General features: G+C 38.8%; 1 protein-coding gene across 5 annotated transcripts; it reads left to right on the forward strand.

Moving 5' to 3' along the window:
• The first annotated feature begins 61,443 nt into the window (after positions 1-61,443).
• ANO5 (anoctamin 5) lies at positions 61,444-111,868 on the forward strand. 5 transcript variants are annotated; one of them, XM_042837294.1, is made up of 23 exons: positions 61,444-61,556; positions 70,414-70,458; positions 72,872-72,942; positions 77,698-77,745; positions 83,428-83,472; positions 84,804-84,917; positions 89,126-89,194; positions 90,390-90,674; positions 91,012-91,125; positions 92,312-92,427; positions 93,166-93,300; positions 94,861-94,966; positions 95,056-95,116; positions 96,536-96,687; positions 100,006-100,080; positions 100,688-100,910; positions 102,747-102,916; positions 103,979-104,076; positions 104,317-104,447; positions 105,218-105,423; positions 106,455-106,636; positions 107,441-107,546; positions 108,277-111,868. In XM_042837294.1, exons 1-23 carry the CDS (start codon positions 61,496-61,498, stop codon positions 108,496-108,498), a joined length of 2,835 nt encoding a protein of 944 aa, XP_042693228.1. In that variant the 5' UTR covers positions 61,444-61,495; the 3' UTR covers positions 108,499-111,868. The 5 variants fall into 5 exon arrangements, with proteins under 5 accessions (XP_042693228.1, XP_042693230.1, XP_042693229.1 ...); XM_042837296.1 differs by lacking the exon at positions 83,428-83,472; XM_042837295.1 differs by lacking the exon at positions 70,414-70,458.
• The last annotated feature ends 14,719 nt before the right edge of the window (positions 111,869-126,587 follow it).

Genomic DNA, 126,587 nt, shown 5'->3' on the forward strand with positions numbered 1-126,587 from the left:
CCCTTCTGCTTCCTCCATTCCCTTTTCCCTACAGTACCCACAGCTTGGGTCAATCAATTCCTCCAAACCCAGGTGGACTTTATCAAATCTCTTACTATAACCTGTCCGACCTTCTAATCATATTAATGATTTCCCATCATATAACATCAGTAATTATATTATTAGACTTGTGGGGATTTTTTTTTCCCTGAACTGATATAAAATTACCTCTGCATATTAATAACTTTTCCATCATGAGACTTTAATGAAGCAGAATATCAATGAGATGTGTGATGGGGTGGAAAACTCTTAGTGATATAAAAGATGTTCAATTTTAGAATAGGCACATCATTCTGCCCTATTACATCTTATTTATTTTTCTTCTTTCCTTTCCCTCAATGTGGCACAACTGTAAAATTTTATTTACAATTCATAGGGAGAATGATTAAATAGCTCTCATTCTTTGTCTGTCGAACAGCACTGCAAATCACAAAGGCATTCACTTGGTAAGAAGAAATTACAGTTATATTGTCTCATTCTTAGCATCATTTGTTGCTTTGAAAAACATAAGAAAGTGTGTCAAAATGTGGCAGAGATTGTAGTTGTATCAAAAATAACCTTATTAAAGAAGACAGATTTTTTATTAACAAGTCAGAAACCAAATGATTAAACAGCTTTTTCTCTGTCTGAATACCAAACAGAAATCAATATACATTATACAGCACTGGCAGCTGAGATTGCAGCAGATCCAAGGACAGCATAAAGACTGTAATTTACAGAAAATATTTCGCCAGGACAACAGTTGCAATATGAAGTCTAGTTTTGCCCACAGAATGTATTCACTTGCTCTTTTCAATATGAATTTAGAAAAGTTACTTGCATAAGGTGTTTTTGTTACAAATCCATAACTGTCAAGTGAAAAAGAATTGTTTCTACATCCTAAGCAGTTGCTCTAGAAAGCCTTATAGAATATTATGTATTGCAGCCTGATGGCAAACACTGTCAATGATTTTATTACTGCAAGTTGTGAAGTTACAAAAAAAAAAAAAAAAAAAAAAAAGAAACCCAAAAACAATAGAAAGCCTACCTGCAAAACATTGTTTCTGTAACTGCCTTGCAACACTCAACAGAAATATCATAAAAAGTCTACATTCATCCAGTTTTCACAGTAATTCACTAATTATCAGCTTAATGTAGATCTTCATGAATAGAACACAGAGTGAATTTATTCTGCCCATTCAAATGTCTAAAGGATTTCTTCCATATGACATTACTATCAAAGGACCTATAGCATGCAGTAGAACAAATTACAGTTGAAATATTTGAAAAAAATGCAAGAACTTGGTTTCCTATAGCTTTATTTGTAGCAGAGGTGCAGCACACCTGGCATACAGCAACTACTGTTTCCAAATGAAAAACACAAGATTTTACCTAGTTTTATGAGTTATCCTTGGTTTTCTTTTTCACTTATTGGATTTAACATGGTAGAAATGAAAATAAAATAAAAATAAGTAATAAAAATGTGGGGCGTAGTGGCAAGAAAATGCTGGAGATGTAACAAAGAGAATATAGATACATACTAATCACCATGATCATCATATTCATTGTATTACTTTAGCTTCAGCAACAGCACGGGAAATTATTTAGTGCTAATTTTCTGCACCTTACTTAACCAACAGAAAACACCACCACACAGAGCAACCAGCACTTTTGTAAAATGGCTTGGTGAAAAGATTCATGTGCATCACAGAACTCATACACATTTCACTAGTCACTACCTATGCATATGAGCCATAAACTAACACTACAAAGTATGGTTTGTGCCTCTGGGGTTCTCCTTGGGTTGTGTTACCCTAGATTAGAGTTCAGGTGTAACATCATCTCATTATTGGAGGCACACAGCCAATGTCTGGCAGCCCACGTTAATTACCACTGGTGGAAATTGTATTCATATCTTGGTTTAGGATAAGAAGGTTTTGTAACATCAAAAAATAACAGAATTGTTAGTAATTTAGGATACAATCTCTAATAATCAAAAGCTATTGGGATTAATTATGGTGAATACCCAAACAGTTTTAAAAGGTTAGCCTTCCTCCTGTAAATAATTGCCATATTTTCTTTAATGCTTCTTTAGCTTCCAAGCACCTCACTCTATTAACATTCAGGTAATAAAATCTTGTTTCTGCATTTTTTAGTGGTTATACCTACGGTACACAGAGCGTAAGCCTATGTCTTGGAGACACAGTTAATAACAATCATGAAAAGATCTGCTATATTTCTAATTAGAATTTCAAATGAAAATGCAGAGGCTTGTAGAAATGGGATTATCTGCTGATAATTGGTTGTTTTACATTATATATTTTACTTTGTGCTATGAGTGCACAGGAAAAGCCATTGGAGGAAAAACTAGATGTCTGGCTCATTCCTAAAATGAACCTAGAATTCCAAGGAAAATAAAAATCTCCCAAAAACTTGCTGAGCAAGTAAAACAAAACAAACATTTGCAGTTTGGAAGAAAAGATAGATAGTATGTGAACAGGAAAATGGAGACCAAATAAAACTTATTAAGAACACACTGCAAGCCAGTGGCAGACAGAAAAACTACTTTTTCCCCTGATTTTCAGCTTTACACTCCTCTGCTGTATTATCTCATACTTCTGGGAGAAGTTAAGAACTCAGTAGAAATTGTTTTTAAAACTGTATGGAATAAATTGTTAGGATACATGGCAGATATTTCTGCAAACTTAATAGTTATGTGATATGGAAAATTGTTTTAAACAGTGTTGATGATTTTAATACTGAGTCCCATTACGTGCTCAGACAATTGTGCTTCTAGATACCTGTAATATTTTAACTGTACTTCCTTCAAAGCACCATACTGACCACTCAGGAAACAGATCTGCAGCTGTTCCACAACTGAGCAAAGGTGCTCCCTATTATAATACTCAACGGAGTCTCAAGCAAACACAACTAAATGAGGACTGTTTTTCTAATTCTTTCATTCCCTATTCGAAACTAGGGATGAAATTGCTAACTCTGTTAATCTTCTATTGTAAAAGTACCTTTTAAATTTACCAATCGCAATGTTAGACAGTTATAAATTCATAATTTAGATACGATGTATGATTTCGGAATTTGGATAATGCAATAAATATGCCTGGTTTAAAGATTCTGTGTATTCATTTAAGAGGGCAAGACTGCAGGCATGGAAGGCCTAAGCTAAATAACGTTTTTAACAAGTTAAGAACTTATCTTAGAGTCTGCCAAGTCCTGTGTTCTACCTGAATATGTGAAAACCACTGCTAAGATGGAACATATTAGAACCACAGAAATATATCTGGCTAAGTGAGCTAAATTATAAAGGAGAACAGAGAGAAGATAGTATAGAAAACATTGCTAAGTGGTAACTGAAAGTCATCAGAAAAATGAGATAAGGATTGGAGCAGACCACAGATCTATAATATCCTGAAGTAGCAAAGAAAAAAGAAAAAGAAAGAATAGTTTAAACCTGAACACTAAGAAAATTAAGAAAATTCTGATGGTCTCCAATACTAAGTCTCACACATCCACTACTGTGTTCTTTGCAGGAATAAAGCTCTGTAGCTTGTTGACTGTTAGGGTATGATAGACTGTTGTGTAGTTTTAATTGATGTTGTTGCTGATTTTCCTATATGAATACAAAGGAACAGGGAACAAGTCTCCTTTACTCATACTTCCAACCAGCAGCAGTGTTAGTGGGATGGTAACACAAGGTATGTCTGTTCCAAAATGGAAATGCAAACTTGAACCCACACTGCTACCAGCAATTCCAAGTGATTGGCTTTGCACATGTTCTGTGATTTGAATGATGTGAAGACTTGAGCTTTACCTGCTGGTCACAAGGGGCCAAATGTAGAAAACAGATGATATTGGGAACGTTATAAATGCCTTTAGTGTATAAAGCTAAGAATAACCAAGAAACATGTCAGAAAGATAGAGAGTAATCTAAATTTCCAATTCTTTTTGAGCTTTTCTCTTCCTGACTTCAAAGTAATTAAGTTGAGAGCTAAGAATACACTAGAGTTTGGCTAACAATTCCTGAGCTGAATTCATCAGGTGACAACTCAATGCTGCTTGTATGGCATATTTCAATGCCAAAAAATGCCTCTAAAAGGCTTTGTCCAATTATCCAACAATGACCAATATCCATTATTTTTTCCTTTCAAAAGCTTACAAATCCCTTTTACTGGTAGCCAGAAAGTTGAACAATTTTTAGTTATCTAGAGAAAAGGCTTAAAGCATAAAGACATGGATTTCTCAAGATGACTAGATGATTTCATTTCTCTGCCACTTTTTAACACAAACTCAAAAAGAATCACACTACACACTGCTTGACACAATGAGCCTCTGCATGAAGACAGCGAGCTTCCTATTCCAGTTGGATCGTGCCTGCATCTGCTTTTCAAAGCATGCTGGAGATTCAACAATATGTGAACACTATGAAGTCATTTCCCACTTGAAAAGGTTAATATCCATCTGTACAGAGCTAAGTCCATTTATCATAATAAAAGATATTTTCTAAAGGCTTAGCCATGGACAGGACCATGCATGAGGACAAAGACACCTGAAGCAATTCTCAAAAGAAGTTAAATATATATCTTACCTGAGTGGTTTTTTTCCCTCCTTTTTTTTTTCTCAGTAACCCAGGTGGTAATAAGATATTCAGGACAAGGTCACTCTGCAAAACTGCATTTCTATAAGAAAAAAACCTGCATTTCTATAAAGAAAGTGCTCTCCTGACTCAGATTCATAGAAGACACTGCTCAGCAGCATCTTCTGCTGTTTAAAATAACTGTTTCACTGGGAAGTCTATCAGCATTTAAACACCTTGCCTGTTGTGAGGAAAAGGCAGTGCTGTTGGTGCTGGTAGCTCCATGAGCACCTCGTGCTCTTGTAAGGGGGTCACGCCACTATGAGTTCTCTATACAGCTCTTTCAGGACTTTCTGTGGGGTTAGAGCATCACAAGTCTACATCACCCACCTTATCTCCTGGAAGATAGAAGCTAACCAACTTTGCTTTGAAGATACATTGCTTATTATTTGGTAAACACTACGTCACATAGCCACTAATGGTCTTGCTTGAAAAAGGCTTCCAATCTGCTTGGAATTTCAGTTGATAAAAATGGATCCTAAGAAACTTCAAGGCCATTGGAGGTTGTGCCACATTATGATTTGTTTTATGCTCTTCACTAATGCATCTCATTTTTCCTTTCTCTGTTTCCATTTTTTGTGGTGACAGTTGTATTTTGCTTCTCTATAGACTACTGGAATTTCAGGTAGGCTGAAGTTAAACAATAGTGTATGCTTGGATGACTAAAGAGATACCACTGACATGGAAGGCTTTCAGCTGAATCCTGATATTTGTTCCTGTATTTGAAAGGGAAAAACTAAAGGAGATCTTTTCCCATGCTTAACTCCACATACGTGGACATAGTTCTTTTACACACTTCTATCGCAGTGAAACATACTTGCTAGATAGGAAGTCATTAACAAGACCAGACAGAATTACTGGAATGCTATAACCAGTTCTCAAGAGAACACATGTCCCATCATTGCTCCACCTTCAGGACTTGTCCTGTTTCTACTGGGGATCCACAAAGGAGAAAAAGAAATTTCAGTAACAGTTAAGTAATCAAGAACAAAGCTTCTAGGTTTGGAAGACTGTAAGCAAGAAAGAAAGTAATGTTACTACTTTGCTCTTAACAAAACTTACTATGCAATATACTAAAATTTTTTTGTTCAGTTATCAAAATTATTATTAATGAACTATCAGGTACTATGAGTGTACAGTGATGAATATACATGATAATCTTACCGGATCCAGGAATACACAGGAATAAAATTAGTTGCAGTTAATGACTATTCTTAGCTATAATCTTTGTTGCTCGGTTGTTGTTTTTTTTTTCCACAGATCAAAATAAGATTCAAGTGTTACATGCAATCACTTTTTCATTGTTGCATTGATCATTTAATACAAATAATTCTCCTGAAAATTGGGCCATTTTCCAGGCACTGTAAATTAATCCTCCAGCTACACAATTAAAGAAATCATGCTGAAGAATGAGGTAGCAATTTTAGGTAGTAGCTGATTTAGATTCAGCCATATGTGACTCAAAGATATGATGTACCGTACCTTTGCCCCCTCAGCAGAAGCAGCAGTCTGAAAACCATTGTCCACCAGGTTTTTTTGTTATCACTCTCATTGAGAAAGCTGCAGTGCTTAAGATAGCAGGCAATTTGCTAACAGTAGAAATAGTTTCCTTCTTTATTACCTGTTATAAAAGCTAATGAAATGCTTATTTATGACATCAGACTGATGGTCTTGAAGACAGATTATTTATTCTACTCAGAGGGTTGTCAGACCATAGACAGAACCTGGATCAGCTTTCTTTTTCACTGCAGCAAATCAGCCTTGGCCAGAAACAGCTAATCTGAAAATGATGGAGAGTATTCATCTTCAGGCCTATTCAGTTCTGGGTCTCGGTACAGAAACTGCCAACAAACGTGTTAATTAGAGAGAGTCTAATTCTGTAGAAGCTGCTGCCATTGGAACAGAGGCATTAGTATTTGTATGAACTTGACAAGTGTCTGCCATGTGATACAAAATGGTGGAAATGCTCCAAGAATGAATGTATAAGAGCTTTCAGCTGTGACTTCTCCTTCTAGGTCACATCTCTTCATCATTTAGAGCAGAGATGTGCTGGTCTCTAAAAACCATCTGGCAGTTTCAGGATTTGAATCAGAGTAGGTAGGGGTGGTAGGAAACAGGAAGAAGAGACTCAAGGTCAGATGGGCATTTATCCAAACCTAGCTGTGGAAAGGTTTCTGAGAGAGACAGGAAAATTAGGCAGATGTCACCACATGGTACTGGCAGAACTTCTTTTTCCCAATTTCCCTTTACGTGGGGCCAAGAACATCCGGATCCAAACCTGTTAGAGAGGAGAAGGAAAATCTAGCCAAACCAGCCTGCTCCAGGAAGAATGAGCAGCAGAACTGGAGAACAAGGTGCAAATGAGTCCAGTTCTCACAACAAGCTATGCTTCTAACAGCTGGTTCAAACAAAGGCACTGCAAACAGCTATAGGAAGAAGAAAACTGCAAACTGAAGCAAGCAGTTGATAATATACTAATTAAAGTATGTGGCACATGATCTAACTACAATTTACACTGTGACTGCTCACATAATCTTTGTGTCAAATATTCAGTGTTTATTTTTTTAGCTGGGTTGCATGATTCATTATTTAAATCTATGGGCTTTGTAAATTTCCATAACAGTTACCTTGTCTCAAAATAGTAAGGAGCAGAGAAAAAATAATGGATTAGTCATAATATATAACAGAATGTGTGGAACTTGAACAGGTTACAAATATTTTAAGGAATTCCTGAGAAGCACAAGAAGTCCCTAAGTAACACAATTGCAATTGATAGATAACTCAGTGAGCTTAGGAACATGCAACATTAACATTGTACCTTAGTATTTCCTGCCACATTCAGTATGCCTTCTCTTACATCTTGAATCTCCTTCATTTAAAAAAAAAAAAAAATTGAAATGGAGAAGATTTAAGGATTGCAAGCATTATAATACTGACATCACATACAGATGATTAAACCTCTTCTTCATTGAGGTTTTAGATCCTGCTGAATAGCTCATCACTTGTCTGTAGTTAATATACAAGGCAGCACTGACATAATTTTAGACAGGATAAATGAAACTGTCATAGAGGTTTTTGCATGAGAATAAGTATTAACATAATTGCTCTAAAAATATTTAAAAGAGATAAAGGTCACTTGCTGACCCTTCACATCTAGGAATATATTGAAGTTGACCTTCCTCTCTTGACAATAAACTGATCCAGACTGCAGTATCCAGATATAATGCTGTTTGCTAATGCTTTTGCAGTTAGGGAAGGATTTTCCTTATCATTCACAGGATTTTCCTTATCATTTCTTGGTTTTGGAGATTTATTTCTCCACTTGCTCATCCTTTAATATCAACGCAGTAGATTTGCCACCGTGTAAAATGGGATTTAATTACTAGATTTTTTCGATTTGTGAAAGGGACAAATCAGATTATTTTCAGTTTTGAGAAAAATATTACTTTTGGATTTGAGGTCAACGCACAGACTTCTGCAGATATCTAACACCCAGAATTACCAATCATTCTGTTTTCTTATACATATGGAATTAAAAAAGAAATCACATTAAGATCTGATCAGTTGCTCTGACAAACCAATGGCTATCTCATGTGCCTAAATTTCTGTTTCATATGAGATAAATTCAGAACTTACACAAAGCTGCCCCCAAGCCACAAATTTTGAAAAGCAGTTGCTACTCAACCACAGTGTCATTAAGAGGTCTTGGTATTTGACACTATAGAAAACCAAGAACTTTAATGTGGGGCCTAAGTGTGCCACAAGCACTACAGGGATTCTTGAACAGTACCTTTGAATTCATCATAATTAATTCTTCTAGGGGTGATTTTTGCCTCCAGTATGTAATAATTAGCTTCTTCAAACGTAGTATGCACATATAAACGCATGGAAGATCAATGCATTGGAATAAATTTCACACCTTACAGATGAGAAATCGTAATTGCATTTTCCTCTGTGTCTTAGACATCCCTACCAGAAAGTTGTGACCACTCTTTTAGGCTGGAGAAAGAAAGACTTTTCTGAGTGGGTTTCATAACAGAAAACTCTTTCAGATGCAGTTAGTAATGCTGCCACACACCAGCCTAATGAAACAGAATTTTGTATAAACAGGGAGGTACTTTTTAGACAACATGTTATTTTCAATTGTAAGGCAAAGCAGGTCACGAGGCACAGCATTTATTCTTCGCTTTGCATCTTAAAGTATTTCAGAAGATAATTAATCCTCTGAAGTAATTAATACTAATCATTTAGTAGAAGATAATTATGGTAGTCTATTGCTTTCAACTAATTAGTTGTAAATATTTTCATGATACACTATAATGTTTTATGTGCAACTGTTATGGTCTGCTGGGTTATAATGCATATTTTATGATGTCTATTTCAAAGTGGTCCACTGTGCATATGCATGGCAGGTCACAACTTTCAACAGATTATCAGATGCACAAGCTAAAGGACCAGAACTTGTGTGCTGGAAATGCTAAGTGCAGAGTGAAATATTTAAACCTCCTTACGATATGTGAGGAATCAGGAAAGACTTCAAAAATCAGGGGCCTTCCTGGCATGCTTTTGGCAGAGGTTCAACAGATTTCAGCGTTTTCTGTGGTTGAGGTGTTCAGTGAAATGCCTGATTCATGAAATTTAGCAAGGTTTAGAGATGAGAAAGGCACAGAAGTGCTTAGCACTGCCAGGATTGATGAATGCCTAAGGTCATGCTGGAGACAGTGTCTTCTTTTTGCCTTAGACTATTGCTTTTGCTGAGTATCATTTGAATGGCAGTAATACTTCAGCAGCAAAACAAAGCAAAGTTTTAGCATTAAAATGCATTTAAAGTAAGAAAAGCAATGTGTCAGAAAACACCTCCTAAGGGTTCTGTCTTTTATTCTTCCCCCCAGTGAATTACATCAGATCAGATAGGCTTGCAAAACAAAATATTTTTCTAAATGTCATCTCTGGCATACAGAATCTCCAAGATCTGAAAGTCAGCACATGGTCATTGTACTTCTTGCACAATTATCAATAATCATTTTGCAGTCCAAATCTGAAATGGCATTTTTTGACAGAATGGAATTTAGCTCAGCTCTCTACAAAACCACTGTTTTACTACCAGCTATAAAAAAAACGTTGGATCCCCACCGCAAATTAAACCACAAAGCTACACTTTTGTTTTTTTGTTTGTTTTTTAAATGCAAACACTTTTTAAGCATCCCCCTTCAAACACAGACTTTCGCCATTTACCTTAATCCAGCAGAAAAGAATTTTCATGAAAAGAAATTAATGCGGGGCTGAAGCCAGAACTGGCTGTGTATTTACTTACTTATAGGAGTACAAAAAGGATCGACTCACTGAGTTCACAGTCAGATACTGCAATGCTTTCATACCTTACAGCATTTTAAGTCTAGAAAAGCCCATTTTGACCATGCACTCTAACCTCTTGTTTAGCAGTGGCTGATTTTCATGCACCAGTTCCAGCTTCTAAACATATTTTAAAGCTAAAACTTCGCTTTCTTCTGCTGTTGAAGTACTACTCACTTTCAAATGATTCTTAGTTCTTCACCATCAAAGCAGTTGTAAAAGGCAAAAACTTCGAACAAGAAATTTTTTTTAAGAAACAGAATCGTGTTTGATTCTATTACTTCCCAGGGATGAAAATGCACCGGAATTCTTCACAAAGTGCTCTTATTATTAATTAAACTTGACAATTTGAAACATACATGTAATAACATCCTAAAATAATCTCTTGTCTTTTTGCCCTTTGACTTTGCTGCACTTTTCTACTTGACTACACTACACAGATACTGCTTACAAACAAAGCTTTGGGGAGATTCTTTATTATTTTATTGCATTTCCAATAGTCCTATTTAATATTTTTTAATACTTATCAGTATGTATAATACTGTACCTAATCTGGAGCTACATCAGTGAACTTGACTTTGTCAAATAAGCATTTTCAGATCAAAATTTTAGATCACTCTAGGTAGCTTTTGAGGGGCCCTGTTTTAGCTAGATGTCAATCTGAGGCAGAATGTGCAGACACGTTCTGATAATTATTTAAGTACATAAATGTGTGTGCTTAATTATCCTGAGTACCCTTTGGCATTTCTGAAAGGTTATCTTTGCCTACTTACGTTAAAACGGTTTCGTTAACACAGTTTAAATTAAATTGAAAGCCAAATTTAAATGCAACTTCAGTGCTTTCTTGTAAGCCATAAATCAGACAAATATTTGGACCTTTTTGATCTGTTCTAATACAAAATAAAGCATATGGTTACATTGACTGTGTTGGTCTGAACTTTTAGTTCTCTGACGAACTGACTCATCCTGGGGATATTATTCAAAGCGTATCTGAAATTCCAGAATCATGCTTCTAAGCATCCGTCTGGACTTGTTCAGACTATTTACTCTTTAGAGGACTGTAAAAAAGAAACTGCCATTTTCTAAACATCGCTATTGAAGAAACATATAGAGAAACTTGTTTTTCCTCCCCATCTTAACTGACAGTTGAACACAGTGGTCAATGAAAGCACAAAACCACATGAAAGCAGATGGAAGAGCCCCTACAATAGGCAAACTATTTCCTTTTCAATGAACAAAGGAAAAAAAAATATTTTTCCAAACAGAAGAAAACTTTGAGTAAGGCTGAATTAATAACTTTGATAAATAGTATATAAAAGAAACTAACAACAAAAGACAAGGACGGGGATAACACTCCAAAAAAGAAATGGGTTTCTTTATTCTAAAATGAAATTCACGCTTTCATATTTAAGGACAGAGGGATTTTACCAAGGTACTTTCATTGTATAAAGTCTCCTGAACCTAATTCATTTTGATGAATTCAGTTGGATGATAAACATTTTTACAGTGTTCTATACTTATTACTCAAAACCTCCTTTTGTTTTATACAGAACAATTTGTTTCCTTGCAAGTTTTATTCTTGGTTTTAGAGTTTCACATTGATTAGTTCACTTCTGTTGGATGCTCAAATAGCATTGGGAAGCCAAGAGCTTATCTAGAAAGAAAATTGAAACTGCCTTTCCAAAACAATCATTCTTATAATAAACCACACTTTCTTTGTCACAGCAAGATTAAAGCTATTGTGTTAATTCTACATAAGGTATGGGGGAGATTTTTGGACACATTTTTCTGTTCACAGTGAAATGTTGTCCTTGAATTTTACTTCCCACTCAGGCATTTTCTTTCTATTAAGCTTTTTATTCTTTCAGCAGTTCTAAAAGTAGTTTCATGTTTTTCTTCCATGGGCACAGTCTTTACCTAGCTTTATCATCTTATGCCTGAAATGCAGAAAGGCAGACTCTTGCCTTTACTAATTATGTCCCCCAACCCCCTTCATCTTCAAGGTTTCACATCAGTGAAAAACTCATTTATCTGAAAAGTTATATGTAGATCTGGTCACTTAAACATCTCAGCTTTCAAGTCCACTTGCTATCCTCCATATTCTTCCTCATCTCTGAAATCTTTTTTCTTCCCATCTCCCATTCCTGTTATTTACACTCAGACTATCAACCAATCCCTTCAATAGATAGTGAGAGCTAATATCTATTGGCATGCCTCATCATTAATGACATAGAACCAAACTTTCAGATCTCTTTATTGGTGGAAATACTGCATTCCTTTAAGACCACTCTCACTTCTTCATTTCCTGTTCCCAACAGGTTTACTGTCATGCTCTCTGTAGTAATTTTTAAACATTACTCGAATCTTCTTAAACATATGAAGTGCAGTCCACTTTTCTCAGCTCAAAATCTGTCATGAAAAGTGTGCTTTTTTTTCTGATCAAAAGACTAGCTGTATTTCAGGAATTTTTGGCTCTTTCAAATTTCAAGTTCCTACTATAATTCACTGAAATATTGGGGCTTTTCAAAATAGAAAGAAAATTAATTTATAAAAGAAAGTATAGAGGAAATAAGCATAAGAATTTATCTCATTTCCTGTAATGAATATTTGTGAGCCTTTGCAAAGAGGAACATTTGCACAACATAAGCCAAATTTTGCAAAAATTCATACAATTTTAAAGATATGAATAGCTGTGCTGAATTTATGCTGTATAAACTAAGCTTTCTTTCTTTTTATTCTAAGACGAAGTTAATTCTTTGCAAACCTGAACAGAATGTATTTCAACAGGAAAAAAATGATGCTGACAACACATTTGAACTTCTCAATATAGCTGCTTTTTTGTAATAGATATTATGTCACAGCCACGTTACATACAACCCACAGGAATCTCAGCTGAGCCTTGAGGTGGTACAGAAAAGCTCTAAAATTTATAAACAAATCAAAACTAAGATTTTCTAAAAGTCTTGAATTGTTTTCATTACGAGAGTTTCTATTTCACATTCTTGGAATATGACTTTGCAAACTCAAGGAGGTATCTTGAATGTTTTGGCACTGGATTTTATATGGTTTTCCCTAGAGCAGTGGATTTATGTGGAAGTTCTAATAATGTAGTAGAGATACATAAAGTTACAATATTCTGTAGTGTGGAAATATTCTCTAGTTAGTGGAAATTCTTTGTTACAGCTTCACTTTTTAAAAGATGTTTTTGCTTCAACAATTCAACTGAACTGACCACAACAATGTGGTTTGCTACACTGAATATTTTTTTGTAATAAACGGCTTGGAGAATTATACATCTTCCAAGCAGGTCACCAAAATGAACAAGATGCAGATACTTTTTTTTTCCCTGTATTTAGACTGCCTCATTCAATCTGCTCCTTTCAGTCTTTCAGAATCACACTTACCAAAACTTGGTTTCACTCTTGAAGCCCAGTCAAGCCTAGTAAAACACAATGTATTTATATAACTCAAATCTATAGCTGGCTGCTTTTCACTCTCTTTTTCAGACGTGCACAAATACACAGCTAAGCATTGTCTCTCTTTGCCACCTAGCGGGAAATTTGATTTTACAATTGTCTTTGAGCTGCTTCCCAGTAAAAATTATCATAATGGGATCCCATGCCAACATAAAACTTGAAAAGGATTTTGGGTGGGTGTTTTGGAAGCATGGTCAGTGTATGAATGATGTCTGTAGTATATATTACAGGGAAAATTGCACATAGAAGTCTTGAAGGCTGCTGAAAAGACAGATGTGAACTTGGAAATAAATAGGAGTGTTTTTTAAATTCACATCAACTAGCAAAGTACGATTCAATTCTGAAATAACATAGTATGGTCCTTGTATACTTCCTTGTGTTGTTTGGATATGTCTGCTTATCAGTTCCCTTTTCTGAAGTTAAGTTGGAATATCACCAAATCCTTCTTCAGATTATATTTTCATGCAAAAAATTGAGGTAGGTAAAGACTAGAAAAATTGCCAGTTTTTTTATTAAGCTTTCTTGGCCATGCTATGGAAATAGCAATGCTTGCTGATCTATGCATTTAAAGAATACAAAACCATTTTCACATCTCTCCACACATCTGTTAACTAAATTTTCTTTAACTTGACAACTGGGCCAACACTCAAGATCAAGTCCTGGCAATTGTTCCAAGTGCCACAAGGATGCAAACAGTCAGAACTCAAGCCCCGAATAGTAGTGTCTCTTGTTTGTCAACTTCATCAAGCCAATTGCCATTTCTATGTTCCATGTGCCTTGAAATAAACTGCTCACAAATGCCCCAACATCATACTAGCTGGATCTATACTAACAATGTTGTAGATTAATTTTGAATCTATTTTATATGTATTTGATCTTTAAAACACATTAGCAAATCACTGCAGAGCTAAGAATACAGATACTTACCAGCTGAGCCTTCTCTGCTTTTGAATGTGTTAAACGTACAATACAAAGATAACGTAGGGGTTTGAAAGATTTTGAAAGCTTGGGGAAATTGGAAAGACAGATTTTGAAAGCTTAACTTTGGAGGTTGGCCTCAATTAATTCAAGATATAGCAGTGCAGACCAGGGCAAGACAGAAGTGTGAATGCAGCGGCACATCAGACTGTTGTTCCTTATGAGTTACAGGTGCAAAACCATGAAGATGAAAGTCAGGATATCTTACAGGGATTTGAGGATAGAGCCACTGAAAGACATTAACTGGCATTGGGAATAAAAAAAAAGATATCAATCATGAACTAGGATTATTATTTGCAACTACTACTACAACCTATAGTATATCAATAAACCATCATGTTAAATATTTACTGAAATTATACATAACAAACGAAAGTCCAATTTGTGCAAAAGTTCACAGACACAAGCCCCAAAAAGGCAAGCACCCACTGCCATGTGGAGAATGTTCAAGAGAGCCTGAGTCAGATGTTTTGTATGTCTTTACTTTCTTCTTTTCAGAGTATATATCTGGCTATTTGCAATAAGTCTTCTTGAATCAAGTCAGTAGAGATTGGCATCTTGTATAAGATGTACTCAAAAGCACTGCGTTACTGTTTGTACTATAACAGGGAAACAGGATAACAGCTTTCTCATCTCCTAGCTAACATGAAGCATGTTGACATTTTTCAGGCTCTCACACAGAAAGAAGATTACTCATGTCCTCATGTCCCCTTTCTACAAAACAGATTTATTTAAGTAGAAATATCTTCTCCAAATTTCCATCTTGCTTTAATAGCTTTCTTATGCTGCTTTTTGTATAGAAGAAACCTTCAAGCAATCATTCTTTATTCTTAAAATTTGATAGAGATAGAAATGGTGATTCATTACTTTCTCAGTTATGTATCAGCTCTTGATTCTGGTCTTTTTCCAGTATTTCAGTGAAGTTAAAGACAAGGGAAATCAAAGAAAGTCCTTAATCATGTTCCAGAATATCACAGTTATTCTCTGCTTGGCACTCACTGAACAGTTACTGGCAAGAATTCATTGCCTGGAGACGCAACTTACAAGTGGAAATGGGTCAAGGAAGACCCACACTTGATTTACCAAAGGACTGCTTTGATGAAAAGACAGAAAATGCATTTGATTCATCTTTCATTTCCCCAAAGTCAGTTCAAGTCTGTTACGCAAAGGTAAGTGATTAGAAAAAAAAGAAAAAAAAAAAGTCCTAACAGCCTTCAGTGCTTCTAGCTAGCTAAGGAATGACTGCATTCTACTTAATGGCACTAACTTTTGGAAACTTTCCATATACTGAAGACTGTTTCTAAAGCACTTTGATATTTACAACAGCTTCTTCTTCCACAGAAGACATCAGCTACACTAGAAAAGCATTTTCCACATTTAGGTTACACATAGCATACAATATAATAATCAATGTGATTTTAAAAATGCTAAGCAAATACTTTTCATGATCTCTACAATATTGGTCTATGCTATTACTATAAATTGCATCAGCTTCCAGCTCTGTGCCTGCTCTAACCAAGGAAGCATGCAGTTATTCTGATTTATGGTGCACTCATCCAAATTGTATTGACTCAGCTATGTTGGTTAAAGATGCAGCTTATTGTATGAAGTGCTGGACTGGCATAATATGAATAGGTAATACTGGACATGCTAAGCTTACATCTACTCAATTTGAGCATCTATTACTGCTAACACATATTGGTGGCATTATGAAACAGCTGAATAACACAGTTTTGAGAAACCAACACAACCTCACCAGTTTATCCTTGTTTTTCTTACCATACTTTAAAGGGCATCTTTGCCAAAATAGTCAAAGGACTGGAACGGTTGTTTCTGCAGTCCACAGTGACAATAAAGAATGCTTCTTCCAAAATACAAGCTTTAGATACTTAAGTCAACTACAGCTAACATGAAACTGACAATCTGTTAAACTCATCTTCAAACACAGTAGTGTAAGGATATCAATAAATGGTAACAACGTAGAGAAAACAGAGATTCAGTGAATAAGCATAGATGATAACGTGATCATTTCATCAATTAAGATGTGCAACTCAATAGCACAATCTTCACCTCACCATCAATTTCAAATGTATTTCCAAGTATTTTTGTATTATATGCAACAGATTACTGATGGTAGATCCATAGCCACAATGATTAAAAAGTCTTAAGAAACCAAGTGACTGTAGAACATTTAATGTTCAAGAATTTTATGGGTAATGATAATATTGCCAGAAAAGAACAGTTCTCAATCAGGTCAATAACTGACATGTTCAAGCACAGATGATTAATCCAGACCTTAAAAAGCTCAGTGCTATAATGTTATCTTGTAACAAATAGTTTTTAAAAACCAAAATTATTGTGCTCATTTCTGTATTTTAGAATTAAACTGCTTCTTTTCCCCTATATTTCACCATCTCAGTTATTTCAATACTTTAACCCTATAACACTTATTATTCAGATACTCAGAAGGCCTAATAGCAATCAAAGAATCAGAATATTACAACCGGGAAGGGACCCATAAGGATCATCATGTCTGAAATAAAGTAACTGGAGGTTATATCTATATCTAGCAAAAAGTATATACATTATAAAGTAAGTATGGCTGGAACCACACATAAGCAGTATTCCTATAGTAAAATAAAGTATAATTTTCTTACAGATCCTCCACTTTCTGCCCATTACAACAATCAGACAGTCAGCATAAACCTTGAAAACGTGAAATGTCCTATGTATGCAGTAAGCATTGAGCACGGTGATTGTGCTACACACAAACACAACAGACTTATCAAAAGCATTTCCATACTAAAAGAACAAGCAGAATGGAACCACAGATAAGATGTACTTAAAACTACTATGGTATAACTGAGAAAGAACTAGGATTATATAGCTCCACTCCCAGAGTATAAAAGATAAATCACCACAGATTGTTAAAAGAGAATGTATTAGATATATTATAGTTGATGAAGAACATGAGTGAAGTATTTTCCAATGGAAAAAAAAAATGGGTTACAGGAAACTGACTGTTAAAATTTCTTGGAACATTATTAACTTAAAATGTTAGCATTCTGAGATAAAGAGAGGGCATGAAAGGCTACTAAATTCAATAACGAGACTAATAGCGAAGAATGGTCAATAAAAACCAGGAGGGCAATAAAATTTGGAATGGCTTAATTTGACTTAAAGCATGGGCACACTAAGCAATTAAGCATTGAGAAATACATGTTAATGGGCCCGTGGCGAAAAAAAAAGGAATGGGAAATTTATACATAATGGCCATATGTTCCAAAACTTTGAGCAGGAGTAGAATGTGGCATGATAGTGGATAAAACTAAATATTCTCGGCACCGTACTTGAGGCTGCTAAAAATTATATCAAAAGAATGAAAGATCAAATTTCAGAAGATATCAGAGCAAGTCTGGCTGTGATATGAGAAGGTGAAACTCCTGTAAGGATTAGCTCTCTAGTACAGCATAGCATACTAGGCCTAAATGTAGGCCAAGATGTCTCAGGTGAAATTTCAGGATGTATAATTCTGTTGTTACACAATGCAACAACATTTCACGACAAATTCTTGGCCCAAAATATGAAATTCCTTGGTTTGACAGTCATGCATGTAACATGCAGAAATTTCCATTCTCTGAGTAGAATTTTATCTTATTTATTTATTTATTTGAATCAGGTTATCAAAAAGAATGTTTTAGGAAAGCTTTTAATGTGTTCTCTATAGTTTTAAAATTGCTTCCATGATTCTAGAATCATATCATACCACGAGTTGGAAGGGGCTCACAAGGATCATGGAGTCCAACATCTAGCTCCACACAGGAACCACCCAAAAAGCCAACCCAGGGATTTCCAATGATCAGTAAGGCAGCGAAACTGCCATGGAGTTTCAAGGAGCAAGACAAAGATACATCTTTATTTCTCAGGTACTATCTCTATTAAGTGTCAAAGAGCCACCAGATACAAATGAAGCATGAGAGCTACCCAAAGTAATTAGAGCTTTCATTATAATGAAGCATCAGGATAAATAAATAAGATCCACTAATAAGTTCAGTAATTTTACATCTTATCATGAAAACCTTAAAAAAAAAAGAAAAAGGAATTTGATTTTATCTAACTTTACCTCCACAGTATGTTCCTATTTAATTTACTGGAACCTATTGATCGCTAAAGATATAGAGAATTCTCTTAGTCTTGTTATGCCTTTTCCTCAGTTTGATATTTTGTAAATATCTGAACACAAATACATTAAAGTGAGTACAATAAAAAAGTTCTAATTATCGATTGTTTCCAAGACCTACTGTCACTTTGTTTAATTTCTATTCTGTTTTAGGTAAAAAGATGCCATACAGGATTATTTGTGACTACTGGCATGAAGTAATATCAAAGAAAAAGCTGAAATTTTCTTTGCTTTAAGCTTTCCTACACACTAGAACAATGCATCATATTTTGGAGCACTCAGAATATCTCAGAGCAATATAAGGTATTATGTATTTTCTCACGAGGAATGGCATGCACAAAGTTGATAATATAATAGCATTTACTGAACCCAGGAATAAATGCCAATATACAAGCTCTCAAGAAAGCATCATAGTTTTTTGGTTTTTTTCTTTCCACTCGTGGCCCTATACTGAATAATATGAAATGTAATAGTATAACTTAAATGATAATTAATATGAACAAATAGAAAACCCCAGATATTTTTTTCTTATTTTATTTCTGTTACTCAAATGTGGACTATAAAATTGTAAAAATATGTGACAGGTGGAAAACAATAAACACCCATGCCCTTTGTACTTCTCAATGCTAAGAATAATACCATAAGACAAACAATATATATAATAATATAATATAATATATATATATTATGTATATATATATATTTATACATTTATATTTTATATAATATATATATATAAATAATATATATTTTTAATTTGTGAAACACAGCAAACACAGTAAGACAATTTCTATCAGGAAATGAGGTTACTGGAAAAATTCCACTGAAATAATGTGGATTTTAGACAGCTATTTTGATGTAGTCAGAGATTACTGAAATAGAAATGTATTCAAATCCACAACTTTCAGCTGAAGACAGCATGAATGACACAAAAGTAGAGCAGTAAGTTTGAGTAGAACTATCTGAAAAATATTTGAAACCTTCTATTTGTGTAGACCATTTTTCATTATTTATTAAAAATCAGATATTGTTAATAGAACAGATGTTTTTAGTAAGCTCATTATCATTAAGATAAATTAACAACATTAGATTTTCAGCTGATGGAATTTTTTCCTATTTGATCTATATTTTTGACATATATTAAATCTAGACTACTTTTACATGAGCAGTAATCTGTTCATCTCAACAAACCACAAAGGATGCTTAGAGTTGCCCATTCCATGTACTTTATCTTAAACTCATAGTGCTCATTTTATACATCTAACCGATTTCTTTTTTCCCATTCACCTACCTATAGTTTATTATATAATTGAAAGATGAGATTATTTCCTGCCACATCTTATTCATTATGTTATTGTTTGATTTTTTTTGCTTGCAAATACAGAAGTGAAGCCTATTCCATCTGGAGAATTGTGCTGGAAGTGAAGAAATCCAATTTTGCAGTAGCCTCATATTTTATTATTAAGATAAGCTGTATTTTCAGTCATTATCAGGCATGGTTCCCTAACTTCCCTTTTATACCCACATGCAACTTACTCATTTTTCACCACTTTCATTCCTCATGCCAATCCTACCTATTGTTTCCCTCCTTTTCCTATGCTTATGCTAATTCATAGTCACAATTCAGTTTTACACATCCACCATGACTGTGTACATTGCAACTGCATAGGAGAGCAGACACGGTTTCTTTTCATGTTCACGATATTCTTGAATGAGCTGCAAGTTTTCTTTGAGATGAAGAATGCACCAAGCTAGATTGATAGCTCATTTAAATCATAGTGACAGGGTAAATTTGTGAAGAAATTATTCTTAACAATATCTAACGTGGAATATTTTGGGCTACAGTATTTTACTCACTAAATTTCATCCTTGCAAGGTGTAGTTTTGTCTCAAGGTATTTAGACCTGTGTCTTCAACTTGTTTTGCTCATGCTTTGGGTGCAGTCTGAAGTGCTTTTGCACTGGCTTTTAACAACCATTGGTACCAGTAGATCCACTCAAAGACAATGAAAACTGTGAGTGCCCTTAGGGCTGAATAATTCCTTTCCAAATTATGAACCAATAAAGAACTACGTCCAAAAATGTGTCTGCTTTCTGACTGTATCTGTTATTCTGATGAAAATACTATCTCTTTTTTGTTTTGTTTTACTATCTCTTTTATGTTTTGACATACTTAATCAGTTTACATTGCCTAAGGTAATGACCATATAAGAAAGAGACCTTTAGCACCAAAATAAAAGTCTCTACCAGTAAACCTAAACAGACATGAATTTCTGCACAGCAGTACACTGAAATAAATTCTTCAAGAGTATTATTAATGGGGAGAAATAAGAAAGTAGTCAAACAGGTTCAGTTATAGAAATAAACCAACACAGGTAGGTTAAAGTGAAAGAAGCAATAATGTCAATGCCCCTCCTCTAGGCATTGACTGTGAATTATTGTTACAGAATATACTCTAGGTTATAGCCACAGTACAGGATAATTAAAAACCATTCAATTTCTTCCCTGAGATTAATTTTCATCAAGCTAAAATGTGACACAGAGGAAGAACTGGCTGAATATATGTAATCTCTACATCTTGAAATACTTTATTAAGTAGAGGCATTCAATCTATTAATTAGTGTATTGTTACGGGCAATTGGAAACCACAGTCCTTAATCCAAACAGAGTAAATTACAAATGAAGAAATACTGGATTACCATTTGCACAGATATTTTGATTTTGGCTCACAGCATTGTTTCCTGAATTCAATGATGTACAGGAATAAATTAATATGAAAATTACAATGAAGATATTTCATTACAATATGATACAGATCCTCTCTTTATGAGAGACATGCTTGGTAAAGGCCTTAAGCCAATATCTGGCTGTTATCTTATTTGTACAAGGCTGCACTTGAAAATCAGGGACAATAACTGAGAATGTATTATTTTATTTAGTTGTGCTATTTTGGTTCCTTCTCCTGCACTGGATTTGTGCAGAGAATGCTCAACATCTTTATCAGAAAATCCACAAGGTCTGTACAACTTAAATCCCATTAAGGCTTCCAATGAGACTTCAGTGTTGCATCAGCCCGTTACACGTGAGTGACTTTCACCATAATTAATGCCCCTTTTGGAGCAAGGTTTTCATCTCTAATCAGAATTTGTTACTCTCCAAGCAGAAAGCATTTTGGTGCTTCAATGGTGTACACTTTTTTTCTGTCAAGGACCGCAGTGGCTCTGTATCATGGATGCCTGCCATTAGTAACAACATACAGACAGATTGTGTAATAATTCTTAATAAATTACTAGGTGTTCACATAAAGAAATGCATGTAATTTATCATTTGCACAGGAAATTTTCTTTTATTTATTTATTTATTTATTTATTTTGCCACTTTGGAAATATAATGAGGGCTGGCTGATTTTTCAGCATCTGTTTTCTGTGTTTCATCTATTCTTAGTGGCTTCCTCTACCTATTTACTTTTCTATGTTATTTCTTTTTCTCTTGCTTCAAATCCACTGACAAAAATAAGGAGATAATTTAAGAAACTTGAAGCTTTACATAACCCTCTGACTGAGTCAGGATAGCCTTCTACTCACGCAGACTGAGTGAAATCTGTATAAGTTTCTCCCAGCAATGCTATGTCATTTCCAAGTTATACCATCCCATCTTTGCACAATTATCTGACCAAGTGCTGCAAATATAACAGAGCAGCTAACTAATCTGGAAATTCAAACTATTAAGGTATTCAGAAATTCAATCCAAGGAATCATACAGGCAGGTATAGAATTATGTAGCATTATATTGAAAATCTCATGTAAAAAACATTCAATTTTTTCTTTATTTATTTTTTGGTATTTAGGGCCCAAATTCAGACCACAAAACTATAAGAATAAGAACTAATGAATCAGATGAGAAACAATTTTAAGTTAGGAGCCCAGTTTCTCCAGTGAAGGAATAGGCAGTTGTGTATAAGTAGAAGGGATGACGACAATTTGCCTATAATTGAAGATATGATCATGTTCTTGGTATTATACATCATCCTAGAGTGTTTGAAGTATGTATTTAGTGTGATGAATTTCAGATATATACTCTTTAACTAAGGTAAATTCTAGGGAAATTTATTGAATGCTGGAATAACAATTAACCACTGCTTATTTTCTTTCAGGACTCGTATCCCAGCAGATTCAGGAAATTATTTGTATGATTGCCAGATTGGATGCTTTTTCCAGCTTGTTGGTGGCCAGAACTAGGGCCCTCTCCCTAGGAGTAATAACTGCACGTTTAGAAAGAAATTATCTAATAAGCCATATATGTTACAAGATGTGAAAAAGCATTCCAACTAAGAGCCAGTTCTCCTTGTGCCTGACTGGTCACATTCAACACAGACCTAAGAAGTTTAGCATTTCTCTCTCCTCTGCTTCACCTGGTATATTTTAATGCAGCAATTACCTTAGGCAAAAATTCAAAAGAAGCAAGATCTTTTATATGAAGCAGGAGAAAATAAGCGTTTATATTTGGAGACACTTTTCATGTACGTCTTTAACTTTTAAATAGGCCTTTAAAACTCTGTCCAGGATTATGTGATGTTCTTGAAGGAAATATGTTCACTGAGAAAGAAGGTAGGGAGTGGGATGAGCAGAAATCTACCTAAATAATCTACTGATCTCATTTAATAGAGGGAGAGAAAGAGAGAGAATTACTCTATTACAATAAAAAGATTTCACTCTATAAAATAAGGAGAGATTGTTGCCATGGCATCAGCAAAATTCATCCTTCACATAATTGCACACACATGAACCTTTCTTGACAGAACAGAATTATAAATGTGCAAGGTAAAATATTTTCTATTATGCTTCCTGACAGAATTTTAAATAGATATTTGCATTATATTTAGATGAAATCATATAGGTAATTATCTCTTACAAATATCTTCCAAAGCAAAGCAACAAATTTTGTGCTGACATGGAAATGCACATCTCAGAAGGCACTGGGTAACTCAAAGCACACAGAAAAAGATGCATTCACTTTCAAGCTGCTCTCCAACATAGATTTCTCATGCATGAGAAACCCCTCTCAACCTTGACAAAACCATATTCAACAGATAATCAACAGGCTTAAAGCTGTTCCTGGCTGAACAACTCAGAGTCATGTTCCTGGGGATGTGTTCTTCATATTCCTACTATTATTACTACATGGGTTAAGAAAACATAATCATATGTTCCACTCTGTTTGTATTTACAATGCATGTGCTATTTTATGACAATTTCCCCAAGTGCACTGAGTACTTAGCAGAGAAACTTTTATTAGAGAGTTCAGGGGCCTGAGGTCAAAAGGCATTGCTAGATTTTCACTGCACTTCTCCATTTCATGCACAGAGATTTCACACTGGTCTTCAATGTCAACACAAACATTGACTTTATATGGTGGTATAATATCATTGTTCACCTCATATTAGTCCTTGCAGTTATAGTGAATTTAAAGATAGCCATTTTGAAGACAAGAGGAACCACCTTTAAAAGGCAGCAATCAAATAACCCATGTTCCTGTACAATACGTGATAAATAATTGTCTGTTATGCTAATTTCTGATTAAGTAATAAATGTGTACATTCAAAAAGATCACTGATATGTTGATGATCCCAAGTGGCTAGAAGATTTCCAATCACTGAATAAGGTCTTTAATAAGCAGATTTTTATTGTTTTATATATATATGTATGTATGTGTGTATATATATATATAAAATAAACTCCTTTACAAATGAAAGCATAATTTCTGAGATTTGTCTGACTTCTAGCCATTAGACTACGTTCCATTTTTAGTCAGCCTTAGTTCTGCCCACATAATATACAGGTGTAATTCAGCCACCTTTTACAGTAGACAGACTGGGCTTCTTTAGGATGCAAAATAACTTCTGCGCCCTTCTGAACAACAGATCTGGAAATAACAACCTTGAAGTGTTTTCACAAAAGCCACACGTGCAGGTAGTATCACCTCCTAATTCCTAAAGGAAAGTTCCTTCTCCATAAGACCTCTGAACACATAATTTCTCATAGCCAGAGCTCTACACAGGGAGTTCACAGTTGGTTGATTATCCATTATGACCGGAAAGTCTTGTCCAGAGGCAAGACCATTTTGAGCATAGTTCCTCAGTCTGACAATTTGACCTACATTCACTGCTCCTACGTGCATGATGTTGCATTTGGTTATACTGAAGTTAAATTTGGACTTACCAGATGAGGAAGGTAAAACATTCAGATGATGCTGTATAATTGGCTTGTCTTTGAGCGGATAAAATTTGAAACTTCACATTCTCTCTGCAGGATCTGTAGTCTTTTTCTATAAAGATAAGAATTCACCCTCCAGTGCTCTCTACCTCACAGTTTTTACCAGCATGACACTCCTGGAAAAGGTAATGAGAGAAAAAAAGATTGCAACTTTGTATAGTGATGTCTTTAACCCTTCCTTTTGCCAGCTATCAATCCACATCCAATCACTTAATATCCTCAGTGCTGAAGCCACCCACCCTTAGAAACTTTGCTGCACAGATCTAGAACTCACATTTGCTGTGCTGACCCATCAGTCTTTCCTTTCCATCAGTACACCAGAGTGAAAACAGATGTGCTTTGTTGCATCCTAACATGCCATGTGTTGCAGACTGACAAGACAGATTATAAATAATACAGAGCTTCATTCTCATTACAGTGATTGTAATGAGAAAGATAAATGGGTTCAAATAAAACCATTCAGACTCCAGTGATAAGATTACTATCTCTTCTGAATGTGTATCTAACCCAATTTCATGATATCATTATCCTCCCTGAAATGCAATGGAATATATGGCAATTTAGAGGATCAATCCTCATATATTTTATATATTCTGCATTTTCTCTAGCACAGGAAAAGTCCTTTCACTTGATCTTCATTATGACTACAGTTCTAGGTATCTGCTCACAGATGATAAAATAGATTGCTACACATTAACACGTACATTGATCTGTGCACACAAGACAGTTGTCTCTCAGTTGGCTTATTCCTTAAAGATCAAAGATCTTCTGTTATGACTTGTACTGAGTTGAGAAATGTAATTAAACAACACTGAGGAGAGAGAAGAATTAGAAATGCCTGAAGAAAGAAACTCATTTGTTTTTCAGACGCAAATAACATTTTCTAGCAATATAACCACTCTGTGTACTTAAAACTTGACATGACTTTTTGGCAAAGTAAATTTTGTTCTTTTTCTTTTTTTTTCCTGAAAGGTTTGTAAATTTCAGTAGCCAAAACACACAGAAAGACATGAGTAAAACATGGACATTTTCTCTGAATTTGTGGATTGAATATTACTTAAGTTTCCACCAATCCGTAAGCCCGAATGTTTATCACAATGTTTACACAGCTTTTTGTTCTTCGCAGAATTATCAAGTCTTTACTGTACATCAGTATTTAGATGAGATTTACCCCTGTTGACTCAACTAAAAACAAAATAAGAAATTAAACAGCATTAACAAAACACTCAGATTTGAGCATCCATTACACACTAGCATTTCCCCTACATCAAAACTGCCAGAGAATGAAAGTAACTCCTCTGCTCCGGGCTGCAGGAAGGCCCTAAATCACCTCTTCTTTCCAGAAATGATTAATAATTCCTGTATATAATGTAACTGTAACCTTGCGTAAAATATAACTGTATCTTGTGTATGCATGAAAGTGCTTCAGGATGAAAACTGCTGTATAAATGTAAGCTGCTATTAATTATGGCACCCAAAGGAATGTTCAGCTAGCTTAGTTTTCAATCTGAGCCTATATTAACATTCCCGTGTGTTCTAAATTTCCTTTTCTCCACACCTTTTTATTTGCCATTCTGTCAAAGGAATACAAATTCACCATTCCTATTCAACTCCAACCACAGATATACACTCCCTGCTGATTCAACTGCAACAATTTACTAATGCATATATTATTTCTGAAGATCAGCTGAGGCTACTGAGAGGCAAAGACAAGGGAAAAAGTGTATGTACATACACAAATGCATATAAAAAGGGAGATTAAGAATGAAGCTGCTGTATATAGATTTTCTTCAGATTTCCAATTGATAACATAAAATGTGGCAAGTAAGAGAGGTAAAAGATGATAGGGATTATAATCAAATTCATCATTTGAGAACACCTTCAAAGCACTTCATTGCAGAATCAAATCTTACATGACATAAATGTACTAAGAATCTAAAAAGTATTTTCATCCATCAGCAGGATAATTATCTGGTAGATAAACACTCAATAACAACTAGAGAATAATGAAAATGAGAAGTCAGCCTTCAAAAAAGATTAGGGCAAGAATTCATCAGCAGGATTGAGCTGGACAAGGCAGCAGCCCTTACACCTCTTGTGCTGCAGTGGGCACCATGAGACTTCTGCCATAATGCAGTATTAGGTCTTTCGAATGCAGTTGAGTATGGAACTGATTCGTTTCTATGATCCACAGCAAAGATGTGATTTTGAATACCAGATATTTTGTGATGATCATAAAATAGCAGCAATTTCAACACCTGGTGGTTTGTAATTCCCTTCAGAATTATGAGCTCTCCCTTTGTATGCAGTCCTTATGAGTTAGCAAAATTAGCTTACCTACACATACTTAGTATGGGGCTCTCCTTTAAACTCTTCACAGATAAATCTGGAGAACTCATTTTTAAACTTGAGTGGCATGCTAGAAATGTGTTACCAAATATTAACTTCAGTATGACATACAGTCACGCTGAGAGGTAGTTCTCTTCCATTCCAAATTTCTGTTTGCCAGGAAACCTGCTCTGTCTGGACCTTTCATGTCACAAGACAGAATGTTCCCTGAAGTCTTGTTCCCTCTTTGATCTGGGCCATTACATCAGGTTAGAAAGATTGTAGACTGAGTGAATAGATAATTTTTACATGCTGAAGCAAGAGGTAGATCTGTCTGTGATCAAATGATTGATTAATTGAAGGTTTCATAGATTTAAGCTGCATTGCTAATGTGCATCACAGTACTAAGAACCTAGTCTGAGGAATTTGTCTTCTGACTATAGATAGGATCCAATCGCCCCTTAAGAAACTGTTTCACCCAAGGTGCATCTCAGAGAGGCAAGAAAGACCTTTATTACCTTCCTTATTTTACACTTCTCTTCAGGAAAGCAACTGCAAGGTTTTCTTTTGGTACTTGTCCAAACACAAGAATAAAGAATAGGAAATCATTTCAGACCTCTTACCAGCCCAATGGAATCTCCTTGTCTTGCTTGCTGTGGATGCTAAACTGTTTTTTCTTTTTTTCTTTTATTTTTCACCTGCTGTCTTCCACATTACACTTTGTTTTAGACTGATGGCTATTTCATTGTAAGAAACTTAGAACTGGAGATCATAAACCGAATGCTGGCAGTGTCATGCAGAACAAGTTTCTAGACCAAAGCCTCCTCAGCAATTAAATCTGCAGTCATATCCTCACATGCCAAGCCTGCCCAAGTCCCATTGCAGCCCCAGCAGTGTGTATCTGCTCTTCAAGCAAGCAGCATTAAAAAGTGTGTGTCACAGAGGAAAAGAACGTAAAAAAATCCATTACCCATGGTTTACTAAATGATTAATCCAAATGTTGTTTTAATTTTTCATGTGAAGAAAATGAAGAAAAAAATATTAATTTTTGGCCTTGAAATTCCCTTATTTCAAATTAATACAGGACGCAAAGACTGTTGACTCAGTTCTTTCTTAATTGGATGAAAAACTGTGGACTACCCAAAGTACAAGCCAGTGTTCAGAAAATTCCTTCCCTGGACACTTATATTATAATAAATTATTTCTCTTCAACTTTATGTGTGGAAAAAGAAAAAAATTAACACCATTGTCAATTGTCACTCATCCAGAACTACTCACAGGCACAATCCATTTTGAAGCCCATGCTAGAGCAACTTTTAATTCAGTGGGTAACAGCCTACTGTTTTGCTGCCAGAGCATGTATTTCATTTCTTCCCTTTTGGCTATTATTGATGAAGCAAGAAAATCACCTCGTTATCTTGTGTAAATCTAATCTCACACAAAATTACCGTTTAAAAATCTACAACATTCCCCAGATATAAAGCTTCTGCAATTCAGGGCGTCGTCCCTCTTAACAGTCAGAGAACACAGTGTTCTCATTTAATCTAAATACCATGGATGAGTCAGATTTAATTCTGATTAGAGCTGTGGATTTCAAGTTGCAGATAAAGACGCAAAGATGGATGTTAAAATGGAGTTTTACCATGTGTATAGTTTGGGAGGGCACAGCTGTGTTACATAACTTAGCAAAAGTCTGGCAGTGAGTGATGAACGTTGGTAATCCAGAGAAAGTCCCATAACAACATTTTTCTCCTCTAATTGTTAAGCAAGTCTCACCTAAGCATGAACTATATTACATGTAAACACTCAAATCAGTGACTTTTTGTCGTTCTGCCAGTAACTGCTGCGTAAAAGGGTATAAATTCCATCATTCTGTCATTACCAGTTTCAATTTTTACAGGATTAGTTTGTTTTTTCTTCTTAGAACTCCAAGATTTTATGGTGCTTTAATGAATAACTAAAAGGGATCCAGACTCAGTAAGCCTCTGACAGATGTTGTTTAATATCATCATTCTTGTTCTTTTCAGAGCTTACACCATGGGGATTATATTTTGTGGTTTGATGTGTGATCTTTATAAGAATTTAACTATTTCTTTAGTTCATCATATGAAGATGCTATGTTAATGGCTGCTATTCCTGCTTAATTGTTGCTGATTTTTTTCTTTCCCTTGCATTTCCCAAGCATAATATCCTGTAAATCACCTGTCTTCTCAATGACATAACAAGACTGCCAAACAGTGACATATCATAGATAAAATGGTGTCAGCCAGTAGCTGTTAATGCTGTACAAATTTAGATGACACGATGCCCTTCCTTTGGATCTATCAATTATCTTCAACTCTTCCCTTCATTTTCTGATAGCACAAGCACCATCTTCGGTTCTATACGTAAGGGAAGGAAGAATGGCAGACACAGAATAAGAGAAATATGATAAAGCTTGGGACACCAAGATGGCAGACAGACATGGAAGTAGATATCCTAAACAACTTTCATTATTTTTTTAATGTTCCAGACCAGAGATTTTTTTCCATAGGAGGAAAAAACAAATAAAAACAGCAACAAAAAACCAAACATACACATCATCACCAAAACAAAAACAACATCAACAACCCACAGTGATTATGAGATGGCTTTAAGAAAATGAGAAATATAGCAAATACCTATCCTTCTCTTCCTTCCTGGGATAGCAACCAAACACTATGGGCACTTAGAATAATTCATATAAATCACATAGCCCTCAAATACAACAGAAAAATGATCTTGAGCTTCAGCTAAACAGCACCCTTCAGATATCAGCACCAGCTGTGAACGTGTTGATTTTATTGAATCCTGCAACAGTACTGTGGAGTATTTCCTGGTAACTCATTCACAGCTAGTAAAATAAGGTCACCATCAGAAAAAATGCTCTAGTGCTATGACCTCAAGTACTCCATGTTCCTTCCTTGTCTCCAAAGATTCCTCATTAACTGCCTGATACAAGGTCCCTTCTGGAAGTACCGCTCTACCAGCTCAAGCTTCTCACAGGTTTTCTTCTCAAGAGTTCACTGTCTTTCTCATTCCTTCTAAGTTGTGAAAAAAAAAAGAAAAAAGAAATTAGAAAAAATCCCTAATGTAAAAGATGCTTTTCTGAAAAAACTATTCTGCTCTTGCGTATTCACCTTAACATTAAAAGAGTCATAACTGTTTGATTACTGATAAACACAGCTTTTCCTGCACATTATGGGTTTTTTACTAGTTTAGTGAGGCCGAGGGGAAACTTAGATATATACATTTAAGCTCAGTGCTAACTCTATAGCCTGTTTTTGCAATAACTGCAGCTGATTCAAAGCCATTACTTACAAAAAGTTCAACAAGATGAAAATTCCCATCCCAGAATCCAATCAGGTTTTCTCATTAATCAAACTGCTTGAGAGCTTCTGCTCCCTAATCACATGTATGAATGTTGCTAGTTCCAACCACTTCTCTTTCAGATGTGAACTGAAAATATCATATTTAACAGTACATTTTTACATGGCTTAAATACTACTTCATGGAAAGAGGGAATCATTTTCCTATTTCCATTTCTTTCTCTACTTCATGTTATATGAAGTAGTCATACAGCCATGTCTTTAATTATCTCAGTTAGTGGTGCTTTTTTTTTCCTACTTAAGTGCTATCTGCTTCCTATCTCTGTATTTTCCTGTCATCTCCTATTTTGTTTTCTTCCTCCTCCCCATGTTTTTTCAACCGTAACAAAGGAAGAGAAGGTATAAGCTCAGTATATGGCTATGTCCGTGTTTACAAGTTGTGCAAGACAATGCAGAGCAAAACTATTACTGGCATCCAAACTATGCAAATTTCAGGAGTTTTAATTTGGAGTAACTACAGTGAGGATCCATTAATGACTAGGGTACATTATGCACAGTTCTTGAATCCAACTGCTCCTTCACTTTCGTTGGGAAGGAAACTGTTCAGAGACTACCCTGTGATACAAAATACAGCATGATAAAAGAAGACACTATTGGAAAATCTCCTTTAAAAACAGATGCCTGGGCTAAGTTGTTCATGTAGACATACTCTAACTCACTGAAACCCAAGTAGTTCAGGTCTTAAAATTACAATTTTCTTACAGTGAACTTCATCAAAAACCACAACTGAAGGACTCTGAGCCTTGGTTATTGAATAATAGCATAGAGTTTTTATCCAGGAGGCAAGAAACCCAAACACACTTAACACCTCAAAATGAGCAACTTGTCACTGTATACAGCCACACAGACTGCATCATCAATCGCTAATGCAGTAAGAAAAAAGAAAGTATACTTGACCACTTCCACAGAAGCCGAACTAAATTAAAGATTTAGAGGGCCAAAAATGCATACTAGGAGACAGGCCAGTCATCTAGGAAGAAAATCAGAAGGCTTGCATTTCATTCCCACAACTGTTTATATATTTTAAATTGCCCAATCACTGACTAAAGAAAACAGAAACCATATTGTGAACAAGCTCCAGACTCAGGTAAAGTGTAGTTTCCTGTCTGACAGAAAGTAGTAAATGCTATGTCAGGCTTGAAGCAGTCTTGCACCTGGAGGATACTTATGCATGCCACTGAGAGGCTTAAGGCAGAATTTGGGCACCTTCGAAGCTTGTGTTTGGCCTGCAGTGGAGCAAGGAACATGTATCACATGCTAATGGTTAAAAACCTCAGAAATGCTGTACTTCAGAAAGTAGATATTTCTAGGGTGTTAAGGGTACTAGAATATGAGCTATGTAGACTGTTTCCTAGACATAACAACTACATTCAACCTGTGTCTTACAGATGAAAAAAAAAAAAGCAAAACACGTATGGTTGGCTTCTACCAACTGAGGTACAGTATTCTGATTAGCAGTAATGCTGATGAAACATCAACCTTTGCATTTCTGCATCCCCTTCTCATTTTCTTAGTTACATGGAGAAGAAATCAGCTTCTCAAATTCTTTGCTTTCAACTTTCTTTAAAGCTAAAAGGCCCTGTGACCCAAGAGATGCTCATAATGTCTGTCTCATTCTGAGTCCTGAGGGTGAATAGTAAATTACAGTGAAGCTAGCAAACAAGAGACATCTCAAGTTTAGCTTCAACTTTAAAATAACAGACTCTTCCACTAATGGAGTTTATTAATTACCATGGGATCCTTAAAAACATGAGGAAGTAGAACTTTTATGATTGTTCTTTTTAATGGAAAATGTTTTTCTTCAGGGTACAATGTTGGACACATCACAATTTCATACAGTAAACAAACACAAATACGAATTTGAGAGGAATTCATTTTCACAAGTATTTAAAAAGGATTGTTTGCACCCAGGGAACATGCCTGTTTGGTGATTTAAAAGGTCTTTTAATCTGCATCCAATTTTGTCCTAAATCTTAAAGCAGCCTTTTCACAAAATGCTGTGTGACGCATGCCATACATAAAATGTCACCCTGGCTCAGGCTTTGAGCTAGCTGCACATTGTAATGGAATACGGAGCTCTCATGTGCAGTGCTATTTCAGAATTAAACTCAATGAGAGACTGAAAGCACTCACTCTTTTGATTCTCCATGGTCTGTGCCACTGTATTTTCAGCCCCTCCTCCAAAACAGTTGAAAACCCTGTGAAATATCACTGCCTTCACTGTCTTCATACTCTCCCCCAGACACTCAGTGCTAACATTAGAGACAAGATACTATACTAGATGAATCTGACAGTGATTGTCATGCATTTTGTGTTTCTCTGAACTTTTACTTAATCATAACTACCTCACTTTATCAGATCACCCTTAAATTATACCTTCGGTTGAACACAGTAAAAAAAGGCCAAAGCCTGATATTCTTCCTGCCATAAGCAATGCAATTATTCTTGGTGCTTTAAGTAAAAGCTGCATTAAGTTTTAATATAGAATACTGGAGAATTAAGAATCTGAAGTATTTTCACCTTCTCCAAGGTTATGTTTTGGATCAGACTGAGGTTTTTCATAGGGCAATAATTTTCTTCTGTTTCTACTTACACAAGAGGAACAGAGGAAACCTAGCACTAGTTATATGACCAATGATTACCCATGTAACATCATTCTTGAGAGACTGTCAGACAGATCAGCAAAAAGCCTCTGTGTCAGCTGAACTACCATAAGACACTTTGCAGGCAAAAAAACTCTGCAAACATATATGTAAGAAGAAAAAATACTTAATAAAACTCTTCCTCTAGGTCTACATACACAAATTATATTCCTATCAAACAGACTTATATGTGTGGATTCAAAGGCAAAATAAAGATGCCAGGTAGCATTTCACTGTAGAGCTCTAATTATTCACATTGTTTTCCTCAAAATGTTAGAAAACTGTGTAGTGAGTAGTGTGAACACTGTATTCCAGCTGGAAAAATTCCAGCCTAAGATGAACACATAAGTTAGGTTTTCAGCCAATGAAACTATGATATGATCATAGTCATAGAATCATAGAATGGCCTGGGTTGAAAAGAACCACAATGATCATCTAGTTTCAATCCCCATGCTATATGTAGGATCGCCAAACACCAGACCAGGCTGCCCAGAGCCACATCCAGCCTGGCCTTGAATGCATCAGGGATGGGGCATCTGCAACCTCCTTGGGCAGCTGTTCCAGTGTGTCCCCACTCTCTCACTGAAAAACTTCTTTCTAATATCTAAACTAAACCTCCCCTGTCTCAGTTTAAAACCATTCCCCCTTGTTCTATCAATGTCCAGCCTCGTAAACAGTTGTTGCCCCTACTGTTTGTACTCTTCCTTCAAGTACTGGAAGGCTGCAATGAGGTCTCCCCGGAGCCTTCTTTTCTCCAAGCCAAACAAGCCCAGTTCCCTCAACCTTTCCTCATAGGAGAGCTGCTCCAGCCCTCTGATCATCTCAGTGCCCTCCTCTGGACCCGCTCCCAGAGCTCCACGTCCTTCCTGCACTGGGGGCCCCAGGCCTGGATGCAGCACTGCAGATGGGGCCTCACAAGAACTGAGCAGAAGGGGGCGATCACCTCCCTCCCCCTGCTGGCCACCCCTTTTCTAATGCAGCCCAGGGGCTGCATGCACACGCTGCTGGCTCATGTCCAGCTTCTCGTCCACCCGGACCCCCAAGTCCTTCTTCGCAGGGCGGTTCTCAAAGGGTTCTTTGCCTCGTCTGCATAAACACCTGGGATTGCCCCAACCCAAGTGCAACAGTTTTCACTTGGCCTTGTTGAACCTCATTAGGTTCACACGGGCTCACTTAGTTTTGTAATGGAGTGGTTATTTTATATTTCCTCCCACTGAGAGGGAAAGAGTCACACAAAATCCAGTCTGTGTTTAAATTATTTACCTGTAGTTGGGCTTCTTTATTTTGTCTTTAATTATTTTAATTGCATATGTCAATGATTCAAACCTCTGGTATTCATCAGAAGACAACACATTAGAGAAAGGTTTCCAAACTGGAACAGCATGAATCCAAGGCCATACAGCTACCTGTCTCTAAAGCAAAACATTCCCACCCAAGAAATCATCAGCTTTTTTCATCAGTCTTTACCAAAATCTCTTCTTAATCCAGTCTTCAGAATGACCAGTTGGTGGAAACTACAATAACTCCAATGGTGTACACAAAATAGCAGCTGGTGTTTAGGGCAAGTCATAATGAAGCTAATGGCAGAATTCCCACTGATCTCAATGAGACCTGAGGTAGAAATGTGGCAGCTGCATATAAACAAGGGCAGACTGGTAACAGCCTTTCAGTTCATTGTATTTCCTCAGAAACACACAGGGACTTTCATACATCCTTTTGTCCACTCCTCCAGGTCCTCAAAGGAGATTTACAATTACCTTGAGACTAATGCTGAGCAGTACAGATGAAACTGATTTTTGGTAGTTTTCTGTGTAAGAAAAATAAAAAATGAATGTTGTCTCAGTCCTCAGATGGACTTTCTAGACTACTAAAATTCTAAAAATACTAAGTGGGCAAAAAATCTGTATGATTTAAAATGTTTTGCGATGCAGTTTGAAAATAGAAACATTTTGTTCATTGAATTAAACATCAAAAAAGTAATTTTAATTTTAAAACCTTGTAAAGGAGTTAATTTGTTTTTGTTTTTTTTTTAATAAAAGGTATTTCATTTTTTACACGAGCAAGCTGGAACTTACAGAAGTTGTATAAACTTCTTCTCCACAAGGATATTTCTCATGCGTTGAAATGTTGACCTTCAGATGGCATGAGGCTTACAGGATGGGTCACAGGATGCTTCTGGACTCCTTCCTAAAAACAAGTGCCTTGAGGCATGTAAAAATATGTCAAGACAGAAGAGAATTGGGTTCAGTACCTGTAGCTGACGAGCTGCTCCTGTTGTCATGTGGCTATTGTACAATCTGTACATGTGGCTGAGGGAAAGGGAGTACAGGACTCCTGGGACAAAACAGAGACTGGAAATGGACTTCCTTCAACCAGGTTTGTTAAATGCTTACTCCTCTATTGCACTTGCATAGAGAGATGAGAATTTCCTCCTTGTCCTTTGATTTCTCTGTTAGCAAACTAGTTTAGCAGTGCTTTATTCAGACACACTACTCTGTAGGGTTACCTAATCATGCCTACAAAACATCCATTTCATCTTCTCATTTTCCTACTATATCTTTGTCTTTATAGCTCATACCACAGGTGTTCATTCAGCAGGAAGAACAAGGTCAGGATCTTCTTGTTCACTTGGACGAGAGTATCAAAAATCTAACCTGTTTTTTCTTGATTTACTTCATGAAGAAAGCTCTCACACCAGTTCTGCTTTGCTTCAGTCGCTATTTGAGGCCATGGTATAGCCTGCATCAGATATGCCTCTAGGTTGTTTTGGCTTGCTGAGATCTTTTTTTTTTTTGACACTCTGAGAATTATTGATGAGTTTTCATACCCCTGCAGCCATGCAACCTGTCTCCTTGGCAGCTAAAAATAACACTGCACTGGTTGGACTGCTCTCCAGCATGGTTCATGTATTCTTTTCTTGGCACATAATTTCCAGCAGGTGTAATCATGCTCTATAAGAGGCCCATGGTAGCAGCCCGTACTACAGTAATTGCTTAAAGGAGCTGCTCTTTTAGAAGAAATGATGCCTGCATTGTCATGCTGGCTGCTGATCATTGCCTGGCACCTCTGCCCCCAAGGCAGGAGTCCAAACAACTTGTGAGAAGGCACTTTGCCATTGCAGCAGATGGACATGAGCATAAGCGGCTTAGGGACTACGCCTGCACATCAAGCATAGGCATTGAGGGCATGATTCCTAGCCAAGAATACTGCAACTGCTGTTTATCTTCTGCTTATGAACCAAGAGTTGTTTATATTCTGCTTACCAACCAAGAGTTCAGGGAATGTGTCATTGCTAATTAAGACCTGGGCTGGCCTCATATTCTAGAGCATAAAACATGACTGTGCAAAACAAGTGTCTGACTGGCTTGAGTCAGGCAGTAAGTCCTAGCAGGGAACAAGGGAGTCATCAGGACAAAATCTGCACTGGAGCTGACCAAAATGGTCTTTGCTGGAAGCAATACCCCCAGAACACTGCTATATCATCAGATTCAGGAAAAAGAATAAAGCAAGAGTGAACAGCAATATGAATGCTAATATGTAGGTGTACTTATTTTTGCTCAAATGAAAAAGTAAAACCTCGGTACACACAGGTATGTAGTTGAAATGGGTAAAAATGTAGACCCAGTTTAAGAAAAAAAATCCTGACTGTAAATTGCACGAATGCATGGAAAAATCTCTGGAAGGAAGGTCAAAAGCATTTTTGTTTATCAATTGTAATACTTGGAAGAAGAAAAAACCCTCTAAGTAGACTAAACTGCATTCACTAGTAGAAAACCCAAACAATCTGAAGGAACTTTTCCTCCCTCTGTTCCATGAGTCAGATAAGATATTGACTGAGGTGCAGCGGGACTACAAGTCTTAGAATGTTTCTGAAAAACTGATCTAGAATTAAGTGCTTCAGAGGCTGTGTCCTTGTAAACAGAAGATGTAAAGCTGAAGATCAGACAGTGTATTATCTGGGACCTGCTTCTGCCAGTGGGAGCCAACCACAACAGCAGATCAAGGGCATGCTGAAAATACTGGAAACATTAAAATTGGATTTTGATCTTGTTGTTATCTGAGAAGCCAAGTATTCATTTAATATCACAAAATCTTGGAGGCCCCTTTACCTTTGTAGCACTAGAAATAGTTAAAAAGAGGGTAAGGAAGGAGGTCAAGTACCTGCTTTTCTGATGAAAATGGAAATTATAGACAGATGGAAAAAAGCAAATGAATGAAAACCGCAAATCTAAAACTCAGTGTTTCACTGCATGATGCTTTAGTGAATATTTGGAACACAGCACCCTAGTAGAGAAAAAGTTGCCAGAGAAGTGAAAACCCAGGGAGCAAAACTGAAGGATGAGCACAGCTCACATAAGCTCCCCTGTAGGTTTCTCTTTCTGATAATGGAGGTCACTGAAGGAAGCGCACTGAGAAAGGAAGCCAAACATTTCTGAGTATTCACATACAATATAGAAAGCATTCAACTTGCAGAAACTTTGATGTCTGAATGCAAAGAGTTGGAAAACAGCTTGAAGTAATAAAATATGTTGCATCTCTAGAGAAGGATGTTGAAACATGCTGCTTGTTCACCAGCTCTATTGAAGAAGACAGAGAGTATTCCCTTGTCCTCCCTAAAAAGTCTTTCCACAGTTCTGAGTTTTCAAAACCATTGTATTCCTCACAGCTACTTTCCTTATCACTATATTTGTATCTACATCAACATCTGATTTTATATTTAATATATTGAATTTATAGATCTCTGTGACCTACAGACATAAGAAAAATGGATCAGAAAATATTTTTGATAGTTAGAAACACCGTTAGATAGAATGTTGCAAAGCCATCACATCCTCGAGTTGTTTCAAGTGATAACGTACGTAAGATTAGGAGTCATTTGTAGTTCTGCCCTTCACTGCTACTGTGCACTTCCTCCTACCATGAACGTTGAAAGTCTAACTCAAAGACGTGAAGCTTGAATTTGCTCAGTGAAATAAATCCTTATGCAGCACTCTTCAAGTCACTTAATTTTCATCTGAATACACTAGTCCAACTGGTGTACAGGATAACTCATCTCACACTGCTCTGCAGTGCAGTCAGGACCACTCCACACATCAGTGAGGCCCATTAAATGGATATTCCCCGCTTATAGAACATAGGTCAGCTCACAGGTTGAAGATGATGCATTGTCCTTGTGCTCTCCACTAGCTGGCAGAATATCTAATACGTGCAGGGTTGGATTTGCAAAGATGTTGAGAAAGATCACAAAGCACAAGATGGTGAAGTGATGGCATTTTGTAAGGAATTTTCTGGACGAGGGCAGCATTTGAAGAGCACCGGGTAAAACAAGAACCTCAAGCAAGTAGCCAGTAATTTAACAGCAACCAACAGTACGTGGCACACAGACAATGAAATGCATATACCAAAGTAGTACTTATTTCTGTTTTATCTTTAGCTTCTCCCTCTCCACCCACCACACACCACCCTCTACAGTATCAAAGTCAAAGGTAGCAAGGAGACGAAGCACCTGAAAATCAGGCATCCTCAGTCATACCAACTCTCTGAAAGGTCTCCAGACATTTGCATAACATACCACAACTGTACAAGCTGTGCACAAGGAGGGAGAGCAACCAAAGAAGGTTAAAACACATACTAAGGCTAGACACTAGCATTCTGGCTTTTCTCAAGGTTATTTGGTCCTTTTTCTAGTCTCCAGCTTTTGCTTTCTTGAGAAAAGGTTCTTGCGTCTACCCTCTCACAAATTCATGTATTTACTGTCTGACTCTAGCTCCAGTTATTCATCTCAAGCTCCAGCAAAGCAGGTGTTGCATACCGACTCTCACCTGGCACTCTCATTGCCTACCTGGAAACTGAGAGATCTAAACTCCTGCACTAGGGAAGGTTTGTATGCCCCCTCCCCACTGCTCACCTCAGGCCTTGTGTCCCAGTTCATAGAGATTTGTTGGAAGCATGTCTTCTTCTTGTGTGTATGTAAACCTGTTTTCTCATAGTCCTCATGTAGCTGCTGCCACAAGGAGAGAGAATGCTGGAAGAAGAAAAAAAAAAGGTAATCATATGGACTTTCCTTGGGCCTTATAACACTCCTGATACATATTTCAAGAATTTATTCTGTCCTATGGAGGAAGGTGGGGGAGGAGATGCTATTTGAAAGCAGCAGTTATAGGAAACACTAAGCATGAGGATGTTTGAAATGTGACCCTGACCTACTCTGTGCTTCACATTTTGCAGGAAAATGCTTTTATCTACTGCAGATTCATAGATTTTAGCCCTTTCCTGAAAGAAAGTGCCTGTGACCCATCTCTGAAATAGCTAAGCAGGGACTACTCTTTTTCTTTTTAAAACACAGTTGAAAGGGGAGATGATGAAACGGCACTGAATAAAATACGACTTCTTGGAGCAGAACTCGAGCTATCCATCTATCATGTCCTGCCCTACTCCTATTATCTTACTGGCCTAGTCAATCTTGAGCTCTTTTCTATGTAACGATCCAGATTCGCCAGAGTGCCTGGAGAACACTGCCCACACATACATGCAATTAGCCACCAGAACCAGCCAAGAAAATGGGACATGTGGGTCTGAACTCTGTAAGGCAGGAAAGGAAGATGCATCTAATTCTTCTGCAATTACAGGCTACTACACAAAAGGGAAATGGTAGGGTGAGGGGATCTTCCTTCCAAAAGAAAATTACATCTTCCACTGTGTTTTGTGGTTTCTTCCATCTTGCAAGTCATTTAACTCTTTTGAGACTTAATCACAGGATTATCTAATCGCTGGGTCTTGAATGTGAAGCCCATCAAATTCAGGTTCTGAATTGTTACTTGAGCTTGGTGAGCTTGGCAGAGTAATGTAAACTCTAGCAGAAGAGGGAAAAGAAACATATTGAAGTATTATCAGTTGCAGCTGAACTCTGAAAGCAAACAGCAGACAAAAGGCCCAGTGTTCAGATCCTGACACAGAGAAGGAAATGGCAGAATTGAAAAAGGGAAAACATAATAAAAATGTCATGAGCACAAGACTCTTTCAGGTCTCCTGTTAAGTAAGTGTGGTCCAGCAAAGCAAGGATAATCTGAAATTCTGGTTCACTAGATAATATGTTAAGTAAATTCTTGCTTCAGAATTCTAAAGGGAACAATTGTCATCAGGCACTGTCACCCACTGTAGATAGTTATGAAGGATCTTAATAGAGAAAGAGGATATTACACTTTTCATTTAATAATATCTATCTGCTGTTTCATGGTCTAGATAAGAACTTCCCATGATAAATGTATTTAATTGAAAAGGAAGGACTGCTCCTTGCTACAGATTATTTTTGGCTGACTTTTTTCCACTTGTCTTTTTTTTTTTTTTTTTTTTCTATTTACTCCATATGGTCTGGAAGCATTTGCTACTGGAGAGGAAAAATATGTTCTCTACTGAACCAAAACAACAGTTCATGTAATTTTATGTCCTATCATTGGTAGCAGTTAGCATGAGTTACTTCAAACGGAACAGAATTTCTTGTACCTTTTCCATTTAAAAATTTGGAATACTAGCCTCGATAAGAAAATTTTGGCTTAAGCTCAATCTGAGTGTGCCCTGAAACATCGTTATTTATAGTCATTTAAATATTGTATCACATTAGTATTAATTAGTTCTAATTTTAGTTATTGTGGTTTGGTAATACCAGGACACCTTCAACTCACTGGTGGGCAGTATTTTACTCTAGTATTACTTCACCAAGCCTGAGTTTAACTGCTTGAGAAGCAGACTGCTTTCCATTTGTTACTAACAAACTTTGTCTACAGAATACAGGAAAAAATCTATCAAAGAGTTCTTCAATGAAAGAACTAGAGAATTTTCTCACCAATTTTTCAAGCAGTGCATTTCGGTTCATGGTCTTGTCTAATTCTCCAAAAACCACTAACTACAGTCTGCATTTGAACAACAAGCTATTAGCTTGCTGTTTAACAGCTCTCTGTCCTTTTAGTTTAAATTCCCAAAGTCAGACGCAGATCCCTCACGTTGCCTCCTTTCCTCTGGACTGTTCTGTTCAGGTAAGTTTCCCCCCACACACACACACCCCTTCCACCTCTGTTATGCTTTCTAAAGCAGAATTTAAGTGTGGAGTTGTAACAAACACAGGAGGTCTTCAAAATGATTCACCCAACACAGACAGTCACGCAAATGTTTTACACATGCCAATCTACACCAGTGTTTTTGAGATTTCTCCACACACTTTCATTCTTCTGGAACTGTGAGAAAAAACAAGAAAAAAAATCAGTGGCAGCAATTAGGTATTTTGTCAAACACGTTTTGATGAGATGAGTAGCTGGAAGGATATTTGACTTGTTTTGCATTAGTGCTCTCCAGCAGAAACAGCTCATTGGCTTAGATTTTATGTTTCAGCAGCAGAAACCATGGAAAGAAATGTCATGAGGCTGTGCTGGGTTATATGCAAGGTTTCCTAGCGTTATTAACTTAATTTTTTTATTTTGTCCCCCTCTTAGTGCAATATGCTTCAGTAAACTTAGTATCTGACTTTCATAAGTATTTTGGAAATTACAAATACCTCTTTTCTGAAGCACTATGAAAATTCATCATCACAAGACCTACAAAGGGATACTGTAAAAAAAAACAACAAACAACACCCTTCATTAAAAATGCATTAGGTGCTAAATGAATCTACAGAACTACACTCACAGACCCACACAGTGCCTGTATGAGGAATAAAATGTATAAAGTTTGCAGCTATAATCTGTTATTGAAATAGAACATCACTGTAATAGGAAGTATCTGCTTGCATCAGCAAGACTACCATCATAAACTTTACAGAGTAATCTTCTGCTGTTAATAGTATTTCACAGGAATCACCATAGACAGCACAGAAAACACATCCACTAAAGGAATACATAGCGATATCCAATGGATACTCCTTTCTCTTAAGTAAATATAATGCAGACTTAGAGAGATCAATATTTCAAAAAGTTCAACACTTAAATTCGATTCCGGATCTGAGAAGCTCAAAATACGAGGATAGGGTACAAATCTAATACAGATTTCTCATTTTATCTACAAAAAAAGAAAAGTCTACCCTGTGAATTCAACACCAGAACCTAGTACTAAGTATATAAACGTATGGGAAAAGTTGAGTCGCAGCCTGAACCACTGATTGAGCACCTTGGTCAGCCCTGGGAGCATAGGTGAAGGAATTCACCTGCACAACCAGAAGGGGTGGAACCTGGCTCCAATCCTCTGAGACCTCATTTAAGGGCTGACTGCCACTGGGGGAGGATCTCTTCCTGCAGATCTCTTCTTGGTGAAGCTTTTCCCTATGAACCTAGAATCTTCTGACATGGGTGAGCAGTCTTCTTCCCTTCCTTTATAACATCTCTATCTACTCTGTCAGTCCTTCCCTCATCGTACCTCTGTTATAACTCCTTTCCCATTATATTGATCTAATTGCTACAATAAGGAAGGAGGAAAAATTCTCAGACATCTCCCATTATGTTAGTGGTTTGCAACTGAAATTGTAATGGATGTGTACACTCAACAGGAATCTCTAAACCAAATCCTTAAACCAGTGTAATTCTGTTACAGCCCAGATCACACCAACAAAATGAATCACCAGTGAGTAAAAACAACCACGGGAAGGAAGAACAACTTGCTTAAACTCATTTCACTGAATAAATAAAATCCCAAGGTCCAGTAACTTTAGCCGTAGTGGAGCTTCAAGTGGCATTTGCAGAGAAATTTCTTAAACAATGTGTGATTTGTATTTTCTTGGTTTCCAAAATAATAAGATTCTTTATCTTGGTATTTATTTATTTTTTTTTAATCACTGCAACATTCAGGTGGAAAAATATGTGATGTCTAATGGTCAGGCTCCATTTACACTTCATAGCAGTGTGCAATGGACCTTTCTGACCATCTTGAGGCTGGAAAACGTTTCTATATTATTATTTCCATATCTCGAGTTCTTCATGCTTAAAAACTGCTGATTCATAACAGATATTCCTCTTCCTTTCTCACTAAAAGTTACTTTCTGAGCATGTTCAACTCCATGAAAGAGGCAAGAGGATCCATCCATAAAGTCATTAAAAGATTTATTTTGATATGTGAAAATCTGGATTAAAAAAGAGTTTCACAGCAATACAAAACGTGGGTTAACATGGGCTTAACGCACCTACCACTAGGTGAGTATTGCACTGCAAACTGCAGAGCGATTGGTTCTCAGTGTTTCCTTGTGAAGCTTTCCTTTAGCACAGAAAAATATTCTTCATTTGTTTGAGAGAGACTGTTGGGATTTATATAGCATAAAGACAAAGTGAACTGAAGTCTATGACAAAATTAGTATTTGTTTCTTCAAAGTAGAGCAGTTTCACCAGGCAAGTTTAGGAGAGCCGTGACAGACAGAGTGCTTCTCAGAGGCACTGAAAAAGGACTTGAACCTGGTTCATTCACTTTGCCTGCCCTTCTGCATCATGTAGCTGCTCTGAGATTTCTGCATGCATTAAGAAACCTCATTTTTAGGTGAATGTTAGATCCAAGAATCAATGACAGAATTCATAAACTTGTCTCAGAACTATGAATTCCTCTAGCTGTCTGGAAAAGAAAAATTAATACTGAGCCATGTAATTCCTTCAACAGGAATTCACTTTGAGAACCTACCCTCAATGTCTCAGTTATGTGCTGCTTGAAGACAGGTCAGGTTATTCTAAAGAACAGGACATCATCATAGTAACAATAATGTTTTTGTCCACAGAAATCGCCGTTGCTAGAGAAAGGAAGAAAACTAATCTCTAATTGCGGGTTGTCAGAACCAAGCCGTTTTCACTGCTCAGTATAATTGGAAACAGCACTACCAAAGTGATCCCAATTCTAAAAAAATGACTTATTATTTCCTTTTTCTGACTTTGAAAACACTGAAAAGCCTTCATCTTATTAACAGGGTGTAGCTTTCCAGAAGCACAGAGTACACATTTGTCTGGAGTATTTCTAGATTAGATTTCAGGACAGTCCTAAATCTGTATGAGGAAATAAGTAGGCAAGCAACTACAATACGATCGCATGGAATGCTCCAGAGTAATGAGCAGATTAAAAAAGAAATTAGCAAATGTTTCAGAAGGCTAAAATCTAATCTAATCAAACACAATTCAACTGAACTTCCTGGCGGAGAGGACAGTGAAGGTGGCCCACTCAGAAGACTTACTGAGGAATTTTTTTTAGGATTTTCAGAAATATGGAAGTAGAGGTCTGACTCGGTGCTTTCTCAGACTCCTCGTGGAGTTGCTCTTGGGGACTCTGCCTTTCAGTTTTGCTTTTTTCTTCTCACAGTGCCTCAATTTCTCAAGAACGCTTTCCATCAGCTAAGTGTTTCAGAAAGCGTTTAACCAGCATGCTTAGTTTTTGGAGCACGTGCCGACTTTGCAATGATTGTCCCTTCTCTTTGTTTCCGTAGATGAGATTAGGATTTTTCTATCTATCTGCGCCGAGTCTCTGAACAACTTGTTACTGTGAAAGGTTTTGTCCTTCACGCACCCCGAGCCTCTCAGAAAGGGCGCCAGCCTTCCCGCCTTGAGGCAGCGCCCGCCGCGTGCTGCCAGCGCCCCCTGCCGGCACGCTCGTGCTGCGCAACGGAAAGCAGCGCGCCGAGGCCTGAGACCCGCTCGCAGCTTTTGGGAATATCCCTCAAACGGGTATCTTCTACTTAAAAAAATAACACGGTGAAATTGAGATTCAAAGGCTTAAGTTCTCTCAAGACTGCTCTCACTTATATAAAGAACATAAAAAACGTTTAATGTCAGCACTTGCAGTACAGCAGGAGAAAAAAAAACAAAACGAAACTTGTCTAATGCCCAAAAATGACATCTGTGAGGGGAAAAAAACACCAACAAAACTGTGCTATAAAGGATGAAAAGAACATCTAGTACAATTTATCTTCACAAATGCCCTTAATAGACTACATTTGCAACATAAAACTGCTTTTCTACCCAGACAATAACGGTTTCTTTATTATTCATATTACTGCTTAACTACCTTGGTGCAGCTAGTAAATCATACTGGAGCTATGCTAAACAGATGGATGCCTTTCTGCTGCCCATTACGGAACGCATAGGTTAGCCATCACAGAAAGTCTCATCAACACGTTTCTCCCTGTCATGTAACCTCCATCTAAGAGCATTACAAAAATCAGTAGCTGAGATTTAAAAGGTTCATAAGGAAATCTGATCACCGCAACACTGTTTTGTCACACAGCCAATGTCACATAGCCCTTTCCACAGATCAGATTGTGGTGCTGCAGGCTGAGAATAGCAGTCTGAATTCAAACAGCAGCCATCTTCCCAGAACAGCATCTGAAATTTCACTTGAGGCACATAGTAGAGTCAACTAAATTAACGTTTTCACCATTATTGACATTACAAGATTTATTACTCCCTGTTCAATTTAAAAAGATTCCCTGGGGAAATTTTTAAGGGGTGCTTGCTTTATTGGTTGTTATTGAGTTGGACCATTTGACAGCTGGTGTGGAATGTCTGAATAGCAAAATCCTTGCTCAGAAGAAATTAAGAGACCTCTGGTGACTGATATGGAGGATATTGATTTGATTTTAGTGTGATGCATTTAGTTTTCATTGTTAAAATAATATAACAACAGATTAATTTATAGAATGAATAGTAACCATATGAAGTGTATACACAGAGGAGCCTGTCCAGCACTGCTGCTAAAGCTTCTTGTCTCATAGAGCTCAGCTCTTGATCCCCAGTAAGCAATGCATTTCGGTAAGATTGCTATGTAGAGTTGAATTATTATGGGAAGGATCAGGGCTGAACCCTTAAACTTCTAAGTTTGATATTGCTAGAATCACTCCAGTAATGCATTACTGTGCATGTTAGGCGAGGAGAGAATGAAAGACAGGAAAGGAAGATTTCTGTCATCTTAGAGCTCAGGAATTATTTTCTTCCAGCAAAAAGTATTAAGAAATCATAAAACATGCTTGTATAATAAGACTATTGAAACAATACAAATACAGGTGAATTAAAGTTGTGCAATTTTAATACAAGTATTCTGGGTATTAAAATATAAAACATTTAGCATGGCACAAAACACTGATAAAAATGGAAATATTTTCTGAGTGATTATGGAGAAAACAGAGAAGATCTAGTAAAGTGGAGAAAGGAGAGACCAAGAGTGCAATTAATTCATCAAGATGTACAAATAGAAACATATATGAAGACATTTGCTTCTTCTACCTTGCTGATGAAGAGAACTTTCAGAAAAGCACAAGTGCATCAAGTTTACCTGCTACCAGCATTGTTTACTAGTTGCCATCATCAATAAGTCCTTCATTTTAGATTTAGCCATTACAGCCATAAATTTTACCACTGCTATCAAAATGGCTCTCAATCTCCAAAGGAAGGATTGGTGAATATTTTACACCAAGAACCATCACATAGAGGAGGGATGTAATGTACTCAGAGACAGTTGAAATCAACTCCACAGAAGCTTAAACTAAAAGTTGAAGATTTTTTTGAAGGGACTTGAAATATATCCTTAAAAATGCTCTAGAATGTCTGGGCTGTTTCAATTAAAGGTGAACTCTCTGCTGGATGGGCAGAAGCTAATACTGATTCTAGGTGAAGAACAGGACTAAGAGACCCTTTTCCAATGGTTTCAAGCTAGGCAAAAATTCCTCAGCCTCACACATTTGTTCTCCTCCCCAACTTTGCCTATGGCAAACGTATAGTTGTGGCAACCTGGTTGATCATCTCTACAGCCCTAAGCTGCAACCACGGAATCTGAAAAATTACCCTGTAAACAAAGGAGTTTATTCATTCTGTGAGTATTCTAGGGCATATCTGCTCTGAATTTTCTACTCTTGGTGTTCATTTGAGGCTTCATATGAATTGATCATTAACTCAACATCTGTGCTGCATACTAGCTTTTGGCAAAAAAAAAAAAAAAAAAAAAAAGTGTTCAAGGCAAGTATTTAGATTCTACAAAACAAAGACAGGAATCTGCTTCTCTAAGCACACAAAGGTTACTCAGCAGGAATAGTTTTGCTCCCACTGTTTTTCTACTATTGTGTACTTTGTTGTGTGCAGCTGCTGTAATTATATTTAAACCTCTCTGTGTTATGTATGCTAATGTAATTTTCTGTACTGTGTTTGAGTCATCCATAATTCACTTATGCTTTTCTAAGAGAAAGTTTTGTGCCAGCTTATTGGGCTGAAACATGAAGTCGGTTTCCCCGTATGACAGATGAATACCCAGCCCAGTAGATTAGAGTAAGTTCTCTTATCCTTGACTCTGTCACCAACAAGTCTAGAAAGTGAAGTCATTTTAAGATCAAGAGATTCCCTGGGGTAGGAGATATTCATAAGCAACAACTCTACCTCACCATTTCTGGTTATCTGGCATTTGTCCTTTCTCAGGCTAATATCTTGATACTGGCCAACAGTAAGAGATTCTTTGCACTTTTGTCTCAAAGCTTGCGGAACCACAGAGATAAGCAAGTCCAGGTGAAAGTTGGAAAAATCTGTAAATTTTTTTCTAAAAGCCTCACCTTCAAATGATTAACATTTGTTGGTGAAAATCAATGTTAGATTGAATAGATATGGCTGTTATATCATGTCTGTGATCAAACAAAGCCAGTGAGTGACCATGAATCTCTAAATTCTAAAACAGACAGAAAAAAATATTGCTTTGTGTTACCTAAGTGAGAGCTTTGCATACCTTCATAACCAAACTGGTGGGTCTGTCAGCAGAGGTACTCCATGGGTGCTGCAGTGCTATTCCTGCCATTACACGCTGTCGTATCACCGTGAAAGAAAGAGACAAAGCAAGAATACTTCTTGAAAAACCATTTAACAATAAAGCAAAAGAAGAGCACGCTCCTTCACATTAAACCAAATCAAAACACCATGTACAAGATCCTAGCTGCAGATGACTAAAGGCAGCAAATTGAATGATCATATTATGACAGATTACATCCTTGGATACCGTGCAGCAAGAAGTATCCTGAAACCAAGGAGCAGCACGTAAGATCAGCCTCACTGAGAAAAATGATTTATTGCAAGCGAAGAAGGAAAACATTAAACTGAATAGCTTTTCTGGGGACAGCATTCTTCTCTGTGCTTTTTAAACCTGCAGAAAAGCCCCTGGGAATTTAAGATGCTAATTTGAAAGAAATGAAAATTATTCCTAACATACCATTACAAACATTTAAAACAAACAGTTCCATTCACTCTGCTTCTAACGCCTGAAGACCTTTGCCGTTCTGTTTGTTTTCTGGTTGATTGTCCTCATCTAAGAAAGAGATAAAAATGAATGCTTCTGATGGGCTTACTTTGCTTTTTCAATTACATTATTACCGCAACAAAAGTCTTGAGCCAGTAAGTTTAATGCAAACTCTGTCTAATGATAGACAAACTAAGCATTTAAGGATTAGGTCCATAGAATTACATCATCAATAAGTTCAAACATGAACATTTACTCACTGTAAATAGGATTAACACTTCCAAAGTAACTGTGCTGGGTGGGAACAAAATGTCAGGAGCAGCTGATATTAGTTCAGTGCTGAAGCTGTTTGTATTTTCATATGTAAAATATCAGATTCTCACAAAGAGACAAGGGCGTATCAGAGGTGACATTAACTGCTTGGTTGCTGCTCCACAGGGATAATGCCAAACACCAGAAGGTGAGAGCATCTAAGCCTTGAAACAAAAAATCTCTTTCAGAGAGCAGGAAACCTAGTTTGCTAGGCAAGAAAGGGGACAATATGTGGAAAATGTGCAGGAAAAGCAAAAGGCCAACCATGGAAGCAGCAGAAATCCTATGTTGCTCCTATATCCTTGTTTCCTCCTTAAGGGAAAACACTGTAAGTCTGAGATGTTCTGAGCTGGTTGGCAAGAGAATGATGAATGAACCTAAGCATATGAGGATAGGCTGATTAAAGAAGGAATGAAAGAATGAGGGGTAGAAGCAGGTGGAAGGGAAAGGGATCCAGAAGTGGGTAAGAGGAGACAGGTAGTACCTGAGGGATGGGAAGAGAGAACAGAGGTAGGGAATAAAAGACTCTGAGAAGCTTGGTTACCAGCCAGAGGAATCTTTATAAATAAAATAAAATAAAATAAAAAATAACAAACAGGAACAACACAAACCACCCAACTTTCACTGACAAAAAAACAAACAAAAACCTGTGCAAGTGATGCAGCAGTAAATCTTCAAGATTTATGGCTCAAATTACACATAATTTTCACTCTGTGTAGATGTAACACAAAAAGAAGAAGAAAATGAGAGCTGCAAAGGGTGAAAGAAAGGGGGGGTGGGGAGGATCTTGTTTTTTGGGGGGATTATGTTTTCTATATACAAAGGAAAACATTTTCATTCCGAACAATTGAGAAAAAATGAATAACAAATGCTCATTAACAAGAATACCTCGGTATAACCCTTATATATATGGTATCTGGAGAACATAGGAGACTAAATGCAATGGAGATTCTTCTCTGTATTATATATATGTGTCTCTCTTTTCTCCTTAGCTTTCTACTGGGAAGCATTTTTACTGTTCACCACTATTTGTAAACGAGGAATGAATCCTATCGATTTTTGATTTTGTAGGAAGAAACATATAGGCCAATAGCATTGTATACTATACTCCCCACACAATTACAGAGCTTGAAAATTTGAGGGGAAAATTGTGAAGTAAATTCAGTGTATCCATGCTGTGGAAAGTCAGTTTTATGTCTTGAATTGGATGGGGAATTACAAATTGGATGTTAGCCTAGCTGTTACGATTTTACAGATGGACATTTTGTTAACAAGTAAGAAAATACATTTCTCTCAAAGTAACACAGTTATTGCAGGCCTGTACATGACTTCAGCTTGGATTCATGCTTTTCCAAAGTTAACCATCCAGAGTTGTTTGCACATTTACCTTGCTTTATGATTCGTTTTGCCTGTTGTTTTCCTTCTCCCTACCCATCTGTTAGATGCATATGCTTAATTATCCCCAGCTATTGACGAGTATAGGGGCACATATAAGAATCATCAAGGGCAGTCTGGAAGTGAAGCTACTATAGGGCAGAGCTGATAAGGCAGCATCAAAGCTGTGAATTCATCCTTGTGAATTAGCACAAGTGAAAAATGAGCAGGTGAATAGATTTTTTGTTTCTTTTGTTTTGTTTTCACTTGGAATCCACTAAATTATGTGTGAACTGGTTTAGGTTTTAGGGTGACCTACATAGGTATGAGCTGGGAAAGACTAATGTACAAACTTAGGTAGAACTGAAGGACTAAACTATCGTTAGGTTACTCTGCCAGGAGTTGAATGCAACACTATTATGGACCATAACACTGAAGAAATTGTGAATCCCCTACCATCTTGCAACTCCTGCTGGTTACTTTGCTTTTTGAAGCAGTAAAATGGGGCTCCAGCCAAGCCATTTGTTTGGATTTGGCACAGATTTATTTATACCCTGCTGAACCAACTGATTCCACTGGCAAATTGATAGCTTGAAACATACCACTGGGAATTATTTGCTGCACAAAGCTGGGTTCTGTTGGCCAGGTTCACAACAGGTGTAATAAACCTGAGGAAAATCTATCACATTTTCCATATAACTCATGCAGGACCCTATTTCCTGACGTACCCCTGCTAGCTGGGTAACTTCTGAGATGCACAGTATAAAAACACGGAGCAGTGCTCCCGCTGTTCACCATTTTATCATTCACACTGCAGTTGATAGATTATCACTGGGCTGTTTCTATAAAATATAATGATCAGTAGTGACAAAGTGAACTGTTCCGGAACAGTAGTGGATGACACTGCTTATCTTATCGCTGTCTGAGACCATTTTTTTGTTGCAATTAAAATCAGTGGTGAAATGGTCAGTGTTAGGAATCCACACGGTGAAAATTTTAAATCTAGCTTCTCAAGTGGTGATTTCATTCAGTGTACCACATAATCATGCAAAGCAACATGGCTGCATTCCAGAGTTTCTTATGAAAGAAAAGCAAAAGAAAGACTCATGGCATTTTGTGCCCCGGCAATAAAAACAGCAAACAACGGTCTATGGGAACTGCTAAGTCACAGCCTGAACCACTGATTGATCACCTGGGGAAAGGACCTGGTCAGCCCTGGAAGCACAGGTGAGGGCAGTTCATCTGTGTGACTGGAAGGGTTGGAGCTTAGCTGCTTCTTAGACCTTATTTAAGGTCTGACTGCCATCCTTTCTTGGTCAAGCTTTCCCCTATGAATCTGAAATCTTGTAATTCAGGTAAGCAATCTTTTTCCTTTCCCTTATAGCATCTTTCTATCTTGCTGAACCCTCCTATTGTATTGATCTGTTTGATTGCTAGTGACAGCAACAAGAAAAAAATGTGACTGTTGATGGGAAATACATGAAATAAGCTTCTCAAAACATTAGAGAAGGGCTCATGAAGCAGCTTGGTATGCTGACTCTATTGAAGGCTGAAGTAAACTTCAGGAAAGAATTGTGTAAAACTTGCTTGTCTTTGGAATAAGAAGTTCTTTTGTATTATTTTAAACGTCAATCTTACAGCGTTTAGATAGAAAAACACTCTCATTTATTAGCACTTCCTAAGGGCTATGGTGTGAAATACTAAATGATAAGCAGTCAAAAATATCTTTCAAAAGTAGCGTGGCTGTTCTTAAGTGTGAGGAGTAAGAGAAGTGCTCTGCTTGGTTCAGTGTTCATTTAAGCGTAGCAGGAAGAATGTGATAAGGCTATCAGTTTTACAAGGAAGAACAGAGGAATGCAGTTTAATGGCATCCTTACCTTGTGAAAATACAAAGAAAATGAAGAGAAAAGCTGCTTAAGACTGAGGCAAAAGTAGCTAATGCAGATGGAGTTTCCCTGGCTAATAATTGCTAGAGCAGTGATTACTCACTGGTTTTAAAACTGTCATTCTATTTCAATTCTCAGGATGTCAGACTCAGAAAAACTAAATTGCATCAGAAATAACAGGCATACTACTAAAAGGCCAATTTCTTAGGAAACTCAAAAATTTTAACAATGGACTGCATCCTGTTCTGTGCTCCTCAATTTGAGAAAGATAGAGAGTCGAGCAGATGGCTGCAGAGATGAGGGGCCTAGAGTACTTCCATTACAAGGAAAAGCTGAGCTCTGGGACTATTAGCCTGGAGAAGATTGAGAGGGGATCTTAGCAATGCTTATAAATTTCTGAAGGGTGAGAGTCAAGTGGACAGGGCCAGTCTTTTCACTGGTACCTCAAAATAGGACAAGGGGCAATGGGCACAAACTGGAACACAGGAAGGTCTGTGCAAACAGAGGGAACGCTTCCTTTCTTTAAGGGTGACAGAGCACTGGAACCAGATGCCTGGAGAGGTTGTGGAGTCTCCCTTTTGGGAGATATTCAAAACCCATCTGGACACTTTCTTACTCCAGGGAAGCTGCTTTAGCGGGGAGTGGGAGAGGGGGTTGGACTGGACTATCTTGAAAGGTCCCATGCAATCCCTTCTGTTCTGTTACTCTGTGATTCTATGTGACTAAAGTACATTCCATTAACTTGGGATAGTTTTAGTGAATGGCAAAAACGGGCTAAGAACAATTGTATTTAGCATCACTTGTGATTAATGTAAGGAGTGGATCAGGAAAAGTCAGTGTTACTCTCCTATTTAAAGTCATGTTCGATCCTGTAACACATGTTGGAGCTGATAGGGCACAATATGAAGCAATTCAAAGTAGGAGCACTACACCTGCATCTCCTGATAGTGGAGCTTCTTCAGTAACTCACGGAAAGACATGAAAGAAAATATGATCAGTGAGTCCTCCTGCAACAGACTGGTTTCAAAAGCCAGGTCAAACAATGCCATGTGTTTTATACTAGTTCAGTTCTTAATCACACTCAATTTAAATCTATGAAACACAGACTATTTTTCTGAGATGCCAATTACTTGAAGTATCAGAGTTTATGTACCAGATCACACATATATCACTTTCTCTCCTTAACTCTACAATACAGAGGGCTATCGGTGAACATTTGAGTGTTTATCTGTTAAACTGATGAGACGGTGGCTTTTTGTCCAGTGGTTTTCCACTGATTCAGGTAAAGTTAGTGAGTGCTGTGAAAAGAGAAAAGTATTCTTCAGAGCTTTTTGGACAGCAATTCTGAATTACAAGTTGGGAAACAATATATCTAGGGCAGTGGGAATGATAAAGACAAACCCAGAGTTTTCAAGCATTTAAAAAAATGCTAACACTCAAAAGACTTACCTGGAGATCTAACTTAGAAAGAATCATCCAAAACTATGTATTTGTAGTAAATATGTAGTAAATATTTATACAATATTTATATCAACTTGTAGTAAATGTTGATAGTGAAACTTGAGGATTTCAGAAATTACCCAATCAATGACTACTGGATAAGTAACTCCCATATTATCATATTGCATCTTTTCATATTTAAACAAAAGTTTGAAGGAGTAATAAGAACAAGAAATTACAGATGAGATTCTTCCAAATATATGAAGTACCTGTATAGCTATTCAAGAGGACGTAGTTAGAAAGTTACCACTAGTTTGTCTTCTGAAAACAATACAATATACATTTCATAGTAATGACCTCATGAAAAAGTATTTGGCTTTAATTAGAGATGGCAGAGCTCCTCTTATGAATTCAACAGTTTAACAAGAAAGTAGAATTAACATTCTTAGAGACAGCCATGGGGAAAAAAAATGTTCAAGTATAACATTTGCTGTACAAAAATTACAGAATTATGCACCAGTTTATTTCTTCATTATTTGAAGCTAGAGGTAAACAACATAAGAAGTCATACTATTAGCCCTGGTAGGCTTCTTTGAAGCCAGATGCAATAAAGAATCACCTTACGTTTTGAGGGACTTTCCTCTGTTCCCCTGAAATGTAAATATACTTTGCAGCCAATGAATATTTCACTTTGATATTACATTTTTCTTATTTATTGTTTCTAATTTTTATGTTCAGTTTTCATCACAGTCTGTTTGTCTTCCTGCTTATAATATACACATGAATTATTTGGTTATTCTGAAATCTTACTATTTATATTTATCTTACTCATGAAGTACTGACTTTTGGATACATTTTTTTCCATTTCACTTTGTCTCTTTGCTTTCTGCCCAATCCTTCCGATTACATTTGAGGGTGCCTGTGTGTTTCCACTCCTGCTGCTCCTGGATGCTGATTGTGTTCACAGGGTGCACATAACTAATCTGTATGCTCAGCATGCACTGTGGCTGGGAATGGCGGACTGTGTGGGCAGCCCTGACAACCCTCCAGGAGGGTTCCCCTGGATGGGGAGATAAGTGCTGCATTTTTCAGACAGGATCTGGTGTAATGATCTGTTAGAGCCTAAGGAAAGGCTGGAAACATTATCTGGTTACTGTATCTCACACAGCTGCAAGGGAAAACTATGAAGATAAGTACAAAACAAATTGGAAAGGATGCAGTAAACAAGAACTATAAGTTCACTGCTCATTTTCATTAGGATTAACAAAAAATCTGTATTAAGTCATACTGGATCAAGGCTGACATCATACTACTACTGTTTAATTTCCTTCTTACAACACAGGGCCCCTTCCATCCTGTTACACTGTTATTATATCTATCAGGCTACAGGCCATCATCAACACCTCCAACAAGCAGCACCTCCAAACATCCAGCTGGGTTGTGAGATAACATCAGCCAGTGCATGGCCCTAAGAATCTGGGAAAACCTGAGTGTTTGGGCAGGGCAGAAACACCTTAGTCACCTTCCTTTCTGTCTATAACCATCACAGTTTTCCCTACAGCAGACAGCCCTACATGCCCTCATTTTGCTCTTGTTTTCTATGGAGACAGAAAAGATAGAGAAGAAGACTACATACAGTTTTCTTCTCTGGGCCATCTGTCTTCACTCATTTCTTCTTAAAACTGTTTCTTGCAGCCTTGGAACTAGACCATCATTAGACAGCAGGCCTTTGCAGTTTCTATCATCTGCTCTTGAAGGGGAGGAAAATGGGAATGCTGGCAAAGAACAGGAAAGTACTAAGATGCACGCGGTCAGAGAAGATGGAAATCGTCAACCAAGGGATTGGAGCTAATCTGTGGAATGCTCTCAAGGAGACAGGCTAAAAAGATACTATACACTTGGTCATTTGATGTCAAAGAAGCCCATGTCAGAAGATGCTTCCATTGTTTGGGCTGTTTTTAGGGTGCCATGCGTGTGCTACATAGATGAAAGCTTTGAAAACTTGCTGGTAAGCAAGTATTATGTAAGTCTACCAATAACGCAGAATTGGACAATAATTTTAACAGCAAATATGAAACAATTTCTTAAAACTCACGCTTTGAATAGGATTGTTCTTCAGAGAGAATTTTATAAACAAGAGAGCATGTTAATTCAATACAATCCACAGGATCAGATGCTTGTATCATTATTTCTATTATTCTCACCAGCTTGGTAGCTGTGAATGTCTTGCACAAAATAAGTTGTGCTTTAAATATGCTTGAATAAGGCAAGATATTAAGTTTCTCATTTCCCAGAAATATTTACAAAGCTGCTCATCTCTTTGTACAATTTTAAAAACCTTCACAATAAAATATGTAAGCAAGCAGAGCTAAAAGCATGCATATGCAGGAGAAGAACAAGTCATTAAAAGGCATGTTTAAAAGTTTGACTACACTTTATCTCATACAAAACTGCAGTGTTTTGTTCTCTTGTATCATAGACATAGAATGGCATGGGTTGAAAAGGACCACAATGATCATCAAGTTTCAACCCCCCTGCTATGTGCAGGGTTACCAACCAGCAGACCAGGCTGCCCAGAGCCACATCCAGCCTTGCCTTCAATGCATCAGGGATGGGGCATCCACAGCCTACTTGGGCAACCTGTTCCAGTGTGTCACTGCTCTCTGAGGGGGCAAATTTCCTCCTAATATCCAACCTAAACCTCCCTGTCTCAGTTTGAAACCATTCCCCCTTGTCCTATCTCTATCCTTGTAAACAGCCATAGCCCTGGCAGACGTGGGAAGCCTGACCACCTGTGAAGACTGAGGCAAAGCACTTATTGAGTACCTCAGCTTTTTCTATGTCTGAGGAAGCCAGCTCCCCATTACCTTTTATCAGAGAGGGAGCATTCTCCTTGTACCTTTATAATTCCATCCTGCTTTACTTTTTAAACTGATTAATGCACGCTGAAGTGAACTGAATTTCCAAATGTTTTTGCTAGAGCTACTTAGCTCTTTGCAGCACTCCAGTGCTCAGCCTTCACACAGTAGCCTTATTTAGTCAACCCACAGTCCTCTGTGTTTAAAAAAAAAAAAAAAAAAACAAAACAAAACTGTATCTATAATTCAACTTCATTTTATCCATCTACAGCCATGGCATAATCAACGGGTACAAAACAAATTTAAAAAAAAAAACAAAACACGAAGTGTCAGCATACCTAATTTCACAGGAGAAATCACTACTACCACAGGAGGGCACTAAACTCTGAGAAACTATAGAACAGGAAGAGAGAAAATGGATGAGAAAGCAGGCTGGTATTTATTAAAATGGTGCAGTTTCTTATCTTAATGCTATTATTTAAGTGCCAGAAATGATGAAGTAGGCCTCCTCATCCCTACTGCATTCAATATATGTATATATTTTTATTATTATTATTATTTTTGTGACAGTAACTGTCAGTGCAGAACCCATAAGAATTAAATACTGATCTTTGCTCATGCTATTTATGCTATTTAGGAGCAATTTAGCAAAATCACTGGAATTGTATTCATGGAGAATTGGCAAGAGTGAAGAATTGTGCCTCAGATGTAGTTAATGAGTAGAGTTTTTAGATATTAAGGTACCTTTATAATGTCTCCAGTAGCACGAGGGAGATGTGTTCCCTCTACTCCTCATTAAATTGCAACATAGCTTTCTTTTTGTGGTCTTTCTTGTGGTTTCCTTGGATTATTTTAAGAAGTTTGATGTCATTTATAAACTGAGGAATCTAATTATTAGAGTGCAACTGCATAATTACACATTTAAAATGTGTGCTTGCCTGTGAAATGGAATACAGATTGCTGTTAAGATTACCTTGATCTCCAGCAGCTCTTTTGAAACCCTTCTTAGACAGTCACACAGAGGGCACAGAGCTGGTGCTGTCTCACACTTTCCTCCTCCTGGAGCAGTCGGTACCCAGCTGAGATGTGGCTGGGCTTAGCTGGGACCACACCCATGCCATTTCCTTGCCCTGGGGTAGAGCAAAAAACAGAATTAATCTTAGCTCTACTGTTGCACATTTGAGGGAGCTCAGGCCAATAAAAAGGCAGACCATAGTCTGCAAAAGTGTCTGCACCACCTACTACATACAGCTCACAAACTGAAAAGCAATGAAAAGGAAAAAAATGCAGTAATTACATCTTTTTGCATACCATGTACAACTTCCTTCCTTTGAGAACTGCTAACATTCTGCCACCTCACACCAGAGCTACTGACAGCGTCCTCTTATCATTGCCATTTCCTGATGTTTTTTGGGCTGCCTGGCAGAATGCAAATAGAACCATGCTGTCCTCATGTACAAATTCAACTGCCTGTTCTTTCAGTAAGCACATTTCCTGGGCTCCTGGAGTGCATGGCATTCGTGCAGCTGTGTTCACCCTTAAAAGCCGCACAAGAAGAGAGTCAGATGTCAAACACAGACTAAGTAAAAAGCAGAGATAGTTGAGGAAGGCTGGAGTGAATCTTCAGAAAGCTAAAAGCTCCCTTGGGGTTTTTCTCTGACCAGTGCCTATTACATTCCTTTCTTTACTGTGCCAACTGTAACAGGAGAGTGCATTAACAGAAGAGTTCATGGTGCTTCCTCCAGTAGTCACAGAGACTGGGAAGGAGATGCTTTCCTTTTCTACTGTATCTATTTTAAACTCACACTTTTTTATTTCAAAATTTATGCTCAGTCTGATGTGAAAACTTACTAAAACTTTAAACACCTGCAAAACTTTCCTAAGTGAAACAGTACAATCAGCAATACACATATTTTCAGCAGCATAGTTACTATGCCCTCTGTGACTCCAGTGGAGATGCTGCCATGTGCAGCATATGGAATCCTGAAAGCATGTGCTACCTTAATAACCTCTGGGTTCCCAGGTGGTAAAACCAACAGCTGTATGTATTATATTCATTCCCAGTAGGTAGATAATAGACAACAAAATTTTTCAAAGCATCTAACTGATATGCACAAGAGCTCTATTTTCTACCTGATTTAAGACTTGAGGCCATGTGTTCTAACATGCTTTGGTGTCTAAAATTGAGTCAGTCCTCTAACAGGACTTTCAAAAGCAAGGATTCCAGAGCGTGAGCTGTGTTTCTGAGCAGGTCATGGAGTACCTTTCTGAGATGTTGGGAGCAGATATACTCTTAAAACCTGGCTCTCCAGTGCCCACAGTTCTCTGCATTTGTATAAGTTTTGAAAATGCGAAGGCTCCTTCACCAGTTCCGTGCATTTGAAAAAGCCTTTATAAGGGCTAAATTTAAGATTTCGTAAGGGCTACAAATTATCTGCTCTCATTTAGCATAGACACTTAAAGATTACATTTTGCTGCTGAGCATTGCAAGTGTAATCACTGCCAGTGATTTCTGCTGATGCTTGCTAATAATAATAATACACATAGTCTTCTGGAATTTTTATTTTTTGTTTTATATATACACTGTATTAGGAACACTATTTGAACACCAGACCACCAAGTGCAGAAATACAATGGCATTCCTATATTTATTTTTTTTCCCAATTGATATTAAAGGACTAAAATCATCGTGAATAGTGTGGTTCCCCATTTCTTTATTTTGGCAGTACCTATTGTTTGCAATGAGTCATTGAACTGAAAAGCCAGAAGAAGAAAAAAAAAGGTCAGTCAGCTGAACAATTTGACCTCACTCATTGCAAATATATAGCTTTATGATCATTAGTGGAAACACAAGCAGAGGGAGAAAAGCATTGTGCCTTCGGAAGGAAGAATGATCCTGCATCACTTAGGCATGCTCTGAAAACAAGTAAGACAGTTGCTCTTCAAGCTCAGAATAGACAAGAAACTTAAATGCTGGGTATTGCATGTACCTCCCGAGTGCCTGCCACGGACACAAGGTCTTTCACAGAGCAGATGCCTGTCCCTGACACGAGCCACTGTGTAATTTACACAAAATTGGTTGTTCCAGAAACCATGCACTTGTGCAATTACAGAGACCTGAAAAGCATCCCTGGAGCGCTCACACAGGTTTGGATACCAACAGCTTCACATGCTGGGTGGAGCGTGTCATTAACAGGCACAAACCAGTGATGGTCACCGACAGCCTTGCATGCTAAATACAGAGTTCTAATTTCATCTGCTATGGGGCATAACAGCATTTCTCTGGTACTTAAAGCTCCAATAAAATTAAAGCCTTGGAAAATACAGCCTTTGAGTTGAACATTGTCACTTGCTGTTGTGAGCTATCCAAACACTCCTGTCCTGTGGTGTGCTTTGTCCCCACACCCTGCATAGAATCATAGAATGGCCTGGGTTGAAAAGAACCACAATGATCATCTAGTTTCAATCCCCATGCTATATGTAGGGTCGCCAAACACCAGACCAGGCTGCCCAGAGCCACATCCAGCCTGGCCTTGAATGCATCAGGGATGGGGCATCTGCAACCTACTTGGGCTGCTGTTCCAGTGTGTCCCCACTCTCTCACTGAAAAACTTCCTTCTAATATCTAAACTAAACCTCCCCTGTCTCAGTTTAAAACCATTCCCCCTTGTTCTATCAATGTCCAGCCTCGAAAACAGTTGTTGCCCCTACTGTTTGAACTCCTCCTTCAAGTACTGGAAGGCTGCAATGAGGTCTCCCCGGAGCCTTCTTTTCTCCAAGCCAAACAAGCCCAGTTCCCTCAACCTTTCCTCATAGGAGAGCTGCTCCAGCCCTCTGATCATCTCAGTGCCCTCCTCTGGACCCGCTCCCAGAGCTCCACGTCCTTCCTGTACTGGGGGCCCCAGGCCTGGATGCAGCACTGCAGATGGGGCCTCACAAGAGCTGAGCAGAAGGGGGCGATCACCTCCCTCTCCCTGCTGGCCACCCCTTTTCTAATGCAGCCCAGGGGCTGCATGCACACACTGCTGGCTCATGTCCAGCTTCTCGTCCACCCGGACCCCCAAGTCCTTCTCCTCAGGGCGGTTCTCAAAGGGTTCTTTGCCTAGTCTGCATAAACACCTAGGATTGCCCCAACCCAAGTGCAACAGTTTGCACTTGGCCTTTTTGAACCTCATTAGGTTCACATGGGCCCACTGTCTAAGTCTCTCTGGATGGCTTCCTTTCCCTCCATCTTGAGATCGAAAGCCAAACTGAGCGTCGCAGATGTTGGAGAGCAACCAGATGTATTTTTAGGCCTTGCTCCCATCTAAAAATATACTGCAGTCATACACTTCAGCAATGCCACAAAGGCCTAGTGCCGTATGGAGAGCGGAGCACAGCCAGCTGCTGTAACCGGGTGGCTCGACCCGCCTAACTTGAGCTTTGTGATTAAGAAATCCTGCCCTGAAACTGCTGTTGTGCGCTGGTTGCTCAAGGAACACAGCTCTGAACAGGTTTGTTGCACAACATTGTTACTTAAGCCAGAGAAATCTGAGTGTACAAAAAGCTAATCTGAAGGAAGGCTTCAAGATCTGCCCTGAAGTGAAATAAATGCACTGAGCCAAAAGAGAGCTGGAAAGTACCCTTGATTACTGAAGAGATGAGAAATTAGGGGTGATAGCCTGAGGGATGCAGGTGGAAGCTGGCTGGTTGTGCTGGTGGGGAAGGGGGAACAAATGGATTACAGAACAGCCACGTTTCTTAACACGTGGGTCTTTTTCCTGAAAGAAAGGGGAAAAAAAAGGAAAAGAAAAAAGAAAAATCAAAAACAGCGGTGCTAATAGTGCCCGGGCACCGCCCTAGCCAAAATGTCCGCGCCTGAGCACAGCCCCGCGTCGGGCCGCCACAGCGGGAGGAGCAGCCTCCCACCGCTACCAAAGCGGCCGTGGGAGGGAAAAAGGGAGAGAGGAAGCGGCGGTACAAAGCGAGCTCCCCAGGGAGAGCCCCGGCTTTCCCCGCTCCGCCCCGCGGCACTGCGCATGCATCGCCGCCCCTGACTCACCCCGCTGAGCTGCGGGAGGCGGGCGAGCTGGGAGCGGGGCGAGAGCGGCTGTGGGGGCAGCCACCATGAACCGCCTGGGCAAGAAGGCGAACGAGACGCTGATCGAGATGGCCCTGTCGGCCGACGGTAGGCGCGGGCCGCACCTAGAGGCTGGGGTTGGGGCTGATCTCGGTGCCCGCACCGTGAGGGGACCGAGGGAGGTGGGGATTCGCCTTTGCGTGGCAGCCCCACCGCCGCTCCTCCGTCGGGGTGGGTGGGCTGAAAGCATTCGGAAGGGATGCGATGATGCGGGTGTCGGCTGCTCCCTGCCGGCGCGGGGCGGGGGTTGGGTGAGATGATATCTGCCGCGGAAAGGTCTTCCTGAAAATACAATGGGAGCCGTGCTTTGCCACTGGTCTCAGAAGCGAAGACCTCCTGGCACGGGACAACCATCGCCCCGCGTGTTGGGGTTCGGTCTTGGGAGCTGTTTCTCCCTCGCAAGCTCCGTGACATCGCTTCTCTTTGGGAAAACCTGTTTTGAACTCCTCCAGCAACAGTGTGGTTGCCAAAACCCTCGACAAAATTGTTTGAGAAAGCAGTGCCTGTGGGTGCTACCCAGGGACAGCCGAGGGGGAGCTCCCCGTGTGCCATCTCTGGCCCTACAGCCTGCTTCCTAAGCCCTGCGGGGAGCCCTGAGTCATGGCCCGACCCGCTGACTGCCAGCATGGAGCAGGGCTCGCCTGCTTTCCTGAACCGGCCTGCTTTCCTGAAGGAGTTGGAGACCAAAACGTGTTTAGTCAATATGTGGTAACCAGGCAGGGAGTGATGCTGAAAGTCAGGAATGTGAACTTAGTTCCACAGTGCTCCGTTTTCCCAGGAGTGTCATGTGTTGGGCTTTTTTTAAGTCATAAACCTTGAACCTAAGGAGTTGGGAGGGGTTTCAGTGGGTGAGTGTGATATAGCAGCATCCACCATTACTGGCACATAACTGTACATAGTCATGCACCAATTCAATTCACTTTTTAATCAAGCACTTTTCTAAAACAGATGAAGAACTTAATATGGGCTAAGGGACTGGACTTTTAGAAGCTTGCTCATGTGTTATTTAAAAAAAAAAGAAAGTCTGGATTAAAATCAGATAAAATCTGCCCTTCCAGCTGTGCTCTGCAAAAGTTAGCAATGTGCATCTGTTACCACTGAGGCCTCTCCAAGATCTGAACGTATGCTTTGTACTCTTAAGGAAACCTAAAGAGGCTTCCAGGCATAGATGTCAGATGTGCCATCACACAGTCGTGTCTGGGTGAGGGTAAATAGGAAAAAGGCCGAAGGAAAAGGAAAAGCTGCATTTTCGCCTTAAAGACACGTTCATATCTCGATGGTATGTGTATTTAATTCTGGTTTGCAATTGCATTTAATTAAACTTGAATGCTGAAGAACAAGTTATGGTAGTGAAAAGCTACTTACCAGCAGCAGAAAGTTGAGCATGCACTCTGTGTTTGGAGCTTATGTGCCAAACCTTCTACTGCAGAGGAAGTTCTTTCGCTTCCTGATGAATGAGACCAGTGTGAGGTAACAACTTCCACTTTGAAGTGTGTGGTTTTGCTTTTCATTCAAGATGAGCATCATCTACCTGAATATTAAGGAAAAAAAAGAAGTGAACTTGCAAAATTCCAATGTAAGTATCAAAGGAAGAAGATGCAGTATGTTGTTAGGAATGTTTCTTTTGTGCTGCCTTTCGGCATTATATTTTCTTCTTAAGATACGAATGCCACAGCTTCTGGAAGCTGGCAATTGGATCTGTACTGTGTTTTGAGATGTAGATCCATGCAGATGAATGCAGCTTAAAGAGCATGGAACACGTAAGGGGAGCCCAAATCCAACTTCTGCTCTGCAAGGAAGAAAGAGGTTATTCACATTCCCTTTTGGTAGTAAAGAACTGGACTGATGCCATGGCTCATCTTTCAAAAAAAAAAAGGTACCTGACTGCTCCACATTCAAATATTTGCCTACGTGCTTTGTCTTCTTGCTTGTTTTCCTCTGAGAAAGGCAGAAACGTGCCAGGAGAGGTTGATAGTGTGACTTCCGAACAGCACTTGTGCTGGCTGCTAAGAATGCATCGCTGCTCAGGGCCAAGTACTGCTGATGTTTAAGAGAATGTTACTAACTTAATTGAAATTGATTCATACTCCCAATATGAAACGAAAATATAGGCCTGTGTTCAAAACTACAGCTGTCTTTAATTACTGAGGGAATAATAATTTTTTATCTATTTGTAGAAACTCCGAGGGGGTTATCACCCACAGGACAAAACTGGAGGGTTAACTAACACAGAAACTCTCTGAATGAGTATTCCCAGGTATTGAAATAAAGCTCCAATGCATTTAGACATAGTTCAGCATAGAAAGGGCAAGTGAGAAAATATGCCATTAACCTCACCAAGCAACACATAATTCCTGCATGAGATTTCTTTACTGACAGAGATGTCACTGCCAGGCACAGTTTAAATACGTGTTGGGCATCCAACAGGTAAGCTTTTTTTGAACAGAAAACTACAGTTTGTAATAGGAAGATCTGCTTTGTGAAACAGATTCCAACAATTTGCAAAGTACCGCCTTCTATGTTGGTGTGCTCAGTAAGATAATTTTGCTGTGATGCTATGAATGAAAAACTGAAAACTTAAATCCCAGTCCACTGCAGTGCTTAAATATTAATTTTATCCTGAGACTGCATCAAAGAATAAAGATTTTCCTTTGGACTGTTGATAAACATTTTCTGCAGCTCAGTGGCTGGCAAAATGGAGCAGCTCCATAGGAAGCTCTGTGTGCTTTCACCTGCCTTATTTGTCCCCTGGCAGTTATGTGGGGTGTTCTGGACACTTCTGAGAGCTGGGAAATACAGTTGAATTCAGTCAAGTACAAGAGAACTGACCTGTTTCTCCCATCTCAGATGAATTCTTTTTAGCTTCTATGTAAATAAAAAAAGGGGTTGCAGCTTCACTTACAAACAAAATGCTAAGTTTGCTTTCCAAGCAGTCTATCTGACGCTAGCCAGCACTTATTAAGAACTGAAAGCTGAGCTAAAATGTGGATTTTTGCTGTTTGTAGTTTGATCAAGAACAGTAATAATACTTTTTTTATAGTAGTATCAAAAACTAGAAGGGCACCTTAACTTCTCCATACAAATGATTGGTAATTACTAGAACACTAAGGAAAACTGGGACGAGATGCAATAACTCTGCTGAGAATGCGCTTTTGAAGTTACTGCTGGCAGATAGTTTGTCAGAAATATTTCTTTACATGTAATGTCTAGTTAATGAATTGTCTACAGGTGAGAACAGGAAGTCTCCTACCATAAATGTATAGTTTAGAAAGTATTGGTAATATCATCTGGTGTGCAACTGTTGCATTGTTTTTCTTATATTATGTGGCAAGGTGGTGATGCAGTGAACTTTTCTACTGTTTTTGTTATTGTGGGGCTGAACTGAATAGCCATGTGATTGGCAGGATGTACTTTGCTATCTAGCAGCACCTTCACTGTATTTCAGAATAGCTTTTCACATGTGGAGATTCAAGGGGGAGAAGGGTCTTTGTGCCCTCCTGATAGGAATGCCTCTTGCAATCATAATACAGCTAGGTAAAGATTTTGAGATGATAGCTAAAGATGCAGAAAGCTGAATAAAATATCAGGAGTTGTTTGTGAAGATGAATTCTTGGAGTGGTGGGGTTGACTCTAGGTTGGGACTTGGTCACTTGGGATTATACTGTAGGCATGTTCATATTTTCTTGATGAGTCTCCTGCAAGAGCTTTGGGCTATTAGATGTTTGGTGTTGGTTGCTGTAGCGTGGTGGATGCCAAGAGAAGGTGTGCTGGTAGCTGAATTGGCTGCAGCTGCTGAGATGGCCTAAGGTAAGGCAGGCTGTGTGAATCAGTGTGGAGATGTGTGCCCTGTGCAACTGTGGTGGTGTGTTCTAAGTAGTAATTACCTTTCTTCATGTAAGATAAGGCAATTCTTAATTTACCCATCTGAGCAGGGTGAGGGATACGACATAAACATCAGTACTCAAGTGTGCTACTCATGAGGAGCTGAGAAAATAGCTTAACTTCTTACCAAAGTCAATTCAATACTGTGGTAATCCAGTGAAGGATTTCTGAATCTATTTATATGCATTCAGAATACATCCAAGGGTGAACTTGGATCACTTATCACACTGCATTGGGATAGAAGTGGAACACTGTAGGGCTGCTTTCAGACTGTCTCTCTTTAGCCCCTGCTTTGTCAGTAGTTTATGCTACCGGAGAGTTTTATTTTAGTTGGAACTGACGTGTGAGGAATGAGGAAAGAAATTTCCTTAGATCCTATTTGCACAGTTGTCATCTGGTGTTCTCAAGAAATCTTGTAGCTTATTGGGTGATGGGATTTCAGTTCTCTTTGGTGAGGGAGGAGAGGAAATTGAAATACAGTAGTGTGATACAGATCTGTACATGGTGGAAAAAAAATAAGAATAGATGAGCATCTATGGAGAGTATCTTAGGGTAAGGTGCTGTTTTATGACTGGAAATCTCCTGTGATGCCATGTCTCCCTTAGCAGGCTCCCAAGGGTAAATGTGAAATCGGAGGCCTTTGGCAAGACAGCAGAACGCCAGCAAGCATTGTGGGTAAGGCTTGTGGTGTAGATGGCTGGTCTTTAATTTTCTGCAGTACTCCAAAATTAGAAAAGGCGCTGTGGTTTGTTATTCAAAGGGGTTTTCTTAACTATCAGGTAGGAAATTGGAGGGCTTCTTCTTGCCCATTTACAATGGACTGGAAATATACCACACTGACAAGTAATGACAAGCAGATGTATTTCACAGACCACCAAAAAGTTGGATGTCTGTGCTATTTTGGGCCTGCTAATCAGCTGGTGTCTGCATCAGAAACTATAAGTGATGGGAGCTGTGGTCTACCACCCTACTTATTTTCTTGACTGGTAGGGGACGTTTCTGTGGGTCTTCTATATGATTTCCATGCTTACTCTATGTCGTTTGAGTGACTTGAATAGAAAGCATTGTGTTGCAAACTCATACGCCAATATGTTTCTATGTTATTTAGTAAGAGAAAGTGAAGCAAAATTCTCAGTGGCATGTGTCATTGGAAGTATGACAAAAAGGGTGCTGAAGCAGAGCATGGGGACAGGAAGAACCAAGAATTGCAGGTGAAATTCAATGTCCATCTGAAATTAAGTGTGGCAAGCAGCTGAGGAATATGGGAGTGGACAGAAAGTGGATGATGTAGTTGTTCACAGTGCTTTTCACTTTGTTAGTAAAGGTACGAGTCAAATATGTTCCTTGTAGTTCTTGCTGTTCCTCTCCCCATTCTGTTTTTCTCCACTATTGCCCCATCTGTAGCTCACTGTTTGTGTTGCTTTTCTCATACAGCTTCTGAAGGAGATTTCAGCATTTCATCCTAATGCTAGAATCATCCTAATTTCATCCTAATGCTAGGATGTACTGTGTGTCCCCAGAATGAATGGTACCCGCGGACCCCCCACTGCTTATGAGAACTGCTGCAGTGGCTGAAAGAAGTCAGAGATTCCATATCACGTTTCAATGCAATCCATGAATGAATAATGATATGAGATTTTAAATGGGTCTCTAGGAAGGCAAGCCTGTACTTAACACTTTTTTAAGTGCTTGTAATTCCCTTGAGCTGTGATGAAAAGCGATAGCGCAGTTGTCCGTTCTTCCTCTGTTCTGGAGTGCGGTCAGCGTGCACCTGGCATTTCCATATATGTGCACAGCCATTGCTTGAGCTGCTTGTCTGCTTCTGCAGTCAGCGCTGATGAAAAATGGCCTTTGGCGTATAAATAGTCTGAATGCAAACAAACACTGCCATAGTCCTTCACAAGCTGCCAGGTCTAATGCAGGCTGCTGTTCTACCACCCTGCTCTTCTGAGTCTTATTTGCCATCTAGGTCCTAAATCTTACACATGTAAAAATACCTCACTTTGTCCAACTACTTTTGGTCTGGGCTTTCTCCTTTTTTAATTGCGTTTGAACCTGTCAATTGGTTGGCGTGCCATTCTGCATAATGATGGTACCTGGAAGGTATAAATGCCACATTCCGCACTCACAGCACATTTGATGCAGTGACTTAGACAGGGCTTACAATGCGGTGGTAGTTATTGCCTTAACCACATAGAAACGTCATTCAGGTTGTGGTTTTTTGCTAAAAACAGATTTACATAAATCTAACATATTGAGCTGTGTGCTTTCTAATCAAGATGGGAGGTTCAGTGGGTTTATGAAAGGAAGGCAGCTAGGAGTAAACTTTGAGTTCTAATTCAGAATACCCATTTATTATATTAGAGGTTAGAACTACGGACTGTATTTCATCCAAATTACCAGATTTTGTTAGTTAGATTTTAAAATACTGTTTCTTTTTTTTTCTTTTACTACCGATGTGTTGATAAACACCTGTTCTGTGGAATTGCCTATTTAATAATTAAACACATGATGGCCATGAAGTAGGTAATAATTGAAGGTGGTTTGTTGTTGTTGCTTGTTTTTTTTTTTTTTTTTTTTTTAAGGAAATCATAAAGTTCTTTTCCTATGTTCCTAGTACATTATCTTGGATCTATAAGAAAATTAATGTTTTCACTGTTTAGGAATAGCTTCAAATTTTCAGGAGCAGCTCTGTGTATAGACCACTTCAAGCATGACCTTGAGATGGAATCTTTGGTTCAGGAGTGCAGCTGTTACTGTTGCTGATACGAGATGAAGTAATAACGCTTATTGAACTTGCTGGTGAGCTAGCACTCTAGGTAGGTCCCAGTTCCCCTAGGCAATGCTGTCACCAGTTTGGGAGTCTAGTCAGGCTGGGATCCTAGTCCCAGGGGATCCCAGGGAACAGGGGTGCAGCTTTATTGCAAGTCAAGCTTATGTGAGTATAAAATAGTAATTGTGTGGGATGAGTGACCTTATTCTGGAGCAGTATTTATTCAGTTTGCATTTTTGTTAGTGACTCATTGCTGAATCAGGCTCCCTATGAGTAGAAATTGGTCAGAGTAGGTCCCAGCTGACAAGTTCAGCAGCAATCCCATGCTGATCTTTTGGGAGCGCAGGACGCAATGCCGTAAATCATGCATTGATTTAGCAGTAAGTATTCATGTTCTTGTATTGATTCTTCTCTTCCCCTCAGAATGACAGGTTGCTGAATAATGGAGGAGTTTACTGATATGGTCTCTTTAAGACATCCAGGAATAAAATTTTCTTTGACTCCTTGGTAAGGGTGAATATTAGGAATTGTGTTCGTAGCACAAAGTAGCTACCTCGTTTAAGTTTTTAGTTCACCTAGAGCATCTAGACTCCACTCTAGGAACATGCATAGTTGTGAACTGTCAGAGGTTTGCAGAATGGTGTAATGGGTCTCAAAGTCCATTTTACCTGCTAGTTTCTGCTGAGTAAGAAAGTTGCTATTGCAGTGTCTTAAGTCTGGGTTCTGCTTCACCTTGGAACCATCCAGCTCCATTTTGGTGTTTGTCCTTGGGCGCTGCTGAGCTCTGCTGTTTGACTTGTCCCATCTATCAGGCGGCTACAGGAGGCCTTGATCTCCAACAGCACCATTACTTTTTTGTGACAACACTGAAGAAATTGACTCATATTAAGATATTTTTATAGATTAACATCTCAAAATAAGCAATTTATTTTGCACTGTTTGTTTTCTTGCATGTTATTTTAACTCTTAACTATACTGCTAATACAGATTTTATAAAATAAGAGACTTTTTCCACTGCCCGTCATACTGTAGCATGAAGGGTAGGTCAGTCATCCATGTGGCATTCCATCCATTTATCTCATTTTAAATGTGTGACTTCAGGCATATCTATGTATTGCTTCCTTCTGTAAACTGCAGCTACTGTAGTGCCTTTAAGAAACTGTAATCTTGGTAGTGCCTATGCCATAAAGGGTTTTTGGTCCTTCAAAGTGGAATGCATAGACAATTTTTTGAAGGACAACTTGCTCATCCTATTAAAACACTATTTAACCAAATAGGTTCAAATGTGGAATTGCGTTGCTTTCATTTCTTTATTTATATAGGAAAAATGAAGTCGGGCACTGTAAGCAAATTTAGACTATTGTAGAATGACTCACCAGTTCAGTGCACAAGAAGAAATTCTTCATGCTTGCTGTGGAAATAAGAAGACTGACTTAGTAGAAGTACTGCTTATTTGTGGAGTAAGCTACATAAATTCTGACAAGCTGTATCAGTCACGTTTGTATTCTGCAGTCTTCAGTCCTGAGTGCTAATTTCTGTGAACTGTTTTGGATTACTGTTGTTCATCTAGGTCTGTAATTGAAATAGAAGTGAACTGTAATTCTTCAGGATGATACATTGAAAGTTTATAAGTAGATTGCCCTTCAGTTGGGTACAGTTTAGGACAGTGTATGCTAATGATAGTGGAAATCGAAATTACAGGTCATAGGACACTCGCTCATTTCCACTAATGCACAGCTCCTGGGACATACATGTTTAAGGCATTAGAAATTGCTGTGCATGGAATTGTAAGGCTGTTGGAGAGCATTCTTTTAGGTGTATGAATGGTTTCACATCTTGTTACGTACAGCAGAACAAGTTGTGTTGAAGAACAAAGCCGTTCATTACAGATGATGGTTTCATCAGTGTATCACTGCATTCCATGTTAGGATATAAGAATGCAATTTCTTGACGTGTTTTCAAGATGTATTCTTGTCTAGTGGAAACTATTCTTATCCTCCCTGTTGCTGGCATGGGAAAGCAAAAGCTCAGCTTATATTGCTGAATGAAGGGCCTGGACTGAAAGTCGAGTGCTGAGGTTCAGGAGAAGCCTGCTCTCTGTCCTCTGTCTAATCTGTTGTTCCTACTGCAGGCTCATCTGTTCAGTTATTGAGGCTTATTGTGAAGAACAGAGGAGGCATATTAAATGTGTTCATGTTAGAAGTGGATTTGACTTGAGACTTTTAACTGAAGCATTTTTTCCTTTTAAAGATGACGTTGCAGTTCTCACCAAGTTCAAGCTGTCGCGGTCAGAAGGTATCACACTAAGCAGCATTACGCCTTCCTCCCTTCTGTGCATGTCCTCTATTGTTACTCTCTTAAATTTTACTCTTTTACTTATTACTGTTGTTTTTAATTCTGAAAGCCTCTTGGTTAAGAACTGACCAAGCATCTCCATTCATGGTACCTGTTGCAGTTCTGGGTTGTGGCTTCTTTACACTTAGATATACGTTTTCTTGTCTTGCTGCCTAGGAACCTGCTTATATGTTTGTCAAGGAGTGAACATTTAATAATGTTGTATATCTCAGCTACCTTAGGTTCTGCATTCTCTTTTTGCTTTTTTTACACTGCACCAGCCTTAATTCAGTTTTATTTCCCTGGATTAGAAAGACCAAGAGGATTTCTTCTCACACAATTTGTGTAAGTTATTAGCTGAGCTAATAACAACAAAAAGCAGTTAATGGTAAAACTCTTAATCACACTTGTTTCTGAGGTTAAATTTTCCCGATGACAGAACTCATAATCCAGAGAAGACCACCAACTAGGCTGTTGTAGGTTATGGAGTTGGTTCAAGTCAGCAGTAAAGGTAAATGGAACGTCACTGCTCCAGGGCCGAGGTGCCTGGCTGCTTCTGCAGTGGGGAGCTGTGTGATGTTGGGGCTTTCAGCTCCTGGGCTTGATACCTTCAACCAAAGTTGCAGTAGCCAACTGCTTCCCAGTGCAATGGGCAATGCAGGCAGTGGAGTGATGGTGATGCTCCCTTTCTTTTTGGCTGTCCTAGGCAGCTGCCTGGTTGGCTTGTTCTTAGAGCCAGCCCTGTAAGGTAGAGCCTCTCTCTACAGGAATATTCTTGCAGAAACAGTGTCTCAAGGAAATTATTCTGAATATTTTGATGGTTGCTGCTTTTCTGAGTAAAGACTTCGAGATTCTTATTATGTTTGTTTTTCCCATTTTGTGCCACATGTTTCTCTTGTTTGAATGTTTGTGTTGTTGGAAGGTGACATGGGTTCTGTTCTGTTCTGAAGCTGTTGTATTAAATGCTTTCTGTTGTTGGTGTTCTGTCTTAAAGTATAGCATTTATGATGTAATTGGGTGGGAAAAGTGAACCTAAATTAGTTACTTCCACACAAACTTTTTATAAATGACTTGACACTGGTCTTGATTCCTATATGAGAGAATCATAGAATTATTAAGGTTGGAAAAGAGCAGTAAGATCCCCAAATCCAATCCCAGCCCATCCCCACCATGCCCACTGACCACATCCACACCTCCATGGCTCTGGAACACCCCAGGGATGGTGACTCCCCCACCTCCCTCGGCAGCTGTGCCACTGCATCACCCCTCTTTCTGAGAAGTTGTTCCTTATGTTCCTGCACATCAGCATGTACAACAAACTTTTCTATAGGAGCACATATAAAAAATTATACGTATAAGTCTTTCAGGCTCGTATTGAAAAAAAAAAAAAAAAAAAAAAAAAGGTAGGTTTATGTTGTTGGTAGGAGTTAAACTAGCTGTAGTTGTTAGAAAGTGCACCAGATATTCTGTCCTGCATGAGCTATGCCACTGATGCTTCCTTGCTGTCTGACAGGGAGGAGCATGATAATTCCCCTGCTGCAATGAAGAGGCAGCTTTGTTGGATTCCTGCTCTGGGCTGTGACGAGCTATATACAAAGGCATTTATCCTTTTCCATTTATGGTGGTGGAGTTATTTAGATACCTGATCTAGGATGCTGGTCTGTCAGTCTGATAAGCAGGGACAGAGTTGTTTGCAAAATCTTCTTAGAGCATGAGCCCAGCTTAAGGGCCTCAGGATTGCACTCCAGAGGAAACTGCTGACAGCAGGTTCAGATCCACAGATCCAGCCAACCTCTTACAGTGATTTAAAGGTATTCAATGTAACTTCCTTCATTATGTTAATATTTAAGAGGTATCTACTTGGCAGACCAACTGTATCTGTGGGAAAGTCAACTTAAGATAATATTCTTGATTCTGCTATCCTGTCTCCATTATGTGGACATCTGTAATTGTGACGTTCAATGCCATCAATCCCTTAGCAACAGAAAAATAATTTAATAGTTACCACACAACAACTAGGATAATTGAACTTTGATTACCAAAGCAGCAAAGGTCTGGCTGTTGGACTCTCATTAGGTGGTAACCTGTAGGACATTTGAGGCAAGGAATAATTTTATCTTCTCAAACACAAGATGCTGATGGGTTTGGTTTGTCACTGTTAGGAATGTTTATGTGACTGCAAGTTAATACATGCTGAATGTGATGTCTCATGGTGTTTTCTCCCTTCAAAGAACCATTCACGTAGCTCGATATTTTTCTAGATGTTGCTTTTGCTTGCTCATAGTTCCATGCCTTCTGGTTTTACTTCACTTTCAAAAAAAGGATATTTTTAAAGGCCTGTACTCATACAAATCTCCCTTTCGATGTTCTTTAGGGGAAGAAAGCAATGGACCTTTATGTGAAACCATTTCAACTGCAGGATCTGAGGTCCCAAGTGGCTCTGAGGTAAGGTATAGTACAGGATTAATGTACTGCTGGTAGAATGAGAGAGAAACAGTGCCATGAAAAAGAAAATTAATTTTGATTAAGAACACTGCTACTAGATTCTCATATGTGTATCTTTATCCATGTAAATGTGTTTTCTTCCTATAATGTTTTGAAGGAGCAAAACTGTGAAAGTAATGCTGCTACTCACTGAGGAACTTCACAACACAAAGCTTTAACATTAGTGGAAAACAATTTGGGGCTTTACAGCATTTTTGGTATCAGTCTTCAAAGAAAAATCACATGGTTGCTTCGGTGTTTTGTTAGTACGGAAAACATTGTGCTCCTCCACAAAGCCAGTACTTAGTTTGATACTAGATAATCAAGGTTCTCTTCCATTCTTGTGCTGCAGGTATTTTTAACAGTATAGCTCTTTTTGAGAAAGCCAAAAGAAGGCGAGTTATAAGAACACCTCTCCCTTGCAAGATGTGCAAACTGAAATGTGTCACCGTTTACTCATTTGTCTCAGTGCCTCATTTCCTAATACAGAGTACACAATAAATAAATGGGGGCACATGGATACTATTCAGTTAAGAAAGAAATTAAAAAGGATTTTGAAATATTTTCTGAAATGGATGTTTTAATTTCTGTTGTCTAATTTCTTAATTGTTGTTGTGTGTTTAGAGGAGGATAGGAAGAGTTTTAGATAACAATAGCAATAGCTGCTTTGCTGAAGTATAGTCTTAAGTTGCCTATGAGCCCTCATCAGAAAGGATACCATGGAACTGAGTGCTGGCAAAGTGTAGTTTTGTTATGTTTTTAGAGTACCTTTCCTCATCTGCCTTTGAAGGTGAATTTAAAGTTGATTTTGTTAAGGCAGGACACCTCATCCTTCTTAGATTACACAGATCTTTGTTTTGCTAGCACGTGCATCATATCACCCACGTTTTTTTTTTATTAATCTACCATATTTCATCTGTTATTGTGTTCAGTCTGCTTCCTCCCCTTCTATTGTATCAGTCCCACAGTGATCTTCTTCTCCAGGAAACATTTTGTTGAACAGACATAGCAAATACTGTACTGAACCCAAGCAGGCGTGAGCTCAAATTACTGTATGAATCATTGCACCGTGATAGGCAGCAGAGTCTGAAGCTGTTTCTGAGTTCCTTTTGAATGCCTGTGTTTACATGAAGATTGCCCATTTCACCAAGACTTGAAAGAATTCTGTTTCATGTGGGAAAGGGCAGGAGACGTGGGAGAAAGGATATGTGACATATTTAATGTTTGGGGACATGGGATTTGAACTTTTTTTAACGTGTTCAAATCTTATAGAAAAGGAGGCTTTCATCTTCAGCATTTTCTTGTCTGGGAGGCAGTCTGCTTGCAACAAACACATCCCAGATGCTCTCCGTGGTCAATTCATGCTGTATTTTCTCATTTTCTACTTATATATGTTCCTTATGTAGTAATTTTTCTTAATTTGTTCTGAAGTATCACAAAGAAATGTCATACTAACATGTCTGTGGTTGACTTAATGACTTTCTCTCTAAGAGGAGACAGAATAATTTGGTTGTTTCTTCAGGTCAGCTGTCCATCTGACACTTGTTACATTTAAATTGATACTTCTCTCTGCTTTACATCACCCTACCATGTATCCTTTCACACAGTCATTTATCAGATTTTTGCTTTCTATACACAAACTTGGTATAAATTTATACAGTTGTTCCTAATCATCTTGCCCAGCACTGTAATCAGCCATGACAGCCTTAGTTTGTAATGATTAATGTCCTTTACATCCAAGTGAAGTGTTTCCATGAATCGATTCCAACAGTAACATAGCCTTCATTTTTTTCATATAATGCTAATCCTTTATCTTGATATGTCTTCACAACTTCAGTTTCTTCTTTATAAACTGAAAGACTTTACTTTCCCTCAGTTCTTTGCTAGCTTGCCTTTGTCATCCTTAATGCATTCCTAGCAGTTGAGTAGGCATGTGAGAAAACCCACTGTCTCTCCTCTTTTTGCAAAGACCTGTTTGAACTCAGGTCAGTGTGTTCTGTTGTTTTGGCAGCCAGTTTGCTTTTCTGTTTTACAGATTTGGTGATAGGTGGGTAAATGTCTTCTTGCTTAACCAGGTGCTTAAATTTATGTTCCTGCAACTTGGGTGCACTTCATATGAACACCTGAAGTCTCAAAGCCATTTAACTTCAGTAACTTCAGTAGTGGAAGAGAGTTACCTGAATTTCCATCAGGTCACAATTACAGCATGCTTGGATTGTGTTTTTTCTCTGCCCCTCCAAAAAAAACCCATAACTTAGGATAATGTCATACTTCTACTTGGCAGTAGTAAAACTAAGGTCTTCTGACTAATTTAGAAGCAGGGAGGATTGGGAGAAGTTAACATCTAGATTCTAAAGAGAAAACATTAGCCCTAATATAGTGGCATGTTCCTGACTTTTGCAATTTGTACAGTAAAATGATTTGTATACAAGGGACAGTGGAAGTAAAATAAAAAAGAAGGTGAAAAGCAGTCTGTGGTGAAGCCTGTCAGCATTTATGCAGAAGTCGGATGAAGTCCAGAACTCAAAAAGCAATGAAATCTGCAGTCAGCAATGCTTGTGGTCCTTCCTGTATGATTTTGCATTTGTGCTCTAATCTGTTACTACTTTATTTTTTTTTTTTTTTCTTCATCTGCTTATTAGTCTCCTTATTTATTTACTTAACTCTCAGGGCCAAAAGAAACAAGGGACAATTAGGATTCAGCAGGCCTGGATATTAGAAGCTTTACAGCATGAATCATTTCTAGATGCTTTGTCATGCAGGGAGGCAAGGAGGTCTTTTCAGCAAATAGCAGGCTGGAAAAGAGAAAAAAGGGACATGGTAGGAATGTTTTCAGATAGGTGCTGCAAAGGGATCTGTTTCCAATTAAGTCTTTGTGAAATCAATTCATAGACAGCCACTCCCATAAGGATAGACAACTGTCCTAATTCAGTCTTGAAGCAGTATCTACTAAATTAGTCTTTATAGAGTTCCTGTTCCAAGAAGTACATAAATGAATCTTAAAGACTTCAGGCAAATGGGAAGATGAATGAAATAAAAACTGAAAATCTGTTTTCCCTCTGCTTAATGCTTGTGCAGTGAGAGAAGAAAAAAATACCATGAGTTCATTCCATTTGATAGCATGTTTGGTGGGAGATGAAAACACAAACCCACTTGTAGTTTATGTAAATCTGTAAGAAGAATATATGGAGGAATACTGTATAGAAGAGAATATATTAGACTTAGGAAGGAAGATTTTGAAGTATGAAAGACCAGGTGAACACTGCTACCACCACTGTCAAAGTGTTTGATTTTTGGCTTTTATTTGAAGGAGTTGGGGTTATTTGAGTGTTTCTGAAAGCACTATTTAGTTCTTGTTCTGGAGATTATACTCTATAAAGAGAAAAGCCCTGCTGTGCAGTACATGGACTTCAGCACGTAGTGGAAAAGTGGTCTCTCTACAGGAGTTTGAATGGACAAGAAATAGTATGCTGACTATCAGGAACTTTGAAAATCCAGCTTCCATGACTTATTAATTTCAGATTGTACTGAGAGTGAAATAAGTTCCCTAGATTATTAGGAAAGCAGTTCACCAAAGTCTTGGGCTAGACTTTGACTGCTGTATGCTCTCATTTCTCAGCATACTCTTTCACTAGGTATATTCAAGCTCTATCTTTGAGTAAAGCTGTGTGGGCGACTCTTTAAGGATGTCTAAGGCCCATGTTGACATCTTATCATAGCTGAGATGGGAAGCTGAGAGCAGAAGCAGTGCAGGAAGGAGAAGTGGAAGAAGAGCTGATGGATGGCTTCTGCCATGGACATAGGCAGATCAGTACCCTCAGGAGACCACTGACAGATAAGGCTGTTCCTCCACTGGTTTCCAGTTTGTACAGTGCTTTACATGGCTGATATTTGCAGAACATAGTTGGAGAAAACTTTGCAATTAAGTATCAGTGTGCATTGCTCCACAAATCATAGGATCGTTAAGATTAGAACAAAACCTCAAAGATCCCCTGGTCTAACCCATCCCCACCATGCCCAATAACCATGTTCCTCAGTGACACATCTCCATATTTCTTGAAACCTTGCAGAAATGGTGTCTCCACCAGGATGCTGTTGTCTTTCTTGACTATCTGGACATACTTGTGGCTCATGTTCAGCTGCGTTTTTCCAGTAGCAACAGTAACACGAGAGTTAGATTTGTAAATCCTGTTCAGACTGTCTTAAGATAAAGAACAGTAGAGCCATTGTATTGGCATTGCTTCTCATGTGGATTTTTTGCAAAAAGGAAAATTTCTTGCTGTTTATTTGGCTGAATTCAGAAAAGGGTGTTATTGCTTAGATGAGCAAATGCTCAGGGATGGTATCATTAATGAAGAATGGAAAAGGCCGTGTTTGCGTTAGTTCAACATAAGTAGGATCAAAAGCAGTGTTTGTTTCACAAAATTATATGAGCAGACCTGTGTGTTTTCTCTCAAGTAAAGTTTTAGATGCAAATAAAAATGAAAAAGTCAGTGAACTTGTAATTCTGTAGGCTGGGGACCCAGTTACCTGGAGAAGTAGAGCTCTGCTCAAACTTTGACTGTTGAACTGAAAATCCAACCATCACTCAGAATAACGTTCTAGTGATTTAAACCAGAAGCTACACTGTTTCTCCTCAAAGAGTTTATTTCTTTTTGAAGCGTCATTTGCATCATTGCTAACAATGTTATGTTTTTCCCGTGATGCCCCTGGCAGGGTCTAAACAGCACTGAGACTACTTTACTCATCCCCGATCATCAAGTGGTAAGCAGTAAGCAACATTCATGCTTCCTTGCATGAATTCGTGTGACGTCTTCTGTTACCATATGCCAAAAAGTCCCTCACTAAAAAATTTTCCAGTTTCGAGGCAGCCATCCTTCCAAACAAATTGCTTTCTTAGACTGTTAAAATGGATGTGGCTTTTGAGTCTGTTGGCCTCATGACCGCATCATGTGATGGCTTAATTGATGAATTCAAGGTAATTGAAAGGGTTCAAATGGTGAATAAAATGTCAAAATTGAGAACTGTTGGTGAAGAAAACTGGAAAGTTTGCTTTTTTGTTATTCTTTTGGGTTGATGGGATATAGGGCATTCTGACTATGGTGTGATTAACTTGGGATCCCTTTTTATCATAACATGCAGGATTCTGAGTCAGCATGATACTTTAACACGTTTTAAATACTACACGTTGGTTGTAATTACCAAATACGTTAGAAAACAATCTCTGTTATTTTACAGAGGGGGAAGAAAAATAAGAAAACTTGTTTAACATAAGTGGAGAAGTACATGCTGAAGTGTATTCAAGTTGCTTGCTTACATGGGGCTCTGGTGTCTTCCATTAACATATATGCTCTGTTAGCATACTTTTTAGTTTTCTTGGTTCTGTTCCTGCTCAATAGTTTCTTTCATCCAGAGAGGGCTTTTTTCTGCACATTCAACTTGTAACGTGAACATCCTGAGTGTCCTAAACTGCTCTGAAATGCATGTTTTCAAGCTTTCGTGTGTTTGGAATTGAACACAAATGTTAGAAAGATGCAGAAATAAAAATAAAAACAATAAAAAAGGATGTGGGGCTTCTCTTTGTTTCTTATGATGGCAAAGGTTTTCTGATGCAACTTTGTACTTTGCGTGAAGCATAACTGGAAATGGGGCTGCAGAGAGTTGTAAATGCACTCTTTGGAAGTGGGTAAGTGCTTCAGTTACCTGGGTTGCTCAAAGGAAGAATATTGAAGTGAACCTCAGTAACAGATGTGACAGTGGCTTTGTTTAGTGTGCATTAACTATGGAGGAGTTTGCTTTTTCCTTTTCCTTGCTCTGTGTATTTGCAATTGTTGTGTAAATGCGTTTACAGGAGCTTTTTGCTTTTCAAAATTACATTTCATTGAATGGTTACATTTGGCTCAGCAGAACTCCAGTCTGAGCGTTACCTGTAGCTGTCAAGATGTTTTGTTCCATGGAGAGGGAAGTATTCACACATTGTTCTCAAATTTGCAGTGATAGTGTTCATTCTGTTTTTAAGCTGTTGGGTTTTTCTTGCTCTTTCACATGTGGAGGTTTTTTTGCACCATGGTTCATTTTTAAACCTCTAATTTTGTTTGCTTTTCTATATTCTGCATTTCTGTATGTTTTTTTCTTTCCTGCAATGGATTGTTAGTGAATAAATAGAATCATAGAATCACTTTGGTTGGAAAAGACCTTAAAGATCGAGTCCAACCATGACCTAACCATCCTACCCTAACTAACAACTCTCCACAAAATCATGTCCCTGAGCACCACATCCAAACGGTTTTTAAACACATTCAGGATGGTGACTCAACCACCTCCCTGGGAAGCCTATTCCAATGCTTAACAACCCTTTCTGTAAAAAAGTGTTTCCTGATATCCAACCTAAACTTATCCTGGTGCAACCTGACGACACTTCCCCTTGTCCTGTCACCATTGAGAAGAGACCAACCCCGCTCTCGCTGTAAGCACCTTTCAGGTATTGGAAGAGAGCAATAAGGTCTGCCCTCAGCCTCCTCTTCCCCAGACTGAACAGCCCCAGTTCCTTCAGTCTCTCCTCATAGCCCTTTTTTTCTCCAAGCCCTTCCCCAGCCTTGCTGCCCTTCTTTGCACCTGCTCCAGCACCTCCATGTCCTTTCTGTACTGAGGTGCCCAAAACTGAACACAGCACTCGAGGTGAGGCCTCACCAATGCTGAGTACAGGGGCAGGATGACTTCCCTGGTCCTGCTCACCACCCCATTCCTGATCCAAGCCAGGATGCCATTGGCCTTCTTGGCCACCTGGGCACACTGCTGGCTCATATTCAGCCTACTGTCCATCAGTACTGTCCATCAGTAAGTAGATTAATTGCTTTATATTGTAGTCATTCTGGTTTGTTTATGGTGTGTACAATAAAAACTGATTAGTGCATGACTATCTGAATTATGTAATAAGTAAATATTTGTTTTGTAAACTATCTTGCAAGCAAGTAAGTGAAATGTTGCATTTTTTTCCTTGTAATCTCAGCAATTTTTCTTACCTAATAATGTAGGACTGAGGTTATGCAGTTCTTAGATGTGCTGATGGGTGCTGTTACTGATGTAATTTAGCATTACTCATTGCTGGGAATTCTTCATTGTAGTATAACTATTGTAGATAATACTGAGATTCTGCATCTTGGATTAGTGCTCAGTACCACTTAATTACTGAAATGACAGCTCTAAACGATCTTTCCACTCTTGAGATACACAAACTAGAAGGCAATGAAGGACACTGACCCCTGGACCTCCAGTCCCAGTGCTGCAGAGTTGGATCTTTGTGACACGTGAAGCTCTGGAGGGAGGAAGAGCTGTATATGGGAGCTGCATTTCTTAGCATGGGCCTCTGAGGAAGCTCAAGTTTACAGAGTAAAATTCAGACAGAAAAGTATTGCCCTAGGCAGTTCTTGTATTTGTCAAGTCCAGACATAGAGAGGGCTGAAACACTTAGTAGCAAGGTGTGTTTGGAGGAAACTTCATTTTACGTAATAGAGAGTTATCCCTTGCAGCGTATAACAACTTGACTTTGTTGTTATGTGAGTGACCAGAAATAGAAATCTGTCTGAATCATGAGAAAATAAACAGGACTGAATCATCTGTGCCTGGTATAATGGCACCTGAAGAATAGACTTGCTTTTCCGCTACTTGTAGCGGAGCATGGAAGAAAAGCTGACTGTATTAAGCATGGTCGGATGCCTGTTAAGGTGAGTCAGTAAGGCTAAGGAAACATTTACTACAGCCTGTGTCACTCAGCTTCAGCCCAGAGTTGTTTCTCTGAGCACTTTATTACGGTTCTCAGTGGTCACCAGCACTTCCAGCTGCCTGCTCTCCCCTGCTCTTAGTGGTGACGGTCTTGTTTGCTTTGGACCTGGCAGAGCATATCTGAAGCCCTGTGGGAGAAGGCGGCCAGACCTTCTCCTGGAGTGCTTGGAGAGCGGTTAGCATGCGAGGAAGTTTGAAGGGAGCTCAGTTTAGAGCACAACTGCCAGCTGGCATTTATACACTTCATCTAAATCTGTTTGGGCAGGAGTCATTGTAATATTTGACAGCTTCACTTTGCGTTGAGCTGAGCTTTGTTTGTTTCCGTGCTGACATTTCAGTCTCCCCCGTGAGTCAGGAGCTCTTGCTGCAGGGCTGCACTTCGTCTCATACGGGGTGGCAGTCTGCTTACTGAGATTGCTGGGTGGTTAAAACCAAGGTTGTGTGCTCTAACATCAGGCAGGTGTCTAGGCAAGCTAACAATCACAAGCTCAACTATGATGACTGGTATAGTTAGTATGTGCCTGGTTATCTTGTAGTTAGATGAAAAGAAAATTTAGCCAGGTTGTTAGTGTGTTCAGCTCATCTGCCCAGATGCTATGAAGTCACTTCACTTTTAGAGAGATGGTGAGGCTGGGAAAATTGAGAAATGACTTCAGAACAATGAGTAGTCCTTGTGAATCTGCTTTATTCACCTTCTGGAAGCACTGGCACATGCTGAGCACTGGCACATTGATTCATGGAGTCATGCAGTGACTTAGATTGGAGTTAGATTGAGCACTGGAAGTCTCCTCCTCAAGGCCAGGCTAACTTCAGATGTGGATCAGGTTACAACCATAGAAGGCTTGGCTTGGAAAGGACCTTAAAGGCCATGCAGCTCCAGCCCCCAGCTGTGGTTGCTGTCTGTGGAGCTGTGGATCCAAAGGATGGAGATGACACAGTTTGGGTAACCTGTTGGACCTGTTTCTGCTCAGCCACTCCCTCAAATCCAGCAGGAATTTTCCTTGTTGAAACTTGTGACTTTCACCATATGCCTCTGAGAGAAGGCTGGTTCCATGTCCTCTATAATTCCTCACTGGGCATCATTTAGTTATCCAAAAGCTTCTGCTTGCAGTCTGTCTGTTGTGCTAGGAAGTTTTAATTTGGTTACTTGTATTACAGGAGAAGCCCATCAAAGACCATCTGCTATGATGAGAGGTATAACTTAATAACCGTGGCTTGACCATGATGAGTTATTTTGAACACAGTTCTGAGAAGACCTGTGAAGAAGTAAAATATAATCCATAGCGTTGTATGATTGGCAAATATAACCATTGCAAGCCATCACCATTTCAGGCATTTTAGCCCCATAAGTGCACATTTAGGCACAGAACAGCATGAATATGCAAGACCAATCTTGTTCTTCCTGTGACATTCAAATGTAGCACGCTGGGAAGGAATAATTTATGGGTTTTGTGAGTATGCCTGTCGTTATGTGTGATGAATAAATTTATGCACAGGAGAGAGCTGAGAAGTGTTCTTCACCACTGATCCAGAAGTGACTGCTGTATCTTCTTAAATTGCTGCTGAGATCTTTAGTGACTGAATGGGATTCCGACACATCATGGAGAATAAGCAAACTTGGATGGCACTGAAAAAAACAGTACTTCGGTTGTGGGGAATGATCTAGTAACTATGCTACACAAAGAATTTTGGATGCTCGTTTGGCAAGAGCTTTTTTGAAGTTGTCATTATATTTGTGTATATGGCTTTTGTTTGCTCATGAGGACAAACTCTGCGAGCATCTCTGCCTTTTTAAATTGGTGGTTGAGATTAGATGGTACTCGAGTGCAGCTTAGGGTTCACTTAACTGTAACATTGAATAATTATAGTACTGTTAATACTGTGTAGATTTCAGTGTGGTTTTGTGTGCTAATCAGGCTAACAGCTGCAAATCATGCAGTTGTTTTGTTGTTTTTTTTTTTTAACGAACAGAACTGTAAGAGCTGAACCAAAGAAAGAATACCATTCCCTTCCTCCTATTGGATTCCATGATTATTGATTCAGGCATCTGAATCTTGCCTGATTGCATGCTATGTTTGTAAGCACCAGTATAGGTGGTGAAGGGGCATAAAGATGTACAGCATGATGGAAACACAGGGATTGCATTTATTTTTCAAACTTGAGCGTATTTGAACATAAACACGATTCCTGGAATACATGGACATTATGCACATAGCCTTTTCAGCTCTGGGATGACATGACTGCTGTTTTCCTTCTGCTTTTCAGTGGATCCAACACAACATGGGTGTAATAGGACCGTGCATGCTCCATTCATTACCTACTGCCTGTTTCTGTTTTCATATTGTCATCTTTGCATTACATTCCAGAAAGTCTTCCTACTGTTCTTCTAAACTACACTGAAGTATCCAAATAATGGTAATTAGCGCTCTCAGAGCTGTTTAAAAACCCAAGTTTATTATCAGAATGCCAGGACACTTTTCCCTTTAATAAAAAGCACAGTCATGCTGTTTGTAGATGGTCATGCTTTTGCTGATACTTGGAGGCATTTCCTGGCTTTGTTAAGCACTGCTCACTGACACCAAGTGTGGGGTGCTGCTGGAGACATCTCCCTTTGAGACTTAGAGAGGGATGGCACACTAATTAACTACTTGTTGGTTATTCCAGCAGAGTGGAAGGAGATATAATCTGTTCCTGAAGCGGCGACTCAGGGTAAAACAGTGATGAGTGATATTGCAAGTGCCTTGGGTGGCTGCAGTAATAACAGGCTTCACTGTGTGATGTCTTCTGTTAACTGGGAGTGAGGTTCACCATTGCAAATATTTTGTGCTTTTCCAGAGCCTTTTTTCACATGCATCTGTATATGGTTTAAGAAGGAGAGAGATGTGTCTCTCTGAGTTACCCTTTTTTGTTCCTGCTGTACTAAAATAAAACCCACTTGGATTCTATATAACTGCATGCCAATTTGTTGATTGTCATTAAATAAAAGTAAACAACCAACTTCCTTAGCATGGAATTAAATTTAGCCCTGTTTATCTGCTATAAATTTAGCCCTGTTTATCTGCTATAGAGAGCTCTTTGCCATATGAACCTGGAGTCCTTTAGGCAATTTGGTAACCTGAATGTGGATGCAATTGTAAATAATATTATCTAATATTAATTTTCATAATAGAAGGGGGTAATTATCTTTCTTTGCTGAACATTAATCGTTCTAACCTATTACAGAATCACAGAATGGCACGGGTTGGAAGGGACCTCAAGGATCATGAATCTCCAATCCCCTGTCACAGGCAGGGCCATCTACCTTCACATTTAATACCAGACCAGGCTGCCCAGGGCCCCATCCAACCTGGCCAATTAGTACATAAGATCAGTGTTATTGATACAAAATTCATATGTGCTGATAAATGAAAACATGAGCCTCAATAGTACAATCAGAGCATCAGTTTCCCTGTTGCATTAATGTGTCTCTTTTTTCCATCTGTTTTTTTCTTCAGGGAAGTAAATATACAATTTTGAAATACAACCACTGTGTCATTTGTGTGCCAGTTTGTACATGATCATTCCTGGGATGTAATTCTCTGTGGTAGCTGGCCTTAGTGACTCTTGTTGCATAGAAAGAGATGTATGGGGTTTCACTTCTTGCTGCCTGCTTCAAGTTGTTGAGCTGTGCCCTCCAATGCTTTGGTGCAGAGTGGTGTTCCTAACTGCAGAAAATCTCATACTGCAGAATAATGCTTGTCTTGATCACTTGTGACACATTCTAAAAAGTGTGTAAGAAATGAAAGCATTGTTCGCAGGCATTGCTACGCTAGCATGCATTGCATTTACTCTTTGTATACCAGCTATTTACACGTGATGTTTGTGGTTATAGTCAGTTAATGTGAAAATGATTGCAACTGCATAGAGGCCTTGTTAAAACTTGCCTTCAGCTATGAAGAAACTGAAAAACTGAGGCAACTTTAAGAAAACTGCTCTGCCTTTTGTTATTTTAGAGCAACAGCAATACTTGACTCTTAATCATGTGCCCATATCTTCCGCAGATCGATAAAAGACATGAAAGCAAAGATTCAATATTCTTCAGGGATGGTGTCAGGAGGATTGATTTTGTTCTCTCCTATGTGGATGATCTTAATAAAGAATGGGAAAAGAAGTTGGTAAGTTTGCTTTTTTGAGGTCTCATCAATTATCTATTGTAACCTAAATATCAGTTGCTAAGCCTTTCAAATCACTTCACTCAACTGGAACTGAACTTTGTAAAAAGATCTCTTAAATGTGTAAAACGCCGTTCCGTGTACAGAAATTTGTGTAGTGTGCTGTTGTGTGTTTGGAACCAATTTCATTGGATTTTCGGGACTTCATTTTCTGAATTGATCTCTTAGTTGTTTGGGTCGTTCAATATATTATAAAGTCAGTTTAATGCCAAATTATTTTGCTTTCTTTTAATAATCTTAGAAGTAGATGAGGCCTTAGTGAGCCTACATCTGTACATAGTGTTAATGGAGGAATTTTCTTCTAAGTAAGATGTTATCCAGGTTACTTGTAGCAATAACATATATTCTTTTGTGCAAATGGGCAGCGTTTTGATTTTTCATCCTTATCTTCCTTTAGCAGAAAGAGAGCTAGATTAGAATCCATCCAATTCTTCTTTTAAGACTTATTTAGGACTCTTTTGTTACTGAATAAGCACAGCATCTCTCTGAGCTTTTGCTTGGATTTTATTTGCTCTACATATGTTCCAGTAAAATACTTAAAGTGACTTTGATAAGGAACCTCCTATGGAACAAAGTACACTACAGCTGGAACAAGCAAGCAAGGGCTCCCTCTGAAATGTCAATTGGTGATCATCCTTGGGTTTCCCAGCAAGATCTAGTTGCCTGAATGGCAATATTTCCTGTGGCAACATAGGTTCTTACAAGGGCATGCTTTATCAAACCCATCTTGCTTATTTGTCAGGCCATAATCCTGGCTAGATTCCTTTTTCTACCATAAAGTAAAATGCATGTTAAAAAGAGTGAAGAGAATACCAGTCAATGTAGAGAGTGGAAATATATATTGATGCAAAATAAGTGAAAGCAACTCTTAAAATAAACCTTTTCCATTAATCATATTCAAATAGCACGAGGGAAGAAATGGGGAGTATTTAGGCAATACCTAACGCTGGGAGGAAGATGAGCCAGTTGCTCAGTCTAATTACTCATTTTTGTTGTTGCAGCATTTTCTTTCTTATTGCTCATTAGTGGGTGGCAGGAGTCTTAGCCAGTGTGTCATTATTTACTGAAGGAAAAAAAGACCGCATGAAAACTAGCGGCTAATATTATAGTTCCTTTTTGAGGTAAAGATGCATTTGATAGGAAGAAGCCTCTGTCTTACGAAATTGCAGAACCTGCATCAAGTTTTGTGGGATTTAATTCTCTATGTTTCTTACCACAAGTGTTGGCAACTCCCTGAAAGGAAGCCTGTGGTTGTGTCTGTGCAGGTCAGCTCTGCAGGTGCCACTGGTAGGGCACATCACCTTTCACATTGTCCTTGAGAATCTGCAGAGAAAACAAAATGTACCCTGTATTTATGTCCAGCAAAGACCTTTGTACAATGAACATGCCTTAAATGAATGGAGGCTTTTGTGCTCAGGAGTACTGTGCTGTTGTCGTTTAAATATTGATGTAGTGCAGGTTGTGGAATTTGGTTGAGATCCTGTGCTGGCAATGGCACATTTTCTGTTACTGCAGCACAGTGATGCATCAAAATGTAACAGCTAAGAATGCAAGTGTTCATCAGAAGAGAAAAACAGTCTGACAAAGGGTTCTGTTTCCTTGTCTCAAGGAAGCAGCTTTATTCTGCATTTCTAAGAAGGGGGTGAATAACTCCTTTGTGTTTTTTAACATGTCCCTGATACAGATGCATGAGACCAGCTGTTCGTCTTCCCCCTTAGCTTCATGCAGAACAAGCACTATCACTTCTCTGGTGTTTCCAGAAACTGACCAGCTTGAAGTCTGTTTTGTATTTGCCTTCCATAGTCTACATGAATAAATCCTAACCACAGGATCGCTGTATAAAAAAATTATGATCATATTTTGGTGAGACAGCAGCTTTCTTTTTCCTTAAAGAGCAGAGAATCAGAAGTATTTTATTGATACATCAAAATGTATGAGAATATGGAAAAAATAAATAACATTCCAAAAACATATCTAACAAATGATTCACATAGGACCAAGGCATGATGGTTATTTGTAAGGTTGGTGCTCCCTGCCTGCCAGAAAGGGAAAAGTGAAGAGAGTGAGGGAGGTGAGGGTTTGATTAAGAAATATGTTGGAAAACCTAATGGCTTTATTCTTCTGTCATCAAGGAACGGATCTGTAATAAATTTTTCTATCCATCCCGGGCAACTAAAGATACAATGCTGCATCTGCATTGGGTATTTTAGTGCTATTGGACTTTGGCTCTTGCCTTGTTAATCTTATCAGGGCAGTTTGTTGAGCTCAGATACGTAGAAGGTAAGGCTACCCTCCCCAAGCCCATCAGCTAGCCACAGCAGAGCTTGGAAAGGTGAGTGCTAGGTTGCTCTATACTCTATATGGGCCATAGTTGTCTCAGAAAATGGAGTTTCTGTCTTACTGCTGCTCCTGAGAGGTTTAAGAAGTGTGCTTAAGCCAAATGTGAGGAAGGGGATTGGCCTGCCATCACTGTCTGTCCCACAGGGCTTTTTGTATCCCACTGGAATAGCAGGGCAGGGTCTGAAGTGGAACTCCAAATGTGTGCCCCAAAAGTGTAGCTTTTTATGGTTAAGGTAGTGAATATAAGATTGTTATACATATATATTAAAACACAGAAGAAAATGGCACTGGGACAGGGGTACTTTTTGTCCAGTTTAAGCCTTTGCTAACAATAAGAGGAAATAGAGTGTTTGGATAGAAAGGAGGGGAAATTTTTTTTTTTTGTTTGTTTGTTTGTTTTTCCAGCAGATTGATTTCCTTTGAAAGATGGCTGTTTCAGGTGGCTGGGAACTACATTCACAAGTGTTTCAGGGAAGGTGGAACATGAGAAGAGAGCAAGGTGGTAAAACTTCTACTAGGGCATTTCAATTTATCCTGCTATGTCTACAGTAAGAGAAGCAAAGTCAGACAGGGTTTTTGCGTCCTTTGGCTCTGCCAATGATTAAGCTGCACAGGTTAAAGAGGAGCTGGCTGCGAGCATCTCTGATGGCAGAAGCCTGAGCTGGCTTGGATGTTGAATCTCCTCTAGGGTTTGCCAAGGAAAGAACACAGGCAGTGTGCTTTGTTGGGGGAAAATGGCATCCAGAACAGCACATCTCTTTGGATATGAAGCTCACCTATTTGCTAGGTTATCTAATGTCTAATTTAATGATCAAATATATTTGGCAAAATGAGATATTACAAATAAGGTAGAGCTTTGCTAGTAACATAGTTAAAGTATCAGTGCATTTTAGCATAGATCTGAGAGCTGTTCCTCAGTTTGCATTCACTGATCCAAGTACATTATGCAAACTCAAATGTAAATAGGGCAGCCTGCTCCTCGCACACACAGTAACAGGGAATTGGCTGTAAACTATGCTGGCTTTTTTTTTCCTTCATGATGTGTGTGTTTAAAAAACATCATGTAAGACTGTGGTAGAGAACACATGACACATCATTGCAAGTTTTAGCAAGAAATCAACTGGTTGTCCATCTGCTGCTTTCTGACGAGGCCAGGGCTCAGTATTTAGTATAGCTTGTGGTTATTCTGGCGCTTCTTCAGCAAATTTTATGCAATTAAAGGGAAATTAATTCAGTCTCTCAATAGGAGCAAAAACTGCTCCTGCGGAGAAAGAAAGGAGGAAAACGTTCTTGCCTGAAGACACTGCCTACAATTTCTGGCAGAAGTGCAGGGCTCAAGCAGGATATCTCCATGCCTGTTGCATACTGCCACAGGCACAGTTACTTATCTCTGCCTGAAGTCCATGTTGACTTGACACAGGCAAAGCACATTTGCGCTCCCACATGATGATTCTGTAGCCTTATCTACCTGTCCAGCTAAGCTGTTTATGAAACACATTGAATTGTCTGCAATTGGTACCTGAACGTTTGCATCAGGCAGGGTTATTAAACTGGAGACACTGTAAACGTTAACAGATAACATTAACCCCAAACTGAATGCTTCCAAAATTTTTCTTATTATCTAGTTTTTCCATTCTACTAGAAATATTGCTGGATCTTAATGATAACACTTGCACCAACTCAGAAATGCTCAAGACTTGGCTTGCTTGTCCACTTAACAGGATCACGGAGCATACAAACCTGTTTCTAACCAGTGGGTTAGGAGCAATTGTGAGTTGGCCAGCAAATAAAACGTGCTTATTTCTCTTCAGGAAAGAAGAAAAGAATTTGAGAGCAATCTGCAGAAGGCTGGTTTGGAACTGGAAACAGAAGACAAGAAGGTAGGAAAAGAACAAAAAGCAGCTTGAAAGAAACTAGTACTAAACAAATAGACCTGCAGATAAGTACTTAGCATATAGCACTTTGTTGCCTTGTAAGAAAAATTACAAAAAGCTCTAGCAGATTTCAGTGGAGCGTGACTGAGCTAAGTCTAGCTATATTTATCTAGTGAAATTATTTTTCCAGGCATGTTCCTAAGGATTGTGCAAAGAAAGTCATTATGTTTCAGGAGGAAGTGACTGTTTTTGAATTCAAAACAAAAAGAAATCGGTTCCAAAATAGCTTAAACCTGTGTGTAGGGTATGCTCACAGCTAGATGTTATCTCACCAGTTAGCAACATATCTGGGAGACAGTGAATAGATTAACATCTGCTCACTGGATGTGGCAGTTCCCATAAGGACAAACCCTGGTGTAACAACTTCAGGATGTTTGATCTGTGTTACTGTTTGGGTTTTAAGTGGAGAGCAGAAGATGCTGCTTTTACAGTCAGTATGTTTTTAGATTTTTCTTTCTTCCAGAGATTGAGTGAGGCAAAATAAACTGTGATGAAGTCCAGGCTATACAGCCTTAGATGGAGATTCGTGGAGCAATATGTTACATTATCTGCTGGCTACTTTCTTCTGTGTGCATATATGTGTTACATTATCTGCTGGCTACTTTCTTCTGTGTGCATATATGTGTTACATTATCTGCTGGCTACTTTCTTCTGTGTGCATATATGTGACATGCTACGATGACACACATAGGGTGATGCCTCAAAATAAGATTATTCCTTATCATAGCTGCAGGGCTGTAATGGATGTTGCAGCTCTTGATAGTGTTGATCTGCTTTGCTGTATAAGAACTGCTCCTCCAGGAAAGAAATCGCCCTGAGAACCTGCAGGGCAGCTGGGCTGCCAAGTGGCCGTGCTGCACAGTGAACCCTCACATTTCCAATACCCTCAGCATGTAGTGAGCGTGCTTAGGCCTTGCAGTGCAAGGTGAATGTAGTCTGAAAAGCATTTAGTGATGTAAAGATTACCTGCGTTAACAGTCAGCCATTCACATAACCTATTCAATGTTTAAAACTTAAAGTCTGAAAAAAAGAGAAGCTTTCAAAACTGTAAAAAGAAATAAGCAGCGTCTAACAACCATACTGATAAATCTTGCAGTAAAACACAGTAATTCTGATGTCAGCTTTAACTTCTGTGGGACAGGAATCTGAAGATGGCAAAATTTACTTTGTGAAGATCCATGCCCCGTGGGAGGTTCTGATCACATATGCAGAAGTGCTCAACATTAAAGTTCCCATCAAGGAAAATGACATTCCCTCAATGGTGGAGAACCCCCTGGACTGCATGCTTACACCATTCAGGCTGCCTGAGAAGGTGATGCACCCAGAGCCAGATTATTTCACTGCACCGTTCAGCAAGGACAAGCAGGAGCTGTACCTCATTAATGATGAAAGCACTTTCTTCTCGCCGTCCATGAGAAACAGAATAGTACGTATGTGGCTTCTGTCCACTTTCATTTACACGTTGATTTACACTGACTGTAGGAATATATGTTCAAGGAAGGAGAATGTAAGCTGTTGTGCCTGTGGGTAAATATGAGGAAGCCTAGATGTCTGCACAGTTTTCTCAGAATGCTGAAGTAATGTATTTAAAAGTGGCTCTTCTGCACTTCTGCAGAGCAAGTCATGCAGGGAAGGACCTTCTGAAGAGCAACTTTTTCCTTCACATATTAGTCTTGCAGATTACACACAGTGCACAGCCGTTACAGTTCTGTTAAATGGCCTCAAAGCAGGAAAGGACTGAAATTCATGTGTTTGAATCTCAGGTTAATTACATACTTACACGATGTCCGTATGGAACAGAAGAAGGGAAGAAGAAGTTTGGGATTAAAAGACTGCTGAATAATGGCACCTATTCAGCTGCTTACCCTCTTCATGATGTAAGTATTCTAGCATTCCACTCTCTTGAGTATTTATCAATGTTTTTTATCTTTCACCTACTCTGACATTGCAGTTTACAGCAGAAATGAAAATGGTGTGCTCAAATCCCTTCAGTTTGTCCTGGTAGTTGATTCTGTTTTGCAGTACACAAGAAATATCTGCCAGTCTTACTGCTGGGCTTTTATGTTCTGAGAGGTTTCTTCCCACTGATGAGTTTCTAGGGTCTACTTTAAAAAGTCAGTCCCGTAATTTCCAGGAAATTTATTCCATAGTGTATTCCTATAATGTTTATGATACAGATTATGTGGTAATATGTTAGAAAGATAAATTTAAATTTATAGGGAGAGAGTGTAGCTGATGTGACTCTAGGCTGTACTACTGCCACAAAGTACCTCCTACTGTTGGAAGCACCAAAACGCAGTAAGTAGCAGTGCTGTGAAAATCTTTTCCATACATGATGAATATTACTAGAGTAAATTAGTGCCAGAATTTCATTTTGTGTGTCTTTTCATTCAATTTCAAAAAACCACAGCACTGAGTACATGCTAATGCAATGACAAGGGCCAGGGGACAGCTCTGACTTACATTCTCTGTACAGCTCTCAATGAAATGCTTTCAGCTGTGGAATTTGTAATGAAGGACTGCTTCTGAGCTATAGAGGAAAGGATTTAAATTTCCATTATTTTTCCTGAATCAGGAGTGAAATGGTGTTTTTTCTGTTTCTGGGAACTTCTGCAGCTGCATACACTGCACCAGTGTAAAAACCATTTGCTGCAGTAACCTACTGAAGCAAATGAGTATCATAGTACATGTGCTGTACTAGTGCAGCTCTGGTGTAACATAGCATGAAGTCTCCCCATACAGTACAGAATCACAGAATCACAGAATGGCCAGGGTTGGAAGGGACCTCAAGGATCATGAATATCCTACCCCCCTGCCACATGCAGGGCCACCAGTACAGGTTGTTTTAATGTCTGTGATGTTTACTGCAAATGCAAATTATCTCAGAACATGCATATATGAAGAAGTTTCTTCTTAAAGTGCTGAAGGAGAAGCGTGGTTGAGTGAATTGCAAATTATTTTAATTGCCTGTTAAGACATGTACATTATTAATGCTCACTTCTTTCAATTTAGTGTTTGAATCTGTCGATGAGCTGTTTTGCCTTTCCTCTGATTTGCTCACAGTGCCAGTACTGGAAAAAGGCAAGTGATCCAAACTGTGACAATGAGAGATACACGCTGTACATGGAGTGGGCCCGTTTCTTGCGGTTCTACAAAGAGCAGCCTTTGGATCTCATCAGGTAAAATATTGTCTCCTTTGTATTACAGTGAAAGCCGATTTGAATATAACAGGCTTACAGATTTGAATTTTTTCTTGCTGGGAAATTTTCGTTTGGTGAAGACCTGGTGAGAATCAGGCACATAAGAGGGCACTGAGTACTTGGAGGAAGTAGTGTGTGTTTTAACTAGCAACTGGGAAAATGCTGTTCTGCAAGTAAAGCATTATCCAGCCTAGCCAGCACTCCTGGAATTGATAGATGTGAAGGCATATAAGGAATATTTTTCATTTTATAATAAATATCTGCCACAATTTTTAAAGAATGATTTGAAATTTTCTAATTTCAATGTAGACTTGAAAAAATGTTGATGAAATCATTTTCTGAAGCTTGAGTCATAACTCAGTGTTCAACATGATGTTAAGCTAACCTTACCCAACATTTCTTTGATTCGTCTCATATCAGCTTAATAGCGACCGCATCACTGAATTCATGCAGCTGCCCTTCTGCCATACAACCAGGTCTATTTCTGTGATAAACTGCCTTTACATTCTAACTGTGTGATCAGAACCGTTGTGCCCATTTCTATGACTCCATGGAGAATGAAAAAGTGCATCTTCATTTACAATTATCCTCTTGGGAAGAGAATGATTGAAGCTGGAGCTCTGGTGGAGGATGTGGGATTGGGGAAGGGGGGTGGAAAGAAGCAATGTGTATTATTCGTTCAAATTGGTTTTTTTTGTTTGTTTGTTCTGTACACAGGAAGTACTATGGTGAAAAGATTGGAATATATTTTGCCTGGCTAGGATTTTACACTGAGATGTTATTCCTTGCTGCAGTCGTTGGTGTAATCTGTTTTCTTTATGGCTTGTTTACAATGGATGAAAATATGAGCAGGTGAGTGTAATGTTAAAAATCTCCTGAGCTTGAAATGGTAAAAGCTAAGTGAAGCAAAAACATTGTTCATGTAGAAAGATGGGTAATGAGCTTTTAAACTCAGCAAATAATTTTGTTTTTCACCTATCTGCATTGACCTAAATGGTGGTCATTTACAGTCAGAACATTCAGAAGAAAACTGACTATTCTATTAGAATCATAGAATCATAGAATGGCTTGGGTTGAAATGATCATCTAGTTTCAACTCCCCTGCTATGTGCAGTGTCAGCATCCACCAGACCAGGCTCCCCAGAGCCACGTGCAGCCTGTGGCCTTGAATGCATCCAGGGGTGGGGGCATCCACAACCTCCTTGGGCAACCTGCTCCAGTGTGTCACCACCCTCTGTGTGAAAAGATGACTTTGAGATGCTCAGCAAAAGGTGCAGGTCTCTACTGCACTGGGATCAGACAGCAGCTCCTACAGTCCAGCAGAAAGCACTCCAAAACCTAAGCAAAAGCAAGCCCTTCTGCCTCTGCTAAAGTCTGGAAATATGAAACTCAACTTGTAGTTGAAAAGCAGTATTTTATTGCCATTTGGCAACAGCTTCTAATATCAGAGTACCTACAGTACATAAGGTCTAAAGAGTTTTACTGACATGTCTTAAAATTGTTTCTTTCAAGTGCATATTATTGCATTATGCTTTTATATTTTAATCTGACTCATGGAGTATGTATTGACCATTTTATGTAGGTCATCAATTTTGCTGGCTGCTGGAAGCACGAGTGCAGTACAGGTCAGCAATGTTCTGCCATCAGAGATGACTTGATTATGGCAGAAGCCAGAGTTTTCTTCTTTTTAAATAAACTTATTGGTTTCTTCAAGGACCCCAAGATTTACTGTATTTAAGGATTTTGGGTGGGGCAGAAAAGAGGGGTGAGCTTTAGGTTTTTCTAAGGAGTCTTTGATAAAACGTTAAGTATAAACTGCAAAAGGTAGCAAATTAGAACTCAGGAGCTAGCTTTTTGCTTACATTTATCTCTGCACAGAATACAGTTGCTCTGATCTGTTCTATTCTGTCACTGTGAGATTTGCACTAGTTACATTCAGAATTCACTGCGGAATAGTGCTGTGTATGTTCAATTTTCTCTGGACAGGAGAGGTATACACTGGATTATAAAATTCACTCACTAGCTTGTTAAATTCAAGTAGTAAATCATATTGTAAATGGTGATCTGAATTAACACTTTCTTTTGGAAAAGGTGTTGTAGGCATCTTACTAACCTGATGTGAAATAATGTGGTTTGTATCTCACATAAGAGCAGTGCAGTACAGCTCTTTTCAGACTTCTGTTTCATTACTGGAAAAAAACAGAAAGCCCAAGCCAGGGGATTAGCTAGTGAGCCTCCTTGTAACAGCTTCTTTTTCTTTGCTTGCCCTTGGCTTCTCTGTTAAGGTGCAGATGTTGAGTTTCAACATCAACAAAAGAAGCTTCAACATCTTTGTTTTTGAGGAAATACATTTCATATAGCAGCTGCTAAAATGCTGTAAAAACATATACTATATAACATTTCTGTTCTCAGCAAAGAGATCTGTGATCCTGCAATTGGAGGAGAGATCATCATGTGTCCTCTTTGTGACCGAGAGTGTGAGTACTGGAGACTGAACACCACCTGTGAGTCCTCAGAGGTCTGTACCTGCTTCTTCAGCCCTTTCTCATGTTTATTCACACTGAAAACTGGTTTGTTGCTGAATGTTTCCTCTGTATTCTGTCGCAGTATTCCCATTTGTTTGACAACGTGGCAACTCTTTTTTTTGCCATTTTCATGGGCATATGGGGTGAGTACATAATTGCTAATAAGTTTTAAGTAAAGCAGTAAAGAAATCTTGACCAAACTGTTGAGAGAGGTGCGAAGAAGGAGGATGGATGGCTTTAATATCCTGACTCCAGTGCAGAAGTGATTATTAGCAGCATTGTTAGGATGAAAATCACTTAGATTCTGTTCCAATGAAGTTTATAGGTTACAGTGCATTTTCAGCATTGTTAGGATGAAAATCACTTGGATTCTGTTGCAGTGAAGCTTATAGATTACAGTGGGTTTCGATGATGTGGAAACAGATGAATTTTCTGAGACTGCCTGTAATCGTGGGCTCACACTAACTGAAACTGGCTCAGACTTTAAAATTAGATCATTTTGCACATAAGTTCTTTTCTGTTCATCCGTCCTTATAGATGCAGGATACCAAGGTTGTTATTTCTCATTCCCTAAATACCATGTCTGCTGGATGGAACACTATATGAGATACAACTAAGTCTTCATTTTGGTTACAAGTCTTCCATTAACAGACACAGATCTGTGTGCTAATGTATTTGTTATCGAAGGATCTAGCAAGTCACCTTTTCAGAGATTTCTCAGAAAAATAATTTTGAATAAGATGATTTTGTATCGCTGTTTCCCTAAACTTGCTGTGGTTATAAGCTCTAGCCTTTGAGTGACATAGATTACTCATTCAGGAAATACCAAGAGAAGACTTTGGAACTGCAAAAGATAAGGTTTCCTGTTGGCTGTATAAGCTACGGAATCTCTCCACCTCAAATAAGAGCAATCAGATGGCCAAAGGTTTACATTTTAAATTAGTTTACAGAAGGCTTTTAAAACATTATATGATAATATAACTTTTATAGCTGTTTACATATCAAACAAGTTCTTTCTAATATCTATATATATAATGTTATTAAACAACAAACTTAAAGCCAAGCTCCCTTTTGACCATGCAAAGCATTGAACGTCCCCTGTGTCTAGAATGACCATCATGTCAAATAGCCATCCAAAAGCAACAAAAATCCTTGAATGTAGTATTTGAAAACAGCTCTGCTTACTTGTAACAGTTGTTCACGTGTTACACAGTTATACACAAGCAATCAATTGAATTATCACAGGGTTTTTTTCCTAATTCTGTATTATTATTTGTATGTGAGGAGTAATGACAGCTGTAATTGAGCATGGTTGTTATAACCATACCAATAGCCATTTCCTGTCTTGGCATTTCCCATTTCATCCTCTTCTGGAGTTAAATTAACTAATAAGTGTACTGAAACTGTGTTTAAGTCTTAGCTTTGAAATTCAAAAGGTAGCTAATAAAAATAGATGTGTCATATTGTGAGAGAAAATAACAGCCTGAAGTACAGAAACAAGCTTAGTTGGTTCAGAAGGTTTTTCACTTCTCTGTTTTAACTATATTTAACATATCCAACAGTTACACTTTTCTTGGAGTTCTGGAAGAGGCGGCAAGCAAGACTGAAATATGAGTGGGATTTGGTTGATTTTGAAGAGGAACAGCAACAACTCCAGCTGAGGCCAGAGTATGAGGCCAAATGTACCCAAAAAAAGAAGAATCCGGTTACTCAGGTAACATTCAGACTGGGTGGACACACACATTCAGTTGTGTGCTGCCAAGATAGTTTGATAGTGTGTGAGTTCTGTATCTAATCACTAGGTAAAGATCCATGCAACACGTATGGATTGTATTGGAAGAAAAGATTTCTCTGCTGAGAGCAACTGGCAGCAGTGTAGCTGTGCTAGCATGCTGCAGTTAATGACCCTGCCATCCAGGGGGCTGTTAGCCCCAGGGCAGCACTGCTTCAGTGGCTGAAATGAACAGGAAGCAAGGCTTCTCTGCACTTCAGCCTCTCACATGATGGGCATGGTCCATCTCTTAGACCACAGCACATGTTAATAATTTTCATTTATTATCCTCTAAGGATTTAAATTTCCCCAGGAAACTGATGCATTGAATCAGGAAGACAGAGGCAGTGTCTGTACCTTTCGGATGGCTAACACCATCTTTATGGTGCCCTTTACATTTCAGCACAGCTGTCTCTGAAATCTTCACACCTTCCTAAGCGCTCTTTCTCATCCTTTTACAGCATATTAGGGAGCAGTGGTCTTCACCTAAAGACAGACCAGTGTGACCAGCTGTGTCTTTTCCTCAGATGTACAAACACATTGCTGGGGAACACTAGAAAGATGAAGACCATGCTATGGAATCTAATAGAGATATAATTAACCATGCTTTTTGACTATGCTAAATAGTTTTAATACCTACTAGAAGTTAATCATCTTCATTTACATTTAAGTTAGGTAAGAATTGTTTCTCAAATTTAAGGCTTAGATAGTTTCAGTGCAACATCCACCACCTTAATTTGAAGTATTTTTAAATCAATCTTCCGTATTCTGGAGTTGTGTATAAATAATGTACTTTTCCTAATCACGAGTACAATAAGGTAACTCAGTCTTCAGAGAAAAAACCAAACAGAACTTAGTCAGAGTTTGGGAAGCATCATTGTTACATCAACAGTAGACCTGTTTTTCAGGTCTGTCTCCATTCTTATTAGGAAATACACATGCTAAATTTATTTCTTGTGAGTTTTTCTGTCTCTCTTTCCCCCTCTACACATTCAGCATTAACATTCTTGCTGTCATACCAGCAACTTGCACGCTGCAGTCATACAGAGATCTTTGAAGACAAGCGCTATCATTTTGAGTGTAGCTCTGCCAACCTAGTTCAGCTGATTGCAAACAGGTGCCTACATGCTGTGTGCTGTGTGCTAGTTTGCCTCCCTGTGTACATACACTTCAGTTCAAAACCTCCACTTCCTTCCATAGCTGTGCAGTAGCAAAAAACAGCAGAACAACTGTGGTTCTGCTGCTGTGGAAGGAGAGGGGAGATCAGAAGTAGTTCATGGCCCTAGTGTGCTCTGAGGTCCTGTGCTGCAGCAAAACATGATCGTGTGAGGAGAGGGAAGTAATGGCCTGGCTTGTGGGCAGTGCTTACCTACAGTGGGGACCAAAACCTGTGGGCTGGTGAAATGAAGCACCCACAGCAGTCAAATATGGTACGGGTTAATGTAACTGTCTGAAGGAAAAGGCTGTTCTCTCTACATTCATGCTGCTCTCATAAGTCAGGCAACCTATTTGGAATTCATTCAGGAGATAGAAATTGGACCTTGATATGTTTTTATCTGTCACTGAGATACTGCACTGTTCTGCGCTTTACAACTATGTATTAACATTTGCCATAAAAATTCAATGGCTGCACAATCCTTTATTTTATGACACATAAATTTATTAGCTTAGGATTTTCAGAAGCTTTTGTGCAGCTGGGTTTAGCAGTGATCCTTATCAATTCCCAGTTACAGCAAACCAAGCAGGTTGGCCACACTGTAATATAATTTCACTACATTAGATAATGTGCAATACTGAGCAGTGACTTAAAATTAAATTAATTCTGCAGACTGGATAAGATGATATAGATGCAGGTCACTGAGTTTCTTGCATCCCAAGGCTAGCTTTGCTTCAGTTACAAAACCATTTCTTCGCTGTTTAACTTGGAGAAGAGAAGGCTCTGGGGAGACTACATTGTGGCCTTCCTGTACTTGACTGGGCACTGACTGTTTACAAAAGTGGATAGTAATAGAACAAGGAACGGTCTTAAACTGAGACAGGGGAGGTTTAGGTTGGATATTAGGAGGAAGTTTTCCCACCCAGAGGGTGGTGAGGCACTGGAGCAGGTTGGCCAAGGAGGCTGTGGATGCCCCATCCCTGGAGGCATTCAAGGGCAGGCTGGATGTGGCTCTGGGCAGCCTGGTCTGCTGGTTGGGGACCCTGCACATAGCAGGGGGTTGGAACTGGATGAGCATTGTGGTCCTTTTCAACCCAGGCCATTTTATGATTCTATGATTATTCCTGGCCATGATTCAAAGTACTAGGTGCACTGAAATAGAAATTAGCCATCTTCAGGCTTTAATTAGCACCTCATTTGCTGTTAAAATAGTATTGGCATCATCCTCACGGTGCTCAACAATTTAACTAGAACAGAATTGAAGTCTGCTTTTGCTGATTATAGCAGAATCATTATGATAATGTGCTTAATATTGTGCTGGCCTTTAGTAACCAGGGTTTCTTTGTCCAAGAGAGGCAGAAGTATGCCACAGTGCTCTGGCCTGAAGATTTATCAAATTCAGATTACTTGCTACTAAATTGTATTCCATTGGCATTAATTTTTAAATGAGCATTTCTTAATACATGCGATGTGGTATTCTAGGAATTAGAATTGATTGAGAAAGAGAGACCTTTACACCAACATGGAAAGCTGTTCTTGTGCTATGTGGGAATACTCTTTTGGGTAAGACCTAGCTGCCTGATGCTGTGGCAGAAATGGGCAACTAATGAGTGTAGCCATTTCTTCAATTCTAAAATTGAAGGAGTGGAGGAAAATGATTTCTGGCTGTGTGGAAAAACATGGTACATCCAAGTAAATGATTGTTTTGTGAAATCTTGGCATTAATTTACTAAAATTTAGGCCAGTTCTGACCTCAGCACTCTACGACAGCTTACCTAGCATTACAGTAAGGGTTCTGTCCTCTTGTTGATGTTTTTCCTTAATCTACTAATTGATATTTTGCAAAGGTTTAACCATTCTTTCCAGGTACCATCTTTACTCTTAGCATTGTTATGGCCACTTCTGTCCTGATGGTTTTTATTATTATTTTCCTGCTCAAAATTTCAAAATCCTATCCTATCTACTCCTTTAGAGAGCAGTGGTTCTGAGCAGTTTTCCTTGGATGTGGTTACTTTCACACAGCTATTGTGAGCTCTGTGTGCTGCTTGAAAGTAGAATAAGATGATAGATTTGTGAACTGTGCTGTGCTTGCTTGACTGTTTCAGGAAATGGAGCCTTATTTGCCTCTAACTAGCCAGGCTGTGCGGTTCTGCATCTCAGGAACTACAGTGTTGTTCTGGGTGAGCATCTTTTTTGAATCATCACGTTAACATCTATCACAGTTGCTGATCACCACAATTATTAACACATGCTAGAGTGGTAGCTTGCCACCTGTTACTGTTCTGCTGATTTCCTGCTGTCATGCAAAATGCATTTCAATTCAGAGGGCAAAGAAACGAAACACTGGAAATCCATCAGTAAGTAGCAATTTGAAGAGATCTTATAGCATAGGGGTAACTTCTCTGACTTACATGCTCTAGTGAAAGAATTGTGCAGCAAAGGTAAATAAACGAAATATAATTATTCACTACTGTGAAGTACAGAAATATCCACAGAGTGAATTTCAGGGTGGACAGTATAATCTAACTTGCCTTACCCATTTCCATTTCTGAGATCCTTCTGCGCAATTCCGCTTGTCTTCTGCTTACAAAGTAATTTTAGTGCTTTAATGTGTCTAGTATAACAAATTATTTGACTACTTTGCATTTCAGTGCTGCTGAACTCAAAAAGAATTGAATTTCTCATAAAATTCATGTAACTCGTAAAGCATGATGCTGACCTTATTTCAAAAGATGCATGTGTTGTGGCTATACTGAGCTGTGTGTCTGAAATCTGTCCTTCCTTTAGGTGTCCCTGATCATAGCTAGCATGATAGCTGTGATCGTGTATCGCCTTGCTGTATATGCTGCCTTCGCCAGCCTCATGGAAAATACTCAGACTCTGCAGCCCATCAGTGGATTACTGACCCCTCAGCTGGCAACTTCAGTCACAGCTTCTTGCCTCAATTTTGTCATCATCATGATACTGAATTTCATATATGAGAAAATAGCTGTCTGGATCACTGATATGGGTAAGCTGTGTAAATGAAGTCAGAACTCAGAAGGAATGGCTGGAGGTAGAACCTGTTGAAAATAGAGTAGTTTATTGTTTGCAACTTTATTTGGTATCTGTGGCCATGTTAAACATTTTCCCTGCATTTCAGTAGTTATTGTAAGCTCCTTTCTCAGAGTGCTGCATTTGCATGTACTAAAACGAGCCTGATGGAGTCAATCGCAGTTCTGAACATAATTAAAATAATTAAAAATCATTATGCATTGAGTTTTTAGGAAGCTGAAAATTATTAGGTGATGACTGTGGTTTGTACAGCTGCCATAAAAACAGTTGGGTGATTATCTTTGCATTTTGAGGCTTTACAAGTAGAGAGAAGAATTGGAAGGTGTGTGTTACAGGAGCTTAACAGGACTTACGTTGCCTTCATTTTGATTAATTGTACACAAATTCTTGCATGAGGTGTGTGTTGAATACCTCACTTGACCAAATTAGACCAAGAAAAGACAGAATAAATAACAGATGTTGGTCTTTCTTTCCTTCTCAGAAGGCAGGAATGACAATCATGAGGGCTCAGTTACGTTATTTTGCTGCTTGGAAGCGTGGGGGATGAATTTCTTAAGAGAGTGCTGCCTCTGGTTAAGAAAGGAATTCATTTACTTCTGTGGGACTGCTGCCCTCCCGTGGCAGCCGTATGAAATGCAGCTGTCAGAAGCTTAGAGGTGTGACTTTTGTCCCTGAAAAACCACCTCACCTTTCTGAGCACTGCCTGCTCCATAGCACGCTGACGTCAGATGCCTTCTGTTCTTCAGTCACACAAACTTAAACCACAAACATAGTCAACACGACTCAAATGTGAAATGACTTTAGCATTGGACTGGTGAGGTCAGCATATTTTCCTGAAGGGGAACTTGAATTTTTGTGGTTTACTTTCTTCTCTTTTCTTCTAGCCTGAATTAGGTGTATGTTAGCATTTAACAGGGTATGTTATTAATAATATGCTTAGGGCTGCCTGCTACCTTAAGAAGGTAAACGTGATGGATAATGTGATTATGGAAGTAGGCAAACCTTAAGCAAAGGCTTAGTGATGTCAACAGCCAAGAAGATCAGGTTGGAAAAGACCTTCAAAGTCATCAAGTCCAGCCATCAACCCCTGCTATGGAGTTCTATCACTACACCATGTCCATTAGTGCTATGTCCATGCATCTTTGAAATAGCTCCAAAGATGGGGACTCTCCCACTTCCCCAGGCAGCCTGTATTCCACACCATTCTTCCCCACTCTGAATTTCTCATCTGAGAGGCAAAGGACCTGTCCAGTTTCAGCTGTCAATTTAAGCTGTGTGTATGCAGAACATTGCAAAAACAGCACTAGCATCATTCTCTGCAACAAAGCAAAAATATTGCTTATCCTGCCCATTGTCAACATTAGAATTTTCATACTCTAGAAGACTCTACTAGTTGCTGGTTGCGATGTCCTATTTCTGATATAAGAGATTTGGGGGTAAAACAAATGATATTAGGTAGTATGTGGCAGGGGGGTTGGAGATTCATGATCCTTGAGGTCCCTTCCAACCCTGGCCATTCTGTGATTCTGTGAGTATGAAGAAGGCAATGGAATTCAAGAATGAGTTCAAGAATGGATTCCACTTGCTTGCCTACTCAGACCAGTGCCTTGTAAATTAAGAGCAGGATGCCTCAGAAGAGGTGCTTCAACTGCTGAAGTGAATTTGGAGGGTATTTTTGATTTTGTGTTCATTTTCTTTGTGATGTAAGGGCATTGTGGGTGATGAGAATTTATGGAAGCTGTATCCCCGTGAGAGAATGAAGGAAAATGAAGGTACTGTTTTCTCATTTCAGAGATTCCCAGAACTCACATGGAGTATGAGAACAGGCTCACCATGAAAATGTTTCTGTTCCAGTTTGTCAACTACTATTCATCCTGCTTCTATGTGGCCTTCTTCAAAGGAAAGTTTGTTGGTTACCCAGGTGCATACACCTACATGTTTAATCGATGGCGAAATGAAGAGGTAGGATTTCTTGATAAAGGTGGAATTCATAATAAAGTAATTAAACTCTTCATCCCTTTCAGCCTTTGGAGTTACAAATTTCCAGCTGCAGGTCTGGTCTGCGGGCTTCCAAGTACTCTTCCTGCTGTTGGTAGTCAGGGAAACCCTGGCAGTGGAAACTTGTGACTCTCAGGCACATGGGTGAGAAATCTGAGTGCTATTCTTGGCCCCACTTCTCCTGAATTATCAGTGGATTTCACCATATGTTTTAAAAGTAATTCTCTACTGAAAAAAACTAGGAGAAATGGAAATGGCTGCTGGTTTTTGGGTGTCCCTGCTAACTTATAGCTAGATTTTTCACAGAAACCATCTAGTAAGAGGCACCTCTGTAAGGCTTTGCTTCTTTCATACATCACTGCTAATTATGCTGGCTGTACAGAGATGAAACACAGTCTTTAATGAAGTGTTATATGGAACTCAGTAGTGGAGGAAGAACTTTAGGCAAAGTACAAAGAAGTAATAGTGTGATTAGTGATAGAGCATTTCCTAATACAACTTGATACTAAACTCTTAAGAAGGCCACAATAAAGAGCTGAAATTTTGAAAACAGTGTTCTTAGAAAACAACAGAGACTGAATACTGGCAGTTATTTAAATGTCCCCAGTGTAGGAAAATGAACAGAAAATGCAGGTGCTTGCTAGGTCAGGGTTGGCCTGGTGTTCAGAGCTGCTCAGGCACCATAGATTCCCCTGGTTGGGACTGTGGGAGAACTGCTGCACCCAGATCGTGCTGCTCCCTCTTCATAGTGACCAGTCTGAAGCATCTCTGAGTTACTCTCTCTTTCAGTTATCATTATGTTTGAACATGTGCTTTATCAAGCATGCTGAGCATTTAATGCCTTTCTATAACAGCCTTGCTGAAAACTGTATCTTAGCTGGCAGGCAAGGTGAGAATTAATTATCATCCTAAGAATTTTTAAGACCTTTTCTTCTCTCCTTTCTTTAATTTATACAGCAGTAGAATGTATTTTGTCTGGGTAATGTCCATTACTAATGCCCATTAATCCCCCAATCTGTCTGTCAGTGCGATCCTGCAGGCTGCTTGATTGAATTGACGACTCAGCTCACCATAGTCATGGCTGGCAAACAGATCTGGGGAAATATCCAAGAGGCCATTGTACCGTAAGTTCTCTTACACTGTGATGCCTGTGTTGTAAGGAAAGGAGTGGTAGCAAGCATTGGCAGTGGTGAAGCTAAGAACAATGTGTGCAAATTAACTGCATAGAAGGTAGACAGTTTTTGATGTTTTTTGCTTCTCTTTGTGAAAATGTTTGTAAAAGCATATTGAAACAAGGAGATCGCTTAGAGGAAGGAATGCTTGATCTGCTTTTCTCATTCTTAACTTTTTCTTCCTAAATGCAGCTGGATTTGTAACTGGTGGGGACGCCGCAAAGCCAGAAGTAATCCAGAGAATTTGTATAGTCGCTGGGAGCAGGACCACGATCTGCAGATATTTGGAGCCCTGGGCCTTTTCTATGAATACCTGGAAATGGGTATGTTTTCAAAGTACAGATTCAGAATGAGGATAAGGTACTTTGCACTGACACAGGAAGACTGCATCTCAACTAGTTGTGGAGGGTAAATTACACCACTTTAATCTAGTAAACAGGAGAGGGTTAATAGGTCTAAATGATTAAAAGGGTAAGCCCAATTACAAATAAATGAAAAGGTGCCTTGTACATCTTTGAATGGGAGGGATGTCACAGAAACACTGTAAACACTGTTTCCCTCATTTGAATGCTGAGCATTTTTCTCATTGCAAACAGCTGTCTCAGTCTGTATCCCACTCTTGTTTCCAAGCTGATGTCAGTGGAAATTCAAAGTGGTGGATGAGCGCCAAATCTGCTGCTAGGGTGTGTGCTGCAGATGTGAGATCTGTGAACCTGATCAGAGGGAATCCATTTGTTTTAGGTGTGCACTGAGAACCAGCAGGGGGAGCACGAGTAACAAAGAGTTTTTCCAAAGGTTCTGTAAACAGGATGTGCGTATTAAATTTGTTTACAAAACCTGAGTGTGTTGCTGTATTGGGATTTATTGCTATCTGCTACTTAAACCACACAAGAGGTTGTGTTTCATTTCCTGTCCTTAAAATGAAGTGGCAGTGTTAGGTCTGCAGTGAGGACTATCACATTCTGAAAAAGATGTTTCATTTTGGTAACGGAGGAGACTTGTGCAGCCCGATGGAAGTTTGCTGTCTGTCTGCAGTTGGCAAGTTGAACTTTCCTAGGGATAGATTTTGACAGTTTTGTTTTCTTGCTTACAGTCATTCAGTTTGGATTCATTACTCTCTTTGTGGCATCCTTTCCCCTGGCTCCTCTTCTTGCTCTGATGAATAATATCTTGGAGATTCGAGTAGACTCCTGGAAGTTAACCACTCAGTACAGAAGACCCGTGGCTCTAAAAGCACATAGCATAGGAGTGTGGCAAGAAATCTTGAATGGAATGGCCATCTTGTCTGTTGTCACTAATGTAAGTAAGCTAACCATGCCAAACCAACTCTTCCACTCTTTTATGGGCTCAGAATGTGCAGATTTAAAAGCCAGCTAATGCTTTGTCTCCTTCATCGACACCATTCACTTTATCACGTCACCCTATGGAGATATGGTCCATATGAGTCTTTTGTCTTGCCCATGTGCTGATATGTGGAGCTTTCAATCCTTATTTCATTGGACTGTAATCTTTCCTTCACGTCTTCACCTTCTGTCATTTTGAAATGGCAGAAACTAGACTGAACTTTAGTGCGGTGGTAGGGGTAGTGGCTCAGACTATTTTTTATACACTGGAAACAAAATGGCATGTCAGTATTTTATATTAAGTATAATGTAAAGCAGGCTGCTGATCAAGAATTGCTTCTTTTTAATGCAGAATATTCAGCAGTATCAGATCTGTAGATGTCTTAGGCAGCTGGACTACTGACAGCTATTGCCAAACTAGTGAAATACCTGAGCATTTCAACTATCTCGGGTTTGTAGGCAAAGTGTGCCAGAAGCCATAGTTGACTTCTTAAATACAGCTGGAGGAAAAGGCTCCTCTTCTTTCATCAAATAATTTAGCTGTTCCCTCGCTGAATTCACATTCAGCCTTTCTCACATGAATTTAAACTTGCATCTCCATTTTCACCAAGGAGTGTGGTTATCACTGTTAGAGGATGCTATTGCTTTGGGGTGGGAAAAATACCAGGAATTTGTCCTGTACTGCATATAGTAGCTGATATTTCTTAAATGAGAAGAAGAGGAAAAATGATTTTTGAAGTGAGAGTACTCTTCTAGAGAAAAGGATTGACTGCTTCTTAAAATAGCTATTCATATGTTTTGTTCACCAAGTGTTTAAAATTAGCTGGTCCTTATGGCAGAGGATAAAGGCAGGTTCTTTTCCAGGATGACTGTGCTCACCCTTACTTTAGTGGATCCTGGGTTATGTAACAGTCACAGTACCAGAAACTCTTTATGGATCCCCTCACAAATTTTCATGCTCAATTTCTTCTCCAATTTCATTTTCAGGCTTTTATTGTTGCATTCACATCAGATATGATTCCTCGTTTAGTTTACTACTATGCTTATTCTGAAAATGAAGTCTCACCGATGTCTGGATACATAAACAATAGTTTGTCAGTGTTTGAAATCTCAGATTTTCCTGAGAGAAACAAGCCTAAAGAGAATCCAGAAGGTTTCACACAATGCAGGTTGGTGTTGGTATAATAATAAATATTTTGTGCCTTTTATAACATAAAAAGCCAGTACAGTTCTGCGTAGCTTACTAGAAATTAAATATCATTTTCAGTGTTCTGAAATTTATGTCCCTAAAGTTGCAACATTGGCCAAAATTTTCTAAGGATTCTAGGCTGCAGTGCTGTGGTGACCATGAAACTATGATAAAGGGGCAGTTTAGACTCCAAAGGTGGAAATGAAATGTGGCCTTGAAAGTCAAAGTATTAGAGGCTTATAGAAGAATTGGAGAAGAAGTTCAGAGAAGTCCTGAGTAGCATTTATTTGGTGAAGAAAAAAAAAAAATTGAAATCAAGCTAGAGCCCTGTGATGCTTTTGCTTTAAAGCCTCAGGTGTCTGTCCTACTTACACATGTGAGTGTAAACACCTGATCGAGACTGTGCTTCCATTAAGCCCTGCATCTGTTCAGTACACAATCTGTCAACATCTGTTGCATTTACTCTATATTTGTCAATTATTGCATGGTAAGTTCCATCACTCCTGCATTATTTGGTAATTGCCTGGAAGAGAAAAGTAAGCTGTATCTAAAATTTCACTTCTCACACATCCTCATTTATAAGCTGAGGCTGTGAGTGAGAATGTTTAAACAAACATAAGATTGAAACAAATTGCAAGGCAACCTTTTCCTGCAAAATGAAACAGACCGTTTAAATCAAGATGAAAAGGTCCCTAAAGTGACAGCTGTATTTGCTTGTAAGTGTCACTGAGCTTGTAGTCTGTCTCAGGCTGAATGTGACATTTCACATTTTTCTGTTCAACAGGTACAGAGACTATCGGTATCCTCCAGATCATGAGAGGAAATATTTACACACAATGCAGTTTTGGCACATTCTTGCTGCCAAGCTGGCATTTATAATTATTATGGAGGTATGTTCCCTATGTTATTCCCCTCTGAAGTTAGCACCTGATAGACCTTCTAGGTAGTTACTAATGTTACAGAAAAACAGAATTGTTGAGAGTATAAAGTAGCCTCTTCCCTAAGTAATACCAAATAACAAGGTCCTAAATGGATACTCCAAGTCTAGCTTGTAACTTCAGGAAGTTAAACTGCAGATTACCAACAGTGAAAACAACTGACTGCAAGAATTGATCTGTATTCAAAATCCTGGAAATGTTTTGTGGTGATGTGTATTGGTTAAAAAATAGCTAAGTCAGTAATTTGGATAACTAGCAGTGCAGCATGAAGCCCGTGTTTTAGAGCTTGCAGAGGAAAAGGGTGTGCTTGAAGTGTAATCCTTATCACTTCCCCTCCTGTATCTTATCAGTTCTCCCCAGCAGATCGCTATCAGCACGGCATTATGAATTTTTTTAAAGAAACACTTGGCATTAGAAAGTGATGCAGAAATCCAGACCCTGACGCTTTCCTCCTGGGCTTCCTACTTCACAAACGGTTTGGGATTAAGGCTTTTATATAATAGGGAATGTTTTAATCTTTTGGCACAACTCAGGTACACACTGTTAGTTAGGACAGCCAAATGAAACGTGTTCTGTTTCAGGACAAAAAGAGGAGTGGTTTATTTTACATTACGCTGCTTCCTCCAGTTCATTTCCTCTGGCTTCCTTATTTTATCTATTTACTCATTTATTTGTTTTGCAGCATGTTGTATTCATCGTCAAATTCTTTGTAGCTTGGATGATTCCTGATGTACCTGCAGATGTGAAAGCCAAGATAAAACGTGAAAAATATTTGACACAGAAAATCCTGCATGAGTACGAACTTGAAAAACTGAAGGAGAGACTGTGTCAAGGTGATAAACGAGCTACAGAAAAGGAGTTCATTGCCACAGAAGGGAGAATGGAGTTATCCAGAGCAATGTAGTTGAAAAAACAACTATTTGGTATTCAGCTCATTTTAGCTTCTTTATCTGTGACTTGCTCAGTATGCATCATCTTGAAAGCTGTAGGACAGCTTCAGCCCTTTGCTTTCGGTCCAAAGATTTTAGACTTTAAGAGTCATACTGAGCATTTTAGGTTTAGTGAAAACTATTTAAGGACATGACTTAGGCACCGTTCTCTGTGTATGCATCACTTCAAATAATCAATGTAATCTTGTAATCCTACAATTTGGATCCCCAATACAAGGAATGTTAGCAAAAAGGACCCACAAGGTATCATACAGTCATTACCACCAAGCCCTTACCCTGTATCCCAGCTGAATGAGAAAGATATCCCAGAGGACTTCTGCTGTGGAAAATGCTGAGCATTGCCTTGTGATGTGAATCTTTTAAAAGCAGAAAGCACTCTTGATAGCTGGGATAGGGTTTTAGGGCATTTTTGTATCCACCGTGTTTTCTGAAGTGTTTCTTCCTGGCTTATGACGTCTGTACTCTTTTTTAGAAGGAAATAGGTTTTTAAAGATACACCAGTTTAATTCCATTTGGAATTATTTTAAGGCACAGAATTCAGGTAGTACTTATTAATGAAGGAAAAATACCCACTGTAATTTATTTTCATTAAGCTTTGCCAGCAATAGAGTTTGCTCTTTAAATGGAGATACTGTGGAATCATCTAATTAATTTTCTAAAAGATGTGTGATTTGGAGAAATACAGCTAATTTATTTCTCCATCACAAAACTTGCCATTGGAAGAACGTGCTTGACGTAAGTTTTGGGCCAAGCTGCTCCTTTGGTTGGATTCTTCCCATCTTTGTCAATGCCAATTAAGGCCTTAAAATCACGTGCCCAAACCGTGTGCTGTGGAGCATGACTTCAGAGCACAGCAGGTTGGGATTTGGGCCCCTGTGTTAATTGATCAAACCACATGATTGTATAGAGAACAGGATTCATATTCAGATGATTTTAGGAATGCCAAGTACTCTATGTTTACGTTGTTGTCCTTATGCATAGGAGCTTTTCTTTTTAATCCCCAAGAGGGAATTTCTTTTGTTCTGTCATGGGGCCTTTCTACAGAGTTATAGAAGCTGTAAGCAGGTAAATAACTACTTGTGTATAGGAGCTACCAGCTGTTTATGAATGTGCCCTTGTTTTATAATTTTAAGCAGTTATGCATTTTTATGATTTTGCTGTATTTTTAAAACATATCAACACTTCCACAATTAGTGCCTTGTTTATTTGCGTTTGGCAAAAGATGTGAAAACAATCACTATGTGGAAATGAGCATTTCCAAAGTGTGCTTGCAGGCATCATGATACTGTGAACCTGCACACATAACTGTAGTGCTAGCCACACAATGCCTGCCTTGGCACACTTGTCTTTGTTAGTGCTATGCAAACCATTCATGCCCAGCTGTCCATACCTAGGCTGCTTGGATCAGCTTGCACCAAGCTGTTGAGTTCTCTCGTGTGCAAGTACACTGGCTAGAGAGATGAGAGATTATAACATATTTGCACTTTGATAGTTATGCTTCCTTGCAAGTATACAAAAAAAAATTGGATTTGAATGCCATATCAGCCAATGATGTACTGTTTACAAGATCCACAACCTACAGTTTCCATTTTTTGTTTCAACAGACCTAGCCAATTTTGTCTAGTAACCTTAATGTTGTAATCAGTGTCTTGGGTAGAACTGTAAATACTAGCAAAAGTTCTAACACGGAAGTGCCTACCTCGAGCAAACATTGCATGGTTTGGCTGCCAGTCAAGGATTTGAAGCAGATGTACATTTCTCTCCATTTCTGTAAGTTATTCAGCTTATTCTGTAAGTTGACTTACTAGATCAAGCATCTTGGTAGTTCACGTTTATGATGAACTGTGTTCTGACATATTCAGATACATTTGAAATAATGGATTTACTGCAGGAATGCATGTATGAGTAAGCTAGCTCTGCTACTTAATATGTAAGCCAAAGAAAAATATCAGTCACCATGATTATGTAAGTGACACCAGAACTTATACACTGCAAGCACTTTGCTGCTTCTTACATATGTACTGTTAATTAACCTGCTTAATTTAGATTTCATGGTTCTGTTTTCTCCTGTTAGCAAAGCAAACTGTTGCTTCAGATAGTAATGAGATGCAAAGAGATACTTTAATGCAAAATATACACATCTGCCTGAAACTGAAAAAAGTTGAAAATTCAGCTTTAGATTCCTGTGTATGGAACATTAGCTTCTTTAGGTCCTATAATAAATAAAGTGTCCTTTCAAGTTACTGCACTCGAAAAGTTGTCAACAAAATTGCTGTCTTGTGAATGATTCTTGCAATTGAAAAGCAAGATTAAGAACAACAAGGAAATTCCTGAGCTCAGGAAACAGCACTGATATTCAGAAGTCCCATGCAAAGGCCCTGAATTTGATTTCATGCTTGGCCTCCATTTCTTGCTTCTTCCAAATGCGTTTTTTGACATCATTTCCTATTTGATGCTGTAGAAATATCTTTTGCAGCAAAAATGAAAAAATCTGGGACCTACTTCTCTAAAATATGCAATGAAGGAATCTATCCTTACACTCCACAGCATTACTTCATGGTATAATAGAAAACTGTTGGCAAGAATGAGCACTGTCATACTAAGAGCAAATGTCGCAAAGAAATCCGAAGCCTGTTTGTGTAACAGTTGGCCTTTGCTTGCCATTCAGCAGTGTTTTGGCAAAAGCTTGTTGGCACACTTGGAAGGATGATAATGGTCTAAGTACCTGCTTCCTGAAGCGCTCTCAAAAAGTGGCAAAAACAGAAAAATGGTCTGGTCAGTTTGAGGATGTAGTTATCGTTAAAAGATTGGGATTTGAGATGTTCAAAGTACGCATCTGAAAGTGTCCTTTGACCAAAGGGAAGTTACTTCCACATTGGAACTGCAGCAGGTAAAGCTACAGCAGATTGCTTCATTAGAATTAGTGAAAAAAATCAAATTGGCCTTTCAAGTGTCATACAATCAGGGATTATTGTTTTTTCAGTTGAAATCTAGTATTTATGTATTAGGTTGATATGATCCAAGCAAATGACTGCAAAATGAGTGCTACTATAAAACACTATGCTGTTTTTTTCTAGAAGATATTATTATTTTTAGGTTTTTTATGTAATACTATCAGCTGGAAACAGTGGGAAAGAGTGAAAAATCCATGGACTTCTGTACTGTTCTGACTCATACTGTCATGTAATCAAAGTGGCATTTGTTCTGCTACGTATGTTGCTGGTATATATGATACACTAATGTTGGAATAATTTTTTAAACATTGCATTCAGCTAACTTATGTACATTTAATAACCTGGCAAATAAAGCAGTGTTTATTTTTAATATGCTGTCAACTTGTTTGTGAAAATGCCAAGAATTCTTCAAGTGAAATATGCCCAGAGAGCCTCACAGAGAAAAATACTTGTACAGATTTCTGCAGCTCAATGTGTGGGATATTTGGGTGCTGTGTAGATTTCCTACAGTACTAATTTCAGTAGCCTGAGTAAGAAACTTGGTAAGAAAACCTTCATCTGGCCACCATCTGAAAGGATGGCCACACTGTGTAATTTTGTTGCCTTACATTTCCTTAAGAAACTACTTAGCAAGGGAAATGTGGGCTAAATTCTATGTGCATTGTAAGCAGTGCACATCAACTGTGATGGAATGAATATAGAATACCTTATGAGTGAACTTAGCCTTGAAAGTTTCTCATGTTAGAAGGCCATGGTATAGTGAAAAGATTCAGCCTTCAGGTACAGTACAAACAGTACATAACATAAAGTCATTAAGGTCGGAAAAGATCTCTGATCCCCAAGTCCAACTCCATCCCCTCCTCACCACGCTTGTTGATTACATCCTTCATCTCCATGCTTCTGGAACACCTCTGGGGATGGTGGCACATGTAACCCCATTCACAGGTGGAATCATGGAGGAAAAAAAGCAGCAAACCTCAAAGGAAATCGTAACCCAAAGTTTGAAATCTGTACATTTCATGTCATATGTAACCAGAGCTAGAATGACAGGTCACTAGGTGGACCAACCTGTGGTTTGGCAAAGAGACTGGATAAAGAGCAAATGCAACCCTACCAAAGGGCTTGCTTAGATGTGAAATGCTTCCTTCCCTAAACACATGGAAAGAAGTAAAAGGAAAAATACATATGTGATAATTACCATATTGAAGCTTCAAGTAATCAAGAAATTATTTGGTAATTAAATTAATTTGTAATGACAATGAGCCTCAGCTACTGTTCTTGTCTGTCTACCCGCATGCCCAGGGTCGTCACTCTGCAGCACAGTTCCAGAATCTGTGAAAAGGAATAGCTATATTAAATCTTGTTCTGGTTTTAAGTAATCATTTAAATTCCCCACACTTACATCATTCAGATGCAGCTCAGGAAGTTGGCTTTTTTTTTTTTTTTTTTTTTTTTTTTTACATAAGCATGTGTACTGAGAAATGTGCAGGGAGCTGAGTAGGATGTGAAATTCAGCCTCCAGATCAATTTTTGGAAGATGCATATGCACATTCCCTTTGCAACAACTAGTGACTATGCTTTCTCAGTCAGAAATGAGTCAATCTAAAGCATTTAGAAAGCGTCTAACTCCTTGTAATTCCTCTTTTAACTCCTAGCAAAGCAGTGCTGTTAAGCGGTCAGAAGCGCGTTTTGTGTTCCAGGTGCTGCCTGCCTGAGCCTTGTTGTCTGGTGGCCTGAAGGCCCGCAGCTATTACTTAGCAACACTACATGGCAGATCTACAGTCACTGCCAAAAGTGAATAGAAACCCCAGCAAATGTTGCATATCTATCTAAGCTAAGTTGGAATAAAGATGGAGATATAAACTCAGCTGGCTTTTCAAGATATTGTGTAATTTAATCAGAACCATTCATTGTAGGCGGTAATAAAGATATTAAACTACTCTTTTTAGAATGATTCTTTGTTCCCTGGTATCAGGCTCTGATCCGATTGCATACAGTCCAAAGGCAGAGCAATTGCTGTAAAACGTCATTGGGTTACTTCTCTGAGTGATGTCTTTAATCAACCAGCCTGAAACTGCTGTGTTTAAAGGCCAAACAAGAAATGGTGGGACAATCAAAATAAAAACAGCTGTTTTCAACAGGAGAATAGCTAAGGAACTGTTAATTAGATCTACAAGTTCAAGAATTATAAACAGAGCCGTAAATACATAAAGGACCTGTTTCTATTTATGTATGTGTGCCTGTAAAAGTGGGTCAAGAGATTTGCATAAATACAGCTCACCACGTGATGGAAATCATTAATTATGTGACCACCAGCTGAACCAGCAGTTCAGTACTGTAAGGTGTCAAGACTCCACACTGCTGTAACTAAGATACTAGTGCTTTACAAGCAAAAAGCATTTCCATCTTTCCCCTCTCATAAGGATTGCCACTGTGCCACGACAGCTTTTCTGACTTCCTCAGAAGTGGCAGTATTACTAAATACTGAATTCTGTGTGCCAGGTAACACTTCCACTCATCTGCTAGCAAAGACTTCCTTTCATGGTGTTACAGTGAGAAGGATTAGTGCAATGGGAAAGCAAGACAGGAGTAGCAAAAGGACAAACAGAAAAGGAATGCTCACCCATCTCTGAGGACCCAGGCTTGCAGGGAGAAACTCCATGAGGGAAGGATCTCCAACCAGAGCTCCTTCCCCAGCTCCTGCCCCTTAAATGGGGTCTAAGAGAGGTGCAGCCAGGCTCCAACCCTTCCAGTCACGCAGCTGAATTGCCTTCACCTGTGCTCCCAGGGCTGACCCAGTCCTTTCTCTAGGTGATCAATCAGTGGCTCAGGCTGTGACTCAACAGTTATCATACACATGGATTTCTCTTTCTCAAACAGAGAAGGCTGCAGGGTGACTTCATTGCAGACTTCCAGTACCTGAAGGGCACCTATAAACAGGAGGGGAGTCAACTCTTTGGGAGGGCAGAAAAATAACAGGACAAGGGGAAGCAGTTTAAAGTTGAAGGAGGAAAGATTTAGGTTGGATATCAGGGGGAAGTTCTGTACTATGAGAGTGGTGAGGTGCTGGAACAGCTGCCCAGAGAGGCTGTGGATGCCCTGTCCCTAGAGGTGTTCAAGGCCAGATTGGATGGGGCCCTGGGCAGCCTGGGCTGGTACTAAATGGGGAGGTTGGTGGCCCTGCCTGCGGCAGGGGGGGTTGCAGATTCGTGATCCTTGAGGTCCCTTCCAACCCAAGCCCTTCTATGAAATAGAATTTCTCAAGAAATACTTCTTATGTGTCAGCCAAGAACCAAGCCATCCTTTATTAATGATACAAGCACTTCAGTGCCTCTGTAGCTTGTGTGTATGTTCAGGCCAGAGAAACATTGACAGATGTCAGGTGTAGCATGGAGTTGTCCTGGGGAAAAGCACACTTTCTATATGTATAACCAATGAATAAAAAGATGTTATAACTATGAAATAAACAAGAGAGTTTGGCTAAGCAGGTTATAATAACAAAAAGAGAACAGATAGAAAGCTTACCTGCATCCTGGGCTCACTGCAAAACCCCAGGGGAGGGATATCCAGAAGAGATCCTTCCTTACTGGTAGCCAGCTCTTAAGTGGGTCTAGGAGAGGTGGAGCCAGGCTTCACCCCTTCTGGCAGCACAGCTGAATTGCCTTCACCTGCATTCCCATGGCTGACTCATTCAGAGTACCCTCAATCAGAGGTTCAGGCTGTGATTCAGCAGTTTCCATACACCATCCCTCTGCCTTTTTCCATTCTTTTTAGTGAGGCAGCCTTCTACACCATCATAAGGCAGCTTTTTACAAAGATTTATCAATGGAAAAGGCTCATGCTCTGAGAGCAGGAACACTGAGATTCTGTGTGCATCATGATATACCTATAAACTGCTCAGAGCCTTTTTATTATGCTTTGGCTGGTTATCCATGTAAAAATAGCAAGTTATTGGCTACTTTTTTTTATTGGCAGTTAAGACAGGAACTGAAATGAAGTATCTAAGAGGTTGATTCAATGGAAAGGGTAAAGCAGGCTTCCTTCTACTTTTGCAGCTGGAAGAAATTAAATGCAAAGGAAGGTTTTGGAGCATTTGCTTCACTTTCAATGCAAGGATAAATTCTGCTTCAAACGTCAATCAAGAAAGAAGACACCTCCCTGTGTGCAGGGCACCCCCTATTCTCCTGCACGTACCTCCACATATCAGTGATGGATTCACACAGCCTCCTTAAGGTATTTTGCCTCACTCCTGGGCACAAGGACAGGTTGCTTCATGCATATGGTGAGGATGGGGCAAATGCTGAGCCAGGTAACTTCAGTTTTGTTTGTGGAGAAAATAGTTACAACTTCCTAGAGGGTCATCGTGGTGAATTATTTAATTCTGAAACAAATGCCAATTATTTGTGAACAAATGCACAATATTTTCTGTCATTCTGAAGCTGTATAATTAAGTCTCTGTACAGGAAAAGGACTGACATTATTGAGTACAGGAAAAGTAAATAATATAGGGTCAATGTACTCTTCAAAGAATACATTCTTTTACTGCTACGTTCTTAAAGTATGCTGTTCGGTCTAGAGATGTTCCAGCAAGGCCAATCCAAAACAGTAGATAGGAAAATTTCTGTTGGTTTTAATGCTTTTGATCAGATTTGTCAGTAAAATGCAGAACACCCCAAAAAATACAGTCCCACCAGAAGTCTCTTCTCAAAACTGGCAAAAATGATCCAACCAACTGTGGGATGTTCGTGTTAGCTGCAGTGCAGAGAGCAGACTTCTGACAGGTAAAGTGGACACATCATACTTTATGCTTCTGCATTTGGACAGAAAACAGACACAGATTCATGGAGCTGCAGATGTCCTCTTGGACACTGCTCACAGGCCTCCTGTCCATAGGGCTCACATCTCCATATGGAAAATGGAGAACCACTGAGAGGTGTGCCAGTTTTTCAGACATCTGCAGACAACAAAAATGTTTGATCTGCAGCTACACCTCTCTAGCCCTCCACCTCTCCCTGGGTGTAACTGCTGCAGCAGCAGGAGACTGCTAAGTGAAGCCCTTCTCTCATTTTCTTAGGAATAAACTCACCAAGCTTGGGTTCTCCACTCTGATCAGTTTTGCCTTCCTTTATTTCCTGTAACACTCGTGCAGAATGACTTGCTTCTTTTTGAGAGCATCAATCCATTGCCAGAAAACCCATTGAGTGGGTGGATATTTTCTGAAGGTGGCAGCGTGCAGCCTAAATGCTTGCATCAATCCTTTCTTCTGCTCCCTATCTGAGGGGATTTTTGAGAACAGGTTGCTCTCAGACTGGCTTCCTCTTTATGTAACAGCACAATTCGAAGAAGTCAAAAGCTGAAGACATGTATATCCACTATAACTCCATCCTCCCACGGTGTTAGAGATGAAAACATTCCCTGCCATGAAGCCAGCAGCAAAACCCCATCTGTTTTCTGAGATGGGGTTACACCATATACTGACACCAATGCTTGTATTCTGAAGATACCAATTCAGGGAACTCTGAGGATCATACAGAATGACTTCAGGTGACAGAATTGTTGATCTCCAGCCCTGAATATTCTGCGATTTGGAATGAAGTAAAGTAGCCAAAGAGCAGAGAAAGCAGAAAAACCAAAACCTTGATAAATATTATGATTTCAAAATTTTATTTTTAAGATTCACAACTGATCTCTTCATCAAAATATGTTTATTTATTTCTTTTATTGCTTTCGTATTCACCTGTACTATTAAAAATGCCAGTGACACGAGTTAGGATGTTTTGAATCCCCACTTTTGGAAATAATTCCTTTGGCTTTCTTTCCTGATTTGTTTCCCATTTTTAAAAAAAAATAAGACTTTTCATTAAATAGAGGTCTTACTGACCTGTTTTGAAACTGAAAAAAGGCTTTAAACCATACAAAGATTTCTAAATAGGCAATTAAATACGCTTTGAGGAAAGGCTTAAAATACTAAGAACACAAGTTTTCATTATATTTTGTTATCATCAAAGAGAAGAAGCTTTGTGGTTCTTGACAATCTCAGTTTCCCACCTTGTTCTGCCAGACTGGGTCACCAGTTCCAAAACTTGAGCTACACATGCTCATTTTCCTCAGAACTCTTTCCTGATACAAAGAAAACTATGAATTTCTGAGCCTGATTTCTCTTGAAGTGGCAAATAGCAAGAAAAATTATGTGTAAGTGTTAAGTGTATTGGAAATTGGCCTCAATGTCTGTCAATGTTATCAACTGTTTGCAATTATTTTAGTTTTGAAGGTGATCTCTTTCTATCCCTCTAATCCTTGACAAAAGAGATTAATAAAAAGCTTGGAGGAAGAGGTTAATTCAGCTGTTCCATACACTGGCCATCCCACTTCTGTTGATATTAAACATTTATGCATACACAAGAACCACTGGAACTGGAACTTTTTATCACCCTACTACAGGGAAACAGGGACTACAGGGGAAGATGAGGCATTGAGAATAAAATAGCTTTCACCACCCCAAGAAATTTCTAGTTATGGCCTGTTTTCAGGCTGACAACCTGTCAGGGGTGTGGGAAAGCAATTCCAGAACGTGCTTCATTGTAGATATTTCTGACAAGAAAAGCTAGAAATCATGGGAAATTCCTACTGTATTTAAGATCCTATTCCTTGAGAGGGACTTTCAGTAGAGAAACTTGAGGGGTTTTTTTGTTTATACCATCTGACCTCTTCTATACTCCACTCAGGCTTATGAGGGGAATCCTGCTCTCTTTCTCCCTCTCTGGAGATAGTTTCCCATTTCCTTCAGGATGCATGATTAGTCATCCATCCTTTTAGTGAAAAAGGATTAACATGGATCATTTTGAGGTCTATTAAAAGTGCTGTAGTGTATGGGGCAGCTATGAAAGACAAGCAATCAATTTATGAAGCCTTATGGAAAACACAATACAAGACACGAGCAAAGGAAAGATGCCCATACACACTGCAATGGCACGTGCTGCACGAAGCCCTTAGGTGTAATGTTAACCAGATGCAAAATTACCTCTCAATGATTTATGACGTGTACTGGTGATGAAGCACACAGCATTCTGAGAATGATTCATATCCTTGTCGTAAACAGAAAGAAGTTGGCAGTTTGTCAAGAAAATTCATCTGTGAGAGCAGAGCAGATTGATCCATCACCAGTGATGTAGTAACATGAGCTGGATTGAGCTCAGGGATTCAGTGGAGATTTTTTATTAAACATAAAATACCTCCAGGGAAAGGTGTTTCCATGAGCCATGGGGCCTCCCAGTGGAGGAGAATTTGGAATTGAAGAAGATGTTACCAACAGAACTCATTTTTGGAGACTATTTTCTTTCCAGCCATTCAGTTTGGGAATGTGGTTATTTCCGAGCTTTGATTGTTCTATTATTATTCCTAATAGAAAGTCAAAACACCATGAACCATGCCAATCCAAAGACCACAGAAGGTAACCACTGAAATGATTATGACATGCTCAGCCCTTTGGAATGCATAAGACATCAAGAAAGAAAAGAATATTTACCAACATATAAGTATGTGGATAAACTGGAAGTTTTAGACCCATTTTTACTGAATGTATGAGTAATTCCTAAATAATTAGTTAAACAAGAAAGAAACACCACTTTTGTACACAAACAAAATCACCAGCTATCCCAGCTGATACAACGAATTCTGGTTTGGGAAGCTGAATCTGCAACAGGAAAGCTGAAAGTGCACTAATCCTCATCTAAAATCTAGAGCTAAATGTGATTTTTGGCATCAGGGTTGAAAATGGTGAGGAAGAACGTGGTGGGAGAAGGACTCAGCTGCTGACTTTCTAGCCCCTTCTAATTATATCTTCAGAAAGGCAGACACATTAGATCAAGTCTCCAGTTCAGCATGATAAAGGGAAAAAAAAGGCATCCGTGCAGAGAACTCATAGCATGATTCAGATGACTATAAGACAATTTACTTTTTTGTTTTGGAAATAGCCCTGATGATTTTACAGGAGTTTATATATAAATTAAGACCTACAGTTTGGAACTGGAGGAAAATATTAAGTGAGAGAACAAAAAAGTGAACAGCTGGATTTAACAAGTTACGTGTTACAAAAATTAATTACCTAGCTGCAGCCCCTTGGGTGTGATCTTAGGACACCTGGCAAACAGCATAGAACTGTGCTCGTATTCTTTCATATTTCTACACATTTCAGTTGTGGTTTTTGCTTGACTGTGGCGTAATGCATATTTTTTGTTAATAAAGCAGGCTTAGTTTGTAAGAAATACAAACCCCTCATAGGCCTTTAGAACAACAAAACGGTGAGAGAACTTCTGAGGACCTAGCATCACTTCTTCAGGCAGGCTGTAGAGGATGTGATTCTGTGTATGTGGGGCTGTTAGCTAAAGATAGACTGCTGGTAAAATGCAATGTGCACATTAAGGTTAGTTCCATGCAGAAAGCCAAATCCTGAATTCCTTTATTGTTACTCTGCTGAGACATGCCTCCTGCTGAGTTAGGGAGGAATGCAGCCCAAGCAGAGACTTGGACAGTTGTCCTTTTCCTCCTTTAAATTATTATTTTCTAGTGTAGTGAGAAATTTATGTAGCACTAAAACAGAATAAGGAGCACTGCCTTGTAAGATCTGTCTACACTCTTATATTTGTCTTTAGCAAACAGAGCAGCATTCATGGCTCATACACTGCAGTGTACAGAGATAGCATAAATGGTGAAACTGATCGCTTCTCCCAGAGTGAGAAAAGAAGCTATTTAGGACCTCCCCATTAGAGAGTGCCCTTAAGGTTCAAAAGGAAGCAGCCAGAAAGCCTCTGCCACAGGAATAGACAGTAAGTTTCTCAGCTACAGAGCATGAGTTGTAATAGTTAGACGTGGTGCAGCAGAAGGGCCACAGAGACTCGTGTGTAGACATCAGCTGTTCAGATGAGGGCTGTTGGGCTGAAAAACAAAGGGCAGAAAAGCTCTTTCTGGCTTCTGGAACACAAATGCCAACTTAAGAGACAGAGGAGCAAAGCCTGAACCTGGTAAGGGCTGAAGGTAGAGACTAAGTCTCTCAAACATTTTGAACTTTTAAGTTTAGTAAGACCAGTAAACATGGAATTACCATGCACTTCCCTTGTGGAAGACCTGGCATAGCTAAAAATATCCAAACTGGGAACACAGAGATGAGATAAGACATACGCAGGAGGCTCCGTTTGACACAGACAGAATTGAGTCAGCCAGAAGAACTCCTTGAAACATTTCAGTTTGTGGCTCACTGGATTCAGAGGAGCCTGGAAAGGAAGGAGAAGGACAAACCTGGAAGTGAATCAGAACAACACTCTTAACTAAGTGGGCATGCATAACCTTAATCCTGTGTGTAAATATATAAAATTAGCATGCTAAATAGGGATCCAGAAACACAATACTCATTTCAATTCGTGTCCACAAAGCCTGCTCCTGCCAGAGCAGTGCCACTCTAATACAGCTGTCAAAGTTCGTATCACCCCATGGCACTACACAATATACTTGGAATCACAGCTTCCTCTGGTGGAATCAAGTAGTTAATCTGCCAGGTATGTGACAATGTATTTATAACAAAAAAACAAGGAAAAAAAAAATGTATGTTTACACCAAAACACCAGATTATAAAATGAAATGCACATGGGAGTCTAAGCTTGAAGATACTCCTTCTGACATTCAGAAAAAGGCTCTTAATTCAGGAATTGATATTTTAGTTACATTTAGAGCTCACAGATGTCTGATGCCTTGGCAACAAGCTGGCTATGTGATACCCCGATCTTCCCCACGCTCCACAGAACACAATGTAATTAACATGGATCTAGTCAACAGTGCCCTAAAATAAAGCAAAGGTTTTCTTGTTATCTTGAAATATGCATTGTCCCAAGGCTTTCTGGGAAGGAGGAACAGCTTACGCATTCAGCAAAGCAACGGAAAGACCTTCCCTGAGCTCACGTTACCTCTGAAGTTATTGGTTTTCCTTTATATGTTGTGGTAAGAAGAGTAACATGAGCTTTTACGCCTTCAAAACCACAAACATATTGTCCAAAGAAAATATCGGGTACTTAACTTTTTAAATATTTGTTGGATCAAAGTGGAGATAACTTAATGGTTTGTACAAAGCAAAGAATCTCAAAAGATGTATTGAGGATAACTTCCACTCATAGTTGTAGCAGCTGTACATACCATTTTAATGAGAAAGGAGTTACAACAAAGGTATGATGATGGAAGGACTGACACAATAGAGAGGTACTATAAAGGAAGGGAAAAAGACTACTCACCTATATCAGAAGATTCTAGTCTCATAGGGGAAAGCTTAACCAAGGAGGAATTCCAGGAAGAGATCCTTCCTCAATGGCAGTCATCCTTAAATGGGGTCTAAGAGAGGTGCAGCCAGGCTCCAACCCTTCTGTTCATTCAGCTGAATTGCCTTCACCTGTGCTCCTGGGGCTGACCAGCTCCTTTCTCCAGATGCTCAATCAGTGGTTCAGGCCATGACTCAACAGTTCCTATACAGTAATGATTTCTGAGATCAACAAAAACCACAGTAATGAAAGCTGGTTGTTTCAATCCAGCTTTCTAATAAAATAAGACTTGCAGTATTTGTTGTATTGTTTCCCTTCATCAATATTTTTGAACATTTTCCTCTCAAATTTTCCAGAAACTTTGAAGTTCCAGAGTTAAGACTTCCCTCTAAGTTCCAGAGAAGTAGTCTACCAGAAGTACTTTTGTAAAGAAAAAAAAATGAGACAGCGAGAGAGAGGAAAAAGGCATAGAGATGACATGACAGTACTAAAGACACAGGCAGGAAAGCATTTGGGAACATGCATGGGAGGTCTCGAGTTCACATAGATCCTGCAGGGCCTGCTGGAGAAGGGCTGGTGGGAGGCTGGCATTACTAAAGACAGGAAAATGGTGGCTCAGAAAGTCAGATCACTCCAGTGTTCATACAATCAGTGATGCTTGACTGTATATTTTAAGTAAAATGATGGGATCTTCAATTAAAATATTAGTAAGGTAAGGATATGCTGGCATTGCTTCCTTGGATTTATAGAATCACAAGGTTGGGAGGGACCCACAAGATCATCTAGTCCAACTGTCCTCCCATTACCATTGCTACCACAAGCACTAAACCAGATCTCATTGCTCCTCATCCAGACACCTCTTGAGCACTGCCAGGGACGGCGACTCCACCACCTCCCTGGGCAGCCATTCCAGTGCCTGACCACTTTGAGAGAAAAAGATTTTCCCTATGTCTAATCTAAACCTCCCCTGGTGCAACTTGTGGACATTTCTGCAGGTCCTGTTTGTTGCCTGGGAGAAGAGGCCAAAAATTTGCGTGGTTTGATGCAGATGCAAAGATTTGACATAAGAACCTGTAGTGGAAATGCTAAGTCACAGCCTGAACCGGTGATTGGTGCAGTTATACAAATAATTTCAGTACTTTTCTACACAGAAGGGCTAGGAAATAGCAGTAGAAAGTAGACAAGTGTCCTTAAATCACCAGAACTTATTCTGCAGAGCTCAGTGGTGAAGATGAAACATATTGGCTGTTTCTATCACCAGAAAATTATGCTTTGTATGTATAGATTACTAATTACAGTTTTACATGTGACTTTCTCTGTTAAGAAGCTGCATTGAATGTAACGGTTTCTCCATACATTCCTCCCACACAACATTTTCTGTACTATGATTTAATTAAGTCTGTCAATAAGCCCGTATTTGACATAAGGGAGAATTATTCTCCATGTTCTGTATATATTAAAAAAAAAACAATAAAAATTGAGGCATGGAAAAATGAAGTGACAAATTCAGGCAGGAATATCAATCCCAGACTCAACACTGCAGTCTAAGAGTCTGCCCACAAACCCATATGTCAGTTCCCTGCTACAGTAAGCACAACTATTTTTCAAATACATATGATGAGCTGTTTTTTTGTTTGTTTGTTTTTTCTTAAACCACCAATAGTTTCCTGTACAAATGGTGCATGTGAAGTTACTTTTGATTTATCTTTAATAGCTATTCTATTAAACAAATGTCTGCAGTGCTGCTCAAAGCTGTGATCTGCATCAACAGCAATTCCTCTCAGTACTTCTCTTAATACATTTTAAAATAATTTTAAGAGACAAGTCAGCAGAAAAGAGAGGTATTACTGCAACTTCAGAAAAGATGTTTCTGGTTTTCTAATTCTAGCAATAAACAGGCATCATCATAAATTCTTCAACTGATACATGTATATCAAGGTATTCCAAGGAGTGAAAACAGACCTGATTATTTAAGAATCAAACTCTTGTGTAAAAGCCTCCCTGTGCCGTTAAACCACCAACAATGTATATTGTGACACAATAAAGTGGTAGATTAATGTTGTAAAAGAAGATTCCCATCATATTAGCAAAAGATAATATGCTTCAGTCCTTGGCTAAGATTCATTGTGGGTATTTGCATCCCACTCACCAAGTGTTGCATGGCTCATCTGTGTTCTGAGAGAATTCTTACTCCGTTTCACCCTCAGAGGTAGGTGCATTTCTGTCTGTAGTGTGACAGATGGCTCGACTTCCTCAGGGGTCCTTTGCATTTAACTCATGAAGAAGTACAGGAATTGAAAGGAGCAGATGTTCCTATATTATTTGGCAGAAAGATAAGCACCCGGATCTACTTTCAAGATAAACACTTCTATAGTGTTGAATTCTATACTGTTGAACTTCTGTGCAGATACGCAGCATAAATAAATAAACATTTTAAAATACCAGTGTAATTGCTCTGGCAGTCTAAGAGACATTTGCTATTGGCTGAATTTCTTTTAGAGGGTTGCTTTGTTGCTAATATTACAAAAGAATTGGGAAAAGGAAAACAGGACATTCTCAGTGTAGAACAACTGGAAAAATTCATGTCATGGAGTAGCCATATATGGTAACTTCTAACCACCTGCTGCTTTGTTTTCACATGAAATGTGGTATGCTGTTAGAAAATCAAAGATTTCACTCGTCATTTGCTGGTGGTTTTTACCACTTGGGGGCAGAAGCAGCAGCCTCAACACGATGGTGAAAAATGCGCTGGCAGAACACGAGGCAAACACACCCTGGATCATCTGAAAACCTGATACTGCCTTGAGAAATAACACTGAGAACTCGTATGTTTAAAACAAGATATTCCTTATTACCAAAAAGTACGGTTTTCAGACATTTTTATGGGGTTCCTTTTGTTTATTTGCCTAATTTGTAAATGACTGTTATCTTTTCCGAAAGCAGCAGCAGATTTCCAAGCACTGGGCTGTGTAAAAAATCATCAGTACATATCACCTATATGAGTGCAGAGATTTCCAGGAAAAGTGCTTCCAATTCAGCCTGGAAGTAGCAAGTGCCTCGTAAGAATAGTGTGGGTCTTCTGTCCAGTAGTACGCTGTTATGTTTTCTATTTGCCCCTGTGATCTTGGCCCAAAGTTCCAGACTCCTATTTCTAAGAAGGGAAAGAGTCCTCGTGAATGAGCATTTTCTGTCCACATGCATACATGCTCTAGTATGTTTCAGTATGTCCACGTTCTTTGGGGCATGAAAAAAAAAGAAAAATTAATACTTGTATTTGCAGGGTTGTAGTGAAAACCTCCTTCCTGACAAGCAAGGTCATTATTTGAGCTTTACTTTGGGATTTTACAGTTTCACGTTCCCCCCTAAAAAAATAACATTTATCTGAAAGTGACATCAACTTCCATTGGGTTCAGTAGACAGCTACCATAAATAGAAGAAAAGAGTTGCATCATAATTTTTAAGGCATATTTATGCTATCCTCAGTCCGAAGTGACTTGGTATTACAGGCATGCATTTAACGGCATAATTAAGATTTTAAACTCAAAACTTTTTTTCCAAAGGAGATAAAAAGTTTTTAAGAACAACATTGTGGCATCTTCTTGTGCACAGGGAAAATAAAATGTATTAGAAGTAACACATGTGATTGTATGATTTAAAGAAACACACAGAATTATAGACTGGCATAGGTTGGAAGGGACCATTCATTTGTAACCTCCGTGGACTCAGTTGCCAACCACTAGATCTGCTAGAATTTCTTTTAAAAATGGATCATGAAATACATATTCATTTGTAGCCGCTGTGTGCACAACACCTGGGAAAGAGCAAATCCATTTGTCAGTGTACTAGCAGCAAAGGTAAGGTCAAAAAATGAATTAAAGTTCACCCTCGGTAAGTTTGGAGATGACACCAAGTTGGCAGGCAGTGCTCATCTGCCCGGAGGATGGATGTGGTTGAGTCACCATTCCCAGAGGTGTTCAAGAAACTTCTAGGTGTTGTATTAAGAGGCATGTTTTACTGGGGAAGCATTGGTGGTAAGTGAATGGTTGGACTGAATGATCTTGGAGGTCTTTCCCAACCTTGGTGATTCTATTATTCTATTACTGTTAAATGTTTTAGCTGAAGGTATATTGCTTTAACAATGCTAAATCTTAGGCAAGAGAAATGTAAACTGCTGTGCTGGTTTCATGGTCCTCAAAATGGATTATACTATATTTAGACCCAATTCAGAGGTTTGCTGTGGAAAATTTTGAGAATAAGATGTAAACTAAATATGAAAAACTGAGTGAATTCACTTATTAAAATAGCTCAGTCAAAAACCTATAAAAATGGGTTATTTACAGAAATCTCCCTCCAATGTTCTTAGAGATTTTTCAGAACTGTTTCTCACTGGATGCCTTTTGGCTGGTTGTCTTTGCTTCTGACCAATACGTGAACACTTACTTAGCAATGATGTTCATGCTAAAATTTTCTGCATCATGTTTCATTTCACCTGGTACTGATGCCAACTCATGATTATTTCAGCTGAATTGAAATTAGGCTTTTTGTGAGAAGAGAATGTGGACAATTATTCATTATAGAAATAACTATTGATAACAATATTGATAACATTACTGTTATACACTAGTGTATTATTTGTTTCCTCTAGACATGTCTTACTCTCCCAGGATTAAAAAATTAACACATAATACTTAAAAAGCTGGTAAGTCTGTGCATCGTTTATAACTCTGCTGACATCAGCTTTCTATCCTATCCTATCCTATCCTATCCTATCCTATCCTATCCTATCCT

Source organism: Centrocercus urophasianus, unplaced genomic scaffold, assembly GCF_019232065.1.
Source record: "Centrocercus urophasianus isolate 14NV4802_14NV808 unplaced genomic scaffold, USGS_Curo_1.0 seq_7, whole genome shotgun sequence".
Taxonomy (NCBI): Eukaryota; Metazoa; Chordata; class Aves; order Galliformes; family Phasianidae; genus Centrocercus; species Centrocercus urophasianus.

Bases quoted from the DNA above. Each gene is read 5' to 3' on its own strand.
- ANO5 (XM_042837294.1), top strand. From the start codon at position 61,496: ATGAACCGCCTGGGCAAGAAGGCGAACGAGACGCTGATCGAGATGGCC. The intron at 84,918-89,125 runs GTAAGTTTGCTT...ATTTCTCTTCAG, and splicing joins AAGAATGGGAAAAGAAGTTG to GAAAGAAGAAAAGAATTTGA. The intron at 90,675-91,011 runs GTACGTATGTGG...TTTGAATCTCAG, and splicing joins CGTCCATGAGAAACAGAATA to GTTAATTACATACTTACACG.